Source organism: Parus major, chromosome 1A, assembly GCF_001522545.3.
Source record: "Parus major isolate Abel chromosome 1A, Parus_major1.1, whole genome shotgun sequence".
NCBI lineage: Eukaryota > Metazoa > Chordata > Aves > Passeriformes > Paridae > Parus > Parus major.
Window position 1 is genome coordinate 11,904,891 of NC_031773.1, and position 125,074 is coordinate 12,029,964.

The 125,074-nt window shown below is 38.6% G+C and overlaps 1 protein-coding gene across 4 annotated transcripts; it reads right to left on the reverse strand.

Annotated features, from left to right (window-relative positions):
• Positions 1–21,602: 21,602 nt before the first annotated feature.
• Positions 21,603–84,142, reverse strand: ORC5 (origin recognition complex subunit 5). Of its 4 annotated transcripts, XR_001521830.3 has the most exons (16): positions 84,103–84,142; positions 81,122–81,305; positions 79,480–79,572; positions 77,334–77,531; positions 73,780–73,854; positions 71,346–71,457; positions 70,875–71,005; positions 69,115–69,163; positions 68,606–68,696; positions 66,426–66,478; positions 64,257–64,369; positions 61,488–61,535; positions 58,111–58,221; positions 25,822–25,934; positions 25,065–25,323; positions 22,263–22,346 (listed from the first exon to the last, which is right to left on the reverse strand). XR_001521830.3 is itself a non-coding variant. In XM_015629164.1 (15 exons), the coding sequence occupies exons 2-15, from the start codon at positions 81,230–81,232 to the stop codon at positions 22,301–22,303; spliced, it is 1,344 nt and encodes a 447-aa protein (XP_015484650.1). In that variant the 5' UTR covers positions 81,233–81,305; positions 84,103–84,142; the 3' UTR covers positions 21,603–22,300. The 4 variants fall into 4 exon arrangements, 3 of the variants coding, with proteins under 3 accessions (XP_015484650.1, XP_015484651.1, XP_015484652.1); XM_015629164.1 differs by lacking the exon at positions 25,065–25,323 and having other exon boundaries at positions 21,603–22,346; XM_015629165.3 differs by lacking the exon at positions 25,065–25,323 and having other exon boundaries at positions 21,603–22,346; positions 84,092–84,113.
• Positions 84,143–125,074: the final 40,932 nt, after the last annotated feature.

A 125,074-nucleotide genomic window follows, 5' to 3' on the forward strand; every position in this document is an offset into this window, starting at 1 on the left:
GTGTGACTGTGTGTGTGAGTGTGTGTGGGTGGGTGTGAGTGTGTGTGTGAGTGTGTGTGTGACTGTGTGTGTGAGTGGGTGTGTGTTGGTGTGAGTATGTCTGTGTGTGTGTCTGTGTCTGTGAGTGTGAGTGTGTGTCTGTGTTTGTGTGAGTGTGTCTGTGTTTGTGTGAGTGTATCCGTGAGTGTGAGTGTGTGAGTGTGTCTGTGAGTGTTTCTGTGGGTGTGTGAGTGTGAGTGTGAGTGTGTTTCTGTGAGTGTGAGTGTGCTCTCCTGGGCCCCAAGGTCAGCCCTTGCCTTGCCCCATGCACGGGGCCACCAGGCACAGCGAGCAGCCGGCCTGAGCCAGCCTGAGCTGCCCAGGCTGGGCACAAACCACGTCTGTGTGTCCTTCAGGAACCCTTAACAGACGTGTGTGCCCAGCCTGGAGATGACAACAGCTGTAATGTATGTATTACAGGTGTAATGGGATGGGGGATGTGGAATGGGTGATGGAAACATGGGAATGGAAAATAAACCGTGGGGAACTTCTTTCTTTTTCCCAGCACACTTAATTTACTGAAAATATCTCATTAGTGTCTTGCCCCCCCAGAACTGCATGGTCATACTAGTTTTATTTAATTTTATCTGCTTGCAAGCTGTAAAATTGGCTGTTTTTCACAGCAACTGTTCCCCATGAAATATGTCACTACAACAGAACACAGGGCCAACATGCAGTCATGATGTGAATGCAGTAAGAAAGTTGGGAATGGAACTTCCACTTCAGTTTTGAGCCACAAGATGACTTTTTCAACCAAAGTAAGACTGGTTGGAAAATCAGATTCATAGGTTAATTTAAAATGATCTTAATTCTTATTAGCAGCAAAGCAAAGTATTAAGATAAGGCAGAATATTATAGAATAAGCAGATATTTTTCATTATTCCAAATCCTCCACAAGAAGTCTAAAATTCATCACTTATGAGTCAAATATACCTTCTAGCTCCTCTTAAGAAGGTCTCTGAGAATCTGTTCAGAGTGATTGTCGATGAAAATATATTGTATAATATAAAGTATAAAAGAGACCATAGCACTTTTATCCCCAAGGGGAATCACAGTTACACTGCTAAGGAGTGTTCTAACCATTCTGAGAAAAATACCAGGCTCCCATCTCTGCCCAGAGCTTCTCTTGGGGAAATCCAAGTTTTCCAGCTTCTGCCAGTTTTGAGGTGAGACCCTATCAGCTGGCCCAGGACAGGCAGCAGGCTGAGGGTGTGACTGGGTTAGATACTGATGGCAGGGCTAACAAGCTCCCTTTACAATAATGATATGAAGTGGTCTGTCCTGGGTCTGCTTCAACAACTTTTAAGTGCTCCTGACATCATCCCAATGCAGGGTGAGGTGGATCACAGGGCTCTGCCAGGGACACTGAGCTCCAGATCAGGGCTTGCTGGCCAGAAACTTTATTGGTCCCTCTTCAAGAGAGAGTGACAGTCACCGTCACAGTCACAGTCACAGTCACAGTCACAGTCACAGTGAAAGCACACCAGCTGTGAAGAGCTCTCCTCTTATCCATCTCTTTGATAAGCTGAGCAGATCAAGCTCTCTAAGTCCAGTGAGCTCCCTGCTCGCTCTTCCACACCTTAGTAACCCCTCAGAAGCACTTCTCAGTGAGCAGCATCCCCAGCAGGTGTGGGTCCTCCTATTTAATGTGTGACACAGGCACAACAGTGTGAAAACACACAACACTCATAAAACTGAACAGGCTCCTGGAGAGCTGCCACTGAGGGGAAGGGATGAACCTGTGAAAGTGGTGTCTTAAAATACACTGCTGGGTCCTTGTGTGTTGACTCATACTAGGTTTAAAGATTTCTGATGGGTGTTTATGGGTTGGAACAAATCCTAGGGTGTACCTGTAGATCCCTGCCCATTTTTACATTTATTCTGTTTTCTCAAAGTTCATCTGAAGCCCCCCAGAATGCCTCAGCCCCTCAGACAGGACCTCAGTCACTCCAGTGCAGTCCCATTACTCAGTTTCATATATCCACATATGAACTTTTGCCTGCCAATAGCAGCTCCCTCTACAATGAAATCCATGATCACCCTGAGTGCCTGTATGCCCCTACAGCCCCTGTCCTGACCCTGGTCCATGCAAGTGAACTGTCAAGGTGGCTGCTGTACCATGATCTTCTCCCTGAGACACTTGCATAATTTGGAAGAAATTCTCAGGGGTGTGGACTTGTTTGTCTCCAAAATTCTTTCTGAAAGGGCGTGTGATACAGGAGCACATGACACCAGCTTGTGTCCCTAAGGAGGAGGCAGGTGATGTCTCCAAAGTGACCTGGGGAGACTTGGTAACTCACACATCCTCCTCCTCTTGCTCTCAGGCGGGGCTGGGGGCACAGCATTGCCTCTGCCGTGACAGCCTTTATCAGCTGTCACAGGGGGCTCGGAGCACTGCTCCTGGCAACACTATCTGGCCAATTTCTTGGCCTTTCTCTTGCTCCTCCTTCCAGTAAGATAAGAGGAAAGGAGTTATCTTTATTAACTGTAAACACAGACTTAATTCCTCCCCACAGATCTGGAAATCCTGTGTTTCCAGGCATGGGTGTCACTCCCCCACTGCTGCAGGTGCAGGTGCAGGTGTGGCTGCAGAAGCAGCCCTGTCCCAGAGCTGGCAGTGGTCTCTGCTCTGTGAGCAGCTCTGCTGTTCACTCTGCCACCCTCCTCGCTGAGTGACCAGCCACGGCACCCAGGGCTGGGAGAGAGCCCATCTGGGAGCTGGGGAGTCCCAACAGGACTTACTGCAGAGGTACCAGCACCACTGTGTCCAAGTGTGAAATGAACACTGCTTGATTTGCAGGAAGAGGGGAAACTCGTCTCAGCCTGCAGCTGCCTTTGCCTTTACCCTGTTATGGCTGCACATCTGCAGCTCTCCTGCAGCTGAGCACCCTTGTCCTGCCCAGGGAGTGACCAGGGAAACATTTCCTTCATAAAGCCAGAGTGGCTGCATCCACCTGCCAGCAGCCTGGCTCAGAATTAAAGGGTGTTTGTCAAATACTTGAGAAGCCTTGAATGGAAGAAGATGTAGAAATGCAAAGCATGGTATTCGGGGTTTGTTGTTTTTTTTTTCCCTTTGGCAAATGGCCTAGAAAAGTAACAAAAAAGAGACAGAAATGCCAGAAAGTAAACCACCTACTGTTGACTCCTGGAGATAAACCAGAACATTGTTCCAAGAAGCAGAATGCTGCTGTCATTTCTCCTGGAAGTGAAGAGAGCATCGCCCAGTACTGGGGAGGGGTGACGAGGGAGAGACAAAGAGAAACGAATGGTTCAGACAGAACTCTCAAAGGGGAGTCAAGGTAGTGCCTTTAAATGTGTTTGGCAGGGAGCAGAACAAAGCACGATGTCACGTATTTAGAAAAATCATCTCTGCGGGAAGTTAATGTGGCTTCAGAGACACTTGCGACATTTAGCGGGTTACAATAGTTTGTTGTGGATCATTATGACTCCCACTCCTGAGGAAAGATCTTCTGGGTATGAGTCATGGGGGCCCTGCCTGGCTGTGTTGTTCTGTCCCATGGCACCCTATTGTCTATTATATTTTCTTCTCCCCACACCAAAAATGCACAGACTGAACCAGAGGGATTGCAGTTTGCTCCTGGTACTCCTTGTGCTATTTTCATTCAGTTTTTGCAATTTTACTTCTTTTGAGTATAACAGTGAGTTTTAAGCAAGATGTATGGGTACTATTTGAGTACTATTTTGTGCTTACTGAAGCCCAGCCCCATCACTAATGAAGTTAACACCAGGCTCAGAAAGATATGACCTTTAATGTGGGTAATAGCAAGGTTACAATATTGGGTTTCTCCCTCTTTTGAAGATTATTGGCCAACAAAACATAATCCTGGGGAAAGAAGTGCAAAACATGCTTGTGGGTTTTGGCATAGCTGCTTAAACAAGTCCTGCAGTGGCCCCTGCCCTGCCGCTGTACTGCTGCTAACATCCCTCTGTTCTCCAAAACAGAGCTGATTCAGCACCTACATCTCTGCTGCTCCACCCTTGTGCCCCAGCTTGAGCTGACTTGGGCAGATATTTTCTGCTGCTGACACCATCAGAGCAGCAGTAACCTCTGGCAGGCAGGTGGGAGACAGCTCCATCTTCACCTGCCGCTGCTGTTTGCTTCACTGCCCATGAGCCGAAGCCCTGAGGAGCTGAAGCTCCATTTGCAGCCAAAGCAAGCTGTGGAAAGTCAGCAATTCACCATTCTCATATTCTTTAGGGATAAAACAACAAAAGCAGCAAAAGATTTAATATAGCAATGTGCTAAGGGAGTTAGATTGTGGAAATCACGTATCCAATAACTCACTGGCCAGTAGCGGGAACTATTGATGGCATCTTTACTCATCACAGTCAGCTGAATTAAATTTCCTTAACGACCACTTCCCAGCCACAATCACCACTTTATTTCTTTGCGTTTTCACGCAGTTCACCTGCGGAGAGGATGTTTCCCATCCGCCTTCGTGCTGCTGGGTAGCGGATGCTCCCAGGTGGCAGAGGAATGCTGTATCTCATTCCTGCCCTCCGCTACAGTCACACACATAACAAAACCATTGATGAATTGTATTCTTCCTGCAGGCTACTGGGTCTGTGAAGGATCAAAGTAAAAGTACATCTTCATAACTCCTGGTGCTTAAGGAAAGTCATAAATAACGGCAATGCTGTGGCTGCGTATAGATTCTGTGCCCAGGGACAAAGCATTTCACAAACGCAGTTAAGAAATGTTATTCATATTTTATACAAAGGGGAACTTACAACCCAGACAATAGGTAATATTTTTTGTTCTATGTGCTCAATGTATTGGAACAAAAGCTATTTTGGTAATATCACATTTGGCAGAGCTCTGCAACATGCACTCCAGTGTACAGCTCCAGAGCTCTTTCCTACTGCAGATTATGACTCCTCTGAGCAAAATTTCTGGGTTCAGCACTATGGCTGAGACACATCAATGCTCTTGTATACTGGTATGAACATGTCATAGTAAATTACTTACTAGGTGAAAAAGGCATCCAGCCCTTTTAAGCCCCTATATAGGCTGAAACACAGGGGCTGCACAGCCTGAACAGGGCTGGGGTTGCTGGTCCATGACTTGGGGCACACTGCCTTGGCATTTTCACCTCACCTTGGCCAAAACAGCATCTTGTGAAGCAAGGTGATGGGGAGCATCAGCTCCCAAAATGTGTGTGCACCCCTGGGGCTCAAGCCAGTTGGCTCAGGACATGCTCAAAGGACATCATGTGCAGAGTGACTTGGCAACCCAGAGACTAGTGCAGGAAGCTGGAGGCAGTGGGAGAAACTGGAGAGGATGACTTTGTTCTTTGTTTGAAACAGTATTTTTCCCACTCTGATTAAACTGCACTGCAGTTCATTAACTATTCAGGTGTTGTCTGCTCTTTACAGAAGGAAATGCAAGATGACAGACTATTTAACAAGTTCATTTTGAGTACAAATTGTGGTTAAGGCAGGAAAAAATATTACCTCATGCAAAACTTGGGTCGGTGTAATTGCAGGTCTGACTGCTTTGAAGATGAAAAACCTCTTTCTTAATTCAAGGCAAATGTAGCAGAAATAATGTTTAGGAGAGAGGTGCAGGTAGGTACACACCAGGGAGTGCAATTTTAATATCCTGAGTACAAGATTTTTTAAGTCTTTGTCTGACCCGCATTAACACACTTGCTTACATTTCATTTGCCACATTCATCTTTGTCGGTTTCTTGTTCCCCTCTGTAATTTGTTTGCCTGTGTTTACTCATGTTTATCTCTAGCACTGATGCTCTTGGCCCAGGTCACGTCTCCTTGGAGGCCCAGCACTCGCCCTCTGAGTGCTGCAGGATGAGGTCCAGTTTAATCCTCCACAGGCAATGGCTTGTGGTTCCTCCAGAGTCTGCCAACACAGGCACTTCTTCAGTACCAGGGGGAAACACAGTGTGATCCAGCCTCTGGGTACCTGCCCTCAAAAATATGCAGTGAGACCAGGAGTTCATTAATCAGAAGGTAACTGCTGGCAGGCTCTGAAATTCAGGCCTGATCCACACGTGATGCTGCAGCTGCACTGTCAGAGCACTCCCAGGCCCAGGGTCTATCCTGGCAGCATCTCAGCCCTGCTCCAGGGCACTGTGGACCACCACCAGGCTGGGCCAGGCTTCTGCAGGAGCCAGAGGCCTCCTGTGAGGTGTTCTGAGCTGCCACTTGGATATGGACTCCAGCACTGCCGTGACTCGCAGCCCTTTCCTCTGTGCTCTGCGGGCTGCCTGACAGGGTGCTCATTCCAGCACAGGAGTCTTTGCTCAAGGGATGTACCCAGAGAGGGCAGGACCTGGAAGGGACGTGGGCTGAGGCTCCTGGACATCCTGGGCTGAAACACTTTTACCATCAAGGCTTCTAAGCCTGGGACTCTGCCAAAGGTGGGCACCCTCCTCATCACTGACTCATGGAGCAGGCAGGAGAGCTCCAGCTTTGCTGATCTTTCCTGAATAATGACCCAATCCACATGGGACACACATCAGGATGGGGCTGGGCTTTGGGAGGGAAAGGCACAGCTCAGCCAGGATTTCAAATAACATCAACAACCTGTGACCATCCCAACTTCATTAGTGGCCCCAAAATACCATCACTAAACATGGTTGAACCAGCAGCTGCTGCCCAGGCTGGGTCCTGTCAGTCTGTTTGGTTCCTCCATCCTCTACATCACCTGCCTCCCTGGTTTTGTCTCCTCTTCTGTCAAGCTCTGCAGAGGGGTCCTGAGCACCCCATGAACTGCAGCAGAAACTCTTGAAAAAGTTGAAAACCCGATGATTAACTGTAATGTTCCTTGTTGTAGTCACTGGGTTTTGTGCTGTTTACCGAGTCTCACATACCTCCTGATTCAATGTTTTGTAAATTCAGCTTTCTCCAGCTTCAGCTGATGTGTGGATGCAGACACTCTTGGATGCTATTTATTCCTCTAGTGAGAAATTACTTGATAATTTATGGATTGTTAACCCAAAGTTTTACAGGTTTTTACCTCAGGGAGAGAATAAATACATGTCTCGTTTCAACACATTTTAGACAATGTGCTCTTTTTTAATGGCTTCCTTTGATTTTACTCCGAAATATGTAGACAATTTCTCCTAGGATTCTCATGTGGAAGCTTCATGCTGTTCTGTCAGGTTGCATATTTTCCCCCTGAATTTCTTAAAGAAGATCTTGCTTATCTGAATTACAAAGATGTTAACGTTGTGTTGTCACTGTGAATATGGAGTTTAGGCAAAGGTTTTATTCGTATAAAGAAATGGAAGAGCTGGAGAATAATTACTGCATTGTCAATGTGAAACTTATGGATGTTTAATATGAATCAGAACATATTTACTTATTTATAGATGTTGAAATTAGAATATGCTGTAGCCTGCAAGCAAAAGAACTCGCACAAACAACTGGGAAGTGTAGCTGAGATGATGTGCACACTCTTTGTACCCTAGAATGAGACTGTAGCTGTAATGGGTATAGATTGGTGTGTTGGTTGAGGAATTTTTAGGCAATGGCATTTGACATTACAGTTCAAGGATGGAAAAGATTTATTGATCCATGAGTTAAAGAGTGACCCTGGTTTCACCTCTTGTTAGTGCTCTGCAGGTTGCATTTAAAAACTGTACCAGAATGAATCCTTAGGCTCTAATAAATGTAAATCTGTCCCTTGATATATCATAAGGGAGCAAAATCCTAGAGAAGATGCTTAGCTCCACCACCCGTTTAATTTAGAGGGTATTTCCATCAGATTAACCCTACCAGTTTTGTAGGGTTCATCCATTTTCACTTCCCTGATAATATAATTAATTTTGATCTATAAGGATCTCCCAGGCCAGTATTTGTAAACAGTGATTGAAGTCAGAGTCAACATCAACATACAAAATGTCAAAGTGGACAGGAAGTTTTACTGTGCCACTGGGCTCAGCTTTGCATTGCTAAGGTAATTATTAAACCTGGGATAAACAGAACTTTGATCCCATGTGTGTTTTTAAACCATTGGTAACAGTTGATTTTACAAAAATGCCATTTTGAAAAGCCATTCTGTATGGGAATTTGTTGTGTCAATGTGTAAGGTGTCCAGTGCAAGGCTTAGCAAAGTAAACTAGTCCGTAGCAAAGGTGCTGGCACAGGGTGCTGTGCAAGGAGCTGCAGAACCTCCTGCAATTCCCAGCCAAGAGGAGTGGGAAATGTTCATCTTCCAAATGAAAAAGCAATTCACTGGTATCTGTGCTGCTGATTAGCAAGAAAAGGTGACTGTGGCTGGGGAAAGAGGGGATGTGTAAAAGGCTAAAAAAGGGCACTGTAGAAATGGGGCAGGACCTCTCTCTCATGAGAAAGTGCCCAGTGAAAGATGTGGGAACCTGTGGGATGGGCACATGTCAGGCACTGACCCAAAAACATCATCTGTAACCAGAGTTCGGTGCTGGAGGTTTGTATTCATACATGTGTGAAGGTAGGGAAATTTTGGGAAAATAAGCAGTTGGGGAAGACAGAAAATAGAGGAGAACTGAATTTGGGTGAGTTCAGGTGAACCTCTTATTGCAAATAGGTCAAAAGCTCCCAGCATGAGAGGTGTGGGTGGGAAAGGACCCCTCTGCACCAGCCTGTCACAGGGAAAGCTCAGGCTTGCAGCGTTGTAACTCATCCCCAGGAGAAAAGTAAATGTAACCTTCCTACTCCACAGTGAGGCTGTGCCTGTGAAGTGCTTCCTTGTGCCTTGGACAGTGGACAGTTACGAGTCCTGTAGATGGTCAGGAAATGCTGTGAGGGCAATGAACAGCTGTATCTTGGTAGTGAGCAGCAGATCCTTAAGGTTGCTAAGAAAGGACCAAAGCAGTTGGGTGTGCACAAATCTGCACCTGATGGGCAGCATAGTGAGCAGCAGCACTGACATCTCCCCCTCAGTCTGCTTTGCTGTGCTGGGCTGCTTGAAGCACAGGAACAGCCAGTCTAAGCACAGCTGCAACCCCACCACATGAAGTCTAAAGAGGGATAACCTAATTCCTTCATTTACACTTCTACTTAATTAAAGAAATTTTTCCTATGATTTCATTATAGAAATAATTTCCAACAATGTGCCGGAATAAAATTATGTTTTCTCCACTAACAAAATTTTGAGGAAGTATGCAATTACACAGCTCCTGTATTTGAATTATAAGATGTACTGCAAAGTAGTGTGTCTTATGACTATGTAAATTTAAAGCCTTAAATATTTCGTACTAGTTGTAAAATAACATAGTGTAATCAGAAAGTATCCCTCCATGGCTGGGAAGGAAGGGCTATGCATGAAGATGATGAAAACTCATCTGTTTGCTTGGCACTGTCATTTGGCTGTTACCTGGCTACCTTTCTTGAGATATCTTAGGTAATTTATGGCAGATTTCACTGCTATTCTTTGTTATCCATCCCTGTAGGTGCAGACATAATGTACCCACAAAGCATCCTGCCTTCTGTACCTGGAGAATCACTTGCAGCAGAATGCCGTGGGAGACAGCTCCAAGGCCTGGAACAGAATTCCCCGAATCAATGCTGAAATACAACTGGGGGCGTTAAATAATAACCAATGAAGTAAATGTCCTCTTACTTATAGTGATAAAAAAAAATAAATCTGCAGATGGGCAGAAATCTGTAGAGAAAATCTTCAAGGAAATAGCAGGTGAAACCTCAGCATGCTGGCTAGGCTGCTTCTTTATCACCTCCAGCAAATGTATATCTACAATGGTGTCGTTTATTGTTGATGACTGATAATAGGATTACGGCTCCCACATCCAAGAAGTAAGGCATCCCAAATAGCATCGTTTCATGCTGAAGACATTATTATCACATCCTGTCTTTGCATACTGCTCAACCAGTTATCTATGCAGGACTCAGTGTAGAGCTCTGAGACTTTATAGGATATTATCGTGTTATACGAAATTCAGGCTGCTGTAGCTATAAATCAAGAGGACACCTTGTATGGTGGCTGGTTCTCCTTGGAGCAGCATCCTAAGCAGAGGCTCTGTTCTCTGAAAGATTAGAGTGTAATTTAAAAAAAAATGTTGCCAATGAATTTGAAGTTCACTAAAAGGGCAGATTTAATAGCTTTAGTGTTGTCTGTTTAATAGTCTCATATGTACAGCACATGGGCAGCATAAGTTTGTCCACAACTCCTAAAGATATCCCAAACATGAATACAGAGTCCCCCTTTTGGAAGACTAAGGGGCTAATTAATTCTAAATAGTATTTTTGAATATCATAATCTCTATCTATAGCCATTGGCTAGGAGTGCCCAAGCTATGCCACTGGCCAAGGGCAAGGAACATCCACGTACAGGGAAACGGGAGGGACTGTATATATTTAAGGTTTGGTTTTGAGGGCAGTTGAGCTGATCCTAAGCTGGCTTGTGGCAACCAAAGCACACCCTTCTCTGTCCCTTCTCACCCATCCCTGAGAGATAGCACAAAGATTTCCAGTGTTTGGCTGAGTTCATTTTAGGGTCTCAGTGGGGCGAGATCAGCTCTGAAGGAGACACAAAGCAAATAGGAGGAGTACAGGGCACAGGGCTGGGGGGAGACAGGACCAGACTCATGGACAAGGGGAGATAGCTCCCTGAGTCTTGAGAGATTGAGCCCCTTGACTGTGGGTAACGGGGAAGGCTTGGAGATACTCAGCTGAGGCTTTGCCCTCCAGCCTCACACAGCCCATGAGGATCGGGGGTGCCCACAGGAGCTGGGCTGCCCCAGGCACTGCGCATTCAGTAGCACAGCTCTCATTTGAGTCCCTCTGTTCCACCCCAGCAGGAATAAAAACTGCCTTTCTCGGGCACAAGAGACTGCCTTATCCTTGATGAAGAAACTACAGCTGGAAGAGAATGACCACTTTCAAAATCCATACAGCTATAACTGCTCCTAAATGCAAAATTTGGGATGTTAGCAGCCGAGTACCAAAGGTGACAAGCTGAAAGCTTTGCTCAGATCCACACAGCTGTCTTTTCACCCTGCCCCAGTTAGAGCCTCAGCTGGGGCCATTTCTGCTGGGCTGTTGACTCTGAACATCTGAGCAAATATCTTGACTCCTTTTGCTGATAGGAGATCACAGTATTCACAGGCCAACTGCACCAGGGCACACAAAGGAGATTGGGGTCAAACATTAAGATATATTTATATAAACTGATCTGTAATTGGGCTGTGAAAAGGTCAATTCCATTTCCAGGGATCAAGATTCAGAGGTAGGCTCTCCTATCATTTACCTCAGGTGGCCTCCTTCAAAACCCACTGGAGTCAGAAAAATTCTTTGGATCTTCCCCTCAAATGCAATTAATCCTCAGAATTTAAAAAACTTATAATAAGAGATCAAAGCTAAAATTTCAGCAACAATGAACTAATCCTCCTGATAACTAAATACGCTTAGTAGCCAATCCCAGGAAGTTAGACTGAACCAGCAGGTTTTCCTACAGACTTGTCATCTGCACTTTATTTTTCCACAAAGACAAGTGTTAAATTAATTGAAGAGACCAACCTTTGCACTCCCCAGGCTTTATATTTCACCTGTGTTTTAAAAAATAGATCTGAAAGGAGAAACAGCAGGTTATAAGTTTGCACTAGGTTTATGAACTCTTGTATGCCTCTCTTTGGGACATCCATATAAGAAAGGGAATTACTGGATGTGCTAGAGAAAGTTATGTTAAGGACCTTATAAGTTAAAAACCAAGCAGTTTATGAGGAGAAGCACTGATGCAGTTTATCGTTTAGGATTCATTTGATACACAAAGGGAGAAGGAGGAAAGTTCTGTGTACATAAAAGTAGTCACTTAGTAACAAAGTTCTCTTGGTTACAAGTTAGGGCTTTAAAATGCCCACTGACTATAAAGGCTTGTAATGTTTCAGCAGGTTATTGCCTCTGAGATGTGTTGCCACTTCATTATACATTTTCAGATTGTTCAAAAGCCTACAATGCTAAAGATGTGCTTTCTTCTGCCTGAAATAATGCTTGAGACTTGAGTGAGGGGGTGAATGTATGGCACATGCTGCTCATGAATAAAAGATACTCACCGCTAAGCAACCTAAAGTGTTTCTCCCTTATGGGATTAACTCTATTTACCAAAAAATTTTAAAGAATAATTTTTAAAGACTGTTTTTAGAAGAGGAGGTATCCAAATGCTTTAGTAGTGATGGGGATGCTTTAGCAGAGGGGATGGCAGGGAAAGAGCTAAGGAGGATATGGAGCCTTGCAGCAGTCATGGGAGATACCTCAGCACCGTCCCTCACCTCGGGCAGAGGCGAGCTCTGTGCACAGGAACACAAAGCCCTGTGTACCCTGCTGGCAGACACAGCTCTGAGGACAGGAACAGGGAAACTCACCCCATGGCAGAAGCTGTGCTGAAAATCTGCCTCTTCCAAGCAGGAGGCTTGTGTTGTCACTCTGACACTTCAGAGGAGGTTATGAGAATGGCCCAACACTGTAGAACTTTAGCTTTTCCTGCTTGTGCCTGGGGTGCCCAGCACTAAATTGAACTCCTGACTACCCCAGACTGTCTGAAGGTTTTACACTTCAAGCTGAAGGAGGACACCTCTCACCTACCCCTGCAGGGCTGGCCCCAAATCCTCAGGGCATGCTTGAGTCACTTTGGGCTCCCAGGTACAGCTTCATAGGCTGCCTGAGACATAAAATACCTGGACACTGACTCCTGAGCAAACAGCCAGCCAGGTGTCTTACAGGATTTATTGGGAAGGGTTTGTGCAGGATTGAAGTAGCACAAGTGTGGAACTGCTCTGCTGAAGTGTAACTCAGAGACTGGCACCCACACTGTGCTGCTGCACAAGCACCCCAAACACCAGTGACAGGCAAGAGGGGGGAGACATATGAGGAGCGGCTGAGGTCACTTGGCCTATTCAGCCTGGAGGACACTGAGGGGAGATCTCACTGCGGTTACAACTTCCTCATGAGGGGAAGAGGAGGGGCAGGCACTGATCTCCTCTGTGGTGACCAGTGACAGGACCCAAAGGAATGACCTGAAGTTGAGTTGGAGAAGGTTTAGGCTGGCTAGTAGGAGAAAGACTTTCACCAAAGAGGGTGGTTGGGCACTGGAACAGGTTCCCCAGGGAAGTGATCAGAGCTCCAGCCTGACAGAGTTCAAGAAGTGGTTGGACAATGCTCTCAGGCACAGGGTGTGACTCTTGGCGTGTCCTGAGAAGGGCTGGAAGTTGGACTCAATGATCCTGATGGGCGCCTTCCAACTCAGCACATTCTGATTCTACGAAGACACCAAGAAAAAGGGAAGATACTACATATGCTGCTACAGGCAGCTCCCAGCAGCACAGCCACTCCCATCTACCTGTCTACAACAATACTGTCACCCCAGAGACACCAAAACCTCTGGCCACAGTGCCCACCTTGGGCCTGGAGCTCCTGGAGGAGGAGTGAAGGCTGGTATGGAGAGCAGCCACACAGCTCCAGCCCAGAAACACATGCATGGAGCTAACTGAGCTTCCTCACAGCAGCAAAGACATTTCAAGCCTGAAAACATTTCCAAATAACACCTTGAGAGACTGCCAGTACTCTTGTGTCTGTCTGAGAAGGAAGACACTACCAGTGCTCTCCTTTTCAGTGTCACAGACATTCACACTCCCGTGCTCGTGGCCAGGCCCATAACCAAGCCTGTAAGTGACGGATGTCCCCCTGCTTGTCCCAGGCCTCAGGGGCACAGCCAGGTACAATCAGCTGCAGTGTTCCCCTTCACGGAGAGGCTTTGTGTGTAACCCCTCAGGAACTGCTCTGTATGTGGCAAGAAGAAAGGGAAGATCCTGTGTATCCACAGCAGTTTTATCCTCCAGCTTTATCCCATTCATCTTGTAATCCCTAAAGCACAATTTTCGCCTTTCGGCTCTTTAATTATTTTTTTTTTTCCAGTTTGGCAGCAAATTATCAAATTTATTTTGTGAATATGAAGAGTCATGAAACCTCACAGCCCTGAAAATATGAGGAAAAAAATGAAAATTCTCCTTTTTCTCTAGTGCTTTGGCTCTACCTGAAGGGTTAGCAAACAGTGGATTGCAATTACAGTTTGAGCACCTATTCATTTTATTGCATGAAAACTATTAGCAGTTTATAAGGAATAAGGTTTTACTATATATAATTTCATGTGCTTATACAGAGAATCCATAATCCCACTAAGGAATGCTAAATCTACCTATAATAAACAAAGGGGGTTTAGAAAAACAAAACTTTTTAGTTTTGAGGCAATAAATACCTAAAATATGGAGATTAAAAGTAGCATTGGAATACTCCAAATAGCCAAACAAAATCATCACATTTGTTCTTAAAGACTGCAGTATTCAATGGTCTACATTTTCCCAAGAAATACTTTACTTTAAATTCTGTATTTTCTTTTGCCATGTTTCTCACTTAAAAGCCTGCATGAGCTTTTGTACAGTTGCCAGGCTTATTTTTTGTTTATATACAGGTTCTTACCATGGAGATATGTCCCTGACATGAAGGCATCCAGTATAGGAAATGACATGCAATGCCTTATTCTTCTGGTTTAATTAATGCTCTGACAACTTGGCAATAAGGCTACAGTGAAGAAAAGGTCTCTGCAGGGAACCTCAGGTTTTGAGCAATAAGAAAGCTGTCAAAATTTTACTATATATCTATAGTAACATATCGAACATCCAAAGATTTCTGGAAGGCATCTGTAGAAAAGAATTCAAAAGGAAAAAAAAGGGTTAGCATAAATGATGTTACTTAACCTGCTGAAAATAAAAGAGTGGCTTTCTCAGCAGTCAGAGATGGAACTGGGTAAGTCTATGCTGACTTACTTCTTTCCTGCAAAAAGAAATTCACGTTTTTAATGAGCGAGGACTGTTTGACACAAACAGGAAAAAGGATTAACCCAATCCCTGTTGAGACTGGTTCTCTTCTGTGATTTAAACAAGCTGAATGAGGAGTGGATCTGTTCCACACAGCAATCCGTGTAACCAGTCTAGATCTCTGTGTCCAAACACGTGTGTCCAGGTCTTCTGCTCCAAACTTTGTGTCCTACTCGGCTGAAAAGTGCCACAGCAACAGCTTGGCACAAAAGCAGGAAGAGGTGTCCTCTCTCTCTCTCTCCTCTGACTGGTTCAGCAGTTTGAGGAGCATCAAAGATGACATCCCCAAAGAGAATCCAACAGCTCTAAAGGCAGACTGTAGTCACAGACCTTGGACCACAGAAACCTGTGGTGATCCATGCCTTACTGAGAGTATCATTTGATATCCATGATCTTACTGTGCTCTTTCACCATCCTCACTTCCCCAGGAATGGAAATTGAGAAGGAAACAGCAGCACCACTTGACTTCCTCCACTATCTCTCTCTCTTTGGCTATGAACATGCAAAGACAGCACTGTCTTTTCTGATGGATGAGCTATTCTTCAGCTACTGATAGAAAACAGCTGCCCCTGGCCACACATTCAATTGCCTTCCACAACAAAAATTCATGAAGTTGTGTCATCTGAGGAAAATATAAACTAGCCACGTATTTATGTAGCATTCTGAAATCATGATTTCTGACTTCTGTAGTGTGAGGGCTAGCCAGTACAGAGCAATTTGAATTTTCAGTCTAATCCCCTACTTCCCCACTTTTTATTTTAGGAATGAGATTACTTATTTCTGCAAATACATCCCAAATAGATCAGAGGGATCAGATTCAGTCTCTTCAGTGGTCTGACTTCAAAAGAAAAAACTGAATGGTGAACACCAGAGGCATTGCTGAGGACAAATTACTTTGCAGGAAGTTACTCTATTTGCACAACCATCATATTTGCTTTTCCTATCATCAACCAAAGAGACTCCTCCTGCACTCTTGACATTAGATAAGATTTTTGTAAAGGATTCTAAGCCACTGAAAAGCAACACACTCAGGATATATAAACACATTTTTTTACTGATAGCTACAGACATGTTCTATCTTGCTTAAAGTGAAGAGGAGCACTGAAGAAATTATTTAAGGCTCCTGCAGATGCCCCAACCTCAGGCTTAGTCAAGTGAAAGAGCCTGTGCTGACAGAGAGGAAGCTCCCCACCCCGGGAGGCAGGAGCTACAGGTTTGTTTACATCACTGGAGAAATCGTGTACTTGTCTTTGGTTGTTCTCATTTTGTCTGAAATTCCCAAATCTCAGCATGACACTGTTCTCAGAAAGTTTCAGCAGAACTCCCAGTTATTTGCTGTTTCTTAATGATTTGCATCCTTAAGAAATAATCAAAAACAGCACAAAAAATGTAAATGTGAGGAAATGGGATGGATATTCATTCAGCCATGCAGCTGGAATTCAGGAACTGCTGTAATTGCACACAAATAACATAATTTGCCTCCCTTGTAGATGTTTTTGCTTATTCACATCACGTCTTTATTTTTCAGGGGTATTGCTGAAGCTCCTACACTATGCAAGACAAAACAATCATTCTCTACTGTTGCCATCCCAAGCCTGAGATGTTGAATTGCTCTAGGACGGCAACATAGAGCTGCATCACAGGGCAGAGCACTCCTGCACAAACTGCTGGGCCAGGTGGGAACTCTCAGTGCACTGGCTGCAATGGCAGAGGAAGAAAAAAACACAGCTGGGATTGTACTAGGGGTAGAGGGAGAAAAAGCACCATCATAAATACAGTAAAAACTCTTTAGCTAAAGAAAAACAATGCAAACAGCAAGAACATAATCAAGGCTTCTGCCATCAGAGTAGTTAACAATCTTGCTCTCCATCAGCATCTCTCAGATACATTCTTCTTTTGCTGGATTTTGTAGAAACATGCTCTCCTCATCTGGCAAGGTTGTTTTAATGAGAGGTTACTTATGTCATTCTTGGCTATTCTCTCTTTGCAACTATTCTCTGCCTTGGGATTTAGGAGGTTGCCTATGTGAAAAGCCTCATTACCTACCTGAAGACACAGAAGTGCTCAGCTGCTGAAGTACCATGATGGATAGGCTCCAGCAAAGCCTGCTAGCAAAGGTTTCCCTGCTCTCCCAGCCCTTTTATTCCTCTGAACTCAACTATCTTAAAAAAGCACATGAAATAATGTGCAGCATGTATTTCCCTGAACAAGAATCCAATGCAGAAAAGAAACTTTGCATATTAGAAATCCTGTTTTGTAGGAAATCTGTGTGCCAGGAAAATGGAACATATGTGCTGAATGAATTTAGGCAAAGCTGCACCTTTGCTGTGCTGCTTAAGAAAAAACACATTTACTACATCAGTCTGAGACTGACATGGGCTTTACATCAGCATTTCATCAAAACTGAACAATTGAAATACGAACACTAAGTAAAAGATGACAGCACAGCATTCATGGTTCAACATACTGCACCAGGTTTTGGAAAAGGACCTTGCTGAAGCCAAACACCCACCCCAAGTACACAACAGACCCCTCTCCAAATATCCAAACAAGTCCTGGCAGGACAGAAGGCGGTATGGGGCAACAGGTTAGTTGAACAATGCACACCTGCACCACAGGAGCACAGACAGCCCACAGCAGCCTTCCTGCTCTGCTCATTTGTGGGAGATATGGGAGATCCCCTGGGGGATGTCAAGCCCAGCAGCTTGCTCTGCTTCTGGTGCAGATCTCTGCAAGAACCATTTCAAAAAACAACACAGAAGTGCAGTGGCAGGGTACAGGAAGGAGAGAGGAATACAGAAATCTGGTAGAGTTCTGGATACTTCAAAACATCAAATCTACCAAAAGGGCAAGTTCATCCACAATTTCATCTCAAAGGAAAGCCCAGCCTGTTTCCCTACTGGAGTTTCCCAGCTGCCTACCCAAACAGGAGGCAGTGAACATATATTTTCTTTCAGTACTTTGCTGCCTGTTAGTGGTAACTCCCTTGGAAGAGCTGTATAGCAAATCCTTTTTGGCAACTGCAACACACCAGTGGAAATGATTTATTACCAAAAGTAGTTTGAACTAAATGAAAGAAGAGTTAGGGATACTTCTGCTGCTTTGGAAAAATCGGGTATTGGTCACTGGCAGAGGTGCTCTAGGTACTATGTACAGCACACTACAACACTTCAAACATTAAGTCTACCCGTGGTACTTTGGACATCATGTTCCCACTCCAAGACTCCCTGCTTACAGTCAGACATTCACTTGTTCAACAGCATGGAAACACCTCCATCCATGGGCTGCTTGGCAGTGTCTGTCTTACTTCAACCCCACACTTCAATCCCATACTTCTGAGCTCCCTGGTATCAGACACCAGGGTGGATACCTGGTTATTCAAATACATGCCTGATATATTGCTAATGTCCAATAACAAGCACTATGATATTTTTCTGACTTTTGTTTTGCACAGGCACTGGCATTGAGCTTTTTAAAGACTTTTTAAAGACATAAGTTTTCAGGAAAACATGAATATGGTCATAAGGATTGTAGTTCTGCAGTTTCAACTCGGCATACACAATTTCTGTATTGTTTTCAGATTTATTCTTTAAATGGTTTTAATAAACATGCACAAAATTAAAGAATCAGAAAGCTACCCTTATCTGAGTATTGTACATTTGAATCAGCCTGTTCACAGCAAAAGATCTCACAATGAAACTGAAATAAAAAATACATGTTTTTTGCTATTAATCTCCCATTCAATTTTCTAGTGGAGCCATTCCAATATCTACAAACACATAAAAATTTTGTATTGTCTATGATTAGACTTGCTAATCAAGCTGTACCTTTATCCCAATGCATATTTACCAGAAATGATAAGGCTCTTTCGTAAGTTACGCCATTCTGCCATTGAGAAAAGTGGAGAAGTTCACCTCTGGTAGGATTTACTTCTGGAAGAGAAAATGTTCCAGATAGTTCCCCAACTGTCTGGGCTGACCAGAACACAGTGTGCCAACCTCCAGGCAGCCCTCAAGAACCTCTCGCTCTTCCTTGCCATCTGTGCCAGTACAAGTGCAGAGGGAATACCTAATCCTGAGATACTTAACTGAGTACATTTTGCCCACTGGTCACAGACATGTCATATCTCCTATATTCCTGCTGGAAATCCTGTCCTTCACACTATTCTCCTGGCATGGCTGGCTGTTCCAGTTATGAGAGGGAAACACAGTGTCTGAATGGCTTTGTCGAAATGGTACTTGGTAGATATGGAAAAATTTCACCAGTGGCAGGAATGAATGTTTTTTTACACAATATAGAAGTGTATAGAAGCATCAGAACTCAAAAGGTACTGAAATAAACAATGTATTTCTTGATCTCACCCCAAGAGGCAATAGCTAAAGGAATTGTTAAAATAGAGGCAGCAGGTTCTGGGATAACCAAAGTAAGACAAATCACTGTCCAAAAGGAGTGAACCAACTACTGTATTACATGGGGATGCAGCCTTGCAAGCCTTCTTAAAAGTAAAATCTCCATGTTATATGCATGAAAATGCAGCTGTTGATGAAGCCAGAACTATTCAAGGGCACTTATATCTTCACAACTGATGATAGTTACATTTCTTTTTCCATTACCTTATGGCAAGAACAAGCCTCAGCTCCTGTTGATGTTTGGATCAGCCACTGGAGACAAGCACTGTAAGTCTAATTTTTTTTCAGTATTATAATGCTTTGTGACTCAGGAATTATGAAAAAAAAATGGCTATTTTTAAAATATATACCGCAGCACTAAGGTACTGAAGGTTTTCTGATTAAACTATCTTGCTCTATATTGTTTGCACAGTTCTCAAAACCACCTGTAGAAGAGGTGAAATCCTGGCCCAAGGGAGGCTAAAAGAAGCCTCATCCATGAAAATGGGGTTTCAGAACAGAATATTGCTAAGGTATCTAGTAAGAAACTCAGCAGTAATTTATAAACTCATTGACATGGCTATATAGAAATATTTCTAGTTTGTCAGAATAAATCCTACTATTCATCATCAGCATAGTTATAGCCTACATCAATCATTTGCACTTCAGTCACCTTGTTCATTCTCATACTCTGCTGATTCAGCTTTAAATTTTATTTCACTGATAGGAGTCTTTCACAAAGGTCAAAAAAGTGCCTTCAAAGTAAGGAGAGTGGTTCTGTCTAATGAATCCTCAGTTACTACTCCTTCTCTAGTTAACCTCATTTCAGTCAAATTAACCACATTCTACAAAAAATTAATATCCTTATCCTTTGGAATTACACTGGAAATAATCACCAATACTCATAAGACTAGTACAGAAGAAATTAGACTGAAAAAATATCAGCAGCACCAAGTTTTCTTGGTGCTTAATTTCTAAGACCTTTATTTTATGTCTAATTTGTGCTCCAAATTTGGAGCAGAAGACTTTTGAGGGTCAGGTCTATCTGGTGGGAATGATTTGGGTTACTGAAAATGAAATTTTGTGACTCAAGTTTTGGAGCACTTAATGAAACAGTATCCCATCATGTTTCATACATCAAATTCTAATCCAGATCAGAAATTACAGATCTCTATGATCTACTGCTACTGTTTTACATAGACTAGCTGACATATTAATACCTCAAAACTTCTTTCCACTACAAACTGCAGCCCTAGGTAATCATACAGGAGATCCACAAGAGCCAAGCTCAGCCCAGCACTAGCTCCACGACAGAAAGGCACTGTAAGTTTAGTCCAAAGTTTGCATTATGGACATTTTTATAAATAAAAACAAAAGCAGGTAGTAAACATTTTTGAAGCAGGCTTTGTGTTTACATCCAAGCACTTCAGTAAGTGTGACAAATGTTGCCACCTCATGGACAGGTGCAGGGTTTGATCCAGCTCAGCGGTAGGAAGGAAAACAGATCACGGAGATGACTCATTGCTGCTCTTTCACGCTCCCCTGAGGGAGGAAGCCAGAGCTTGGCCAGAAGGATGCTTTTGCCACTTGGGTCTGAATCCACAAGAATGGCAATGCATCCACAATTGGGGGAAAAAAAGAAAAAACATAAAAAGAAAACATAGGAAGGGGCAAGGGAGAAGGGGCAAGGGGGAAGGGCAAGGAGCTACATATATTCAGAGTATTTGACCATTTCTGATACAAGAGCAAGGGGGGGAAGACTGTTGATTTTTCCTTGAAAAAAAATTGTAATGTTCAATTTAGGACCTGGCATTGTCTTTTACTGTCAAACAGTCAAAGGTGAGCACTCAAGAGTAAAATATCAGTGTTTTAAAAGGCTGTGGGACCTGGAGTTTTCATGAGGGTTACCAAAATCTTCAGATTCATAAAGGCAGTAACCTCCAACTAGACTAGGAGATTTGAATGCTCCATAAATTGTGTATCTTCTACTTGTACGCTGCAATTGTAGTGCATTCCATCAGGTATTTCCAAAAACAAAGTTTTATGTTACAGTACTACATTGGTTATTCACTGTTCCACCACTTTTGGCAAACTGCTGCAAAAAGACTCTGTCACCTGTTGAATTTCTCCCTTCCTGATGAAAAGGCGGCTGTGCCATCCTCCTCTACAGGACAGAGGCTGTTACAAAAGCCATTACAAGGTGTGTATGTTAAAATTATGTTCATTCCACATGGCACTATAATTAGCACTTCATGTAACTGGATAAACATACAAGGAGCATAGAACGTTGAAGCAAAAATAAAACATTTCAAGTTTGACATAGGAATAGAACTTTAAGAATCATTTATTTTTTTAAAACAGAGCTTCGTAAAAATACATTCATAGTCAACATTTATGAATGGTCTGCAGAAGACAGTATGGTGACTAATTGGGAGATTCCTATCATCATGACTTCCATATAACAGGGTAACAGACTGCCTACATACTACTGAAGAGAAAGAAGTATTTGTACCAGCTTGATTTTTAAATATGTTCTTATGTTTATTATACTTTGCTACTCCACTCTCCTAAAATGGTGGCCTCAGGAAAAGCTGCTTTGGCAGGCAATTGCAAAGATTCCTGTGGAGAGGAAGTGAAAAGACTGGGCATACAAACAACGGCTGCTGCCATGTTCAAAGCACTGGGGAGAGTTCATAGAGCAAAATGCAGTCCTAAGTAAATGGGTTTCAGGCAATTTCAGTGTTAAGATAACATCATTAAGAGTAGAACAGATTGTGCTCAAACCCTGCTGTTTATAATTAACACATTGCTTCCAAATACTCCAGGGTCCCTGGTAAATAGTCCTCTGCTCAGATCCACCCAGACCAATCAGAGTATTTTCATCAGGTTCCATGCTGGGCCAGCACCTGTTTGGACAAATCCAAAAGAGCCAAAATACTCTTCTTTCTGGCCGGCTAAGGAGAGAGATGAACACAGCTTGCCTTAGTCATTGTCACAGTGTCCATATGGCTGTGAAGCTTGTTTTCACAAGAAATCGTACAAGTACTTTATTATGTCGAAGTTCACGGTCCTATAAACAAAAACACAGTATATTAGAGCAATCTTCTTCACACTGCTAAGACTTTAACCTGTTTGGAGACAGCACATGCAGGACATTCTGCACAATCAAGATCAAGCAATTCCCCAAAAGAAATGCAAGCAAGAATTAATGAATTTTTCATTTCTCTCATTATTTACAATACCACTCTTCCGATTATTTAAACTTAGTAAAATTCTATAAAAGAAACATTGCAACTTCCTAGTAAAGAAAGGAAGACTCATTTCAATAATGAAACAGTAAAAATATAGTAATATTAATAAGATTATATTTTCGTATGGCATACGTGATGTTCTAGTTGGTGATGCAAAGCAACAACCTTTTATGCTATTGAATGTTTTGTTCATCTCCCAAACCACCTGTTTTAGCATGTACTACACAACTCCTTCATCTGTACTCATTTGGAGCCTGCGTTCTTTCAGTCTTGACAGTAGTTGACCCATGTTCATAGCTAAATTTGAAAAATCCAAGAATGCCAATCAATGGGATACAAGATTTTAATGTACAATTTTGTACTTTAATGGCAGGCAAAAAGAAACAGCAGTAGAATAAAACATATAATTATTTTTTTTGTCTCTAAACTCATTCTTCTATACAATCTAGTGCTCAGTCTTTAGGGTTTACTGTTTGAATAAATGCAAATTACTGCACATAATGACAAGTATAAAATTAAAAGTGTTTTTTTTTAAGTATTCAATGATGCAAAAATAACTACTAACAATACTAAGAGAGATTAGCTAGTGGAATTCTTATTTGTTGGACTACAATCATTTAATATTTATTCTCTGTTCATGCATCAGCCTGTAACCCACTTTTCAAAAAGTTTTTATAAAACATCATTTTGGACAGAGAAAAAGTTTAGAAATCCCCAAGATACAAAACAGGAAATAATCTGTTGGAGTCTATTTATTAATCTAGTGACAAATTCAGAGATATTAACTGCCACTGTTAGACTTGCATGACAATGTGTCACTCAAAAAAAGTGCTTTAGCTACAAGGCTTTCCACAGAAACAAAATCACACACACTAACAAATGCTGACCTTATCAACTAAATGAAACAGAACTGTTCTGTCATAACAACTGGGTTTATAACAGACTCTCTGAAAAGATCTATTTTATTCAATAAACACTACAAGAGCCCTACTTCAGCTAGAGAAAATTTATGAATGCAGGTTTGAAATTCTTAAAGCAGAAATTATTTCTAACAAAGAAGCATCTAACTTAACCTTCAGCTAAATGTTTAACTACTACATGGTAAAAAAGAGAGATATTTCCACAAAGACTGAGTATATGCCGCAAAATAGAGCCAGACATGAGGTTCTGTGTTAAAAAAGAGAGAATGTGCATTTCAGCAGTTACCATGTTAAAAGCCACCAGAAAGAGACACAAGTTTTTTACTCTTTTCCAAAAATAGGTGGCCTTTTTTTAGTGCAAACTTCACTTTTGCTTAAAAAACACAGAAAATGAAATGACAATCTGAATAGCCTGAATGGGGGTGGGGAGGGAGCATCTTTTTCTCACCCATTCTTTGCACTCCTCAGCCTTCCATTAGGAAATATGCTGGAGAAACAAGGCTGAGGTATGTAAAGATTTTAGTGACTACCAAACTTACTTTAGTACTATTTCAGTAACAGAGAAAGAAGAATCAGAAGATGGCCTGCTTACTTGGTGTGTATTTTGGCCAAAATTGCAAAGTAGTTCCTTCTCTGTGACAAAACCAAAACTATTGCACAGATAGAAAATGAAATTTCTTAAAGCACAGAAGATCAGGCCTTTATCCTATAGCTAGCAGCCCCACCCAGGGAAGAGAGCTCATTTATAATGAATTCATGAAACCTTCTCTTTTTATGGATCACTCTCCTTTAAGATTTAATAAATACCATGGGCTGAAAAGTGTATTTTAATAAAAACGGTAATGAAGGAACAAAGAAAGATTTTTTTTTGAAAAGGGAGAAACAGGAGGAAAGCAGAACAGGTCAACTTTAAAATTTTTCTATCTATCAAATTTAAACAGTCCTATCTAGGCAGCAAATAAAGACCTGCAAACTGCTTGGAGGGGGTGAAAAGAAAACTACTTTCTTCCTCATAAAATGTAGGAAAAGTCAGTTTGGATACATAGATATATATACACATACACACACATCAGACCTAAAGGAAAGCAAGCTAAAACACTGTACCATGCACTGAGCTTTGAAGTAGCAGTGTCTCTGACAAGTACTTCCTCCAGCAAGCATGAGATGCATGGCACAAGTTTTGGTCCTGTTTTCTGGCCATCTCTGCCTTCCAGCAGCAACTTTAATGCAGTCACTGAAAGTTCTAAGGATGTCAAAGTTGCAAGGAAATGGCTGTCAAAGTATCCCAATTCAAGGATCCATCCAACCTGTAACTGTATACACAATGATCCATGTTGCTGAGCAGATGGTCTGCTGTGCTTGGTTCCAGGGGGAGCTTTTTCAGGGCATCACTCACAAGTGACTTTACTGCCGGGAATAGCAAACTGACATAGCAAAGCTGTGGAGGTCCTGGCAGTGTGGTCTGGACAGACCTCAGCCATACAAAGTTTCATTCTATGGCCTGTCCAACTGAAAACTGAAATTAGTCTATCTGTTGCATTTACTGACAAGGCTACTGGACATTTAATAGCTCAGGAGAGAAACATGTGCACTGAGTTTATGAAATACAGCCTATACCTCAGGTTGCTCTGAAGTCCCACATTACAGAGAAGAGTTGGCCTTGAGAACATTTCTCCCTTTTGACACTTGTCATTCCTGGGCTCTGTTCTGGTTATAGACTGTTTATCCAAGAGTTGCTAATAAGATGACAGCAATAGATAAAATACGAGACAAAGGCCTGATGGTTGCTTTTGTATTGCATGTATTTCTGTCTTCAAATTATTGCAGTCTCTCCTGATGGATCTCAAACTGTTCTCAGACTTCACAACTGAAGGTTCTGGATAAACAAAGACACTGATGTACCTACATCCACTTACTGAATTAACTCATATCAACACATGATCACACAAGATAGTCTATGTGCAAGAATTCTTATTATCTATGTAGTTTTTATATCATATGCACAACACTGTTAAGAACGAAATACAATTTCAGATTCAAATACCATAATGTGTGTTTTGGTAATGAAATGGACTGACATTTTAGAGCAATATTTTCACATGAAGTCCCTGACCTTTATTAAGCACAAAGACAGTATGTTACTGTAACACATACTGCCACTGTAACATAAATCTTTTTCAAAAAAGGAATGGATTATACTTACCTTGGGTACAACTTTTCTCATAAATAAAATGACTTATTCAGTCATTCTTAGAAAACATCCACAGGTTTTTTATTCTGGTCTGCAAAGAGCTATAGACTGAACAAATACTTGGTCTGAAGTATCTTTCAAGTCAGCAGATACAACAGGTAAATGAACTCTTAACAGGCTCACCTGGCAATAGCTCTGATGAAGTCCAGAGATACAGTACATTTGTATCGTGGTCCATCAAGCTGGTCATTCTGGCCAACCATAGATAACAGCTGCAGTGTCACAAGAGAGGTGATCTACGGACAAGAGACACCAGCATTTTTGTTAACAGAAATAGCAGTGGCCAATTTATTATTTTGGGTTTTGGTTTTGTTGTTTTTTTCTTTACATTTGGCACAATTCCCATTTTTCTCTGGAAAGTCAGTCCTACTTGCTCATTGTTCACTTCCACACAGCTCCACAGCAAGAAAACCCAGGAATGTACATACAGCTTGCCATTACATTTTCAGCACTAGCAGTGATAGACACAGGCTAAACCCTTCATCCTTCGTATCAAAAGTTATCCTGGAGTTTTGATCAGAGGAACAGTAATAATAGGCATGAGCTGAACATTTTCCAAATCTCTGCCTGACAATCAGAAGGGACTAGGATTTTCTTTCCTTTATCCCTGAAGATCACCTTTTGAACTCTCCTACTCAAAGTTGGATATTCCTGTGCCAGATCATATCACATTTTGAACAGATGGATGTATCATTCTACTCCAGATAAAAAAGAATTTGAAGGTTGGAAAGAAAAGGCTATAAGATTGTATGCTTAAAAAGAGCAGGGTCTGAGTTGAGAGAAATTTGCCTACAAACACACTACAGTGTCTTGACAGAGCCATTGATTATTTTACCGAAATAGCAATGTACCAGCATACTTTTTCACTTTGCTCCTCCAGTGATGGCTGTGGTACCACTGAAATGCAGTCATGGGGTGTCACCACTGAGAACAGCCAGCCCATTCTGACTCTTAGTTAGGAAGAGACACTGTAGTGATTCCATTGTCTCCCTATCTCCTCCCAGATACCATGGAAAGAAAGAGGTGAAAGGAGGAAAGAAAATTTTTCCCTGGCCTTTGCAATAGATACCACTGACAATTCAGGGCAATGAGGTTACATTCTGTGACAAACTGGTATCTATCTGGCCACAGGTTTCGGTTTCAAAAAAACAGCCAACCATGACCTACTTCTGAGTAATGATAATAGGACAGTAAGGAAGAATAAATGTATCAGGAAAGAAAGTGTCAGTTCAAACGTTCAAGGAAGCACATTGCTATAAAAAGCATCAGCAAGTTCTTACCAGTATCAATAAAAAAATAATCCAAACTCAATAATAACCCCGCTCTTTTGCTGAAAGTACTTGGTTTTCAAATTTGTGACAGTGCTTGTAGGAGGTAGGAATAATATAATAGAAAAAAAAAAATTACACCTACCTGTGAAGAATAGAAAAAAATATGGTACCCAAGAATGAAGCAACTTTTTTAACAGCCTGCACTTAACTTTCTTTCACGTGGCATGAGACAACAGTAATTTGGATGCCAAAATTCTACAAGGTCTTTGGAGTTTGTTTAAGGAATGCTGGTCTACACACAGTCACAAAGACAAATTCCATTGACTTAATTCAGATCTATAATTTACACAATTTATCAAATTTTAGCATTGAGAAAATTTGAGAAAATTGAACTCAGAATACAGCAAATTGCTCAAATTCCAGTTCATTAATCATTTTGCACGTATCACTGACTGGGATAAACCTCAAACTTGTTAGGTTTTACATTCTTAAAATACTCATGAGAGTACATTTTTCTCCATTCTTCATTCAACAAAGCCCACATACACAATGGAGGAATCTGCTGTAACAATTCCATCCAGGTGCATCAATATCAGCGAATCACACTTGAAGCTGGTCTCACATTCAGAAATCTCCAGTGAAGGAACAGCAGGAGGAATCCTTAAAGATCCTTATGACTACAGAAAAAGTCTGCACAGTTTGGAGTCAGATCCATCTCAGGTTTTTGTGGGATCTAAAAGTGACCTTGCTGCTGCATTAAAAATGCACCAGCAATACTTCAACAAATTGTATATTTTCTTTTCCAAGTAGCACCAAACGCCCCGCGAGTAACATGAGGTCAGCAATGTATAACTCCCTACTGAAGACTGACTCAAGAAATCTGAACTAGCATCAGACTTGACACCAAGTTTCACTAATGTTCTTGACTAAAGAAATTAACCCAAAGACTCAATATACAAGATAAATGAAGCTACTGATCATCAGAGTAATGAACTTAGGAAACTGCAACCTTTTACTTACTTCTTTCACAATCCTTAATAAATGTCATCACAGGGAAGGAAGTGCAAAAACAGCAAGTCCTAACCCTGAGACCAATTAAAAACCTGTAGAGAGAACTGCCATTTTCAATTCATGCACGCAAGAAATAGTTTTATATCCGAAGAGGCTCAGAGGAGACAAAGAGAAAGAACATATATTTGAGGGGAGTAAGTAGGGACCAACTTTCCTACAGATAGCCAAATGTTAGAAGCTGAAATACCTAACTTTTTAGTCTTTGGAGTAGAATTCAACATGCAGTAGAATTACAGATGCCTGGCCTGTACATGGAGAGGGGCAGAGATCTCCTAAGGACAAGTCCAAAAGCCTGCCTGCTGAGGGGGCAGCAGCCTGGAGCTTTCTTTGCACAGCTTTTTCAGAGGGTTCAGGGAGAACCAAAACCAGCAAGGGAGTTCAAAAAGCAATGTCTTCTTAAATTTTTCTTGCTTTATACAATACACCAGGAAAGTTCTGCTCTCAGCCACAGAAATGGACAAGACACCTATTTTGTGCAATGAATTGATAGAAAAGACTGAATTGTGGTAGATGGGAAATTATTAAGTTTCTCTAATGTTCTGTGCTGAACCTAGACCTATTAAAGATAACTGTCTTCACTGAAAGAAACACAGAAACACAGAAAGTCCAAATCCCTTCTGACACAAGAGGCTTGAGCATCTCTGCTGAATGTCTGGCAGGTAACTGGGGTGGCAGCAAAGGAAGGAGGAGGAAAAAGCCAAGTACGGTATTAAATCATCACCAGACCTAACTTGCACTCTAACTGCTTCTGAAGCTGAGCCATTTTGCATAAAACTGCAATCTCTCTTGGCCTACCTAGGGCATTCACCTGGAAAAGCAGAATACAGTGGAATGAACTGGGTTTAAGACAGCATATTTGTAGCATAAATTTAAAATGCATCAATATTCATGTCCTGTTAGTTCTTAAGTTCCAAGCGCCACCTATAACCTAAGCACTGGAAAACAATTACTACTTCAGAAGTTCAGGTATTGTAAAATTTTGGAGGCAATATATTCTTAAATTAAAACACATCAAAAGTTTGAAACACAGATGGGAAAAATATGAATGCAATGCCAAACTAACTGCACTTCTTAGTCAAAAATACACCACTGCTTTTGAATTTTTTTTAACTTCCCTTTTTTTTTTTAAATATCATGGGTACAGTGGCTCCATTTCATTATCACAAAAGCTTGAAAAGAAACATCTGGCAAGAACAGACTAGAAACAAGCCAGAAAAACTGTGTGGGTGATATAAGAAAGAATATTTATTGAGAATCTTTTGAATAAAAGAAATTACAGTTGAAATAAATATTCTAGAATTATTTTTTAAATTACTCAAATTTGTGGTGATTTAATATTAGCAAAAGTTAATAATTAAATGAATTTTTCTACAGGAATAATAAGAAAATATGAAAAAAAACCCCAAAAACAACTTACTGATCTGTAAGATGTAGAGAGAAGGGTTTTACCAGTATGTTTAAAAATAAGTGATGATGGAACTTGCTTTGAAATATATTTGTGTGAGAAACCTGCTGCTGAAATCTTGGGTCCAAGGTGAGAATAATCATAAAAGCATAGCAGACAATTTTTCCCAGGAGGAAATGACCACTCAGATTGCTTCTGGAGATTCATTGGTCAAACATGGACATTGAAACCTCTGGAAAAAAACAAGCAACCCACAAGCCATCCTTCAAGGCAGGTTTTTTTTTTTCCTATCAGCCTGGACTAACAGATGGGCCTTGCATCATTCCCCAAGCAGACACAAAGACCAGCTTTGTGAGCACATGGCTGTGTGGAAGTGAGAAGGATTCCAGAAGAAAGGGCTGTCTGCTGAGAAAGGCCGGGCTCTTCCCAAAGACACCACAAGAAGCCAGAAAATATTCACTGAAGTGCAAAACATGAGCAGAATTAGAATCCATGACACAGGGAAATGCATGGTTAGCTTGGGTAAGCAATGGCAGACAATCTAGGAAAGAGTCTGGACGACATGTGGATCATATCTCAAATCCATAGGATAAAACTAAACAGAAAATGATGCTGACTATTTTGGGGTGGAAGGGAAGCTATTTCCTCAGAGATGTGATTAAAATCTCACCAAGTGTACATTTTAAATTGGACTGGAAAAATATTAATGAAAGGAGGAATAATTTCAAACTGGCAGAAATATACTAGATGATCTGGTTTTTTTCATCTCCATAGTTTATAATATTCAATTATCTTACCCAAGATGTAAAATTAATTCTAACTCTTCAGTCTGGCTTACTGTCACACACACAGATTTTGAATGTCAAATGTATCAAGAAACTAAGAATTTTCCATATTCAGCACCATCAGACAAGGGTACCACACTCTTTCACAGTCACATGAATGGTGCTTTGCAGCACCATCATCCTGTGGCTCTGAAAGCCTGTGCACTTGATCAAAACCTACGACTGCCAGCAGTCACATTTGGGCACATGGAAAAACCTCTGCTATGCAACAAGGCACTTGGAACACCTGATACCATTTACAAAACACATTTCAGTCAAAATGATTGTGCAATACTCTCCTGGAGTTAAATTCAATGACCTCAGTACAAATTATCTGAGCGTAAAAAAGCTGTTCAACATTATTTCAATGAAAATTATAGCCAGAGTATGCTCACATGTCAGCCTTATTTGAAAAGCTAAAAGATAACCATAGAATATTACAACTATTTAAGACAGCAATTGTTCAAAATTGTTTTTATAAAAATTATTAAAAATAAATCAACATTTTTCTGAATACTTGTATAGAACAAACAGGTTTTGATACTGAATTACATTTTGGACAAGGCTTTTAATGGATGAAAAAAATACAACAGGAGGGACAACCCCCAGCTTACTTAGGGCCTTCAGGCCTGCAGTTAAACATTCATTACAACATGCTTCAGCTAGGTATTGTACCTTTATCTCAGCATCCACCTCTATTTTAAAACTATATTATGAACACAGACAAAATGTTTCTGACACTAACAGAGACACCAAGAGATACAGCCACAGCCTCAGTGCTGTTGCAGAGACAGCATCCTGTGCCCCTCCCTTTGGTGACACACGTAGGTGGCTGTGCAGGATGTGATGGGGCAAATACAGCAACCCAGCCTGCTTTGCAGTTTCTTTTATGAATGTTTGCATTTGATGTCTTACTTTGTCCCAGATTAGTTTGCAGTTTTTGTGTTTCTGACACATAAATATTATTTCATTATTTTGTGTTGAGTCTCCAGGACCTGTATTTCATTTCACCCAAGGCAAATCTATGTGATTTACAGATTTAAACAAGTGACTCCATTCGCTTTTTCAAAGGTTCATCGTATCAGTGATTAAGTCATTTATTAAGAAGCCAAAATTTTCTTCAGTCTCTAAAAGACAATCCAGAAGAAATGTTTATTTACCCTCAAGTACATGACCTTGAATTTCTTGCTGTTAAACCCATTCTGTTTGTAGCATACTCACCACCTAAAATATTTTTCTTGTGTCTCTTCAGAACAGAAAAGTTTACTAAACCAAATGCACATAACATGGAATTTTACTAAAAAAATCTTCCAGTTTTTACTCTACCAGCGATTAGAACCATTCACACACGGTTAATCACTCTCCACCACCTCTGCCTTATTCTACTTGGTCTTACCTTTTGTGTCCCATTTACACAAAATCATGCTTGACAAGAAACAGTGCCAATTTCATACACTTAATCAAGGGATAAATGTGCATATTTTGCCTTTTTCTTTTCCCCCTCCTCTTTCTGCACCACTCCACCCTCTCCTGTATTTCAGAACACAGGACACCTTCCTTCATTCTAGAAGCTGTCTTATGTCTAGACCATTCTCCTGCAATTGGCCTCCCTCGTGGCTTTTCTCTTCAATCTCTAGAGAAACAAATGTATTTTCATATTTTGAGAAGACACTTCCCACTCTTGCTCTATTCATATTTTAGAATACTTTCTCTTCAATAAGCAGTCTATCTTCTAATGTTTGTTTGGTGACTGACTAGCTGTGAATCTTAACTCGTCAGTGAAGCTTCAACTCTTCTTTGTACTGTCTCATAATCTCTACTCCTCACATAGTCTCTTCCCAAAACTTCTATTTTAAAAAAAAAATCAAAAACAAAACATACCATATTTTTTCTAAAATGGGGACACTGAATCAAGATCCAGGAACCATTCCAGGACACTAAAAAAGCAATTTTGAAAAGCAAACAAGAAATCCAGACGGAAATGTTCTTCATCCAAAACTGTAGTTCATCTGTAACACTTTGCCTCTGAAAAATCAGTGCAGTGGTAGAGAATTTTGAGGAGTTAAAAAAGCCACACAGGGCACATTCACGGAAGCAAATAAAACCTTGGGCTGCTGAATGCAAACAACATCACCTCTGTGGCAAGCATTTAAGCCACAGGTAATAAGAAGTTGTAACATACACAGCTCATCCTCTGCTTTCTGGTCTTAAATTTCTTCTACTCATTTGATATTACTCAGCAGTAGTGAGACAGTTTTACTGTCTAAGAAGTAAAACAGTGGGTAAGCCCACTTTCTGTCTGACTTAATGTGCCTGCTGTGATGCATTCATCAAAGGTAAAATATATCATCTGCATCCTCTACATCCAACCCTCTGTTCCCCCTTTTAACCTTCTCTTGGGCCTCTGCAAGGGCTCTCTCAATATTAATTACTGTATTCTCCCCATACTTTGCAGTCTTTGTAAAAACAAAAAAAACCTACTTGATGAAAATCCAGCTTCCCCCGCCATCTCCTGAAAACCTTCCTAATATGTCAAAAGCATTTGCACAGATTAGCCTTGCCCACTCATTGTTACAATAGCACCACTTTTTAAAGCATTTCAATAATTTATTCATTTGGGAACTATTATTAAAGGAATCTTTCAAAGTGTTAATGAATTTGCTTTCTCTTCATTATTTTTATTCAATACAGAAATTAAGAAAAAGCTCATTTTTTTTTTCTCTCAGCACATTTACTTTAGCATTAATCAATCTGCCTAATAAGAAGGAAAATAAAAGGCAGTTCACAACACACTTTGTCTTGCTCTGCTCATCATCTTTAAAAAGAAGTATAAAAACTCTAGAGTGATGCATGGATAAATCAGTATTTCTGAGTCAGTTCCCTCACTTTGAGGATCAATTAAAGTACTTCATAAAGGTATGAAAGGCATGCTATAAATTTGCTTAATGTGTTATTTTCTGAAAGGATCAAATTATTTTCTGTACATGAGGATTATTTGGAAATATTTTCAGAAGTTTGTTAAGACTCCTGGAAGTGATGACAGGAATTAATTTTGATACTCAAACCCAAGATTTGAATGTGTCTGCAATCTGTTGAAGATGTTTACATCTAATTTACTCTTTAACAATCAGGAAGCACATAACTCCTAAGGAGAAGGACTACAGATACAAGTTACAGACAGCTAATTCAAAAGTACTCCCCTTTCTAGTTCATACTTCCAAAATCTGAAAAACCAAAGATGGTAACAGATGGTCAAAGGAACACTTGGGGAATGATGTTTACAGTTAATGTGATTACTTAAGTCAGGTAGCTTCACAAAGTGGACACCAGACAAAGGCTGGCTATTTTTCAAGGCACAGGCAATAGCCAACACAAGTATCCTTCTGCCATCCCCTCATTCATTTTTGCATCAGAAGTCTCAGGTTCCAGGCAGGCTTTTTTACAAGATAAGTAAAACAACAAAAAGACTGTTTTCCAGAAGAAAACCTTTGTTCAACTGACCAAGCATTTTAATTCCCCAAATCTAGAAAATTTTTCCTTTTTTTCCTCCCCTTATTTATTACATCTGTTCCACAATAGCAATCTGTTCCACAATTTCTAGATATTGCAAGTCAAGTTCTATTAAAAACAGAAAAATAGTAATGTTAGAAATACTACCCAGTACCTGTGATACTGATAGGACTTGATATATTTACAGAAGGCCCCTAAATTTTTAATGCTATTTCAGTAAATTATAGAACTGTGTACACAGAGTTACCAGCCTTTTACTGCTACATGAAGAAGTTCTGTTTGTAAATACCATTTTGAATTAAAAAAATAATTCAAGCAATTAGCATTTCAAAACTGTCCTGAGGATAAAAATCAATCTTCTGTACTTGGAAAGAGCAGAAGTAATGACATTAAGACATTGCTCAGAATCAGATGTTCGGGAGTATGTCCTTAGTCTAAACTACCTTTCCTTCTCCAAGAAAAAGAAAAGATATTCAGTCTGTTTAACTACAGTATATTTTTGGATGATTATGATAATTGTTTAAAGAGTATTGATCCAAATATTATATAAAGAAACAAGATATTAAGAATTCTTTAATTAAAATAACCACTCCAGGAATATTTGACCCAAATACTTCTGAAATACAGTTTTCAGGCATTTCAACCACAAGAATAGAAAAATGGTAAAATACACTGTAGTCCCAAATGGGAGTCTTCTCTGAAAAATAACAATTTAAAAATTGTTACACACTGATTTTAATATCTGTTAATACATTGATTTTAAATTTTGAGATTTTTAAAACAGATCTTTAGAGACACTCCACAGTAGCAAGCTGCTTCTCAATTACTCACAAGATGCACTGCAGAAGACTGCAATTAACTCCACATTCACTGTTACTAGATAAAACTTCAAATTTTAGTGGTTCTATAATAGGAATAAACAGTAATAAAAACAGGAATAGAAAAAAACTTGTATCAATTGCTTGAGTGTGTAAGTACAACATACTGGTACAAAACACAAATCCTCCCTGGACCAGTCTGCTGCCTCTTGAAAGTACCAGCAAAGGAAGCTTAGGGAAGTGTGTAAATTGTAAGGAAGGAAAATTTCCTGATATACTGGGTCCTAGTGCTCTCAGCTTCAGAGACTTCAGTAATTAGGTATAAAATTGTTCACATGTAGGGATCTGACCTGTTGAAACATGACATTTCATGCTCACCTTGTATTGTCAAACTGGAGCTAAAAAAGATTGCTGACTTGTGACATTAATGCACTCATCTACACATTGGAGGAGAAATTTATTATAAGGGTGCACATCAAGAGATTAGAAATAACAAAACTGCCTAGCTCTCAGTAATATATGGCAGTGAGTCATAGTAGGTTTTATGCCATCCAACAGAGGAAAAGGAAAAACCCCGAACACCTGATTTACTTTCATGTAAGGCAGTAATTAGAATTTGATTTGGTAAGGGACGTTGGAGCATAGATAAACCAAGAACTCCAAAGTTCATGTACAACTGAGAGGAACAGTTACACTTCTGTTTGGAATACTTCCCTAACAAAACCAGGAGATTTAACATATTCCTGCACCTTTGTTTACAAGCACCCTTAAGAAGAACAGACTAAACACCAAGGATGAATCTAAGTTTCAGTTCCAGGTTGGCCAACTGTCACCATGCAGCACAAGGGAAGAGAGGACTCCTGAAAGTCACTCTGGTAGGAAATGGTTATATCTAGAACCTTCCCTCTCTGAGCTTGCCAAGAAACTAAATAGCCCCATGGAGAACATTCTACTCTTAATCAGTAAATCTATGGCATTTGGTTCCTACCAGAAGGACAAGAAAAAAACAGGATGAAGACTGTCACTTAAGAAGCTCTCTAGATTCTTGAAAAGAAACAAAACAAGCCCTATTTTAACAGCACAAGGTGATGGTTGTAAGCTACAGTGAGAAGTATTGTTTTCATTAAAGAAAGGTATAAGTTTAAATATGCTACAATAGAGGCTATAAATTCATAACATCCATTTCTAGAGAAAGCAAAGCTTTCAGCCAACCATGAATTGAAAAGTCATAAAATATTAAAAATCAAGGTTCAATGACCCATTAAATATGCTAGATGCAACTTGAAAAGATATCTATAAATATCCTTATATCCCTTGCATATCCTACAAAACGGTCAAAACTACCAGTTTTCCATTTCTTGTTCAGTTATACTTGGTTTTATTAGATAAAGAGCATGAAATATCATCTGTCAGCACGAAACATCATCTGTCAGCAATTAACTGTAAATCAAAAAACTGTGTTCTTGTAACACAATGCTTGTTTTTATGCAGTTTCTGTCACCCTTAAATGCAACTGTGAAATTCTGCTAGTTATGCCATGTAGCATTTAACTTTTCTAACCTGGAAAAAAGCAGCTTCTGACACCCCTGTCTAGCAAGCACATGTGTTGGGTAAAAAGGCAACCAATGAACTAGTGAATCAGTGTGCTGCCACACCCATCAATAAGGCTGGTCAATGGATTAGACAAAGGATATGTGGGAGAGGAATAACTGCTAAATTTCTTAGTAACAGTATGCAGTCAGTTAATATTTCTCCCACCTTTATATCATTCAAAGATAATTCTGTCTATTTAGATAGAAACATTCAAAGACACAAACACTCCAAAGAGTCCTAAAAACATCTTGCTATATATACAATGTGTTAAAATTTGTGTAGTTAGCAAACATTGACTATACCGCTCCTACATAATTGCAAATAATTTATGGGGTGGAGTCTAAAACAGTAACATGCTGCACAAGACAATTTCCATGTCATTCAGGAGTGGAGCTGGGAAAGCATGTAGCAACATCACCTGTGGCTACAGCAACTTCTGGGGCAAAACACTCCAAGGATCTGGACAAGGACTTCCCAGGGTCAGGGAAACCCAAGAGAGCAGAGAGATCCAGCGGGACCTGGCAGCTCATGTGAGGGAGGCTAAAATGGGGAGAGTGATGCCAGAGCACCTGAGGGAGATTTGAAGAGATGTAGGGAGCACGAGTGACTAGAAGCACAGTGAAAAGGGTGGGCAAACACGACAGACAGGATGTAGCACAACAGGAGATGGCAGGGCTGTTTGTACAGCATTTCCTGGAGGCAGATGTGTAGGAGAGTGCAGCCACCTTCCTGGCTGCTGAGTCTCAGTGGAGACCTCTTCACTCTCTACAACTTCCAGAAAGGAGTTTGAAGCCATGTGGGGACTGGCCTCTTCTCCCAGGCAATCAGAGAGAGGACAAGAGGAAATGGCCTCACATTGCACCAGAGCGGAGGTTCAGGTTGGACATCTAGAAGAATTTCTGCACTGAAAAGATGGTCAGCCATTGGCACAGGCTGGCCAGGAAGGTGCTTCAGTCATCATCCCTGGAGGTGTGCAAGAAATGACTGGACATGGCTCTTAGTGCTACAGTTCAGTTGTTATGGTGGTGTTCAGTCAAAGCTTGGACTTGATGAGCTGGGAGGTCTTTTCCAAGTTTAATGATTCTATGATTTGAAAAGCATAAAAGAACCTCCACATGGTATCCTATGTTAGTTTCAGTGGAATAGAGTGTAGTCAAGGAACAATTTCTCATGTTTCCAGGACTAAGGAATTTAATTCTTTTTGCAGTTGATAGTTCTGATGGCCACTCTATTTTGTGAGTAATCATTGTGTCCAGACTTTTCAGTAATATTCAGTAATTATAAATCTGGACATTCTGAATATTAAAATTAAATTGCTTCACAATGGCTTAATCTTCCAAAACTACTATACTGATCACCAAACTGAAAAATCCATGCAAGAGATAATAGAAAGGTGTGAAAAAACAGGACAGAATCAAGCAGGAAATGAAGTCTTTTGATCTCAACAGATTAAAAAGTCACCTCATATTAAAATGCCTACTGTAGTGAGAAAATACAGGCGAAAAACAAAACTGAACAAAGAGAAGCAGTTATGACTGGCAAAGACACTATTAGGTTCTAATGAAAAGCTACTTGTCATTCCAATCAACTGTTATATACAAACATTTTCCCACCTACTGGAAGCCTTTCACCTAAGCTTTACATAATGGTCAGTAGCTCCCATGGTTATCTTCTGGAATCTCTGCAGTAAGCTCAAGAATATTTTTAAATGTCCATTGTAGAATCTGCATTGCAGTCAATAAACGTTAAAAAACCACCCTATCAAAGAATGAACTGGTCAGAAAGTGGAGCTATCAGTAAGAGAAGCGCAAGCAGCAGAGACCGAACATTGTGTAGGGTATGCTCTGGTTCTGAACTATCACCCTGGGCATCTGCCCCTCTGCCACTGAAGACTCAGACCCGCTTTTTAGGAAGTTCCCATCACATCTTGTCCAAGGTGACACAGAAACACAGCCAAGGTGTCAATACCAGGAGCTGGTTACTGGATCAGGACATATAGAACATTCCTCTGAGCTGCCAGGCAGTCTGCATCTGCCTGATGGCTGAGTTCAGTTTTACAACCAGATCTTGCACATCTTGTCCTGCAGAAGCACTACATACTGCTAAAAGCTGACTAATTTTATCTGGAAAGTGTATCAAAACTTTTTCATTGCAAGAAAATTTTAATACACACTTCTGCACTCAAAAATACAGAAAAGAAAAGGGTTCCATACAAAGACTTTTCTGACTCTAAAACTGTTCTCATTTATTTTATAACAGAGAAATTGTGCAATATAAATGTAACCATGGAAACAACTCACTTTATTGAACAAGAGAGAAAATAATTATCCCAAACCTGCGTATCATGCAAGCACATGCAATAAATTTAGCGCTGCCCTTTTTTCCCCTCTCTATTTTTCTTCTTGAAAAAAGAAATAGATTTTAAATTTATACCTTATAGCAAGCCAGGCATCATTTTGACTGTCCCTCCCACTTCTTTGTATATTTTACACCTCTTGAGTGCATGATGTGAAGGGCCCAGTTACTTAGAAAAAGAAAAAGGGATTAATGAATCAGAAATGCTCTTCCCCCTCCTGAGTGAAGTACAGAAGACTCCTATGTAAATGCTTCACGCATTTGAAAAAAATGAAGCCCTAAGGCAAGCACAGCACATGCTTAGTATTCACTCAGTATACTTAAACAGGAACCCTCAGTTTATAGAAAACCAAAAGTTATTCATCTCTAAACATAAATTAAACCTAATTTTACTGTTCTGTCCAAATATTTCTTGTGATACTGTATTTGTAAACATATATTTATATTTTATATACAAGGGACAGCAATATTTTCAGAAGAACTGCATGGATTTAGCCATACAAATCCAATTAATCTCAATACAACTTGTATGGCTAAATCCCTGTGCTCAGCTTTGACATTTTAGAAGCAGTGGGGGAGGCTTTTCAATGAGTGAATATGTATTATACAAAACTTAGTTTTCTCAGAAATAAAATAACATGTAGATACTTAGAGATATCAACAAACATTTATGTGATTCTGTCAAGAAAATCATATTCTTAAGAAAGCAGGCAAGGATTTCCACAAAACTCTTATTTAACAAAAATTAACAGTATTATCCTGCAGCCTATGAGATAAAACTAATCACATGTACATATTAGTTGGATAAATTATTCTCATTTTACCTCCAGTTTTGATCTTTTTACTTCATTTGCAGTGCATCTGCCTCTCTCAAATGAAATGTTAAAGAATGAATTTAATCTAGTGTTCACAGTTGGAGGATGTGTTTGGGATGCATAAAATTCATGTTTTTAAAAGATCATTTTAAAGAAGTGACTTAGAAGTACTGCTTAGAAATATGACCTTGTCACCACCTTCCTCACTTTTTTTGTTTATTTACAGTCCTAAACAACATACAGAGTTTAAGTGTAGAAACAAAACTACACTCAACCAATTTCAGCAATGAAGAGCACAGCTAATTTTGGTTATCTCCTAGAAGATATCTTCAGGTACTAGAAACAATTTATGTGTATACACATTAATGCACACACACAATACAGGCTGTGCAAAATCTTAAGTCACTAAGCTGTCTTCTTCACGGAAATGGAATTCTCCAAGTCATCCAAATATAACTCATCTTGGTAGAAAATTCTTTCTGAAACACAGGCTGCAATGGCATGTCCTTCATAAATACACACACACCTATGATAGTGAGTATATTTAATACCTCCCTATGAAGCTCTAATATAAAAATATAATATATAAAAGTATATAAATATAAAAATATAATTCCAGTAGTTGGTAAATCTTACAATTCCATATAAAGAAGGCTGTTCTTAGGTGCCTTCTCCCATCCCCTAAACCCCTCAACAATCAGTACCAAAATTTCAGATCCTAAACCAAATACTACTAGAGATGTATGTTTCCCATACAGCACTGGAACAGTTAAATCCCAAGAGTCTTCCAACTGCAGAAGCTATATAAATAATGTCTCCTTTCACAATAATTTAGATTTTGCATTTGCCAGCAATTTTTGTATGGAAACCTTTTTTTTCCAGTTCAAGTATAAATCATACAGATGGAGTGGAGACATTTTTGTTTGTTTTTGTTAAAAAAGTGACCATTTTGGAATTAGCTGGACACAAAGTATTTAACCAGCCACTAAATGATTAGGATAAATTTATAAGCCATCATGCTGCTGTTTATTCTTCCTATATATGAATTGGTTAGCTAGTTGCTCATAGAAAGCCTTAGCCCACATACTAGTTGAAAAGTTTTATTTAATGCTTGTTGTATTTCAAATTAATAATGATCATTGCAGTACTGCATCCTCAAATCACACTTCTTGCCTGACATGCACAATAAAGTTACTACCTCATGAAAAACTAAAGCCATTAAAAACAGAAACAGTGCTAAACACTTCTGCTAAACATTGCGAAAGAAACATTTTTCTGTAACGGTGTGTTCTGAAATCCTTATGACTGGACTTGAAACAAGTTCATAAAAGCAGCAGCATGTTCCAGAAAATATACATTATGAATTGAGACAATATCTGACATAACAGCTTCTCTGGCCAGAAGCCCTCCAGAGAGTTTTCCTTGAATCTTGCATTATTAAAAAGCTGTGTATTTCATTGAACAAAAGTTCAGCATTTTAAAAATGTTGATCTTAAATAAACATATGTGATAAAATCTTTAATAGACTAAATATGATTTTTTTTTTGTGAGAAAGACATATTCATAAGCTTTTCCCAATGCAAAAATCTCAAAGACATTGTTCACATCATTTACAACCTCAGCTTTTCCATCTCCCTCACAACTCAGAATCACAGAATGGCAGAGGTGGCAGGGCCACCTTGCCCAGGCTGCCCAGAACCATGTTCAGACAGCTTTTGAGTATCTCTGAGGATGGAGATTTCACCACCATTCTGGGCAACCTGTGCCAGCACTCAAGTCACCCTCACAGTGAGAAAGCATTTCCTGATGTTCCTCCTGTGTTTTGGTTTCTGCCTATTGCACTGGAGTAAAGCAACAAGTCCTTGCTGTGGCTCATTATATTCTCTTATCCTCTACATGCCTCCTGCTCCTCCTGCTTCCCCACTTCTCAGCCTAAGATGCTCCACATTCTGTGCCTGGGTCTTGGTTAGGGCCTAAGGATCATCACATTCAAACATATTGAGCACTTGGGTGGGGCAGTCTTAACAGAGTTCTCCTCAACTACTCCTGCTGCATCATCCTGCTCCATACAAGCAATGTTTGGAAGTGGAGAAATGTTTAACTCAGAAACCAAACAACAATATGTTTATCCTTATGACAAGTTGGTTTCTTGGTGAGGTATTTTTTTGTTGTTTGTCTTGTTTCCTGAGATATAACCCAAATCCGTCTCTAAAAGAAATTAGAAAATCCAGAAAATGGAAACAATCATGAGATTCCCATGCAGCCTCCTCTGACCAAACCATCTTGGTGGCTTTTAATAACAGTAGCTCACTGAAGAAATCAATATGAAATACAGTCAGTAGCCATAAACATGTTGAGGACCACCTCCTTGAAAAATAAACTTTTAAAATTAATTCAGAAACATAATTTCCATTCAGTTGACTAACAGAATGATACCTTACTGTAAGAATTTTCAGAGGTTATTTTTCATCATCATTACCTAGGCTCAGGATTCAACTTTTAGTTTCTAAATGCTTATTTTCTTCCAAGTGACAAGACTCTCATGCTCCTGCCTGAGTGCAAGCCACAAAAAAACTGTGTCCCCCTGCTTTTAGGCTAGCTCATCACCAGCCAGAGCCTGAGTTACAGTTCCCAGTGGCAGAATGCAGCCTATTCAAAACAGCATGATTAATTTAGCTAAAAAGAAAACCACAAGCAGAGAGAAATGGATTAAATAACAACAAAACCCTACATACATATGGTTTTATCTGAGACTTCCCTTGTTAACATTCCCCTTTTTTCAGCCAAAGGGTGAAGCACTTGCTGCTACTGCCTGAGTGCAACTGCTGCCTCCAACACTATAACCTGAATCCTTCCCCCTCTCCAACACAACCCAAGGCTGAATTTAGGTATTGTTCCTCCTCTTACAAAGCAACTGAAAGAAAGCCACTGCCAGGTTCCCAGAAAGCCAAGGAAGAGCTTAACTGCGTTTAACCCTTTGGGCTCCCTGGAATCAGCCACACAGCATCCTCTGGTGCCAGGGACCCACACAGAACCCACAGCTCCCGTGTTCCTTGTGGCCATTAAAAGCTACAATTGAGAATGCCACAGATGACACAGGCAAAAAAGCAGGGAAATGGTGCTACAAAACCATTCAGGTGTTAATTCTCCTGCAAAGATCTAACAGGAGGACTAGAAATATAAAAATTAGATTAACAAATATTCCCTTTCTAATTTTTCCTTCTGCAAATAAATGTATTTGACTTTACAAATGTGTTCTCTGGGTTCTCTGTTAAGTGTTGAATCCAATAAGGTAATGAACTGATGAGAAAGCTGCTGTGCCAAAAATGCACTATCAATTCATTTATATCAAAGTTATTCACAATAAATGCACACTGCTATGTTTCTTGTGCTCTGAAAGGGAAGTAAAGGTACTGGTATATATATAATGTTTATGGATGTCCAATGTACCACAGATACAACTTGATATTTAGAGCCAACAAAGAAAAAACTGCAATAATGAGGGGAAAATATCTCAAATGCTGATGAAAGTGACTGGCAAATATTATTTAACCAAGAGGTTAGACTTATATTTGGAAAAAAAGGATTGATGACTTACACTGGGTCCACTAAATATCTGACATAACCAAAGATTCCAGTGACACATATGAAATTATCACTAAAGTCAGCTACTCAGTAAAGAAGCAGTCCAGATATCAAGATTTATCACAGCTGCTTTTTTATCCAAAGTATTTAGTCTGACATCTTAAATTCAACAAAGAATTAAAGAATTTCAGAAAAAGATGGCTTTTTTCAATATAGATGGATGCTTAGAGGTTTGCTTTCCCTCTACATTTTAAGACTAAGTTCTATATATATTATTTATTAAGTGTTGTCACTTGATGTTACATCCTCTTTCCTTGAACTTCTACTGTAGATTATTACAAAATACAAAATAAGACAAAACCTGCACATCTTTTCAAGCTAGAAAATGTCATTTTACAAATGTCTCCATTTATAAGCGGTGAGCAACCTGAAGATGCCTGTCCTGTGTCAGTGACTGCAATTACAAAGTACCCCTAGACTAAGGATGTGTCTTACATGCATGCATATGGTCATGTGTCTGGAGAGGAAGGCAAGTTCCAGTATTTATCCTGAACTGCCTTCATTTGTTCTAACATCATGACAAAACAACACAAACAAACAGCAAAACCCCCAACATCAACAACAAAAAACCCTCCAAAAATTAAAAAAACAGGCAAACTTTCATGCCTGTTTCAAATTCCTGCCTGTCTCTTTTAGAACATACTCGGATTTAACATCAAAACGAACAGCTTTTCTCTTACTACCTAACCTAATCCAGTTAAAAGTATTATGAAGATGACAGTGATTGACAGTTACATGATGACACACTTGACACACATCACATCTGCCAATACTTATTTTTTTTTCCTTTTCATGCAGGTTGGTTTTGGTTTTTTTCCAAAAGAATATAGTATTTATTAGGTCAACATTTCCTAATTCAACATGCATGAAAAATTATTTAACTTGCTTTTTAACATTTGGTTGTAAAATAAGAGTTGATAATTTTTAAACAAATTAAACTGCTCTTTGTCAGTACTTTTATTCATATGAAAATGACCTTAAGCAAACCTATCATCTGATGCAATAGATACTCTATATGGATTGCACGTTTATAGGTAACATAGATAAGAGTATTGTTCTGCTCTTGAAGCAGAGGGAGTTAAATCATAAAATATTCAGTTTTAATTAAGATTACTGTATCAAAGGCAAGGCTTAATGCAGAATTGAAGAAAGGATCAAGGTTAATGCCTATTCTAAAGCAAATTTACATAAATCATGTTTCAGTAGTATACTGTGAGTCTTATTTTGTTAATTTATATCATGTGAGACCACAGAAATTAAAGATGGAAAGTATCTATTAAGTCATCTTCACTCTCCACCCACCAACGCAGAATTCTTCTGCCTTCTTTAAAGTTTGTATCTGAATGCTTTGTCTACTGTCACATGCAATAGCTCAAGCTGTGGGGCAGTGCACTAAAACTTCAGGGGAGACTATCACACACTTTAGCCTCTCCAAGAGAAGATTTTTTTGTAGTATTCAAAGCTAAGATTCCCCTCATCTTATTTCATTACTCCTACTTAGACCTTTTTTGAACTCTTCTAAATGAATCCTTTCTTGGCACTTGAAGACTATAAATACCTTCAGACATTTTCATCATCCCCTAGTAGTTATTTAGTCAAATTAGCGTAGGGATCATCTCTCTTCATCTGAACATCACCAAGCACACAGATAGCTATAAGTAATAATTACATGTGTTCATTTCCTTTAATCTTTCTTCACAAGTCATTCCCTTCTAGCCTTTAATTTTTGCCAGTCTTCATGCCTACATCTTCTTTTAAGTGTTACTTCTTTGCAATTATTTTCCTTTCTCTGAACAGCTTTATTTCAGGTCATATCCACTTATGCATGCCAGCATTTCCCACTTTATCTTGACTTTTCACTGATGTGTGTAGGTTTTTGTGTTTTTTTCCTTTTGTTTGTTTTAATAAAACATCAGACTCAAATCTCTTCTCTGCTCATGTCAAACCATCATAGAAAAAAATGAAATTACCTGCAATAGAGACCAGCATTTCTCCTAATTAAAAATATAATGTAAGTGCCTAATAAATTGTTTACATTACTCATTTTTATGTTTGGGTCTTTTTCCAGGTTTTAGGTGCCAACTATTTTGGGCAATCAGTCTGAAATACCTTTGGTTTTTGGAGTACAGATAATTAATCTTCTTTTCGTTTGCATTTGTCCCTTTTAGTATCTGCATAAATATTTGCACACCTAAGAAAATTACATGAGGATTTCAAGCATCACTTTTTATCTCCTGTCAAACTGATGACTCCCTATCCTGTTTGCTACTACCTTTCTTCCTCACCACTCCAACACACTGAGCTATCCCCTGTGCCCCAGCACAATGAAAAGTTACAGAAGTTTCACCTGAGCAGGGTGGAGACTGCAAATTGGACTGGAGTCTGGCTCACTCTGGGGAATCCTAGACGCTGAGTAGAATTAAAATTTGGGATATTTTTGATATGGGAGAAGAGAATATTGGTTTGAATATTAATCTAATCATGAATAAAAGGAGATTTCATTACTGCTAAGGAGATTCTGCCATGCCAAATCTCCACCTGCACCTTTTCATTTCTCTCAGTCATCAAGAGATTATCTGGTTCTGGTCACAACTGCATAGAAAAGATGTTAAAACAAGTGGTCAAAATGCATTCCACAGGCTAGTCCCACAAAATGCCTAGTACAAGGTTAAAAACAACAAGGTCTCAATTATTTGTCTAGAAGGGAAGGAAAAAGGCAGGCTAAGGACATGATGACCAGCAGACCAGCCTACTGTGCAACAGCTCCAGTCACCTTGTGTTCCCTGTTAGTCATCCTTCCCCCTTCACTACTACTGGAAGCCCATCACATTCTATGACAGAAGTTGTTAATTTAAACAGAAAGCTTCTCTATGTCAAAAGCTCATTTGTAAGAGCTAAGTACTAGGGTGAACAGCAAGTCTGTCACTATTAACTAAGATTCAGCCAGCTCAAAACAAAAGGTAGATTTTTCAGGATATAATTAAAAAGCAATACAGAGATTTTGTACCATTGATGCCTCTGCTATACCTGTTCAGTGAATCAGAACAGATTACTTCAGACTCCCAGTCCTCTAGACTGTCAGTCTAGCATCTTTCACAAGCACTACAGTCACACAAATTATTAAAAAGCTTTTCTCTGCACCATCAGTGTCATACATCCATTAGAGGCCATTCCACACTAGAATATATCTGTTGCAAAAAGTCTTCCTAGGCCATATGCTAGTAATAAATAAAAAAGGCTGGAAAAGATCATTTTATAACAACAATCTTCAGTTTTCTTCTCATGTCTGTGTGGTAATCTCTTGAGTCAATCTGTTTACTGTCTGCATCTACAACACCAGGGGGTTTTTATGTATATAATTCACTACTTTATCTTTTGACATTGCCTTTCATATTTCTTGCCCAGATATCTAGAACATGGAATACACACCAGTTTATTTTATGTAGGTCACAGATGGTCAACAACACATCCAGCACTCTTCAATTATTAAAACAGACCAACCTGATTCTTCATATTCTCTAGCTATACCTTTCAAAAAGTATCCCAGCTACTAAGTCTCCTATGTTTTTTTTAAACTCACTACTAACTAGTCTGAATTCAGAACTTTCCAGAAGACATAGATATATTGCCTATATATTCTATTTCTCACAGTGGACTGCTTTAGAATTTTCACAATAGGATGATGAAGCTCCCATAGTTCATTTATATTCTATTTCAGGAAACATTTATGAAAGATGAGCAGGTAGAAAAAAAATAAAAGTATGTAAAAATATGGACAGAAAGATACCTCTCAATATTCTAAGAGAACTGCTATGGAGACCAGAATCAGGTCCTGTTAGTAATGGCAATATATATATATTTAATCACATTCAAAAATAACTACTAATTTGTAAAAAAGACAACAACCTAAAAAGAGTTTGAAAGTACAGAATTTTTGAAACTAAGATTTTTGTCTGTTTATTTGGGGTTTGGTTTTGAGTTTTTGTTCATGTTTGTTTTCTTTTTTAAAAAAAAAAACTTTCTCTACCTGGATAAAAGCAGCGTAATGAACATTCATCTGCATCAAGTCAACTTTGCACCATCACACGTTAGTGAAACACACAGCTACAGATCAGCATCTGCTCATCTGAAGTAGATCTGTCTTCCAATATTTCAATTTTAATTTCAGGTAAACTGTGCCCAAAAATCCACACTGAATCTCAGTAATATTTTTAAATTTTACCTCTGAAACACTTCCTGAAATTTAAATAACTTATCAGTCTTTCATTTGTTTTGATAAATCTTCTGTGACTTGCACTTGCAGAGGCTACACCTAACCTCTTTTATTTCATATTTCACAAAATAAAGGTAGAAGATCCTTTCTTGACAAATTTGGCATTCTCACATTGAAAAACATCACTTTCAGAGTGTATTCCCCAAGACACTGAGCTAGTCTATAGCTGCTGTAACTGAAATACAGTTGAAAGATGTAGGGTTTGGATTGAAAGTTCAAGGATGTAAAATGATAGGTCATCATCACAGAATTCTGCAAAATAAGTTTCTATCACAACGAGACAGTTTCAGCACCCTGCCCTTAGGAACAAGTCAAAAGCAGCCCAGCAAAAAAAGGACAAGAAGGCCAACAGCAGCTTGCCAGCCATGCAATGCAACCCTGGGCGTGCTCTTCCCAAGTACTCACCGCACAGTGACAGCCCAACTTCATCTACAGGAGGACTGAATGGGAAGGTGTACGTATCAGTCACTGCCCCCAGTCTTCAAACATTTTGACAAGGAATATGACATCCAAGCAGGGATATTTGATGGTGGCTTTTCCTTTTGTTTTACAAGAAACCCAGAATAATTACTGAGAAAACACTTCATAGTCCTTCAGGATAGAATACCTTTACATAGCTATAATGTAAATGTTTGCATCTGAGGTTGTTTTGATTCTGTTTCTAGCGGACAAAGGTGTGCTTCAGGACATGGTTCATTGAAACTTAGTACAGATTTTAAAAATCTTCATTAACAGTGGGTTTAGATGTTCATGTCTACATCAGGGTGCATGTCTGTTTCTCTCCATTAGCTAGAAAAGCACACTGACTACCTCAGATTACCTCTTTCTGTTCAGACACATACATAGGTAGAACCAATCCCACCTAAAACCACCACGTTATTTCTAGTATTGTCCACCCTCCTCCAGCTAATGTAAGAAATTAAATCATACAGCAGTAAGGATGGAAACTTTTTGCAGCACCTATGCAACTTCACATATACAGCACCATTTTCAGCCATAATAATCATCATTGTCAACATCATCACTGTAGCAGCTTTCCAAGTCTAAGCTACTCTAGGATTTGCCTCACCTTGTTTTGTCATTCCCCATATTTTAAATGAACAATATTTGCAACATTTACTAAGAATATAAACTTTCCATAAATGAGATTTACTCACACAGTGCTATCAATTTTCCACATTGCCCCCCCCAAATATTTTTCGGTTTTCATTTTCATAGATGGAGAAGAGAGATTATGTAAATTCCTAACTATTCCTCATCTACCAAGAGGCATTCTTTTTGTGAACAAGCTTCATATTTTGAAATCCTCTTTCAATGCAGCTGCTTCTTTTGTCCAAGATACTGAGGCAAGCCCCACTATCTGCTATCAAATGAACACAGCCAGCAGCAGAGGGTCTTTAGGGGAGGAGGGGTGTCAACCACAAAGTCATTAGCTAGAACTGACTGCAGCTGGCAGGGCAGAAACAGTACAAGCATTCACCAAACTGATCCAACATTTTTTAATGTATCATTTTGATACCTTATGCTCTGACATTGTTCATGTTCACAGTCTCAGTACTTTTCAACCTCATAAAAAAATGGGAGGTACAGATACAATGCTACAAATTTATTTCACATGTGATACAGCAAAATCATTTGTACTGAAGTGACAGGCGAGTATAAATACCTAAGGAGAACAAACTGTAGGTAGGGAGATGTAAGAGTGCATTAGGTAGGGACAGGAGGACAAGGGACCATATAACAACCAGTCCAAGGAGCACATCAATAAAAAGAATATAACATTATAGCTAACCCTTCAACCAGTGATTCTGAATCATCTTTCTTGCCACTACTGAAATTGTAATTGCATTCATTACTGTATGTGCAGGGAAGTAAAAGATATTAAATAAGCAAAGGATTCTCAAATAAAGATCTTGACAGGCTATCCATGTCCCTACAACTCACTGAAGCCAACACCAAGGAGCCAGTAAAGCTATTTTGGCTGAAAGACAATGACAGCAAAAAGTACAGCAGGTAAAACTGGCCTTTAGTAGCCTTTCAGTAGTTTGTAGCTGGAATTTAGTAGCTGGAATTAGACTTTAGTTCTAGTTATCAGGGATGTGAAGAAACAGGGCACACAACATAGCTACTTAACCTCAAGTGTTAGTTCTAGTTTTGAAATTGTACTTCAATTAACCAGATTCTAAACAAATGCTCAATAAGATGGTTCATTGTCCCAAACAGGTCATACTCCAAATGGTGAGAGAAAACTGCCAAATTACTTCTAGGAAAGACAGAATTTATAAAGAGTATTATTAATGATGCCACCTATAGGCTTGAAAGGTTCTTTTAAGTCTTTAATCATGTCTTTCTAGGCGTATCAGCTTAAAACAAGAGGTCTGAGAGAGCACTAATGAATTCTATCCTAATGCTCTAAAATTTGCTTTATGTCAGGATTGTGTCCTATCTTATTTCCAAGAATAGCTGGTGATTCTGGAGAAGACTTTCTGCATACACTAAATGGTTAAACCAAAGTGATTAAAAAAACTTATACAGGCTGGTTTTAGATATATATGTTATCAAGAGAGGTTGTGCAGTACTTGCTTAATTAATCTTTGCTGTCTTAACACATGAACCAGATGTACTATTATGTTCTTTGTTCTTCCCTAAAGAGGGGATGAGCTGATCATTTATCTCCAAACAATAGGAGTTCATGTACCACAGTGAAGAATTTTTTTTAATTGGGGAGGCAATCACTAACAAGCTTCAGCTGCAATTGCTTGATGTAAACACAGCACAAATTTGTTCCTGGAGTATTAAACGATGTTCCTTCCAGTAAGCACATGAAACCAATTTCTAAATAAGTGTGTAAAGAAAGGGATGGAAAGGACAGAGTTTGGAAGGAGGAAAACTCTGCTTTGTCTTTCATGTATTCATATTTACTTCTTTGATATACTAACACATTTTCATAGATAAGTTAAGATTTGAAGCTTCAAATATTGTTTACAAATAATGTGCAGAGAGAACAGAAGTTAAAGGAACTTGGTTGATACAACACATTCCCTATGTTATATAGCATGCAGTCTAAGAGATGTGAAAGGCACAAGGGAATATATAAAATGTTCACAGGGCCACAAGAATACTTTGTGAAAGTTATTAACAGATGCACAGAGTATATAAACTCTTCATCACTACATAGCAAATTTACATACCTACCTCAATCACAATTTCTATTTGATTATATAGTGGAAACTACAAATCTATCATAAATCAATTTTACAAAGCCTTAAACATAGCGACTTCCTGGTCAGCAAATTCTTAGGGACATGCTACACAAATAAAAAAAACTAAGATCAAAAAGCAAGGAAGTTTAGAAATTAGTAAACTGTTAGATAACTGTTAGTTAACTAGATAAGATATTTAGGAATTCACTTTATCTTCCTGATAAACTTCATCTCATCTGAAGTCCTCACTGCCCCTTCCCTCTCAGTAGTCCTTCCCTTGTCATAACCATAATTTCTTCTGTAAAACTAGTTTTCAGTAATTCACAACAATTTGTCCTTTCAAATACACTGTTTTAAAGATGAAGAGTAAATGTCAAGCAGGGACCTGTTACAATAAGCTCTTCACCGAAAGAAGGTAAATTTTCTACTTCACTGTAAAGAAAGAACTCAAATAGAATATAATAGAATAGAATTTGATTAAGAAAGCCTCCTAAGAAATTGTAAAGCTATATTATCAATATACCTCCAAAATGAAAATAAGATCAAGTTAGGTCAAACAACATAATATAGGTAAAACAGTGTTAGTTTTTCTAGAAGATCTTTTCTGCATCAATTAAAATTAGAAGGAATCAAGCATATCAGTCTCTTCACAATTTTAATTAGAATGTACTACTTGAAGTAAGAACACTTTTATTTTTATTCACAGCTATGCTCAGAGTTGAAAAAAAATAGAGTCAGCTATTTGGTTAAAAGTAATGTTTTCTCCTTTCTTTTTGCTTAACAGCAGGCTCTCTCAAGCTGCCATAGCCGGTGCTAAAGTGCTAACTATGTCACCATGCTGTGCATCACATTAAGTTCCCATTTCAGCTCATGAATTTCTGCCAGATTAGTCCAGTAACCAATAACAGAAAATGAGAAAATGAGAGTTATTTATTACCTCTTATCACCGTCTTCCTGAATCTACAGAAAATCAACAGAGTACTGAGATCAATACAATTCAGGGCAATGAGATCAATAGATTATAATATTTTCTAACCTATAGGCAGATCCAGGCAAATAAAGTGTGTCAGATCCATAGTATACCTATAAAAGGATACAGGATCAAAACCAGTTAGGATCAAATACAACAGTAATAATACAAATTGTCCAAAAAAAACCCCAACAGCTACAAATTAACAACTGCTAAGAATGAGTTTCTAACAATACAAAAATAATCTTTTAGGAATGGGCAACCATCAAGTCATGGAATCAAAAGGCTGTACTATAAACCCACTTGGACAATAAACATGCAGGGATATACAGATTATATATGAACAAATACATATATATATATATATGAATTATATATATGTGTGAGACGTATTACATTATAGAAGACTAACAGATATTCTGTGCTGGCAAGATGTATCTTATGTATCTTCACTGCACACTGAAAGAGGAAGGGAAGTTTACTTAGACCAGTAATGAGAATGAGATAAACCCAGAGTCTAGAGTTTCTGTTTGCTCATTCCTGTCACTGGGAAGCTCTAAAGATCTACTGACTGACCAGATAGAGAGGTATACCATAATTCTAAATAGTTCTCACGAAGAGAGGAAAAAAAAAATAATCAAAAATAGGCTTTTAAGACCCTTTTCCATATAGTTCAATTTTTTGTAAAAGTAAATGCTTTCCCCTGCATGGAATTATAGCAGGATCATTTCAGAGATGACAACTCCTGTGGTCAGAATGGATTAAGCTGAGCAATTTTATATACCTTCCTCCAAAGCAAGAGGGCAGTGAAATGAAGTCATTTTCAGGTTAAATCAATAGGACAGAAGCAGAGGCTGATGACATCTTCTCTTGTAATTTCAGAACTCAAGAAGTGATAAAAATAGGGAAATACATGAGAATATATTTGCTTACATTCCAGAAACAAAATTTGAGAAAATCTACATACACAATCAATGCCAAGAGAAACGTAACTTTTACAATCACTTCCCTTCTGAATATTCACTACTTAATGACTCCACCTTTCAACAATGTATAAAATAATTATTCAAACATATCAACATTTTTGTACGCAACTACTCAAATCTACTAAACCTTAGTACCGCGTAATGGATGTAAAAAGCAAAGACAATCTCCAAAATCAGATACATGATACGCCTCAATTTTGTCTTGAATCAGTTTGCTATATTATCTATGAGATAGAAAGGGATTTTTTCTTAAACATTCAACCAGACAAGAAATCTCACTGCAAAATAAACTTTCATCATGAAGATCTAAATGCTAATTTCATCTGAGAACAGGATAGAAATATATTCTTCTGAAGTCACCCCCCACACTGATGTAGCTAATGTCTGCTATGAACTTCTCCATTATTTCAGGTAAAATTTTAGCAATAACTCTATCCATTTATCCAAAAAAAGAACAAGCACACTTGTGGAATTTCAGAGAAATAGGGAAGCAAAGTAAGGTGGTCTAACAGAATCAGCAGGAACTTTCATTTTTCCAGCATTTTGCTTATTTAAAAAATTTAAAAATTAATTTACCGACAGTACAAGAATATGCTCTGTATTTCTTTGCTTATCTTCATTCTGCTTCATAATAAGGCCTCTTAGGGAGTGGAGAACAACATACATTTTAAACTACACCTTTTTCTGTAGAAATTCACCTACCTATTCACTTTTTAAATGGAGAGAATTCTATTAGTCTTAAATAATAGTGTCAAAACCAGATGCAAAATGTTTCTATGAGCAGCCCCTGCAACAGCAAGGAAAGCAGGAATACAATACAGCTGATCCAGCAAAAATGAGTAATTCTTATTCTGTCAAGAGTTGTCAAATGTGGAATGAAAAACTTTGTATTTTTAAACATTAATATAATCTGAGCTTGTAGAAGCGATTAAGAGTGCTTTCCATTTGAAAAAAAAAAAACAACTGTTGACAGTATTCATAGAATCAAATCACAGAACTATAGAATCATAGAATCAAATTCCTCTTTATCAAATTGTTACATCAAGGGAACCTAATATAATGCATAATAGAGTTAGAACTGTAATCGGGATGTGGATATTTGGTGTCCAGAAAGGCTGTGACATATATAAGCCATAACACAAATCAAGTAAATAGATAACAAAACCAGGCATCTTTCCAATCCTGTTATTGAAATTTTTCCATAGCTGTCAATTTACAAATAAAGGGCAGTTGAAACATCAAATTGTCATCTGAAAAAGGAAGTCTAAAGCATGCTTCCAATCCAACAGGGACAAAGAAATCTTGAAGGTAAATTGCCTCACACTGTTCCAGTTTACATAAAGAATATTAGATATTCCATGATATTCTGTTCATGTAAGGCAGACAAGAAAGCAAGAAAAAAGAAAGCAAATCTCTCCAAATTCTTACATTCCAAGAAAGGGCACTTTCTTCCTCTCTCAATTACAGAAAACTACATTCCTCTGGCTCCCTCCAGCTGGAACTATGTTATGTACATCAGTGGTTTGTGTGTTTCTCATAGACCCATATCATACTGGCACTTAACACACTACTCAAAATCTCATATCTGCATTTATTTTAACTTCAGATGAAAAGTTCTTACTCTTTGAACAACAATTTGCAATGCTATTTATCTTTACAAAAGATAAAAAAAAATTAGGTTTGTTAACTTTCATTCCAAATTCTTACACACTTATAACTAAATTAGTTCTATGAATTTGTGATACTCCTAAGAAAATTAAAATGTTTTTCCTAGATCCAGCATCAAAGGGATAAGAAATATCTAATGAAATACAGACTATGTGTAAGATACCTGATGTATCTCCATATACTCATAAACAGCCTTCCTAGAAATCTCTGACTACAAATGCACTACAGTCACAGAAGTTAATTCTAACTATACAACTATCTGTAAGTAATTGCTAAATATAATGAGTAACATTAAAACCACACCTAGGATGACCTAACTTTAGTACATTAAAGTAGAAATGTAAACAAAACTGAAGTTACTGATTAGTTACCCAATTTTTAGCTATTGTATACTCAGAGAAGTTATCCTAGATGTTTTTCCAAATATTCAGAGATGTATTACCAGAAATAAAATACACAAAAGTATCCCAGACAAAGGGTTTCATTCCATTTTACCTCAGATAACATCATAGCTCAAAACTACAAGTAGATCTAATCAATCCCCTTTATGAAAACCTATTTCTCAAGAAAGCAGAAGCAAGATAAAATGCCTAGAAAATGAAATATGGTCAGGAGAACTGAACTGACTTGAAGAAGCAATTACTGAAGATTTTGGTAGAGGAAAAAACATTAGTTAGTTTTGGTTTGTAAACAGTAACAACAACATCTACTTGCTCACTGATTGTGATATGAACAGCCCTTGTTCTCTTCAATGTAAAATGACCTATTTAAATTAAATTGGTGGTGATAATTCTTGCCCAATGCTTTGTGCATAAATTCATTTGTGTCCTCTACTAGGGCACATTTTTATGAAGAGCATTATGCTGTATTTCTGTTTTCTGTGGGAAGCCTAAAATGAACTACTATTCTTACACAAACCAGGACTGAATACTCTCAGAACCTTTGCAGAATGCGTTTTCAGGAGGCTTTACAAAGTTTCTTTGTATCCCTCCATTCTGTTGTAATTGCCCTTGGACACAATGAATATTTCCTGTTCTGCACAGTGGGTCCATATGGGGACACAAATAATACTCCTGGTTGTTCCTGCTGCACCAAGTAAGGAAACTAAGAGTTCCCTGTTGTTGTAGGATGCAGACTGCACACCCCAGAGTCACACAGTTTTCAGTACCGTGTCAAAGTGCATTTGCATCTTTGCACCATTTTCTCCAAGTTTTACCTTTTAAAACACTTCAGCCACAAGCTCAGCCATGTATCTAAAGAGACCATCAACTGTATAAGTTCTGTCCCAGCACAGAATGTACTGCCCACTGCTGATTGCAATATCATCTTCAATCTGTTAAATTATTATACAAACTTATATCTGAAGAAGAACATTTTAAGAACTCGTCCTCTCAAATGGTTCCAGAAATCAACAGTTCTCTTACCTCTAACCTCTTGGTTTAAAGAGTAAGCAAATAAATTTAAACAAATTCAGTAACCTCTTATACTAATACACAATGTGCTAAAAAAACAGTATTATGACAAATTAGTAAGAAAACCAGTGAATTTCCTGGAGAAAAATGAACACTGGGAACTTCTCAAATGAATACAAACAATTCATACATGTACAGAGATCAAGAAGCTATAATTAAAACCTCCAAGCCTTACATTAACTTCATGTCAAAAAAATCCTCACTGGATGTCTGAAAAGTGTGATTAAAAAGAGCACAAACCCAAGAGAAATTTAAACTTTCAAGGGAGCAACTAAAACATTTTCATTTGCAGAAGTGGAAATTTGCCTCCCCCAACCCCCCTGTGCTACTCTCTTGTACTAGTTATTGAGGAAAACCAAAAATGAATGGGCCAAATTCTATCTCCTGTAACCTAATTACAGCAGAAGCTGCTCAGTCTTTTATTGGTTGCAAAGATCACACTTGTAAAACAAAAACGTTAACTCTTGGTTTGAAAAAATGTTTGAGACCACTTTAAAGAGTATAATATTAAAAAGGCAAAAGATTAAGATTCAAATTTTAAGTTGAAAATCTGTTTAGAAATACGAAACATTTTCAATAAAACCTATCATTAAGAGGAAAAATGAAATTTTGCTGCTCATTAGCAAAGACATTTCACTTTTGAAAAGCTAACAGACAAAATTTTCATGTGAATAGAATCTATACAGAAAAGCAAGAAGCAATAAGAAATATCACAAAATCAGCAAGTGACAGATCTTAAAGCAGCTGCTAACCCTTCTTGAATCTTGACTGAGATTGTTGATCAACTTTAAAGCTAAGGCATGCTATTTTCTGATAGTACATGGGGAGAATTAACATGCATTTGCCTCATGTACAGCCTTTGAGTTTACAAATTAAGAAGCACATAAAATTAATCATGAATCAGTTAAGAAGCCAAATATTTGACACAAATATTTTAAACTTCTGTACAAATTTGTAATTATTTCCATGCTGAACAGACAAACCAAAAAAATTAAGACTGTGTTATCTAATAGTAAAATGTAGCAATACTGCTAAGGAGAAGCCAGATCCTAAATATTTACTTTGTTTGAAAAGTATATTTACAGAACAACAAATGACAAAAATCAGTGGAAATGAAAATTATTTTAAATTATTCAAGAAAGAAAGCAATTAAATATTATGCCTGGTTTAAACTACCTTCCAAACCTATTTTGTAGTCTGTTGTAATTTTTATTATTTTGCAATGGAATTTCAATATTTTTAATTTGAAAATAATTTTAAAATTGCTTTATAATGAAAAAATCTTAAATAATTTATAAAATTTAATTTTTATTAAAAATATAAGGATATTTAATTTCAAGTTCTTTGCCCTAACTCGGGTAAGATTACATACAATTTTTTTATATCTTTATAGCTTAACCTCCAGATATTCAGAAAATAAATAATTACAACTATTCTTTGATAACACTGCCACCTAGTGCTAACTCGAAATTAGAATGAAGCATTTTGTTGAACTTTTTCATTCTGTAATTTAGTCTAAGGTGGAACTATACTTTGTACAAATTGTGGCTTCGATACTACTTAACTGTACATTGTATTAATTTGTTCTCTTACCTGGAATGTCTGTTAAATATGCAGCTACACTAATTCTGAAAATATACTGTAAAATACTATTATATAATACATTCACATTCTAGTGTTTACCAAAATGCTTTTGATAGCCAAAAATAAAGAGAATACACAGCTAACATCCTAAAAAACAAACATGTATGTTCCTAGAACTTTACATGAATACAGGCAATAAATTGAAATATTATTTGATTTAATTTGACACCTAACAAGGAAAGGTGGAAAATATTTTAGTAAATTAATTACAACTGGAAAGAACAAAGAAATTGAGAATTTCTAAGGTGGAGATGATATCCAAGAATCAAACTGATAGCAGAAAATCATTTTTACTTATACACAACTGGTCAGTACACACTTGACAAACCCAGAGCTCTTGAGAAAATACTAGATTTACTTAATTCCACTCACTTCCATAGCTATGCTGCCATCTAGTGAAACGGGATATTCACTCTTCTCTGCAAGACTTAAATTTTGTCCAAATGAAAAACAGTAGGTACATGTACCACAGCAAACACTGTTCACATGTAAGTACCTTATTCCCTCTGCTTCTTCTTCAACACTACATTTTTGTAGCAGGTGTTACAAGGTGGCTAATTCTGGCCATGGGACAGGGAACATTCATACACCTAACCTGAAATGCAAACAGGCTTACAGACTTCAGTGAGAAACCGAGGAACTGAATAGCATAGACCACAGTCCAGGATCAGGAGAAAGTTATCTATTAGCAGATTTCAGATTACACAGGTAAAGTACTGGATTCACAGCTAGTAATACAGATAAAAATTACTCCAAACCTTCAATTTAAATTACCTGTTGTGGCTGGTTTTTTATTACATTTAATTAGAATTCTGACTTATAAAAAACATTTAAAACTTGGTGAATTACAGACACTAAAAAGCAAATTAAATAGTAAGTACACACTCACCTGGGAAAAGATATTTGCAGTTGGAACAACTCTGTTGTCCACGATACTATATAAAATTGCTAACAATCTGTCCAGGGGAAATGGCTTTGGCCCAAGTAGGTGATTGCTGGTCTGCAACAGAAACAACACTTTTTAAGTCACTTTCAATTCCTATCTTTTTGACCACTGTGGAAGCACTATGATTCACAGTAGTCTTTCACACAGCCTACTTACGTGTTATGGAAAACACTGAATACCTGCTTAATGATCGAGAAAAAGATATAGATGGGAAGATCTATTTAACATGGCAAGAGTTCAAACTGCACAATAAACAGGAACATTTTTGAGCTGTAACAGAGAATCTTATGTCAAATTTCCTGTCAGTAGATTTATCCATTTACTGATCTTGTCTAATGACCTTGCCCAATATGAAGAACAAAGAGGAAAGGCTATATTTTATGGCATTCAAAGACTCACAGAATGGCTTGTGTTGGTAGGGAGCTTAAAGATTTCTTCCAAAGGAGGAGGACAAAACTGGACAGAGTATTCCAGAGGCAACGCAAAGAGTGCTGAGTGCAAGACTCAGAGTGCACATGCCTCCCACAGGTTTAGCTAGCTAAAATAAAGAGTTCAGTTGGCTGAGCCCAAGGTCAGCTTTTTGGCTGGTAAGAGCTGCTGTATAATGAGCTACCAGCCCAGCTACTGTGGTATCAGAACACAGCATATTTGCTCCACTTCTCATCTACAGAGCTCTTTTGCATCACGCACACCTCACACCTCAGCTGACACTGATGGCCATTTTAGGCATTATGGATTATTTTATGTAGTAATGTTGCTTTCACTTGAATTCAAAGAAATACAAAGTCCTGATTGTTCAATGCTAAGCATTTTCAAAATAACCAATTCCACAAAAAAGAGATGTACAGTTTATAAGGCAGAACTGGGCAGTACTCCAACTCAGGCAGCACTGTTAGGACTACAGAGATTTATGACCCACACTTCTGATAGCTCTTACAAGGGAAATACTTGTTTTATTTTAAGTTTGCATTTAATTCTCTCTCCTTTGACATCCAGTTGCCGTTTTTGCAGTGTACATTGATTTATTTTTACTAGCAGAGCATCCAAGATTAAAGACAATTTTCAAGGGAAAGTTTGTTTCAAAATGCTTCTGGGAAAGAACACCTCAAATATACCACCAGCACCTCTGTAGAATTAGTCATCAGTAAAACACAAGCACTCATTTCTTCAGCAAAACCAAAAGTTAAATCCAATATACGTTTTAACTTTTCAAATCCAGGAGATGTCCCCAAAGCTACCTCTTGGCTAACAATGCAAGCAGTGTGAAAAATCATGGAAACACATAGCCAAGACTTTACCATGGCATCTTCAGTCAGAATGGAGATGTGGTGTAAGTTATGAACTGCACAATCACCAGCCCTTCTGCTTCTACACATGCCAATTCTGTAAAGCATATTCTTTACTGTCAACAAACAGACTAAAATCACTGTACTCCAAGCAGCTAGCAAATGCAGTTAGCATGGAGTAGTCTCTGAAGCTCTGTTTAGTACATACAATTACTTCAGAAATTTCTTGTTCTCTATTTAGACAGAAGACTGAAACTTTCAAGTTATCTAAAAGAAAAGCTTCCCTCTAGAAAAAGCAGATGAGTTAATTCTAAAATAATAACTTCTTGGAAGGATAACAATGGTTTAAAAATTCCTTCAAATATAATGTAGTTACTAAAAATTTTCTGCAAGGAGATAAGGTAGAATGCTATACAGGATAGTACTTAAAAAACTGCAAAGGACTTAACACCTCTCAAAAACAAAGAAATCTCCCAGAGTCAAAAAATCTAATCAAAATTTATAAGCCATCAAATCAACTCTGTATGCCCCCTGTCACCTTTTTACCAAGGCAATACATTCATTGTTCAAAAAGATTTTTTCCCAGTTGCCGCTGTGTGCACTCATGCTTTTTATCTGCAGTGTCAGTTTCATGTTCCCTCTGTTTACCTGGCCTAAGCCTTTCACCATCCCACAGCTGCAAGCCATGTATTCCCTTTCCAAAATTTCATGAACAAAAACCCCAAGAGCAAAAGCTTAACCCAAACTCAATTATCTGCACAAAAAGAAGAAACTCCTTAACCACAACTGACTGAATTGTTAACCTTTACAGCGTGTACTTGAAGACTGAATGATACCTATTCCTTTTTTTGTAATGCAGAAAGCATTTCCAAACTTCTCTGGTTGCTCTACAATGAAGTATATTCAGGTGTAAGCTATAAATTCTGAAACAAAACAAATCCTAGGCTGAAGCAGATATACAAGATAAGCTCATTTCCAACAAAAAAAACCACACCACCAACAACAAGTCTGACAGACTGACACCTGAAAAAGTTTCACCTGCAAAAATAGATTCACCAGGAAGATCTCTCACTTGTCACTAAACTGGAAATGCGTCGTTCCAGGCCAACCATGCACAGAAACCAAACAAATGCTGCTTTTATCAGCAACAGGGCAATTAATAGAATAGTAAGTCAGTTTCTTCCTCTCATTCACAATATTCATTTTTTCCAATTAAAAAAAAATCCCCAACAGTCTCTGGACTGACACAGTTAAGAATCAGAAAACAGATTTTTAGTCTTGCTATACCTAAACTTTTACAGAAGGGTTTCCTTCATCTAATGTCAGCTTCCTGCCAAGCAGGTATGGACAGCCAAACCAGTTTCCTCAGTTCCAAATATAGCCAGCAGAAATCTAATCAATACAATTTGTGGTGCAATTCATCTGCCTGAACATGGAGCCTACGTTAGTATGAGCCAAATCACACCCAACACTCCAGTGAGTGCACTGACTGACTCTGCATGGGCTATAAACTGGTTCATATGCAGGCACCCACTAGAGTTAGGTGAATCTGATCTTAGACAAGCGTCTCTGGGCAAAGGTATATAGACATAAACTCACACCAACTGAAGCAAATGAGTCTATTTCTAACACTACATCTGAAATTGTTTATCCCTGCATTTCAATTTCATTCATTATAAAAATCATTCTATAAAAATTCTTTAAAGAATGTAAAATTATTTTTGAGAGAAATGCTGATACTTGGTGACTCCACTTATGATGACCTTTAACTAGCTTTATTAAACACACTTTCTTGTACACAAAAATATGGCTTTAGGAGACAATTTTATATTACAGTTTCAATTTTCAATACAATTAAAATGTCTGTATCTCACAGAAATTTGAAGAAGATAAAACAAGTGCACCAAAAATTGCTATTTCTGCAGTTCTGCTGTTTCTATGTAATCAATGAAACAAAATAAAACACAAACCCACAAGTACAGTGGAAAGAAAATACTTGCTGACAAGCTCAGCTTAGAAGGATAAAATACATACCTTCTCATGCTTCTTCATGAAATTGGTCTTTCTAATTTTCCCATGATGCTGCAAACAACAGACAAGAGCAAAGGTAATTAATACAATCAATAAAGAATGTATACACTACAAATGGTAGTTTGCTCCAGGACTACACTTCTTTACTACACTTTCAGTACTTGCTTTTAATGTTACTACCAAGCTTTCTTACTATAAGCCCTAAAATTACACTTGCCTAGCTTCTTGCTTCACCTTGTCCCAAGTGGTGCAAAACCAAAACAAAGCATGCTAATATTTTTTGGTGACATGCGTAAGCTGTTTTATTTTTTAATCCGCTCAGGAACTGATGAGATAGTAAAAATTTGTTTGCAATATGACTGCATGCCACCATCCTCCTCATATCCTCAATCATCTAATAAAAAAGACAGATGATGACTATCATGATTTTTAAAAATGTATCTGTGTATAAAATCCACCAGAGCTTTCACCTTTTATTGACCCTATTTTAGAATTTGGATGGTACAAAAGTTGGCAGAATGACAACCAGGAATTTAATCAATACAATACAAAGGTAGTTCAAGGTTCTTGAGCTAAATGACAAAAGGAAGAAGGAGAGGAAGGTGAAGGGGTAGGGTTGGGAATTGAAGAAATGAATATAATTTAAAGCTGCACATTTTTTAAATTGTCTTAACGAAGGAAGAATACCATGTATATATATATACATGGTATTCTAGCTCTGTTCAAGCACAAAATCCCATGGAATTCAGAGCTAATTTTCAATTAGTTTTTAACGCTGTTTTCTATAAAGACTTCATATATACATATTCCTATTCATTCTTGCTTTAAAGACTGCCAAACCAGCTTTGTATTTTTATCTCAATCTACTGCAAAGCCCTTGAATTTTTCACTTAACCAATAGCTGTGGTGCTAATTATCACTTCCCTGCTCTGTCAAGCTGTTAGCATTCCAGGCTGCCCCAAACTGTGACTTTGTTTTTAGCTGTAGTACAAACTAGCATCTAAAGAGAAGTGCAAATGAGCAACTCAATGACCATCTTTTTGTTTGCATCCCTTTTGCTTCTCTTAGTCCTTAGTTAAATCACTCCAGAAGACACTTTTCTGTGATCTATTCTGAATCCCATTACAAACCTGATAAAAAACATATTCTATTTCCACTGTTCACATGACTCATAAAAATACTCAGCATGATCCCACTCAGAAGAGTTGGTTTTGTTGGGCTTTGAGATGCAGCTATTTCTGAAGTTCAGTTTTAGACCTGATGAAGGGCTAACTGATACTACATGACACACAGGAAAAATGGTGACTTCTGCTTCACCAGTTCTTGAAAAAATACCTGATTGCTCTGATAGAAATAGCTTCCTGATCCCTGCTTCAAAAACCTTTGAAATTCATGTTTATTGTACAAGTTTAATACGGTTCATGTACAAGAGTAGAAACACTCAAAGATTCTACAAAAGGAGAAATAAGGAAATAAACTAAGTTGAAAAGGTTATTCAGTGATCACAAGGAAGATGTGGCACATTTTAGCACATTTTGGTCTACTTGGCAAGACTTGTTTCTGTGCAGAAACATTTATTCAGCAAAAAATCTCTAATAAAGAAAATGCTCCAGCCAAGTGCAAAAAACAAGGCCTGCCCATAGAGAAAATCTGCCAATCTGCACTTACTACAAGTAACCCTCCACTCAGGAAAGAACTAAATAGAAGGGTGAAACACCTATAGTAAGATCATACCAGAGTTTAAACTGAAAACATACTAGTATTTCATCACTAGAAACAGCAGTAACCTCTCAAAATATGTATCTCTAATACATCCTTTTGAAGTGGGATTCATATTTTTACAAATTTGTCTTGCCCTCATTTTCTTTAATTGCTTACATCCATCCATCATGAATACCATATATTTATAAATGCATGTATATACATACAATACATACTGTAGTATTGTAGTTGGCAAAATGCACAAAAAGCCCAACTGCCTGATCACTTTTCTGATACCTGTCCTCCCACCTACATTTTGTCAAATAACTCAAAATGAGGCAATGAGGCAGGCTTGAGGAGCTTGAAGATCCCAGGTCAGGAAGAGACATACAACAACAACCAATGGCACCACAGCACTTGTCTGCAGTATGACCACAACTTAACTCACAGGTAAAAATAAAAAAAAAAAAATAGTCAACATGTACATAGCAAGAACTTACAGAAAATGATGTTTAGCCCAGGAGCTGGTAGTAATGACTAACATATTCATCCTAAAACATGCATTTCCACCATTTCAATACAACACATACCAGCTAATGTAACCACATCTCCTGCAAAAGCAACTGTTTATATCCTTCTGTTTCAAAAACCTAGAACTCTATAAAAACCTAACAGTGCACTAAGTCATTTTACCACATTAAAGGCCAAGGCAATTGTGGCTTGTACTTTACTCTGGAAATCTAAGTTTGGCTTATAACTAAGGACACGGTATTCACTCCATTAAAATGCTTTTAAAACAAAGCTGTATCAACTTAGAAAAGCAAAGCACAGTGCTCATACTGTAACAGCTTTATATATAATTTGACATGAAGAAGTTTGGTTTGTTAGACATTTAAATCACTCTGTGATCATTACCAATCAAAGTATGTGGTCTACAGAAAACCTGCTCATCAAATCAAACAAAGTGCACACAGAAACAGAGCTCAAAACAAAAGAAGTTGAAAAGTTTTAAACCAGGAAATTCAATATGCAGGAATTCAGTTAACAGCACTAAGGAATGAATTTTGTTACCTTAAGAAAGAATCTCTTATCTGTCCTAACAGGATTGTAGGAGGCAATGTAAGCAGCTATTAGAAGAAATTTGGAGTAATAAGGAAGTTCCACATGGGTATGTGCAGAAAGTCCTATAAAACAAACAAACAGTTTATGAGTTAACCAAATAACTTCTCTCCTGCTCTAGTGCTGTAACTAAATGAGTAAGACTTTCTCAGCCTAATTATCACAGGTACAAACTTGGGGAAGGGCCAAGGAGCACAGCACAAAGCTAAACAAAGGTAACATCCTGAATCCTTTCCATACTCTCAGCAACTGCAATTGAAGCATCAGAGATTCCTAAATCTTCCTGAAAAAAGGTATAAATAATTCCAGGCTACCTTCATTGAAGGGAATTTTCCTGACAAAAAAGGCAGATGAAGGGAGATGTGTAAATACAATGGCAATTTTTTTTTAAGATTCAACCTTTAGACTGCTACAACCCACCAAACAGCTTCTTCAGGAACAAGGCTGGCATGGTAAAGGAAGCAGCAGTTCTGCACTTCCAGTAAATAGTTCATCTGTGATAAATGATTTTGAGCCACTATTCCATTTCCTACAGAAAACATTTTTAAAATTTTAAACTTCATCCAGTTGACTTTGCCTCCTTGTAGACATGTATACTTAATTAAGATTAAACATACATATTAAAACCCACAAGAACTACAGTCTGGTGAATATTTGCTTCCACACTTTTTGAAGGGAACTCGAAGTATTTTTGCTTTGTATTTTTTTTACCTCTACAGTCCCCTGCTCTTGTTTTACATGATTATGCATAAGAATAGGATCATCAAACCACCCTTCATCAGCTGGCTAATTACAGACACCATCAAAAGGTCTCTATCATGCCCTCTCTGCTTACAATTTTTTACTTCTACAGTTTCTTGCTCTGTGAAGCACCTGTACCTTTATATTTTAATCCACAAATATCAGCAAATAAAGATCAAAGAATTAAACATGTTTAAAAGTTATGATTCAGGGTCCACAGTATATAGAAAAGCAATCCTAGATGACTGCTACTAATGACTTCCTCTCACATAAACAGAGAAGAACAGCAGGTTTAGTTTCATTTACAATTAAAATATTCTCTTGTACTGCATGCTATTTATAAAATTCAACACCAAATAAACTCTTGCAGACAGACAATTTAGTTCAATACAAAAACATCTGTTTTTTCTCCGTTCTTCTGGTCTGCCAATATTGCATCACACACTGAACTATTTGATGATTTACACCTTTATTACAGTTAGAATTTTATTTATTAGGACTTCTTTTTAACCATGTTGCTATAAAATGCTGTTTTAAAAACAAGACTTTTTTCCTACCACATATACCTATCAAAATGCATTTAAAATTAATCCCTTCATGGAGTTGTCAAGTGCAAAATGTCATCTAGGAGAGAGTTTAGTAAGAACACTTTGAATCAAACTCCTTTGGTCAAACATGTTGAAAATTCACCAATTATAAACCAAACACAGGAAACAGTCTGAGGATTGCATTTATCTCAAGAAATTACTTGTTATGACAAATAATACAAAAAAGTGCTCCCAAACTAAAAACTGGTCAAAAGTCCATGACCAACTGACACCACCAGGAAACTATTTTGGTATTCCTTCCTAAATTGAAGGCTGACAAATACATTGAGATTTGACTTTCCAGCCTGTCTAAGTATAAAACCAACAAAGCTCTACTTGTCCAAGATAAAAACAGAGAGAACACCTGCAGTTCTGACATTTCTCTTTACAAGAAATCTGGACCAAAGACAAATGTTTTGTTTAGGAATGTGCTAATTCAGTGCAATACACCAGGTCTAACATTCTTCTCCCCACTTGGACAATTCTGCCAGTCAGCACAGAGAAGTTTGACCATCAGGCTGCTCCTCACCCATTCTGACATAAGAAATACTGATGTAAAGACGACTGTTTTTAACTGCAAAGGATATTAGGAAAGGTTACTCCCAGTATATATTAGAGGGGGAAAATATTCCTTTGTAGAACACCTCAAAAAAACATGATTTTGCTAACTGAAAACTAACAGGTAGCTTTTTCTGTGTAGCTTTATTCACAAGTTCTCAGACGACAATGACCAAGTCAAACTGAAAAGCACATTTCACATTACAAGCTCCTACACAGTTACTGTGTTTGATACCTTTCAATTGTCCAGGCTCTCCACCATCATGCTGCAAACGCTCCCACTGTGAGCTGAAAGACAGATAATGCAAATACATAAAGATGTAGCATTTGATAGTCTTTTAGAGAAAGCTACCTGCTTGTTATACTCTAATTCTGTGACACTGGCTAGGATACAGTTAGTGAGAAAATAATTAAAAATACAAGGTCTTGTATTACTATCTCACACATAAATTTTAATAATCTGCAGACTATGTATTTGATAAAAAAAAGCAAAAAATAGTGTTAGATTAAGGCATAAAAGATCTAATTGCAAAATACTATTTCTTCCCATCCAACCACCATGAGTAAGCAAATATCTACAGTGTTCCAACTTTCTAGAATAATGCAGAATTGCATCAAGAGAAAAACACCTATAGTTTTGATTTCTTTTTAATCTGCTTAATAACTGTTTATGTTTGTGAGAAGAATACTATAATTACTTCATAATGTAATTTTGAAGTCAATGGAAGTCATCAAGATGGATTATTCTGTCAGACAAAAATGCCCCCAAGTACTTTGGTGTTTTCCTAAACAATATAAAAAAAAAAAATCACTTGAAAACTTCCCTTAAGGAATGACACTGCTAGCATATTTTGGATCATTTTGTGTACCACAAGGGGATTACAAAAAGACAGGTTTGCTTAAGGAACTGTCTTGGCTTGTTTTGTAAAGTTCCTCGTAACAGTTTATCAGCCATAAGCCATAAAACTCATAAAAACAGTGTAATGGAAGCTCAGGTAGTACTTAAATTACAATGAAGACAGAACAACTCATCAATGAGCTAAGGTTTTAACCATTTTTTATTTTACAGGCAGAAAAAAAAAAGATTCATTTTCCTTTCAGTTCGGGTTGAACAAAAGCTGATAGCAAAATTCTATTGCTATAAATTACAAAGTCAACAGAAAAGCAAAGTATCATAGTTCCATGGGCAGAAAAACTGATATAGTGATTTTAATTCCTCAAGCATTTACTGGTACACAGAGCTAAATCCTAGAACTGGAATTTCTAATAAAAATCAAGTCATACTCAAATTTATAATCAAAGAAAACTGTAAAGGGAAATTACTTATTTGGAAACAATTCACAAGCTATTTTGTATCATAATCTTTTATTACAACCTAATTAGAGTAGGCAATTACACAATATAAAAAGTCAGGAAGATCCTGAGTAGACTGTGTAATGAAGATCAATATTGAATAAATATTTGAGCCAAACAGAAAAATGCTGCATTGTACAGTGAAGACTAGCTCGTACAAAGCAAAATCAATTCTCTTTTTGAAGGAATGATCATATCTCTATAACATTAGCAAAGACTTCTACTACACACTCAGGTTGTGACCAGAATACTCTATAGCCTCAATGTCATTCAAAGGAAAGAAATCAGTATGTTTTTACCAAGTTAAAGAAACAAAGCCATACTGAATGATCTCTCTTTAGACAGCGTAACATCAGAATCACTCTCAAAGGTGGAGGGAACATGAAACCTAAGCCAATTACTACCACTGTGAATGAACACCACCATCCTTTCTTCCAGCAGTCTGGTAGCTTACAAAATAAACAAGGAATCTAAAACAATACCAAGAAAAATAGCCATTAATAGGACACCAGATTTTAATGCCAACAAAAATGGCAATTCCAAATAAGAAAAATATTGCCTTTGGTAAAGAAAATATGGGATCAGAAAGCACAGTCAGCAAATGAACCTAGCTCTATCAAACAAAGCTAAGAAAGACAGATAGTCAAAATCTGTAATGTCTCAGGAATTTTGAGGCTTGCAAACATCCTTGGTACAGTGAGTATCTGGCGAACTAACAAACACAGCAGTGTGTTTTAAACTGTGTCTGTATATTATGGTGATGGATTACGATGCTTGGTAGATTCATACATTACAGAAAATGGATCTAGCATCAGTGAGGAGAACAAAACCTGCTGCCACTGCTTTACTTATTGAATCTATTATATACTACAAATACCATTTTGTTTAAATTTTCTCCTGAGATACGCTATTTCTAACTGAGTATGGCAAGAAAGAAATGCACACTAAAGAAAAAAGATTACATCTAGCAAAAAAGGAACACTAGCCATGAAGCACAGCGAGAGGAAGGTTGTTAAAAATACAACCTCAACAAAGCAAGCAAGCCTATGCCCTCCAAATTACCTGGATATTTCCCGAAGATAAACAGTCTGCATTGCCTTCTTCAAATGAGGTTCGATATTTTTCCAGAGTTTGCGGGTGTCACGTTCATTTGCTGCAGCAAGCCAGAATCAACTGTTAAACATTTAACTCTTAGAAGACTAAAACTCATCCCTGGCACCTGAACAGTGGCAGGCATGACACGGTCTAACACCCTGACTCTGACATGCTGCTTTAGGATGATGCACCGTCACCATCCATCCAGCAAGCACATGCTGCCACACAAGGCTGTTTCTCTATCTGTTCTGAAATAATCTGCACCAGGTTGATAGCACCTCTCCTCTTGGTTTCTTTCTTCTCTTAGCCTTGACAAAGAAATAATGCCAGGGTACAACTGGAGTAAGCAATGCTGTTGTGACCTGAGATACCACTGTGCCACCACAGCATAAGGATCAGAGCCAAGTCTTCACCAAAACCCACTGAACAGCACCTACTCTCTCATACACCCACTCAAATTAAAGACACAGCCTTACCTTCCCCTCTGACCACTGGTTCACAGTATTTAGCAAAATTGAGTGCAGCCTACAGAAAGCAAAAACAGAACATATTAAAGTACTATCTATCTGATCCAGCTACAGAGTATAACTAGCAGGGTAATTTATTCCTTTGCAAAGCCAACAAACCCTTTTTCAGTCAATAATGATGCCACTTGCTTACGACCATCATACCGTCAAACATGGCAACATTTCTGTACCATAAAATACAAACAGAAGTAATCTACTGCAGGTTACATAGCTTTGAGCTCAGCAAGATCTGTTTATTGTACTCTGGGGTTGCATTTTTTTAAATTAAAGTAATAATTCATCATTATAAATGCAATAAAAATGTTTTCATGAACTTTTCATACTCTTCATTTTCAGATAAACTTTCCATTCCAGGAGAAGTTCAACATACTTAGGCAGAAATTATTTTTTTTTCAAAAATTATTTATTTTAAAAATATTCTAATATATTCCATAAACAAATGAACTCCTTTTGCCTAAAGTAAGATTAAGAGATTTTTGACAAGACAAGAATCTAGACTTTCTTCAAAAATGCTTAAATCAACATCACACAGAATTCTGTAAAATACCAATTCCCAGAGTTCATTCTCTTTTTGTCCTATTGCACTTTAAACATATCTCTGTGCTAATACACAGAACTCAAAGTGTAACTTCCATATATAAACCTAATAAAATTCCAGAATGTACTATTAATAATTACACATAAAAGCATATACATTTAGAATCTGTACTAGACACTAAGGAGTTCAGATGTCCGCAGTTATCTGTGTCTGCCACTATCTTCTATGGAAGAGACTTGTCAACCACACAAAGAATTTAGGGTCTAATTACATTAGTATTTTTGTAGTGTTGCACAAGAAAATAGTGCATCTAAAGCTAATGAAATTCTCATAAGCAGAGCCACTTAAGCACGTGTCTGCAAGAACAGTGACCCTGGTTTCTATTTCTGTCTCCAGCAATCTGATTTACTTATAAAACCTCTATGGTTAAGAGAGAAGTTCAGCTGAAATTTAGCAGCATGTTCCTGAGGGAAACACCAGCAGAACATGCAGATCATCTCTTGAGCACCAATTTGTTCACTGATCACGTCAAACCTATAAAATTTCCTTGTACACACTATATTTAATTAAATAATATTTGGATTAGATAATGTTTGTAATTGTTATTAAGCTTATGCAAATGTCACCATCAAAAAACTTAATTTTCTTCTGTTAAGTTTGTTTACTATTACATTACATGGTTAAAACACCTTTTTCCAAATACTTTAAATTTATTACCAGAAAACTACACAATACTGGAGGCCCTTTACAGGCACCAAAATAACTGCCACCTCTGTTATGGATTTTTAGGGCGACCACATTTTAAGCTAACACATTCCCAGGAAAGCAAATTTACACTAGATATAAGGAAGTCTTTTTTACCATGAAGGTGGTGAAACACTGGAACAGGCTGTTCAGAAAAGCTGTGGATGTCCCATCCCTGGAAGTGTTCAAGGCCAGGCCGGATGAGGCTTTGGGCAAGCTGGTCTAGTGAAAGTTGTACCTACCCATGGCAGGTGGTGGAACTAGACCTTTAAGGTCCCTTCCAACCAAAGCATTCTACAATCTCTGATTTTCTCTTTGTCCATATTTAACAACAAATCTAGAGTTTCAGAGCAGCAATAAATCTAGACTTTCATTTGGCAAAATACATCCCAGAACAAAATAGTAACTCTAAAGAAACTCATCTCACCAGATGCTGAAGTTCTTTCAGGTCCCTACAGACCATGTAGAAGACACCAAGCAAAATATTGATATATGCAGCATAGAAATCTGCAGAATATTCTGGGGGATGATTCTGAGACAAGATCTTCTGCAGATGTCCTGTTTAAAAGAAAATAAATTTTTCTGTTTTCAAGCCAACTTAATAAATCAACCATATTTATGGAAAAACAAATAACCATCACTAAAAAAACCCAACAAAATTCACCAAAACCTACATTGATTTGAAGATCCAGCAAATGTAATGGAATCAAAACATTACTTTGAGATGTTCAGGCATGTGGAAAAAGACAAGACCTTTACAGGTTGTGTGAACAGACTTTTACATCTCAGTAGCTATAACATATTCTGTGTTCTGTAAAAGGCACACTGATAATCCTGAAAAAAACTTTTGACAAAGTGTTACACAATCGCCAAAAAGAAGATTAGAAATTTAGTTTACCTATGCTGTAATCTGGAAAATACATGGTGAATGGCTCAAAGCACCCAATGTTTGGACGGAACAGTTCCCACACTATTTCACTGAGCAGAACAACTGTCACATTTCTGTCAGTCTACACAGGGAAGAGAAAAAACTGAATGAGAGAGCGACAGGCAGAGAAATAACAAAAAACCAGAGCATGTTAGAGCATCAATGAGAAAAACAATTATTGTGACTTTCCTGTTTCACAAAAATCATTAAATTTACAGTTTATTACTATGCTAGTAATTTGCATTAAAGCTTCAGCTGGCCTAATCAAGCAGCTCATACATTTGCAAATCTTCATAATTATATGATATTTCTCCCCAACCCTCATCATTTTACTTTCATGTAAGTTTTGTGGGGTGATACACAATACCAAGTAGATTCCACCCCAAAATTAAGAGAACATTTTACATTAGTAATTAAACACAGACTTTCAGAGCAAACAGAAAAAGTTAAAAAGCAAAAAGAAATCTCAGCACCTCTGGAACCAAGCTATCTTGTACTTCATTTTAAAGGCAACCTGGTCTTTAAAAAAACACACACACATCCCAAACCAAAAATGTAGTATTATCTGTTTACCCTCCCAACTGTTTTCCTAGTTAAGAACAATGGGGCTGCTCATAGTAATATATTTTTGCAACCAAGTTTTTATTGACAAAATACCTGCTTCAGATTGCATGCTTTGATCAATATGTAAAAAAAAGCTTCATATTAAAAACAATACTGTTTTATTTAGGTCACCCTTCAAAATATTAGTTACTTAATATGAAGCTAAAACTATCTGTTAAGATGATGTGTCATTCTCCCTCTTTGCAAGGTTTTTGCAGCCATACTAAAAATTCTGCCTAACAAAAGATGTTTTTAAACACAGTTCTTCAAGACCTCTGAAAACTATTATGGCACCTCCATAAAACAAAAGGAATCTGATTGAATTGACAGTGCTCTGAATGACTTGAAAGACACTGAAATGCTATTCCCTTCCCTGAAATGTAGTGATAATCTTTTTTTACTTACTTTTCCCACTTGGTGAAGTCGTACCCACTCATATTCTTTACTGTTTCTTCTTAATTTTTATGGAGCATAAATATTTTTTCCCTTTCAACAAGAAACTATCTTTCTGCTTTCTTTTAGTTGGATTCCTCTCCCAGAACTCCTAATGTTTCAGCTAACAGAAGTACTAAGATACATTCAGTTCACTTCCTGACTGATCACCCAGTATGAAGAAATTTAGTATTTGCTACCACAATCCTCAGAGACATCAAGCATCTGTGACCTTTTCTTCAGCAGCAACCCACCAGTCCCATGACATCCTTCACTACTACTAATGGCATTCCTGGTCTCCTTCCACTCCAGGAGAGGAAGAGATGCAAGAGATTTGCTCCTACAACATTGCTCTAAAACATTTGGCTGCACAACTCCTTTAGAAAGCCTCAGTCCAGAATTCAGAATTTAAGCAACTGGAATATCAGCACTCAAGACAACAGACTTGTCTGGAGGTTAGGTTTGAATCTGGGAGTGCTCCTCTAGCACATATAAGGCTTAGTCTATGGGGCTTTGATCCCTGATCCCCATATATATCTCTGTATATAGCAATTATAGACCCAAGTTTTTCCCTTCTCTGCAGAACTGGTTGTTTATGCTTCAGGAGCAGCCTAGTCCAGAACATGGGCAGAACAGATAAAAAGAGAAAGAAAATGCACCAGCTGTCATGATTAAGAACACAGCTGTGAATCAGTCTTCATTTAGTAGAGAAATCAATGTGACCAGAAGATTAAGAGCACCACATAAAAGCTTTGATAGAACAAGTATAATTTCAGCTATTTACATATTCAGACATTTCAAAGTACCAGCAACTTCTAGTTTTGTCTTCAGTTTCTTTTCAGGGAATGTACCATTTTTCCTTATTTCAAAAGCTTTGATGCTTCAGAAGTGAGAAAGGAAAGCACACAGTGGTTTACTCCAATTAGAAACTTACTGCACACAGTTCCAGGAGAAGTGTGAGAAAATTCTCTAGCAAGTCAAAGCACATTCACAGCTGCTGAGCTGTGCAGCTCCAGCCAAATTAAACAGCTGGTAGTCTCCTGAAAATCTCATTCTTAAAAAGACAATCTAGAAAAGACAGATATATATCTGACACAAGCCTCCAAAGAACCTACAACACATCAGATATTGTAAATAATAAACCATTAACCACAATTTGCTTTTAAAAAAGGATTTAATTAAAACCTAATGTTTAAATTCTAGTTTGGTTTCTGGTTTTGACCACTGTTTCGGGGTAATGAGGCTTAATTTTGCAACTTTTCTCATCTAAAGAATCATTTCTTGATCTGTGAGCCTGGATGTACAGGTATTACATGTTCAGTTACTTTCAACAGGCAGGACACATGTTATTTTCTTTCCAGACACTTACCAACTCTTGAAGCCTAAGAAATGCTGGCAGGATGTTTGCTTCCATTTCCCTCAGCTGCTCTGCTCTATCCAGAACCTTTTAACAAAACAATGATATTATATAGACCAAGTCAATTCCCACTCTCACATGGACTTAAAATTAATTCTTAGTTGCTGGAAACTGAATTGGAGAGACAATTGCTTCCAACGCACTTCCAGGAAGCCCAAGCAGCTCTGCATCTAAAAAACCATACAGTCCCTAGACAAGCAACACTATCATGCATTATGGCAGGAAGAACTATTATTCAAGTCCAGTCAGAAATATAACAACAAAATCATGATATCCTTAACAACCATTGAAACCTCAATTTTTTCCCAAAATTCTTCTTGTTTCAAATGTACATGTAGTACAGTAGCACTGTTAACTACATGTATACTCTAGGAGAGATATATTTTCCTACTATGAAATTATTTTTCAGATAAGAACACAAATAAGAAATGGTGTTTTAAAAAAATTTAGCTATCATCTAGAATTCACTGAACTGAATTTTCAGAGAACCTTTTCTTGCCATAGTTTTCAGCCTAGGAATCTACAGGATTTGTTTTATGCAAGCCTCACATAGCAGTAACAGATATGTAGCATATGGACAGCTTAAACAAGAAACATCTTAAGCAAATAACATTTTAGAGTCTGAAGAAATGAAACAAAAGTATGAACACATGCATGGTTACCCTTCGGTAAAAAATGTTTTTTTTATTCCCAGCACACCTAAAATCTTGACAAGAATGAAAGAAGATAATAGAAACACATTTCTTTTGTGGCCTATTTACTACTTGCAATATAAATCTAAATTCTGAAGTTCATTACTTCTTTTGAATTATTGCTGTTGAGATAAAAACTACAGGTCCCTAGAAAATTGTGTTTTTTATCCCATTACATATCTTCTCTCCACCAAAATCTTAGGACATATCTCATTCCTGTTGTCCACAATAAGGCAAAGAATTCTATGTGTACAACCAAACATTTCTGAAAATATTATTTCAGAATCCCTCCACTCAAACCTAAAAGAACTATCTCTACATCCCAATTTCTACACTTCTTAGGAATTTATTTAAAACTACAACATATGATTTTATACTGATATCTGCATTTGGTTCATGTATTAAGTGACTTCAGGAATGAAGACTGCTTTATACTACAGACCAAAGAGAGGCTATTTTTACTAAAAGAACACTGCTCTTGGACCAAGTGCCATGCAGCTACTAAACACAAAGCTTTAAGGTCTTGACCTAAGCAGATCACACTTTTTAGTAAATGGGAATCTACAGTTTTTACTTATAGCAGAAAAAATACACAGTGATCCTGTTTTGTTGAAAGTGTCAAATGGTTCATTAGAAACAGCCTTCCCTCAGGTCTGTAAATCTATGCATTACTCTTTGGTATCCATATAGACTTGTCACTCTTCAATTTTTTAAAAAAGCCTATACTTTAAAAAACTGACTGCTCACATTCAAAAAAGTAGCTTGATAGTTCTGTAAAGTACTAAATATTGTAAATGTATGAATGACTACAAGTTATATCTACTCCAATTTTTAAGGTAGTTAAAATGAATAAATTCATTTTTCATAAATAATCACAAGCATTTAGCACCTATGCTTGGGTTAAGAGAAACATTTAGAATTCTTTGCTTGAAAGTAAACATTTATCTTCATTTACTCTGAGTTAATTGAGCTGAAATATTACATTATTTACTAGTGAAATGAAATAGAGTAAGTTAGCATTGCCAGTTTGTTAGCAGCATGCTGGTCTCCCATCAGTCTCAATTTTAACCACACTATAATAAATCCAGATAATATAGGTTAACAAACATTAATTGATTTCTCCCATTCCTGTCTGTTTCCATACAGAATTTAACTGAAATATTAATTTAATACTTAATTCTTCTGAGGCAACAACTATTTTCATTATACAATTGAACCTTTGTAGTGATTTTATGTTTTATTTTCTACAAACATTGCTCAAGAACTTTCTACTTTTCTGAGTGATGCCAATTTTCAAAGAATACAAGAATAATTCTTTACTGAATAGATTTTAATCCAAATACTAATCCAAAAGTAAGATTTTACTGTAAGAAGTATTATGTGAAATATACTAAAGATTATTAGAGAGATAAATTTTGTGCCTAAGGAATTGCTGAAGAATATCAATATCACTTCTGTGACAGTAAGCTAAACTACTTCTCTATTTATAACTTTTTATCTGTTTTTATATTTTTAAGTGTTGGTACATTATTTTCTTCATTCTACTTCTACAAAGTATGTCAAATTTATTAACCTTGTGACCTATAGGAAATTATGAGATAGTACTGTTTCCACTAAACATGATATGAAGTTATTTATCTCAGTGGCAAAGTACTTTCAGATAGGAATAAAACGTATTTAACTGTAGTATGTGAAACAGAATGAAGAATGTTCAGTATAATTATGAACTGCTTGTTTGATTGAAAAAAAAAACAACCCCAAAGCAGTATGGGGACATTGAGAGCATAATGACCCTGGGTAATCACTCTGCATGTTTCTCAAAGCAATCAGTCTTAACCACATTCTCATTTTCTTAAATAATCAGTTTCATCTCTTTTTAAAAAAACCTTAATTCCCACTGCTGGCCTGAAATTTAGTCTACATATTCTGTAGGTCCACACTATATATCTACATTTACACATCGCTAATACTACAGCTTTCATACTGTCCTTCCATCAGACCTCTTGTATGAATGCAATTTGTTTCCATGGTCATCTCTCAGCACAATAATGCTGTTATAGTCTGCAAATTTTGACTCCTTTGTGAAGTTAAGATTATCACAGTAAAAAACTCCAAAGACCTAAACCAAATCCTAGTGTTCTAGTATTACACTGATTCAATTATTCCTGCAACCTAAATTCTGATTATTTTTTCCTGCAATCTGCTGTTTATTCCAGTTGAGAATATCATCACTTTTTTCATTGCAGCCTTTTTTTTTCCATCTTAATTTTAAAATTACAGGTCCTGTCTCTGAGGGTCACAAGTGTAGCTGAAGATGTAAGATTTTACAGAGAAAGTTATGCACTTTAATTCCTTAATATTATGCTTAAGTTCTATTCTAGCCAGCCAAGCCTTGCCATTTGCATTCTCCATATTCCCTTCTGCCCTATTCCCTACCGCTTTCTCATTTGTGATGCTAGGAAACAAATAAGCATGACTTAAGAATAATAAAACAAATAGAGTTTCTCTATATTTAAGGACTTTGTAACACTATTACATCCTCAATTGAAATGTGTGGTATAATTTACATTCCTTATTAGTTATGCTATACAGTTGTTGTGTAGAAAAAATTCTAAAACCAGGAAAAATAGAGAACCTCACCTAAAGTGTGTAAGCCAACAGAAAAAATCTCTCAACAGGTTCTGAATGAGATCTATGGAGAAATTTTGTGCAAACTGCTGTATAAGGCACACATTTCACATACTAATTATCAATAGTCATTAGTCACACCCTCTTAGCAGGAATGAGACTGGACATTAAAATGAAATTACTTACAATGTATAATGTTTCATCTTGAAGCTTCCGGCTGGCCACAGCCTGTTTAAACAGACGAACAAAGTCATTCAACGTATCACAATGCACAGGAGAGGTCTGCTCTGTACCAGGAGAACTGTTTTGCAACTGGATGAGAATTTCTTCTAGAAGAAGTCGTGACGTAAAGTATTCCACACAGTTCACAAACACATGAGGAAGCTGGAGAGAACAAGAGAACAAGAAAAATTATACAACTGCATTTGACTTTTTCCAGTGTAAATACTCCAGAAAAAGTTTTCTCTTCCATATGAGAGAATGAAAGAAACCATACCCTGCCAACAGAATATACAGCAAGAACCAAAAACACTTGTTAAAAAAAAAGATTATGTACCTAGTCAAAATATTATGTATCACAAACTGAAGAGAGAGAGCTGATACATCTTCAAATGGGCATATACCTTCTAATTGTGTTTAAAAACTGAAGCACAATGTATCCTTCAACTATGTTGAAAAATTGTGAGCAACACACAAGAAAACCAAACAGCATTTAGTTCAAAAAAGTTTAGACAACTGTAAGACATTATAGTATCATAAAATGGTTTATTAAGAATTACAGTGTCTAAAAAACACAGACATCTCAAACTTACATTACAAAGAAAGTAATCACTCCAGCACACTCCCCAGAATTACTGTGAACGTTTCTGGCATTCAATGCACACAAATGATCAAGTGTAAACTTCTATATCAGGCTCGTGGGATCAGCATGATTGTGTGAGACATTTTCAGAATATCAGATCTTTCCAAAGTAAAGAGTGAGTAAAAAAAAAAACAGAGTATGAGATACGTTTTAAGTATCAATTCATTAATATTGAAAATCTACTGTCATTTGTCTTTAAATAGAAGGCACTATAACCTATAAAATAGTACCAGTAGTCAAACCTACCTAGGGCAAAAAAAGGTAATTTTCTAGCAACCTTATATTTAAGGCATAGCTTATCTGCACAACTCCATAACCTCTGGTATGGCAGATGCTCTTTTTCACACAAAACATTAAAACCTCTGGAAAACATTAGTCACTGGCATGCAGGAATATGGTTGAATATAACAAAAAAATAAAAATAAAATAATCCAAGTACTTCATTCCAGTCTTCTACTTAAAATACAATATGATTCAGCAGATGTGGGGAAGGGTGGGTACATGCTGGCAATCCACTCACACAGCATATAATAAGAAGCTTTTCTATGATTTTGAGCACCACTAAAAGGTAAGGGCTACATCACCAAAAAGCAGGTAGTGCTGTACCTCCCTATCAGACAGAAAGCTGGGTGCCTCAGATGTGATTCACACCAGCACAGTACACAGCACAGTCTGGTGTACTGTGTACACTGTGTGTGGTGTACACAGTACACCAGATATGGCACAAGGAAGCTCTGTAGAGAGCTGCTGCTAAAACCAGCCATGTCCCAGGGCCTGCCACATCTTCGCTCACGGTGCGAGCGGTCAGCAGAGCTGTGAGCAAGGCACAAAAGGCTACTTCATGGAGGAGGATCATAAACCCCTGCCTTCTACCCTTCTCCCTCTGCAGAATTTTTAATGAACGGGGTTTCTGTATAAAACCTGCAGATCCTGCAGATAAAGTGATAAGCTCACTCTGGACAAGTTAAAAGTATCAGGGCAATAGAAACACACAAGTGGAAATTTACAGTTTAGGCACAAAATTGGCACCTGTCATTGGATTTTAATCCCTAAACTGCATGACTGACAAAAACAGAGACATTAACAGATCTAGATGGAAACTTGTGTAATGACACCCTTCAACTCAGGAGGACTTTGAAACGTGTTTTGGAAAAAATTAAAACAAAGAGTCAGTGGAACTACTTCAGGCTAAGTCATGGAGACAAGGTGAACAATATCTGCCTCCTTTTTTATCTTTTTTCAACTTTCTCAAAAAAGTTCTTATGATTTATATTATATGTCAGTATATACAATTTTATTTTATCCTAAGTGTCCTAGTGAACAGAGTGATGCATTCATGACACAGTAAGTGGAGAAGAATCAGGAAGGCAGAAATGATTGAGGAAACACATCATTTTGAGAAAGTAAAGGCTATTTTGAGGAACCATGGTTATAAATTGTAAATTCAATATCCTTTGTGACCATTCTTACCTGTAAGGTAGTTAGAAGAGTTTGCATCACATAAGTCTTTCCACTAGATGTATGTCCATAGATAAAGATGGATGGAAAACTAAACTGCTGACGCTAAGGGGAGAAAAAAAAAAAAGTTGTTGCTGTATGAGTTCTTCTTTTCATTCAACAGATGAAAGATTTAACAATGACCTTTCCCCCAGAAGAAAAGTTAAATCCTAAATTGAGGCAGTAAATATAAAATACACCAATTATTATGGAATCAACAAGATCAAGTTTTACGCTACACCTTTGCTGAAGTGCTGGGAGAGTCAGTTGCAAGAATCAAGTATCACATTACTGCCAGTGAAAATGCTATAACAAACAACAAAAACACACAGAAAAAAGCAGTGAGCTCTTAATTCAAATTAGTCAACTAACTGAAATAAAATCTTGGCAAGCACAAATTGCAAGCCATACATTCCCCTAGCTTCTGCAAACACTACTAATTGTGTTTCTTTTCATTAGCACCAAAGAAAAAAGAATTAAATGGTATGAAGAAGGAGATGGTAAAACTTGCTCTTCTTTCACAAGGTAATATTTGATGTATCTATTTATTTAATGGTCCTGATGCTGTTCATTTCATGTAATTTTTTTAAGATCCAGGGAAAATAGCTGAATTATTCTTTTTTTTCCACTCTGAACACATTTTCACACAGGTTTGCATTTTCATTTCTAAGAATTTTGTATATTGACTTAAAAATTAATACAAAAATTAAATTGACACTTTTAAGGATAAACAACAGTCAATTTATGCAAGATGAAACACTCTTGTGCAGGACATGCAGGTTTGAGTATGTGCAAATTGATCAATAATTGATGTATCTATTTTTAAGAAGAGTTTTTGCCGCTAGGCTTGTAACATATACATAAAACTTGAATACTGTAATTTGATACTATTAGTATCAAACAATTTGATATTATTGATATTATTAGTATCCATAATTAAAGACAGAAAACAGATACTAATTTTCAGTTTGTTACTAAATGGATACAGACATTCTGCAAGAAAACTGCTTTTAAGTTTGCAGATAAAAATCTCCATTACCTTTTACCACAGCTTTGTGAAGCAGTAACAGAATCAATTAACAAGCCAGTGATTTCTCACTCTTACAACCACCCTCAAAACTACTAAGAATCAGAACAATTTAATGTACTTAGAATTCAGGCAGTCAGGTATTAGATTAACAGGTCAAAACCAAACAGAATTTCTACACTGACACTGAAAAAAATTACTTTTTTAGTTGAAAGAAATTTAGACAACTGTCAGATTTAGACATTTAGAACTTTAGGTCCAGGAGGAAGAGACTTACTCCCTGGTACTAACTGGCAAAGACAGAATAGAGTTGTGGCAAAATCGGGCTTCAGAGAGACAAAGGCACAAATAGCTCCAAAGTTTGTTTAGGTCCTTCCAGCTGTAATACATCTTTCAACCTACCAACATACTAGAATCTACTGCCAAACACTAATGTTAAATATGGTAACAAAAAATAAAACTTCAACAAAGAGGGAACCAAAGCATGTTCACAGTGACATCACAAAAACACGCTTAGATTTCTCCTCTCCCGCCTGAGACAGCGGAATGCCTTTGTTCTGTTCAAACATGGAACACAAAGAGCACTACCTCGCCAAATATTGACAGCAACATGGACACCTGGGATTCTCGACAGGGCACCAAACTTTCCAAGTGAAACAGGTCATCTGCTGGGTATGCTGGATGTTCAAGATTAGGCATTTTGATATTCCTGTAGTGAGCCACCTAAATATGCATGTCCCTTTTGAGGTGCAGAGACAAGGAAAGAAGGGATCTGGAAAATAAAAAGTTTTCATTATCATTTACTTCCATACATATAAAAGGAAAAGGAATGGGAATTGACATAAAATCTAAACAGATACTCTAACTCAAGATAAGGGCATAAATATGACAGACTTAAAAGACTTCAGCAAAACTGGACTTAACTACGTAAGGCACTATATAGACATTTCCACACCAGACAAAATCCAAAAAAGCAAATCAAAAAGGAAAGGTATACAGGATATGAGTAAATCAATACAAGAAAGAATTATCCTAGTTTAGTTAACTGAGGAATTACACATTTAATTCTGATTTTATATACATTAAAAAGTAGCAAGAGAATAAAAATGAGTAAAGTAGATTAGTCACAGATCATCACCTCCCTGAACAGTCAATAAAGAGGGATTTACAAACAACAGGAAAGAGGTAGGACATAAGGAAAGATAAAGATGACAAAGTAATAGACCTCTGGCTGCTAACAGAAATGCTAGCCCCATCTTGAAAGAAGCCTCAGAGGCATATGAAGAAAATCCACTTGATGGTAAAGACTGGAAATACTCCTTAAAACTAGTAGGAGCCCAAACCATACATAAAACTGCAATATTAATGCCAATCTACCTTTTAGACAAGCACTAGACAAGGGAAAAAAAGGTCTTGACTGCTGTAACACTGGGAGGGCTGGATTTTAGTGACAGAATGTAGAAAAACAGTCAAAGATAGTCTTTGTGTGCACTTCTAAAACTGCTGGTAAGATGTACTTTTACTTGTTGTGATACAGATAACATGCAGAGAAATAACCTCAACAGGTGGATTCTGACTTTGTCAAACAAAACATGACAATCAAAAATAAAGTTTGGAAATTTCATTAAGGCAATAAAGACATCTCATCTACTGACAGGATTATCTGTATGTTATCAAGACAAAGATAATAAACAAAACACTCTCAACTATTTAAAATGTAAGTATTTACCGACAAATACATTATACTGGTTGTAAGTACAACAGCACAGGAGAAAAGATTAGGTTAGCAATAGCAATAGAAATTGCAAGGTAAAAGGAAAACAAACTTTTTTCTGAAGGAAAAAAACTTGTTCTGAAGGAAAAAATGCAGTAGTGGATCACACTAACAGGAGAGCTTCTGGGGTACAAGGAGGTTTGCAAACACAAATGTATTTATGGAAATACTTTAAAATAGAGTTCCTTTTGGGACCAATCTCTGGTATTTCCATAAATAGATTTGAGAAAATAATTTTTCTTTTATTTTTACACTTCAGTGTTTTTTGAGGTAAAATCTGTGATTGTAGAATCATCAACAGAAAAATAAGTGGAACTAATGAAGAAAAAAATGGATATCCATGATGATATAATTAATTCAATTCTTGTATTACACCTACTTGAAAGTAACAGCATCACACACAACAAGGACTACAGTTAGATACCAAGAAACTAAGTCTGAAGTAACTTAAAAAAAAGTTTATTTATATTATTTACTTATTTATAAGTCAATCACATATTAAGTATGGAAAATCAAAGTGATGCTGCTATCAGGAGCAAAAAAACCTCCACAATCATATATTAATTGTATTAAGCAAACTATTTCCTATACAGAGAATCATACAAATGACCTTGGCCCATTTTAACAGCTTTGAATGGCTCTGTGCATCTCCCCACTGTATCTACTCAGATATCTATTAAAAAATGGAATGAAGACAAAAAGCCCAAGTAGCATGATTAAGGTTGGTCTCTAAAAAAACTAGCTAGGTATCAAGAAAAGAAAAAAAATTATGACGGAAGCTTCTAAAACCAAGGACAAACAATTGGGGAAAAAGTTCTAGAAAAGGCTGAAAAAATTGTGTAAATTTAACAAAAAAAAAAAAAAAAAAAAAGCTAGCCCTTTTGCTCTACTGGCTACATGAGAACAGGACTTGACTGTATCCTAAATGCATCTAAAGCCATAAAGAACTTCAGCTTTTCAAGGCCAGTCCCAAGCAAACTTCCCTCCAGGAAAGCACAAATCGCCTGCTGACAGCACCGTATCTGCCAGCCCTGTCTGCTTCCCACACCCCTCTGCAAATGGCAACTTTCACCGAACACATTTCAGCCCCCGGATGAAAACCTACATCTCTACTGGCTATAGATAGATGTCCTCATCTCCAACGGGACCCCATTCACGAGCTCATAAGAGAAAGGATGCTTAGAGCAACGTGTTCACGAAAGAATTAATTTAGAATAAATGGCAATGATAACGCAAGCGTAAGTATTAGCCAAAGTTTGGATTCTGGATGTTCCAGCCCAGGGAAGGTTGTACGTGTGACTCCAGCCAGAGCAGGAAGATGTAAAAAACACTTTTCAGCTGAGACCGAGGAAAGCTGTTAAGAGCAGATGTTAAACTTCATGGCGGGACTTCACGATTTACTAGGACTCCTCTCAACTCATGGATCCTAAAACACCTACACTTGGCAGCCTTTCCACACTCTAGCATAAAAAATGACATACAAAAATGACTGAACTTAAGAGATGAGCACGGTTCTGCGTCCCCTCAGGCCCTACAAGCCCCCTGGCCAGCATGGGCATGTCTTGGCTGAAGGGGAATGACGACACCCGGCCTCCATCGAGCGCGGCAAAGGGCTCCTTCCGCCACGCGAGAGGCTGAGGGTGCTCCCAGCCCAGGGAGCGGCTCAGCCTGCGGCGGGTTTCGTTCCCACACCGAGTCCCACCGGGAAGGCGGAGCAGAAGCAGATCTACCCCTTCTGCTCCTCACTGCCCTCCTTCCTTCCCACCCGCCCCGGCTCCTCTCACCGGCTCCTCACCCGCTCCCGCCGCCGCCGCCGCCGCCACCACCGCGCGCAGCCGCCCCACCTCCCCGGCCCGCGCGCATGCGCCGTGCCCATGGCGGGACTGCCTGGGGCGGGGCGGCCGTGAGAGGGATGCGCCACTTACTCAGCCGGGTATCCCTGAGGATATCTCGTGTTATCCCCCAGGGACAGCCGCCGGGGCACTGTGTCCCTTAGCCAGCCGGGTATCCCACAGGATATCCCGTGTTATCCCCCAGGGACAGGCGTGAGGGCACTGTGCCGCTGCGGGAGCCCCAGGGCTGAGGCATTTCTCCCCCAGGGACAGGCGTGAGGGTGCTGCAAAATTCGAAACATGTAAACTTTTCTTAAGAAGGGGTGTTCTTTGATCTTTGTATAATTTGAAATCAAATCGACAAGAAGGGAGAATTAGACCGTGAAACAGAAAGGTTGGCAAGCTCTTAGTGGTGAGCAGGTGTTAGACAAGACACTTGGGAGAACTGCCCTGGTAAGGTCTAGGGCTGGACAGGTTTCACTCATCTCACACCTCGCGGGAGGTTTGCAAGGCTCGGGAAGAAGGACGTACTACTGCTTGTGGACACAAAGGGATGCCTCAAGGACAGTTGGCAGAACACCCAAGATAAGCAAAAAACCTAAAAAGCCAATTGTGCTAAATCAGCACAATCCGACTGGGTGAAAGGTAATTCCTGCAGGGCCAGATGGTGACCATGGCGCTAAGAAACCCCCAGACCCAAAAGAAGAGAAAGTTTGAGCATGCAGACTAATTAGCATGAGAAACAATAGAATTATTAGCTGATGAATACTAATTATTAAGAGAACTCTGTAACTTGTAGGAAATGAACACTAACTCCATTGTTTGTTAAAATCTATAAATAGTAAAAAGTTTTGATAGTTGGGGTGTTTGATTTCTGGCTTGTGCAACTCAAAAATAAATAATCAGTGCCCCTCCTGAGTGTAAAATTATTGGCTTGTTGCACACCAGGTAACAAATCTGATTTTTGTGGACAAGTGGCGCCTAGCTTACACACATGAACAGTATTTAACTTACATGTACTTGTACACAAAACTGCTTAAAGCCAGGTCTTTTGAGCCTCTGCTCCAATCAAGCTCTGAAAATACATAACCATAGGTTCAAATTACAGCTGAAGTTATATTATGCATAAGCAGTGCACACAGTATTAGAGGGATAAATGTGACAGCTGCATGCTGGGTTATGAAAGCTAAAGTAATAAACTCCTTCTGTACTCAGAATTGGGTGAAATGTTAAATAAGTAAATAAGCCTTACGTGAATCAAGCATGGCTGTTTTTAGCAGTCAGGGGTTTTTGTAAATATGCATGTAAATGCGCAATTATCATACCTTGGCCTGAACAGTATTTCAGATCTTTAGATCTATATCGTAAATTTATAGACAAAAACCAACCTGAATAGAATTAGATAAATCCCAAATATAATGACTGAAAGAAGTCTCTGTGAATCCACATTGGGAGATGTGGAGAGATTGGGAGATGAAATGAAATGTTTTGGAAGCAGTTCTTAGTGATGTTTAGAATTTGCATCTTCTAAGGATGACTACTGAGCAAATCTGAAATTTGTGTTGGAGTTGAGCAAGAATCCTAAAAAAAGAGGTCAGTTTTTAAATATGTAGTTTTCAATTTAGTGGTTATGTTGGAGAATCAATGGTTCAGGTTGGAGTGCCTTCCAAGGTCATTTCAACACAATGTAATTCCATATTACCTCACAGAGGAGAGTCTTACTCTCCCTGTTACATCCCCACTTCCACTCATTTTCTGGTCCTATGATTTGTGTGGCTTATAAAGACAGCTTGTTGAGGGAACCAGTCTGGCTGAAATCAAACCAAAAGATACTTCAGCAATTGCAACCTCACCTCCAAAAGCCTGCTTATGAACTGGATGGGACCCCCACTCCTGTCTCATCTAGCTTCTAGTCTGTAGTTCAAACAAAATTCAGTGTTCATTAGTTCAATTGTTCAATGTAATTAAAAAAAAACAAACAGTAAAAATTCTGTTCATTAATCCAAAGTGCCACCATTATTACCATAAGGCAAAACTAAAAAAAAAAAAGAAATAAAAATAAAAAAGAAATCTGTATAACTTAAAAAATTTAAAATAATTTAGAATGTTGTTACTGATTGAAATGGGTGGGACTATAATGCTATGGTTTTGCAGGACTTACCTGAAGTAAGTACCACCGAATCCTGGGCTCTTAAATCTGCAAATGAAAAGCTATCACAGAAGACCAGTGAACAGCTCTGCCAGTTACTTGGGCATATCAGTGTCCATATATTCCTACAGAAAGTCTCTACTTCCCAGTAAAACTGCTTAAATCTCATGTGACTTTTTTTTTTTTTTTTCATTCAAGAGGCCAAAACTGTTTAGTAGCAGTTGCTAGACATAGAATTCATGCCTAAGTATAGCTGGTTATGTGTAGCATAATGAATTTCAGTTTAGATCTTTCATCAAACACAGTTTTCACTGATGCCACTCAATATGCATTTCTGAAGAGTTAAATTATTTCTTAATTTATACTAAGCTGTCACGTCTTTTTATCTTATTCTGATTATGAGTTGCTTAGCTACCAAATAAATTCAAAATGAGAAAGTAAACAGTAAATTGAGGCTTGGAACTTGCATGTAACAGAGCAGGAGATAGACCTTTCTCACTGTGTTTGTGGTCTGATTTTTTTATATTAACACTTTTTTCTTTGTGAAAGTTATTATCAGTGCTGGTAGTGATTAATTTTCACTCAAGTTTTTACATCCATAGTTCCAGTTCACCAACAAACTTTAAATATGTAATATTTACTCATTTGGTTCAAATCACTGGGATTCCTCATTTCTTAAATGTATGTATTTAAGTGAATTACCAGATTAAGTTCTTTATATATGTCTTTCTATATATCTAAATAGAACCATGTATAGAACACATACATATTTATCTAGGTTCTGTGTGTATGTAGAGCTATACAGAGGGAATTATGTATATCGAATATGTGTAGTATTTATTTTTATTTCTCCCTTTCTTTCCAAGACACATTTTACCAGAGATGCCATTGTGCAGGGTGTTACTGAGACTGCATCCAGATTATTTTTGAGCAGTCTCTTCCTACTCCAAAAAGTCAATTGCATCTGACAAAAGTGCAGAAAAGCAGTTTGACAAAGAGCAGGAAGAAATTATTGCTTTGGAAAGATGTTCACTTGAAAGCAGGTTTAAGAAATGACTTCCACCACATTTCCCGCCTTGTTGGATGATACACCTCTTTCAACAGAGCAAGTGGAAAGGACAGTGTCATTACCTCTACACAAATCATCCACTAAAATTTCTAGGTAAAGATAATTTAAAATACATATGGGGTGATTTTTCTTCGAAATGGATGAAAAGATCTCAAGTGACTTATCTCCTCATTGTCCTGATAATGACACAAGAAAGTTCAGGGGTAGTTAGGCTTTATAAAAGTAGATTTGGATGAAAGGGCTTTGAGTTACATCAGGACAAATGGTCCCTGGAGAGAGTTCTGTGGGCTGTGAATGGCAGGAACACAATATATTCCCTTCACATCTTTTGCTGACTCCCAGTCATCCTGTGTCCATGCCAAGGGGTACCACCAGTGGTGACCTGGCACTGCTCACAGCCAGCAGGGGTTCTCTTCCACCAGCACTTGGCAGCAGAATCAGAAACTGAGATTTGATCCATAATTTCTCATTAAGTTTGCTAAAGATAGACAATGATGAATGTTTAACAATCTAATCGTTAGTGATTATAATCACCAACAGTGGATTTTCAGGGAATTAGGAGTAATTAAGCTCTCATTTATAAGTCATTAATATGAAAAACAGTAATTCTGTGGATTAAATACTCCCACAGTATGTAATGCAGAGTATTTGCAGACAGAAATATATGATGAACGATCTAGAGTTTGAGATCTCCAAATGAGATCTGACAAAAATATCACCATAGGCAATTACTGCTAAATTTCAGCTGGTTGCTCAGACAAATCTGTTGCACAGTATCATAACAGTTTACTTAGAATTTAGGCCTCAAGGGATGCAATCTGTTAAAGGTGAAGGAGAGAAAATAAATACCTTTCCTCAAGCTGCCAATAAACAAAGTCAATTCATACTGAAGATATCTTAATTTTTAGTTAGATTTCCATTAATGCTAGGCAGGTTTGTTTTCCAAATAATTTTTTTCTGGGAAAATGATGTTCTACCACCAACATCCTCAGTTAAATCCATATATTAACTAACATGCTTATTTCTCTAAGAAGATATATAGAAGATTGTAGGAATGTACATATTCCTCACAAAGAACATTTCTGAGTGTATCAATTTTGAATACAAAACTGCTGAGATTTAACAAGTTATTTTATATTCTTTAAAAATCAGAAGGCCAAGGTGAATGTTATTATGAGTATGTAACCAAAACCTGTTACTAATCATTATATATTTAGATTATGAAAGTCATGCCTAAGTGATACCATTTCTAGCTCAGGTTAGTTCTAGCTGGAAATTCTTCATTTACTTGCCTACATGCCTGAACATACACTGAATAAACTAGGCGTGTGAGTTTGAACTCAATGAACTTGCATAACTGGCATTTGTTTGTAGATCCCAGTGTGAATTGAAATAAAACTGAACTTATTTTCATCTATATTAAACTCCCCATAGTGCCAAAAAGTAACTCACACTACATTTATCTTTGTTCATGTGCTGGGGTCCCCTGAACAGAGCCTGTCAGCCTTGGCTTGCAGCTTTACCCCAGTTACGGAGTCTCCAGCACTGGGACATGACATCCTAGCAATTTTAAAGTGATTTTTTTGTCTCTCATGACATCATCTGTGATGCAGGATTAACATTCTCAAAGAGCATAAACTGTTGGGAGGGTTTTGCTTTCCTTAAATTGGAACTGTTGGTAAATTCATTGTGAAATGGTTTCCTTTCATGTGAGGTTGGTATTATTTTGAAAGTGGTTGAGTTGATTATTGTTTCATACTCACAGCAATATCATTTCCATGGGATTGGTTTTTTTGCTAGCTTCCAATAAATTATGAGAGATAGAGCCCAACATATTTTTGTCAATATAGAATTGAAAGTTAATTTAAAGAGAAATTCAACAAAATTTTGCAGGAGAATGCAGCAATGGAGTCATCATATTTGTGGACTGAAGTTTATTATCACCTTCTTAATCTAGAAAAGTAAAAAGCAGTTAAATTTCACTGTGCTCAGATAGACTACTTACTGAGGCTAGTAAGAAATCCTATCTACTTCTTAGCTTGAACTTTTTCTTCAGCTTATTTTCCATGACCATATAACTGTCTCATTCTTATGCCAAACTCTCAGCAAAATAAATTTGGCATTTAGATAACTGCATTGGAAAAGAATTCCATGCTAACAATTTTTAATAATCCTAATTAATCATTGATTAGTGCTAATGACAGGAAAAATTATTTGCTGTTTGCGATGAGCTGAATTAATTTACTTGTAAAATGAATGCAATTTACCAGTAAGACTAACAGTGATAATGTATTAATCTCCCATTTCTAATGCACTATATCAATAAAAAAATGTCTGTTAAGTGATAAGCAAAGAAAAGCCAGGTAGTTTCAGGTGGTAGATCTTTTATTGCATTTATCACCATTGTGTTGTAGTTTCTTTCAACTACAATAAATAATAAATGGTTTGGAGAAAAAAGCAGTACAACCCGTGGTAGATACAGGTATTTTTTCTTACAGTACCTTTGGGTAGCAATAAATGACCATGTAGGACCAACCTCTTTCTTCTTCCTGTCTTTCAGCTACTTTGTCAATATTTATAACAACTGTAGTTCTTCTCAGAGCATTCTAGCACTTAACTTACACAACCTATACTCAGCTTTTATCTATAGAAAAATCTGTGCTGCCTTTGACAACTGTTGCACTTAGAAATGTATTTTTCAGCTCTTTACTTAATAGTACAGTCTCATAGTCAGGTATGCCCAACTATGTGCTTGTGACTCGAAAAAGTATTTTTGCTTGTTATTCTTTTAATAGTCAAAACTGAGTATTTAAAAATCAGTGTGGAAACCACTTGCAGTATTTCACTGATACCATATCCTGAGCATCATATTCCACCTTCTTGCTTCTGTTTGGTATCCCTATCTCTAGATCCAGTGATTGTTGGCCCCTTAATTTGCCTATTTTTATGAGAAGTTCACTGTGAACAGGCTGTTTATTGGACCACATAGGTGACAAGTATATATAGATATATATACTTGATATAGATATATATACCCCTTTTTGGGTTAAGTGAAGGTGGCCCATCCACCTGTGTCAAAATGAGTAAGTTGTATGTGCGGGTGATTCAGTCTGTCAGCACTTCTCAATGCAAAACAGATTTTGCCCAACTAGTAATTCTCTTCCCCACCATCCCCTAGGATCATTGCATAATATTATTTCATTCCAAGGGATGATCACACACTTCATAATTATGACTTGTATATTCTGTTCCAATGTGTGAAGTTGCAGTTCAAAAAACTGGAAACACATAGACTGGAAACAGATTAGGTTAATCACCAGGGTAAACCATAATTGCAGTATAGCAGAAGCCTAATTTTTGCTTTGTTTCTTCTTTTCCTTTTTTAAAAAAGGGCAGTATTAAGGAAGTATTAAGGAAGGAACTGGAAAGAGAGAGTTCTGCTGGGATTTCAGATGTATAAAGACCTTTTTAACTGTAGATGGTGTTGATTAGAAGGACAATGTTAGTTGAGACCATGAGCTGATCAGAGATGCAGGCAACATTTCCTGTTAAAGAGTGATAAGGTGGTGGGTGGTGATGGGTTATATATGTAAAAGTCCTGCTCTGAATGAGACATCATTTCAGAGTAAAGAGATCCATGATGGTGATTGGGTTACAAGTGACCAGGAGGATGGAGATATTGCCCACAGGAAATCAAGAAAGAGGATTCAGGCAGGTTAAGAACTCTGGATTAGACCCTTTAAACTCAGCATGACTCAGAGGACTGATGTGAGAAAGAGAGGCTGTGATTTTTGCTTTTGTACAAAGGAGGACTGACTTAAAAAGAGAGAGTTATTGCTGAGCTAGAATAGAGGTAGGAGCTAAATCTGTTTTCAGTAGAGAAGATGAGAAGATTTAAAAGAAAAAAGGTGTGATAGAGCTGATGCTCTATCAAGAAGAATTCTTTCAACTATGAGTAAAAAGGGCTTTCATTTGAAGACATTTCAACTGATGATTTCAAACTTTCAGACTACAGTAATTGTTTTCTCTGCAAAACTAGCGATTCTGCCAAACCCCATCTTTCTGTCAATATGTAATTGCTGATACCTCAGTTTTATTTGTTTATATGTCTCAAGACACTGCGTGTCTAGAATTATGTTCCATTCTGAAAAGATCAAAGGCAAAACAGTATAATAACAGCTACATGGATTATTTATTAATCAAGCCATGATGTTGGAGGTGCCATTAATAAAATACAGCTATGGCTCAAAAGAGAATGCTGACCTCTGCTCCAGCTTGGCCTAATGAAGAAACTGGTATGTCAAAGTTGTTCGTTTCTAAATTTTCATTGTTACCAAGACCACTCCAGCAGATAAAACCCAATAGCATCAGTGATCTTTGAATCCAGGCAAGGCAGAAATTCCCAGTGCTGTAGACCTCCTGTATGTCTTGGTGGGTTGTCACATGTTCACAGAATATTCCAGAAGGCACTGCCTCCCTTTCTGAGAATGTGATGCTGTTAGGGAAAAGGGAAGTTTCTACATCTTTTTTGTTTGCAGCATCATGTGGAGCCAGACTGGTGCTGTATTGGTGAAAATGAGGCTGTTTAGTCTCTTGGCACCCTGGGCTACTGCACTGGGGATCCTGAGCCTTCTGTCATGTGTCTTCATGCACAGTCACTGCATGAGCAGCACTAGCTTAAAAGGACACATTTCAATCCATAATAATAAGAGATAAATCAAGAAGTAAGGAAACGTGGTACAAATTGCAGGGGTGATCCCACACTCTGCATGCAAAGTTATTGATGGAGGATGAATACATCCTGCAAAAAAGCCCACTTGGAACATCTGTCAGGATTATAAATAGCTGCATATTCCCAGAAGATTCAAGAAGGTTTAAAAGAAAAGATACTCTGCTTTGTGCCTGCTGCTGCTAGCCAAAATATTCATTAATATGGATCACAAGGTAGGAGTGAAATTTGTAGCCAGCAGCTGATCCAGGTGGAGTCCATTTCTTACTAGTAATTCTGTACCACAAGCATTGAGGAAGCCATGGGGGAGGGACAGAAATAATTAAGGAATCTGTTTATTTAGGGTAAGGATAAGTCTCCTGCTACTGACCCCTACTTCAGTGCTGTGCAGGGCTTGGCAGTGTCTACAAGCTGCCAAAGTGTGCTGGTGGAGAATGTAAATGGAATTATTCCAAACAGGTTTAAAGAGCATTCGAACATCCCAGTGCATCACCCCCAGCTAAGCTTCATTTCAACACACATTACACAGAGCCAGCAGAACCAGTAGTGACAGAACAGGAAAATAAAGTTTTCTTGTGTCTGTAACCTCTTTTCCCATTCTCCTGTGGTGGAGACTGTTGATTTGGGCTTTGTGCCTTCCTTAATAACCTCAGAGACTTAAAAGCCTTTTGGGAATGAGCACACACGATGTCATTCAGAGCAACTGATAACTTCCAGGATGTGTGGGATAGTGATGCCATCCTGTCTAACCACTAACACAAGAAACATGTATCTACAGCTCCAGCTCAGAAAACATGAGGGAATTTTGCTCAGGTTTGTTAGAGTGTTCTCCTAAGTGAAGATGAATTTTATCACATAACTAGATTTTCATTCAAGAAAGCATTTTTGCTTTCTAGTGTAGCTCTAAAATAAAATTCAGATATATTGCTTTGGTATTAAATTTGTTCGGGAGCAGGAGCTCCCACTGTTACCCCAAAGCTATGTTTCACTTCTAAAGCATTATATTGAAGCAAAAAGATATTTGCAAGTCAGTTTTTAAAACTATAATATTTCACTTGAGTTGCATTTATGTGGGGTTAGGAAAGAATCTCTCCAATGTTGTTTTTTTTGTATCATTTACATTGCAGTCAGGTTCTCAATAGCTCACTTGGCAACTATTCAGCATTTTGTGGTTTGTGCTGTATTCTCCACTAACAAACCCAGACAAGACAGGAGGCCACATACCACACCACTTAGGGATGACCAGAGACCTGCTCCTGACCCAAGATCTATCTGGGTGCAGAGGGTAAAAATCTGCCTCTGCTTTGAAAGCTGCTTAGCTTGTTCAGAGGCTATAAAAGCTCTTATTCCCTTCTCCTTGTGCTAGGGCTCCATCCAAGTGATGCTGGCAACAGACTAACAAATGGAGCACCCAGCCCTTCTGTGTTGTTTGTCCAACAGCTATGGGAGTGATTGAGATCCTCCATGAGGGAAAAGACTTCAGAGAATGAGGCTGTCCCTATCTGTATATAGAGGTCCTCATCTGCTTGGTGTTCCTGTAGCAGAACCTCACATACTTAATGTAAAGCATATGCTTAAATGCCAACAGGATGCCTGGAACAACCTTCTACAGGGAAAAACGTGATCAGCCTGAACTGATGTGCATCAGCCTATATTTGAAGCACACTGGTTTCAAATGCACTGTCAAATCCCCTGTGTGACTCTTGTGTGTGTTTGATTTAATTACTGCATGTGATAGCCCTAAGGGGAACTGTCTGATTTTTTAATGTACTGTATCAGTTGCTAAACCTCGTGTGAAGGAAACCAGCAGGAAGAATTTGTAGCATGAGAAAGACTAATGTTCATATTTCTCCTGTATCATTCAGGCTGTAAGTAATATCAGCCATTCCTCCAAAGGTAAAGGCTCTGAAAGAAGCTTATACAGCCCCCTTACTGATGGAAAAAAATAGGAGGCTTAACTTTGGACTCTTGCCTAACACCCCTGCAAATTCAAGTCTCATTAGAATTGAAATGGGAGGTGTGGTGGGGGCACTCTGTTCTGGAGCAGACAAACAGAGGCTGCTTCCCAATGTCTTTCTGAATCATTGAATTCACCAGAGCTTGAGTTACAGTTTCCATTAAGTGTTCAAGCTGTCTTTAAAGAGAAATGCTGTCTTCTTTAGGTTTTCAGTATGTCCTCTGCAAGAGACTAAAAACATTAATTAGTATCAGTGCCACCTTCTCTCTTTCCATTTCCAAAGGTCTGCATTGGATTCTTCATCTCAGTGTTTAGGCTGGAGACTGCTCAGGGCTCCTGCCCTGCATTTGTTTTACCTCCTTTTACAACGGCTCAGAAGAAGAGGGGACTTTCACAAGCATTACTACAAGAAGGACCTGTGAAGATTGGCTTGTTTGTATCATTTAGAACAGTACACTGCATGCCAAAATCTCTGACATTCTCTGTGTTTCTCTGTCCACATATACTGCTCACAGTCCCTCCAAGCAGAGTAATTAACAAATCATTTGTTTGATGACAAAATACTAAACAATTTCATCCTTCTTCTTTTGGATTTCTCTGTGACAGGCAATTCTTCAGTCACAGCTTTTGTTATCTATGTTATGCCCTGTACATCCATCCCAGTCTTGGAGAAACACACAAATCACTGAGTGTCAGCCACTATTAAAATAAACTGAGTAAAGTAAAAGGCAAGCTCAAGCATTGTCAATTAATTTCAGCAGCTTTTTCTTTCAGCAGCTTCTAAGTCTGTGCCCTAGATTATGTGGGTGTACTTCTCACCGGTAATAAGAGACCAAAGCATACCTTGGAGCATAACAAGAAGCAACATTTTTCAAGTCTACCTTAAGAATGGGCATCTATTAAAATAATAAAAGAATATAAAGAGATATTAGCATTTCCTAAGACCCATGGACAGCAAGTACAGTACTTTAATCAACCCCTGGTCTCTTTGTAATAACATGCTTTTCCAGTGCACTGCATGGCCTTAAATGTCCTGGCCATGGAATGCCATAGGTCTGGCTGCAACAGATTCCTAATTTAAAATACACTGACTAATGCTTATTTCAGCTTTAACATTTCTTACTTTGAATATTGATAAGGCACAAATGACCAGGTGAGCTCCGGCAGTGGCAGTAGCTGAGTGCTGTTCTCTGTTCTTCCCCCATCGGCAGCAGAGGAGTTAACCAGGCAGTATCTGAGATGCACACTAGCCCCCAGGATAAAAACAAAGCTAATGGCAAGTGACAACCTGCTCTCCTGCAGCTCCAGCTGCAGAATCCCTATGGCAACTTAGCCAAAATGAAACTGTCCTCACCCATGTGTCTCTGCAATTGCGGGAAGCTCTCTCTGAGTGCCCAAAAAAGCAAGTGAACCTGACAGCAGATATGCTCTCTTGTCACCACAGGGATAAGGTATATCTCCAGCAATGTTTTACAGAGACCATCTTATCCAGATCATCTCCGTAACAAAAACCATGACTACTTTTCACTCTATTCTTAGCAAATAGAATACTCACAAAAAATCCTGGGATGCTCAGCAGTGTATAATTCACTGATCTCTGTAACAGCCACATATCAGCAGTAACCTGGTCTTTTGTATGTATTGTTAGCATCACAGAGAGCTTGAACAGAGACTGAAACAGATGAGTATATTAAGGACATTTTAATGGTTATTTTAAGTTCTCCTTAATCCAATCTCTGTACTTGAATTTACAGAATGCATGCTACAAGCTTTGTATTTCAACATCATTACGTCATCAAATACTGCTGGAGGGGCCTCAACACACTTAGATTTTAAAAAAGTCTAAAAAAGCTGAAGAAACCTTCAGAAAATATCAAGCAACCTTTAAGGAAGCTACATTCCCCACAAGTAGCAGGGAAGGTAGCATGATGTTTTTTGCCTGTAAGCTTTTTTTATTACTTCTTAGTTCTGTACTATCCTTGCATAAAATTTGGCTGAACACAATAAATTAGCATTTACTTGAGCCTGCCCTTCCATTCTCTTAACTCCTGATATTTTGATTCCTGTATCAATAAAGATCATCTCACTTTTTATTTCATTTAATATGAAAAAGCCTAATAAAGTTTCTCCAAATTTAATTTTAATAACAAAGAATGCACAGTAGTTTGTTGTTCCTAAACCCATAGAAGAGCAGTAAATTTGACATTATTAATGGAGGAGGCTCTTGATCACTGCCACTGCACATTTAGTAATTCAAAGCTGTAATATCTATTGCAACTACAGGAGGTATTTGTTATTTACTATTTATGCATTTAACATTTTGGACATTTCTATGGGTCTTGGTCATTGTCTTATTTTTATATTAATGCATTTTGGAGATTTTTTTTTTTTTTTTGCCGAGGAAGTAACTGCGATCCTGCCTGCAAGGGAATTTCCAGATTTCCTCATATCAGAAAGTTATGTTGATGGGTGGAATCTTCAAGAGATACAAGAAGACGTGGAAAAGGTCATCCTAGCAGCATTAGAGCTGTACAGACAGCTGGCATTTGGGCTGCAGCAGACTAGTTCATTTGTGCACCGATGCACAAATTACTAAATACACAAATTACATTAAAATGTATTTTAACCTACAGCTGTTGATCCAGAAACTGGAATTAGATGCTTTGAGCCTCACCTTAATTTTCCACTGAAGCACATGCAAGAAACTCAGTATTTCCCCATTTTTTTTTTCACTTTACTGAACTGTCAGTCCAATATATGTCCTCACACCCTGGTTTGCATGGCTCTTAGTGGGTCTGATTCATACAGAGCTCTGGTTCACATTCTCATAGCACAGTCAGCAGCCAGGAAGAGACAATCATCTTCAAATACCTGATGTCAAAGAAGAAGAACTTGGACCTTTTCTTTCCTTTTTTGCTGGTAGGCCAGAGTATGAAATATGAAAATTTTCCTGGAATACAGACTGGAATATTAAGGTATAACATTTGCTGGCTTTTTGTGTCTGGAGAAGAAAAAATGCTGTTCAGTCTTTCTTCAGTGCAAAGACCTGCTACTGAATGGATCTACTTGTTTCTGAGACTGCTGAGAAGTTGAGACTCCATTGTTTGAGGCTTAAGAATGCCTCATCAGCTTTTAATAGACTTTGATGTAAAATGTTCAAGAAAAGGATTGTTTAAATAGGAATCCTGTATGTGATGATTTAAGAATATAAGCAAGGTGGGCCTTTGACAGCACAGTAAAATGCTACTAAACAAGCAGAAATTTGGGTAGAAGGGGTGTGTTTTTCATTCTACACAAAAGGCTTTTGCCTGAAGGCTCTGCTCTCTGATTCCAGCTGCATCAGGCAGTCAAATGGAGAGGTAACATCTCTGCACAAGGTTTGTCTCTATAAGTAAGAAATAGCATCTCTCCTCACCCGCTCTGATGTGGAATTGCTAAAAGTTTTAACTTGATTTTCTTCTCAAAATTCTTCTCACTGTCTGAGTCCAAGTGTCTTGGAATGATTTAAATAATAACACATTTCTCCATACTCAATGTTCTATTGCCTCCCAACAGAATAATTGTTTTAAAGCAAACTGTCCTTCCACAACCAATACAATAAAACCCAGGTATTTTTCACTTTTCACAGCATGTTCAAAATCTTCATAGAAGAGGCAGTGTGATTTATCAGCTGGGATGTGGATCACAGGTCAGGAAATCTGTTCCTTGTCTGTCCCTCAGCAATTTTAGCAGGTACATAGGGGTAAGGCTGATCTGTGTCCAAGAAGGAGCTGCACAGCTACAGTTCAGATAAGGCTCACCCCCACACATATCCTGCTATGAGAGAGTGGCACCTGCACTGGGTCAGTGCCATGCTGGCACAGCACAGGGCTGGCTGCAGGCTCAGACTAGAAATATGTTTGCATCTGCCTGCACAAGAGCACACAAAGAGGTGTCTGTGCTTCCAGATCTTCTCTCACTATCTGCATGGTCATTTTACATTTTAAGGAGCAGAAACTTTTGCATCCAGAATTTTATAGTAATATTTGCAGTTAAACTGTGATTTTCTCTGGGATGATTCTATGGACATTATTCATTTATATGCCACATTAGTTAATACTAAAAAAATCCAACTCTTGTCAGGGTAGTAGGGTACAAGTAGTCCAGGGAACTCATTATCATTATTTACCAGATGAATCAGAAATGCAGTAGTACATGCTAAACAATGAAAAGATGCTCAGGTGCCTTTCCCAGGGAAATGACTTCCCTATTGTGTTGTTGTTGTTATGTATTACATAATCTGAGATGGTGATGCCTATCTCTTCTCTTGAATGATTAGAAAAATTTCTTGTCAGAATGTATTTAGAATATGGTTTGTCTTTCATTGCTTTCAGTTCCCAAAGCAATTACATCAGAGAGACTTCTGACTGGACCAGAGTGTCATTTTTTTTTTTAACAGATGAAGTTTTATCGCTAGAAACCTACTATTGATGCATATTGTGGATGTGTGGGTGCCTACTCTGCCAGAATTGTTATTTCCCTGATGATATTGAAAGCAGTCTCCGCAAGAAGGGGATGGTGCTGCTGTACCTAAGTCAGTATGGCTAACATTGTTATGTTATGAATTCCAGTTTTAGGAAGACATAAGAAATAGATACAAGTTTAGTTTGGAGGGCACCCTGGCTTCTCATTGTTCTTGATTCTGATTTCTGTACCTGACTAAGGACAGTTACTGCTCTGAGGGCACCAGCTCTGGGTTGCCTACAGCCCTTACATACAGAGATAATGGCATACGCTTCCATAAAGTGAGAATAAAATAAAGAATAATAAATAAAGTTATAATGGTGGCTGGATTGGGTAACAGTGTGTGTTTGTAATTATGTCATCTAAATTTATTTGGCAAATCATCTCCAGAGCATACATGATCATGTCGTACAGTGCAATTCCCCAGAATGCAAAGGAGAACACTAATTTCTGAGCAAGGTCGTTGTATCTAGCAAAAGCATAAATATGCAACTAAAAGTCGGATGAAAACAACTCAAATTCTTTATTTTTAATTCCTCCTTACATCCTAATGGAAGAAGGAAGAGATGGTAAAGCAACAGCAGAGAACAGAAAGAGCATATCTGTCAAGTGGGTCAAGTTTCTTAGAGCAGGATATTTATTTGAAATAATACAAATTAACTTAAAAGAGTTGAGAGTGCAAGGAAAAAGAGACAGAAAATCCAGAGTATGAAGAGGAGATGGTCTAGTCTTACTTCCTCTAGAACTGACCAACAGAAGTTTACTGGCTTTGGACTTAGTTTTGCAAAACCTTATCTTGCAAAAAAAAATCAATCTTCTTGCAAGGCATCCAGCTGTGGCCCATGCTCTATAATTCACAGAGAATTAAGTTCACTTCTTTGGTAACACAAATTGGGAGGGGGTTTCTGGAAAGAACTGACTGGGATTGACAATGGGACTGGAGAGGCTGAATGGTTTTGTGAGAGAGATGCAGGGATGGGGGGAAGAGTGCCAGCTCCATTCTGCACTGCAGGGCTGAATTTTAATTTCCATTAGATTTAGGAATACAACACAAAATTTCTATGTTTTAGCAGGCAGATTTAAAACAGACACACAAAAAAGACAATGCCACTATTGGTTTGTTTTGGTTTTAGCCCATTTGAGCATATAAAATACTCTTCTGACTCAGGGTATTGACACATTTTCACACCTTTCTGCATGTAATCTTACTGTCTCTTATAAAAGCAATACACATTCAAATGTAGAATACTGTGCTGAATAGTTATTTGGAAAGCCAAGTAACTTTGAAATACAATAAATAATCATCCATGGCCAATCTATTTCAGACAACTGCAGCATAGAAGGCAGTGACTATCTCTCAAGTGATAGTGAGTGGGAGATAATCACTTGCTAGGCATTAAGAACCATCTTAAGATAACTTTGAAACAATAAATGTGTAGACCAGTTTCTAAGGCAATACGCAGCAGTCAGCTATTTCTTCCTTCCCATACGTCAATGTCTTTTCCCTTCTCTCTCTCTTTCAGATCAGGCCTCTGAAAAGATAAGTTGTGTTTCTATAGTAATCCAAAGAACTGAGTACACAAAAGGGCAACATCTTCCTCAGCATTAAATAGCCTGTTCATCAGCAAGACACTGTGCTCATGTGTTAGGACACAGTCCTTTTCCTGCTGTTTCTCTGGTAACAATTGCTCAAGCTTTCAAACCTTGACACTTTAAGGAGCATTAGCCCCATATTGCTTAGAATATTTGCAAATGTGCAAAATTTCTTTCATACTTGACCCCACAAAGAGAAGGAAGTAATTTAGGAAAAAATAATGTAATCTAGAGGGGAAAAGGCTCAGCTTCCATGTCATCAGTTATGTGGTACTGAAGGTGAGGTAGGATCATTTCTGCAGAGTGCAGAGGTCACCTGCCATTTGCTTCAATATTTGCAGGAGCTTTGGCAGGTTTGGGGAGGGCGATGGAGGTCTCTTTGATAAGGATATATTTCACACATGGCAAAGTCTAAATGACTGCTCTGAGCACTTCATACTGAGCTTTCCATGGGGTCTCAGCCTCTGCTGCACTTGGCTGAATGAATTCAATTTGGGCTGATTTCAGCAGTTAAATGTCACAGGCCTGTGTCATTACTTGTAAACAGTGGGTACCAGGGACACAAATGAACGAGCTGCGGCAAAACCAGACAGCAGGCTGTAAAAGCTGAATAAAGATGGGGAAGACAGGAGAGTAATTTTGACCTTTCCCTTCTAAATTTGTCTTTCACAGTTACCTATTTATAACTTTTGATATCATTGAAATGGCAGAAGAGTAACAAAAGAAAAAAAAAAAGAGGAGGAAAACCAGAAAGTTACAACAGGAGACATCCTGAGGTGTTTTGTGATAGTGATGGATGAGTACCCCTACAGTACTTGAGCTGTTGCAGTTTTAGATGTCATCTCAGTACCAAACATGAGAAATGGATGTGACATACAAGAAACATAAGCATCTCACACAGGTGGGAGGAGGGACTGTGAGGGTCTGAAGTGACTGGAAGGATGGCTCCTTCTCATGTCTCCAGTTTGAAGGTACTCTGGCTGCACTTCCAAGAGGCCAGCAGCACTTCTCAAAGCTGTTTCTGGTTCCCAGATTCATAGCTCCAGGCTGGCAGGACTTTTCTGTCAGTATTTTTTCAGCAGAAAATTTCTGCTGAATCTTCCTTTTCTAAGCAGGCTGTCTTGCTGGCTGCTCACATCAAGGTTAGTTTCTGGTCTTTTTTTCCATTGCAGTTGTCTGCCAGGTTTGAGTTTGGTTTATTGCTTCTCTCTTGTCCTTATCATCTCATTGACAAAGTCCTGGAAAAGATAATCTTACCAAAATTAACCTTATTATATCCAGTATCCTTATCAGTCAGAATGACTGACCCCCTTCACTGCCTCATATATCAGTTGTTGTTTAGATTTGCATCCTTGTGCCTTCTTGCTTGTGGTTTTCTCCTTTTTTTGTGACCCCCTTTTGCATTAGGAAGGCCCTTGGCAAAACACCCATCAAGGAGCAGATTCTCTCTCCTTCCACTTGCCTTTACAGTAATAATTATGATCTTGCTGAGCAGTGAGGAACATGCTACCGGCAAAGGGAACCAATGTAACATGCAGCATAGCCTGTACTAGTTGCAGGACTTTAATCTTGACACAAAATTTTACCAGAAGCCAGCAGAGCTTTTAAAAGGGGAATACTATGTTGAAACAACTGAGTGCCCAAAAGACTGTGAGCTGCTGCATCCTGTATCAGCTGCATTTGAGAGATAACACAGCTGGTAACTCCTGCAAACAAAGAATTGCAATAATCCAGCCCTGACAAGTCAAACCAATTCAAAATCCTCCCCCCTTAGGAAGGAACACAGCCCGCTGTTATTTCATAGGCAGCACAAAGAGGGCCTGGTAGTACAATGCACATGTATCTGTAGATCAGTCTGACAACAATACCAAAGCTTAACTCTGGGAGATGGATTTAAAAGTGCAAGATGAGGTGAATCCCAGGATGGCAGTCACATTCAGCAAATGTCTCTGATATGAGCCTTATTCAACTCCACAGTCGTGGTTGTTTGTGTTCAAGGACTGACTTTCACCTCTTACTTCTCCTTACAGCTTGGCCTAATAGAGTTGCTGGTGTAACCTTTGCCGTGTCCTAGATCTGTCTCCCTGCTGTTGGTTTTTTTCTGTGTTTCATCCTTTTTAACACAAAGAGCTCAAATATGCCGTTCACAGCCACTGGGACCCCTTAAAGGTAAATGTAAATAGAAACTGTTAAGGCATCTGCAGCTGTAATCGTCAGACAAAAGAGGTTTAACTGATAGCACTGAAGGATACCAAAAAGTGAAGATTCAAATCATTGTTTCCGTTTACCTGTCAGCAGTTACAATAATGAATGAACATGGAGTGGGACAGGGCACAGTGAAGGAGAGTTAGAACACCCATTTTTCTTTGTACAGAAACAGAGTCCCAGATCTGCCATACTCTGCCACAAGAGCCTGTGTCCACTCCCACCACGAACAACACATGATGGCTTCTGCTCTCCACACTTCTTTTTACAGAAAATCCTGCCTCTGTGGGGTAAGACAGTGTTAATTCAGACTGCAGAAAGCCCAAAATTTTGCAGTTAAGAGAGAAGTATTAAGACAGCAAGGGCAAAGAAGCACCTGCTACTTTTACATTAATTAACATTTCAAATCTATCACATGCCTTGAATTAATTTCCAGCCAAGAAGCAATCATTTTTCAAGCACTTAATACAAACCACATGCAGAAATTAGACATAACTTTGATTGATAATGATTTTTCTGATCAAAATGGTTATTTGTGACATTTTCAAATTTCATTTCAGTAAACTCCAATTTTTTTGTTGACAAAACTGAAGAGCATTCCTTTGGCAATTCCTGTACCACAGAGACCCCACCTAATCTTGTATTTGAGTATTATCTCATTGGCACAGTCAGACCTAGGAGATGCCTCTGCTGCAGTCACTGAGGTGATTATATGGAACAGAAATGTCCACATTAACTCCGAATTCACAGGGATGAAGGAGACTGTGCAGCTGATGGGACACCCATTAACAGAGCACAGTCAGGTAAGGTATCACACAGTGCAGTGTAATTGTGCAGTTCACTTCTCCTCCCTTCTCACAACCAAATCAAGCTTGATCCAGTTTTGGAGCCAGCTCTGTCAGTCCTGCAGCATCCACACAGGGCTCAGAGAGGACTAATTTAGACTCATCAAGAAAAAATACTTAAAGAAAAGAGCTCATTCCTTACTCATCACTGTGAGAGAGGAGGCACAGAACTATTCATTTTGAATTGCCCTAAAAGTGTGTGATCATTCCCTGAGAAAAGCTGTAATCTCAGGAAATTACCACAAGGCAGGGCAAGGCGTGCACATTTGGTACGTTAGTGACTGACTACATAAGAGACTCATGCTCAGAGTTCTTACAGGTGGATCTCTCAAAGAACCAGACCAAGACCTCAAGCCAGCATCCAAAATCTCCTGAACACATCTCCTGGGTGCTTACATGGGCTTTTTCAGTGCCCTTGAGCTCTTATACCTTCTCACTGATCATCTGGAAAAAGGGAAGGCAGCTCGGGAATGGGATGGTTCTCCTTCCACCCTGAGACACAATCCTGATCGCCTCCATGAGACTGGGGGAAGCATTCCCATAGGAGAAGGCCAGTCAAGGAGAGAAAATGCCCCTCCCTTACCTGCTGCAGGACACGTACATGACAGTCACTTGGTGAAGTGTCAGTCACCTTCCCCAGCTGAGCTGTCTGCAATGAAACAGTCACACACTGAGTTCACACTCTGATACGGGCACACACCACTGCCACACTCTTCAGAGGCAATCCAAAGTGATTTAGTATCGCTTTTTTAGAGGCCATTTGTGATGCTACAGGAATAACTCACAGAGCTCATCCAAGAGGAATAATCTCAAAATAGATTTGCTTAGTGCTAATGAGGAGGTACTGGTATTCAATTGCACATAGTTTCCATGCATTGAAAAAAAGACATGCTGTCTCGTTAATCTGATTTAACTGTGAGCCGTTTTTCTTTTGCTTTTAATATTCTCAAGCTTAGGGAGTGACAAGGGGAATACAGGACAGACTGACTACAGAGGAGTTATTTCCTCTGAAATCATCATCATCTGTCTGTCAGGAGCTCTTGAAACAACTGCAATAAATCCTGAATTTTTAATATGGTTCACAAGTTCAGAGACAGAAAAATAAGTGCTCAGACAGCTGAAATTGTGGTAGTTATCTACGATGTCAGGGTACACATGTCTTTGTAAAAGGAAATCAAACACGAAACTGCACTGAAAAAAAAGTGATCGAATACAGTTAGAAGACAAAGAATGACTGCTGACAAGCAGAGGAAGACAGGTCATAGAAATGAGTATGAAAGGTCAAGAGAGAAAAATGAGCTCTCTGCCTGATTCCTTATTGTCCTACATTGTAGACAAATATATGGGTTTATATTTGCCAACACCATACATGTAAAGTAGCAGTGCCCACCATGGAACATGGGCTGTTGTATTAACTCAAAAATCCAGATCGTCAAATCCTCAATTGCAAACACAGCAAATGAGACAGATTTCTTTGGATGGCCTTGCTGTTCATGGATCACTGATTGGGAAATGCTGGTATGGAGTGAAATCTCCATCCTGGTCCCCTGAGCCTCGGGAGTGAAGCACACAGGGTATCCAGGGAAGGGAAGGAATACTGCAGGAATGGCTGCTGCTCTGCATCTGTGTCACTGCAGCTGTGGCCCCACCAAGGCCAGACAGTGATCAGAGGAACCCAGGCAGCCCAGCTCATGAACATCAGCCTGTCCTAAGCCCATCACAGGAGAATGACTGAGCAATTGCCCTGTTCCAGAACCCATTAAGGCTCTTAACAGAAGAATGTTGCTCTGCAGTGCTCTGCAAACCAAAGGGACTTTGCCCAAAGGACTCACTATGGATTGTTGGAGTGCACTACATCTGAGGGTCCTTAACAAACACCTACAATGCAAATGCATCTCCACCAGATCCTCAGTGTGGAGAGGTCATCCTTGCAGGGCACAGCTGCATCTTTGGCTGCTGAAGATTAATTAGGTAATGGCTAGGTCAGTCTGAAACTGATGTAGAAGAATTTGGCAAGTTAAAACCTACATAAATCCCCTGCATTTCAACACATGAGAGATGAAAAGCCTGAGCAGGAGTACGGAGTACGTCCAGGAACAGAAGGTGACCTTGGGAGACGACCTTGTATTTGGACTTTGTAGGGTGGGACTTAAAATGTAGCAGATTGGTTAGCTGTTTTCACCTAAATGGGGGTCAGATGAAGAGACAGAGGCAAGAAAAGCAGAAGTGCTGCTCCCACCAACGAGGGGGTGGAAGGCTACAATGAGGTCTGCCCATGAGTGTTCTCTGGGCAGGATCTGCTCTGCTGTGCATTATGAACGATGCCAAGGAAGGTCTCTCCACTGTGTACCTCCAACAAACATCCCCCTTCACAGCTCATTCATCTGCACACAAATCAATGCTTGCACTTTGCCTACAGATAGCTCACATCCATCACAGCTGTGACAGAACCTGTGGCATCAACAGCCCACAAAAAATAGAGGCAACTAGATTGCACAGGCTGTTGCACAAAATAAAACAAAAATGGTGAAAAACATGGAATTGGTTGGCAGGAGCTAAGACAGAGATGGGTTAAGTACCACTGGGATTTCTGTTTCTTTACATCTACAGAAATAAATGAAAGCATATTGTGAACATACAGAAATATACTATGCAGACTATATACTATATATAGTATGAATTGCTATACAAAACTTTTTACATGGTGCAGATAGTGCACAACCTCAGAAGAATGACAGCCAAAGACTTATTTATTATATTCTAAGAACAACACAATTATTCTTGCCACTCCTTTTGCATGCCATGGATTTTAGTGGGAGATGGAACCAGTTTAGCTGTAAAACAATAATTGCAAACCCTCACACAAGCATTGACTGTGGATCAGGGGAAAAGGCCCCTTTCTGCCTCAAACGCCCACTTTCTGTGAGAGGAGCTGCCAGTGAGAGCTGCTCACAGCTAAAAGGATGGCTCAAGGATGGCTTCCACACACAGTGCTCACCCAGGATTTTCAGGTGTTTGGTTGCCTGAAATGCTGGGTATCTGAAACCTGGTGGTAAGTGGCAGGTTTCTGGTGAAAACAGGAGTGAAAGATGAGGAAAGTGTGTGCAATGACAGGAATTTCTACAGCAGCAAAAGGTCCTTTCAGAATAATTTCAGGAGACCAGGAGAAGTTGGTTGCTTCACATAAAGTATGTCCAAACAATAAATAAAAAGCCAACCACTCTTCTTTTAAAATTCCCGTGGCTTCCAAGGCCTAATTCTTTATTTTGGTGTATTGACTGGTAACTTCAGATCATGAGTGAAAACCTGAATCTTACCTTTTCATTTGTCTCTCTGAAGTAGAGCTTAGGACACTCTGAGCTCCCATGCAATTGCAGGGGTCATTGAAACCATCAGGTCAAGAACAATTTTCTTTGCAGCATAGTGTACTTTTCTTTATCTGTTTGTAAGAACACAGTGTGGACTTACAAGACCACCCCTCCACAACAAAATTGGTGTACATGGAAGGAAACAGAAGGCAGAGAAGAAAAACAGCGAGTGTGTATTCAAATGCAAGTAGTTTTTAATTAATTGCAAATAATTACAGTTAGCAGCACTACAGGATGGTCTGTGGATTCCTATCACTTTTGATGATTTTTTATTTAACTGGCTGAGAAACACTAGTCTAAAACCTGAATATCTGTCAGGGCCACTTAGTGCTGTTTTGATGGCTTCCACTTTTTATGAAGATTTCCAGCACATTACCTATCAATTTACTGCATGCACAGAGCCCATGGCAGAGCACTAACGAAGCAATCCACTTGGCAGATGTGGCAAATTCCATGATTGTTGTTGCTCACATCTCTGCATCTGCTGGTCTGGAGCCCCAGAGGGTCAGAAAGTCATTGCTGTCATCCTGAGTACGTAAGAGCTGCATGAGAAGAGACACAAGGAGACTGCTCACTCTCAGCATCAGAAGATCCAAACTAGACTTGAACTGCAACCCATTTAGGTGGAAGTTTGGCTATTACTATTTTATTAATTTGCTTTTTAAAATTTATGTTCCTCCTGTCTTTAAGTTCTGTTTGGTTAAAATCAGTTTGAGATCAGCACTCAGATAAGGTAAAGCCTCAGGTTTCCAGAGGGAAGATTGGGTTGGTATTATTTCTATGTCCATTTGTGAAAGAGCCTTAATATGATGATGTCTTGCTAATAGTGCCCTATTTAATGACAAATGAAGCTGGCAAAGTAATTTTGTGTCTAAAAATGCCGTGATTTTGTCCTTTACCAAACATTTGCAGTATTTTTCTGCCATTTATGTGACACCTTTCTTTTTCTAATTAAGACTACCAAAAATAGCCATGAGTCCATCAAGTAACCCCACTGCTGTGTCATATGGCCATTAGCTTTCCTTTCATTGAAAAATTAATTCAGATTTTGTTTGGTCTGTATGCATTTACTATAGTATTAGTGGCAGCCCAGTCTGATTTTTGGTCTAGAAAAAATACCATAAACATACGTGATTTCAGTAGAACATGTGATAAGCTAATTCCATCTCCTCTGCACTATTCATGAAACCTCATCCCAGTTCAAGCATCACAGGCACTTCCTTGCAGATTCCATCTTTGCCCTTTTCCACCAACCTTCTGCCTACTTTGTCCACGTGCGAAGATCTTTTGTGATCTCTCCCCATTCTGGCTCAATCACTCTGGTAATATTAGTCTGGAGAAAATCCTTTCCCAGATCTGTATGGGCTACTTTCCAGTCAGGGAGGCAGCTCTGAGAGGATGCCACTATCTCTTCATGTCTGCCTGCTTTGCAGGATCCAAATATTCCTGCTGAACACAGTTAATGTCCACATCTGTCATCGACTGCCAGATGCGCTGTGTCTGGGTGGAAGAGGATTAATGCATGCATACTGAAAGTAAGTCTGCACATTGTTTTCCAACTTTTAAAATCCAGTTTTGTTACTAATATCACGAAGTAATCAATGTAGTTAATGACTTTTTCATATCTCTTTGCTCCCAGCACCATGATTATCTCACACTCTGCAGTGATTCTCCTCACTACAACTATATAGGCACTGTTTAGCACTTTAAAAAGGACATAATGGTCTTCCCCATATTTCCAAACCTCCTCTTCATGCCTAATGAAGGGAGATTGCAACAGAGGAAAAAGCATGAAGGAGAAGAGATAAGACAGTAAGAAATCAAAACCAGGATTCTGTTCGCTGGTTTGAAAGAGAGCTGAAATCAGGTGTTGAAGAAAGAATTCACAAAGAAATGGGGGTCAGGAAGAGAGAGAGAGTAGCGAAAGTGGGTAAAGAGAGTGTGTGTGAGAACAAAAGATAAATTAGAGATCCTGATGTGTCTTCCTTTTGGAGGAAGAAAGACATGTCCTCCAGAAAGAAAGCAAAAAAGCTTGCTGAAAGTCTGACAAAATAAAATGGAAGGAGGGGGAGGAAGAAGGGTTTGTGGAAGAAAAAAACAATCCCATAACCAGAAGTATCATCTGTGTTAGAGATGCAGTTTCTCCTAAAGGAGAACTGTAGATTTTCTGTAACCTAAGCATTTTTAGCAACACTGTGGAAGAAAGGGAAAAACTACAGAGGAGAATCACAAGAAGAAGTACTGGCCTGCTTGTCTCAAGTAAAACATCCTTCAGTTAATTGCTCACAGGAAGGTTATTCATCCATTTTTGAAAAAAAATGTTAAATATTTTGGATGCCACACTTGACCAAGAGTCTATGCTTGTTGCTTTTGAATGCCAGGGATTGTTCTGCATGAATCTTTCCTGCTCTGCACACCTCTGCTGCCCTCCACACTGGGGACTGCAGGTCACACTGCCCTCCACTTGGAAACACAAGATGGTACCTGAGTCTAATGGTGAGGATAAACATTTTGGTACATGTCCAGGTTCTTTAATTCCAGTTAGTGAAATGAGCAGGTGTGCAGACAGCTTACCTAATCCAGCTGTACTGCTGATGTCTGCAGAGGTAATCCATCTGGAATGCTGCTTACCTGGATAACAGCTGCTGGATAACATTTCTCTGGGTCACCAAGAGAAATGTTTAAAGGAAATCTTCAATGATGAGTTACCATATCTTTGAATTCCTGTCAGCTTTCACTCACTTGAGGCAGTGTACATAAGCCTTCTTAATTGAGAGGAAAATCTGATTTTGAAATTGCCATGACACCTGGCATCTGTGCATGCTGTGTACAAAGGGCCATGTGAAAAGAGAATAAAAGTCAGCATCCAAGAAACAGAACACATCCCCAAATCTCCCCATTTTGCAGTGGATACCAACTCATAAAGTACTGGCACCTCCTTGCTGCAGTTACAGCTGCAGTGTGGACCTAGACCTGCCAACTGCAGCTCAAGTGTTGGGGAAGGTTTTTGGTTTGTCTGCTTGCACTCTTCTTCCAAGCAAGCGATGGAATGGAATTGAGACAGGTGAGCAAAATGGTTCAGCTAGCAGAGGATGGAAAAGCTTAAGTGAATGAGTAAACTCAATGAATGCTACCAAAGATTTCTGGCACTGATAGGTGCTGTGGAAGCAGGTGCTACTGGCTGGTAGAGGAGCTGAAGCTGGCACATCAGTTTTGTCCGCAGAAGATGTTGAACGTCAGTGTGTCACACTGCAGTTTGCCTGTGTGCCCTGTCTCGCATGTGTCAAGGGATGAGGATCAGTTCACCTGCCCTTAGCTATTTTTGGCTGCTGTCAAACGCAGCAGAGCAGCAGGAGGTGATCTGTGCAAACACCCTCCAAGCAAGCCACCCTACCAGTGCATCAAGTTACCAGCACATCCCAGCTGAACTATCCTGCATCTGCAGGACAACAGGGGAAACCTTACATCCTTCCAGCTTCCTGATGTAGTACCACATCCCAACACATCCTGTTCTGGGTACAAGAACTTCTCTGTAAGGCTTCTCTCAGGCAGGTTAAAGGGCATTTCCACCAGCAATCAGGTGTTTCTGGCACTATGTAATGCTCCAGACAGAAGTGCACCATTTGTCTTAATTTGTACACTAATATGGTTGGTTTCCAATTACTCTGAAGTCCATACTGATGGCTCTACTGCCATACTCAAATCTCCCCTTGTCCCTCAGGAAATTTTTTTCTTTTCCGAAAATGACTGCTTCATACAGTGGAGATTTAATTCTCCATTTCATTTGCATTAGCATGGTACAAAGTGGCTGAAGTAAATTAGAAAATTTAGTCCATGTCCTACTGTCTTTTTTTCATCTCCTTCTACCTGGACAGATTGCTTATCATGGTATCTATTATCACCTCCACTTTTCATTACCGCTTGCTGACACTAGCCAATTTGAAATCTCATTCAGTTGTCTATTCCCTTCCCCTCACTAAGCTCACTGTGAGCTGGGATGGATTCATTTCCCTCAGTTCAGCACCCAGAAAGGAACAGTACATTTGGCAATTACTGGAATGGTGCATTGTCACTGTCACATCCTTATCCATTACCTTTTTAAATAAGTTCCTCACACATCTTAAGAAAAGCCTACTCTTCTGGAGTCACCCTCACCTGGAAAATGGTCTTCACCCTGCTACTTGCTGCATTTTGCATGATTCCCCATTAATCTACCTCCTAATAAACCACTTCTGCCTATTACCAGCTATGCATCTGCATCTGCTTTTATCTTCTTCCTGGGCTATTGCAAGCCCTATCAGTAGAGCTTCAGCTTTATATTCCTGTCTTGAAAGACCTCTCTTTGTTTCCTACCACCAACAAAGTCACCCTAATCATCCCAAAGTCCCCTTCTGGGGCTAATGTTGGTACCTGGGCATGATGCTGCAGTCACTCTCTGACCTCTGGGCTGTGGCTCTCAGACCTTCAAGCAGCAAGAGCAGAAACTCCAGAATTTCTGTGAATCACAATTTTCAGTGAATCACAGGATTCACTGCTGCTGTCACTCCAGATACAAATGGGATTGTTTTTCATGCTATTAAACCCTTGCATCTTTCAAAACTGCAGCTCCCAAGTGCTCCAGTTTATTTTGCTTACAGTGTTCCAGACTGTGCCCTATGCCTGCCTTACTCCTACCAAATCATTCCCTGGTGTGTGGTCTCCTCTGATTTTATACCACTACACCTTACATCATTTTCCCTTGTGGCAATTACTGTGATTCCTAGGGGGTTTTAGGCACAATGCCTTATAAAAATAAATTGAACCTCTGCTCTTTTTACTACACATGGGGGAAAATAATTTGTTTGTTTGAGGAGAGGGATGTTGAGGAGACACCAGCACTAGGTCAAAACACCTTAAACCTGAAAGAGATTACAGTTTGCTGAAAGACAGAGAGGACAAAATATTTCTTCAAAAAGTATTCTGGACATTTGGAGATCAAAGTTAGAAATAAAATTGGTTTGTATGTATTTCCCTTCAGTTTGTGTCACTTTATTAAATATAGTAAATTTCAAAAATGTCTCAGTAATAAATCAGAAATAAAGCTTTGGAGAAACCAATGAATCTTCACTTATTTTTCAAATATGCTTTTCACTGGATAGCATCCCACGGATATGCATGATCTTTCTCTGCATGGATATTTATTACTGCTTCATCTGCCTCATGTGCCTTTTAATAAACATATTAAAGTGTCAGCTAGATTCATTGCATCTCTGGAAAGAACAATTTTGCATCCTTTACTTAAAAAACAGTTTTGAAACATCCCAAAGCAATTATTCCTCAGTGAATCACAACAGACATCTTGGTATTGTTAGAGAAAAAGCGCCGAAGGGTACTGCTCTTTTTTTCTTAGGAACCGGAAAACCAGCAATGGCACACTCACACCTCTAACACCTCTGCTCTCTATGTCTCAGCCCAAAGAAACTCTGCTTTTACAGTAATGTCCTCAAAAAGTGTAAAAAGGCAGTTACATAAGAATGCAGGGGAGTATGAAGATAGTTAATGGCAAACACACAAAATTTTACTCAGAATCTTACAGCATTTTATTTCTCAAAAAATATATAATTTATTGCAACTTTTCACATCAGATCCTCATAATGTAATCTTTCCAGGAGGTACTACATCAGTTACTGCTCACCTCTCTCACAACAGGAATTGTGCACAACTTCATTTGCAGTTTGTATTAATTACAGAAGATGGCAGTACTTAAAGTAATTATAACTCTTGGCCAATTGGAGGATTGCTTCAAGTTTATTCCTTTTTATTCCCTCCAAGCGTGACTTTAGAGAGACTGTAGCACACCAAAGTTAGACTGGACTTTGCTGTAGAAAAATTACAAGCTCTGAGACAAAAAGAAATTTCAGTACCTTCAGGTGAATTAAGATTAGGGTTATATTCAGTATGAATAGGAATGCTTCCTTGTATTACTTAATTATGCTAGATAATATTAGATATGCTATTTCTATTAGTTCTATATTTCTGTCCACTTTCTCCAGTAAAATATCTGGGGTGCCCTACAGAATTTTGGAAGTTAAAAGTGGGAAATCAATCCATCAGTACTGGAAACATTGTTCAATGTGAAAAAGGTGTAGGGGAATCATTCCTCCATACTCAAAAGGAGTGGGATCATCTGTGTGGATTTGAGGGTCTGGAAGTGAAGTCCTCTCTTCCTCGCCCCACGTCCTTCCCTGTGCTTTGTGGGGCCCTCAGTGCCTCGGGCTGAGGGCAGAGCAGGGGATGTGCCAGCAGCTGTCCTTGGTTTCTGGGTGACCAGCGAGCCCAGCCCTGCTGGAGGCTGCAGGAGAGCACAGTGAGACTCTGCTGGGTGGCTGCTCACTTCTGGGGACTACAATCAGCTTTAAGGAGCTTTCCTAACCTGGAGCAGGACAGAAACAGTGAAAGTTCTTCAGGATGGACTATTCTGAAGGTTACAGACAGTAACATTATTTAATGTATTTTTCTTTTAATTAGCTTTCCTAAATCTATAAAAAAAAATAGGAGATGGTTTATTGCTACAGGATATTTTTTCTTATTAGATCCTCTGTATAAAGAGAAACAAAAATTGGCTTCTGGGGATCATAAGACTCTTCTTGCAAGTAGCTGGGAAATTTTCTATCTGCATTTCTGTTCAGAACCTTTAAGATGCAAATTCTGTTGCAAGTGCACAAAGCTTTACAAAGAAGTCTGATGCAAAATACTGTTAAAACCTGAACCACCAAAATCAGAGTTTAGGCTCTTTTAATGTCCAAGGAATAAATCAAAGTATTTTAACTGCTTACATGATTTTATTATTATTTGTGCCTGGACTTCATTATTTATCTTCTTCAATGCAGAGATCACATTCTGAGATATAAAGACAAAAATCTAGTTTTGCTACTCATTTCCATGAGAGTTAATAGCCCGGTTACTTCAAAAGAAATGGCACATAGCTCACCAAGCCTGAATTTGGTTCACAAAATATAAAGTGAAATATGCTTATGCAAAACAAAATTGCATCAAAGACTTAAAGGATGAAATCTCACAGTCATGGAGCCCACAACAGAAGGAAAAATTGAACAGGAGAAATTCTAACTCTGCTACCACAAGATTTCACAATATTTTGTAAGAAGTGTGGGTAAAGTGATTTATTTCTTTAAGCAGGTTGTTTCTTTCCTTAAACCTCCCCAGTCTTCAGTGATAAGCCTGCTGCAAATAACACAAGTGAGAGAGTGCAGATAATATTAAAAATGCTGCAGAAATGGAAAGGCTTTTCCTCTCAGCAGACCTCAAGTTCTTAGTTTAATTTTTGGTAATACTGTTTTTATTAAATTATTATCCATAACTTCAAAGTTAATTCCAAAAGGAATTGAGGATGGCAGAAACTACTTAAAGAACAAAGTGGGTAAGCCTACTTTACATTAACCTGCAAATTGAGGCAGACAACCGACAATTTGAGGGAGAAGAAGCAACCTTGATGATCCACTTATGTGCATAACCTGGTTTCCAAGTAAAGGATATTGTCAAAAATAGGTACAAAGCAGACAGGAAAGAAGGGAACTCGCCTGAAATATTACTGGGATATGTCCACAGTTTTTGAGCAGATTCCTTTTCCTCCTGAACAGGCGCCTTTTTGCCACGTAGGTGCAAGTTGGGAATACAAAATGGATTTAAGTTTGGTTTAATTAGATCCTGTTCCTGTCAATCTGTCTCCTCTTGAATAAATTACATCATGACATTTTTAACCAAAGCAAAGCCATGGCAGCTCAGCTCACGGTATCCAAAACCCAGCTGTGCCCTGTTCATTATTGCCCAGCTCTTGATTCAACTACGAACATTCTGAAAAGTACCCTGCCTGAATGGCACTGAAAGCTTCCAACCACCTTACAGGAGTCCAGTTTTGCAAAATGAGGACAGGATTATGATCAGTGGAGAGTAACTTGCAAGAAACTTTTCCTTTCCACCCTCTCTTGCTCACAGCTGCCTACAGCTGCAGTCTACCTCTGCCAGGCACAAATTCATCTCCAGGATGCTCCGGGTCATTGCTGTGAAGCTGAAAAGGGTCTACTTTATTAAGCACATCTCCTCCTAGATTTCCACTGACACAGCACCATTCTGTCCTTCCAGCATGCACTTTTTTTTACATCTGCTGAGCGTCTGACAAGCACAAGGTACACCCCATATATTTGTTCCAGCCATTTGATTTTCTCAGTGGTACTGTTCAAACCAGTCATTTCTAGAGCAGATCTTATCAAGCACTGCTCCTAGTTCTGTTAACCTGGGTCCCAAATCTTCCTTGGCTCCTGGTCTCATACAGTCCTTGGCCCCCCGACCATACTTGCACAGGCCATATTTGGCCCTAGCTAGGGTTTGGATGGGGGACCTGAGAGTGGGATGATTTATATATAGACCATCATTTATTAATGCATCCAACCTCCAGAAATACGGAAGAGGCAAGAGATCTGAGCTTCAGAATGCAAATTTTAACAGGCAAATGAAAAATGTGACTGTGCTTGGGGAGGTGCTGGTATGCACCCTCAAAGCAGTGATGGGGTGTAGAGGCATTACAGGCCAGTCCAATTTCAACTGGTGGTAAAATAAAAAAAATAAGCAAAAACATTAAAAAATTGTGTTTCCTTATTAAAAAGTAAGTCATAGGTGTTACTCTGTGGCTTGGGATAATGTCATCAGCTGTGAACTCTTTGTGTGATTTAACCACTTTGAGGTGATATTCAGTAAAGATGGTGAAAGTAGTGGGAATATCATTTGAATAGTTTTCTTTATTATAGGCATAAACAAGCATCTATGAATAGTACATGGGAGTGTTCAAAGATTTAACAGTGAAACCAGACAGCTCTTCACTAGTCTTTCGCTAGTAAGAAACTCAACACAAAAAAAATAAGAGTTACATTCTTCTAGTGCCTTTCATTTAGTAATCTTGGAGTGCTTTGCAAAGCAGATTCAGCAGCCAGAGAAGTTGCATTGCTTCATGTTCAGTGCTACAAGGCCAGTCAGCCTGGGCAAGTCAGGAGCATGGTCCCAGTAGCTGATCCCTGGGGTCTGCTCCAAACCTATGGAGCTCAGATTTATCAGGGAAAAAAATCATCATTTAACAAAAGCATTAACTATGGAGTTTTATATATCCTAAGAAGAGAAAAGTCTAGCACTGGCCTTTTTTTTGTAAACTATTATTTACAAAACCAGACAATCAATTCTTTTTTGTTGGGATGTGGTGATGTTAGAATTCAGATACCAACAAGCCTCTCCCATAAATCATTTTGCACATTTCCTTTTCATTCCTACTGAAAAAGTCTTAACCCTGTACTTGTTTGAAACACCATCTGCATTGACTTTATTGAGGTAGTTCTTAACTTGGAAAAAACTTCCACTACGTCCCCTTGAAGACTTTAATAAAAAGCAACACAGTTCCTTTAGCTTGCTTTATAGCTTGTTTTGCAGAGCTAATGTAAGCTTTGTTGACCTGGCCTGTACCCACTCCAAGGTAATAATAACCTACTGATGTGTGCAGGGACGGATGTAATGCTCAGTGTTTGAAAGAGTGCTTGTCAAGTGGCTCACACAAAAAAAAGCATTGGGGTTTTTTTTGTTGCTTGCCTTTTATTGATACAACATTAGGTGTACTTTTTTTTTCTGTGTACTTTTTTTTTCTGAGGCATTTATTGACATGAACATTCCATTTATTGTTTTCATATAGACTCCTGGTATTACTTGATTGTTCCATTTAGCACCTATTTCTTGGGCTGTTTCCTTGATCTTGAGCTAATTATTTTACAGAATTCTACACCGAATTTCCATTTCTGTCTGATGGTATAATCCAGCTAATGATCCATGCCCCCTGGAAGCAGATTACATTATACTGTTTGCTCCGCTTCTGGCTTTACCATCACTCTCTTTGTAGACTGAGGACTTGGCTACTGATGAGGGCAATGACAGTGCAGGTTTAAGCAGATGTTATATAAGATTACCTCCAGGGGTACTGGTATCATCTCCCAGTACAATTCAGAGTAGCCTAAAAGCTGCCTGAACTGAAAGCAGGCACAGCTGATCCCCCAGGTACAGTCACTGAAATACAGAGATTCAAAAGAATCCTGAGGAGTGCTGTGCTCTAAATGGTGCCAGAGGAGGGGGATGTCACAAAAGCCCACTTTGTGCCTGTATGCTACCAGGGATTTCTCCTACCAAGACTGACTTGATGGCAATTTTATACTGTCTTCCAGGTGTAAAGCAGTTAAGTACTGTCAAGATCAAGACCTTATTTTCAAATACTTTTTTGATCATTTCAATGTAAAATTGTTGAATGTATCAGGGCCCTTAAAACTGACTCAGAGCTATTCCAGCTGTAAAACCAGTGAAGGAGTAAATAATTGCTCAGGATCAGAATGTCACTTTTTTTTCCTTTTCTGTTTTAAAGACATACAGATCTACAGGAAAAATAAAAAAAGCTGGAATTTCGGCAACAACTGATGTTTAAGCTCATATTCTGGGTCTAACACAGCTGGTCATCCTCACTACTCCTTCTGTGGAGGCAATTCTAGAAAACACATTGGCCATCAGACTCCTGACTGAATTAGAAAAACCTATTGAATAGGAAAGATACTTTTTCTTACAAGCTGAACACTTGCCTCCTCAGGTATAGAAGTTACTGAAAGTATTCATAAGATGTTTTCAGAATACAAATCTACAGCAATAAAGTTTCTTCAGGGTTGATGTTAGTCACTGGAAGGATTTCCTGTAGAAAAGCACCTTGATTTCCATGTATCTTCAGAAAGATACCTGCTTTGTTTTCCTCTGCAGTGATGAACATTAAGGGGTCTATATTTGGTTTCCTACAAACAGGTTGTAAAATACCCTACAGTATCAGAAATATGAGGGCAAACGCTAGTCAAGACCCTTGGGAAACCCTTCTGAGATGGCAGTGAGAGGTGCAACTGCATTTTCCAGGTGATATCAAAAACTCCACAACAGCCAGGGTGAGCCCTCAGTGCAGCTTCAGGTACCAATGCCTTCCCTAGCATTATGTAGAGTTACTTTTCAGAGACTATCACTGTTGGTAAAAAGCCCTAAAAATGGTGAACTGTGGCAAAGAAGGGCACAGGGATGGGGAGAAGATGTTCTGAATGGCAACTTGGTTATCTCTCCAATTAATATGTTGGGTGTAATTTTTGCAAAAACCCAGTGAAGCATCACATACTGTCAGCCCATCCAGAACATTGAACAATTAATATTTTTTTTAGAAGCTGTGACTTATATGATCTTTTAAAAGGAAGGAAAAGATAACCATTGCACATTCAACTACCTGAGAAGGTAAATCACAGATAAGAAATCAATGTTGCATAGAGGCTCTACAGAGAGAGTGCATCCTGCTCCCAGACGAGCCTGACAATGTTTGCATTCTCACAGAGAAGAAGAGCTAATCAAAGCTGTGACACGGTTAAGTTCCCCTAAATTAGAAGATAAGGAGGAAGGAGAGCTGAAGTCCCCAGGAAATTATTTGATACTTCATTTGCACTCGAGAGGCAACCCAACAACTGTCACAGTCAGAGCAGGGACAGAAACGCAGGAGAGATGCTGATTCCTTAAGATAACACTGAGGGAGCAGAGTGCTGCTGATTTGTTTCCTCAGCTTCTGTGCCCCAGAGAAATCTCACAATGACAAGTACACTAAAAGTTGCTTTTGTTGTTTATTGTTTCCCTTTCAGAACTTGATTTGTAATCAGGAATTTAACCTTTCTTTTATACATAGCTTGTTTCATAAATAAACTTGCTGAGCTTCTGAGGTTGAGTTGAATCTTGTAAAGCTGTGCATGTGTGTTGCTTCAGAGGCAATGAATTCAGTGTGAGTATAGCTTGCAGGCATTCACTGAAGGGGATCAGGTCTGAAATTCAGAAAACTGGATGTTTTGTGTACCATCTGGAAAATTTGGGTTTGGGTTTGCAGTATCATGTGCCACAAGGAGAGAATTGCCACTGGCAGGGCATCACCAGAGAGATATAATGGGGAGGAACCACAACACCGTGGCCCTGAAGACTATTTAATACAAATAAATGTAACAATATTGTTTCAATTGTTTGATCCTATTTAAAGTGGGCATTGAAAATTAAAGTAAGTTTGAAGGCAGCTGCATTCTTTGGGCAAGAATATGTGAACCCCTCTCTGCTATAAACCAGGGTGAGAGTAACCTGACTTGCATGGTTCAGGCTTTAATCTCCTTACATGAGCTGCATTTGAGAAAACATTTGTCAGAAAGACCTCTGTTCCTTACCTGCAGGGTTCCTGCATGCAGGAATCACAACAGCAACTCTCAAATCCTGCCACTGCTTTTATGAGCCTAAATGAAGCTGGAATTCATCTGAGTTCAATTTTGAACCAGTGACTCATCATCTCCATTTGTCTAATGTTAAGAAGACATCTATTACCAAGTTTCTTTTGGAACAGAGGAATGGGTTGATTGAGTCCTATTGCAGTCTCATGTGTGCTAATCACACAGATTTGGGGTGTGGGGTCTTCCAGGTTAAAGCACAACCCCTCCTTTCATTGCTTTTCTGATTGTTATATAAACCAATTTTTATTAATTAATATCCTCCATTGACTGAGGAACCTGAATTAAACATGACAATGTGAAATGACTGCCAAATGCTCTCACCTGTTTTTCTTCTGCACGTGCAACCCAAAATCCCATCTGTAGAGTTGTTTCCCATCATTCATTTGTGATGTTGATTATTTATAACTTCAATTTGTAAAATTAAATGTAGTACTAAATTAATATATAGAGATTAAGTAATATTGTGTAAATAGCATTAATATTCCTTTAAAAGCAAAGATGCAGCTACGAGTTCTCTTTTTTATTTTTCAGATGTGTGTGGAAGGTTGTTCCAGCTTCCATTAGAAATTGTTATCTGGACTTAATGCTTTGTCTGTCTCAAGAACATCTCACTACTACATTATTATAGTGTATAATTCTCTGAGAGGGACTTTCAAAGACCAGAGTCTCTGTAAAACTGATCTCTGGAAGTGGTCCTGGGAAAATTGTTGTATGGAGGACTCCTGTTTCTTTTGTTGGCATAATGTAGTTAATGCTGGTAATCCTGCAAATCAAATGTAGTGACATTACCCTTCATCTCTCATATTTTAGTGCCCTCAAGGTTTTTGTTCAGTTTTATCTTGGGATGATATTATTTCTTACTTGTCAAGACAGATATGAAATTTTATGGTGTACGTGGAAGGGAGGTACCACACATTTAATTTTTTGTCTCTGGTGTCAAGGCAGATGAAAAGAATAGATAAGGAATCAAATGCTCAGGTGGTTTACAGCCCTTATGGTTGAAATAATTACTAAAATTTTTCCCATTCAAAATGCAAAGCAAAAAATATTAATGCTTGTGTGTAGATTGGCCATGCAAAAAGGCAAAGTTTTTAGAGATTGATCCCACATGCAGAAAGGTGTCTCTTGGACACTTTCAGTAGTATTTAAGAGACTTGTAATCATTAGACTAAGCCACTATTAGCCTTTTCAGTGATACAGTATCATGTTGAGATTATGATAAGCAGGCAAAAAGATTGAATGTGCAAGTCCTTTAGCAAGGGCAGGTCATTCTGCTCCTGGTAGTGAGGGCAGCTCCTATCCCCCTGTCCTGGGGGATAACAACTTTGGATGAAGTGCTAACCACCCCACAATCATCTCAATTTGCCTGCAGCCTCACAGACTTATAATGTTTGCAGAGGGTGGAGAGGGGGATCAAGACAGCCACTCACTGAAACAAGCACACCGACTTCCCACCACGAGGAGTCTGGAATTGAAGGGAAAATTTGCTCGGGGGTGCCCATTTAAGAAGGCTGCAGAGAAAGAGAGGATGTCCTGCCTGGGAGCTGCTGCCTGCTGTTGTATCAACGAGTCTTGTTAGATTTCCAGCTGGGTTTCATCAAACTCTTCAAAGTCCAGGGCAGTTGCTGTGAACATGCTGGAGTTGTACCTGAGTGGCATTGAAAACTTAGTCTAATGTCCACAGTCATTCTGGCATTGTCTTCTTTCCAACCACAAAGAAATTAGTAACTTCTTAGGGAAAAAAAAAAGCCAAAAAAAACCCCACTTTTTCAGTCTAGACTTTTTATGCACCGAAATTTACTTCTGACTAGCTTATATTATTATGTTTTGCTTTCATCTGATATGCAGAAACTTAAGAACAGTCTCTTTTTTTGGTGACTTGGCTGTCTTTGAACAGTTGCAGCAGGGATTTTCTCTTTTGGACTCATACAAAGGAGGAGATTTTAGGGTTGTACTTTGCTTTAATATACTTATGTCTTAAAAAATAAGACAAAAAAATCTGCAACAATTTTGTTTCAGGAGTCATACTGCACAAAACAAAAGTAAGGAGTAACTAGAGGAATTTCAATAACCTTCTCATGCAAGATGAAATACTTAAACACCATATCATTCAAGGAACAGGGACACCCTTCACACTGAGAAAAGAAGATCTATCTACTGAATTACTGTAGGAAACATTTAAATCTCTGCTTGAGGGCCAAATACCATACACTGTCCATGTAAAAGAGCAAGGAAGAGGCAGCTGATAAAAAACTTGAAGGCAATCTCCTGCAGGCAGATTTCTATGTGATCATTCTTGCTCTATTCCTCTGGACAATAGGGAAAAAAGCCCACAGGGCAAAAATAAACAAGAGTGGGGAGAAAAGTTTTTGCTCATCTAAATTTTTCTTGAATTCATGAAAAAGCTGCCAAAAGGCAGAAAGGCAGCTCAGCTTGCTCCTAAACACAGTTTCTGCGGACAGCATTAAATCAGGTAAACAACTTCTTTTTCCAGTCCTTTTCCTGTCCTGTGTAGGTATGTCATGGTCCTGTGAGCTGCTCAGTCCTGCAGCCACCATAGCTCTGCAGTCTTGTGCCACCCCCGTGCCACATTTGGGCTTTTGGGTCAGGCAGGTGGCCCACACTGGCTGTGAGCAGCTGTGCCTTAGGAGGCATAAGCAGGATGTTTATTATGGTGAAGACTGGGATCCATCAGTTCAGGTGGAGCTTTGGGATTTCTGCTTTCTCCTGAAGGGTGACTGCTAGATAACTCACAGCCTGATGAGGATGGACAGGGGTCTGCCAGACCACGGACTGTGAGCTGTCTGCAAATAGTGACAGTGAAAACTTGCTACACGAGCTCCGTGCCCTCCCTGGGAAATGTTTATGAGTCTGAAAGCTGGAAAAGTCTGTGCCTCAGTGCACAGCTCTTCTGGCTGTTCTGCTGCAGCACTACAGAGAAAACCACCTCACAAATGTGCTTTATTCACCCTGCACAGGAAGCATCATGTATGGATTCCCCAGCATGCAGCAATTTGAGAGCCACAGGAGAAACATGTGGGGGTGAGGGGGGAATCAGCCTGTTCTCCAAGTGGCAAAGAAAATGTGATGTCTAGCTATTGCATGGTGGCAGGTCCTGGGGCACAGCTTACTCCTTCTCCTGCAGACCTAAGGGACAGCTCAGCTCGTGTTTACCATGAGAAGGTGCAGCCTCCCTGTGCTCCCCCAGCTCGCCAGCTGCTCCTTCCCAGGGCAGTGCCACTGTCACTGGCTGCCACAGAGGCAGCACAGGATGTGCCACTGTGGCTCAGGGCATAGTCACCAAGGTGCTTGTTTGAGAACTACTGTGTCCCAAGATGAGAACACCCACTCTTCAGGAAATTACTTTCATGAGCATCCAGATGGTTGGGAGGCAGTTTGCTAGCAGGAAAAGGATACAGGAGGTGCAGGCTTGGAAAAGAACAAAAATACCTGAGAATGAGGAAAAGCAAATATACTGAGAAGGATAACAACCTTAAAAACCCAACTAACCAACCAAAAAATTCTTACAACAAAACCATACCACAAAACAACAACAGCAAAACAACAAATTAAGCACACCCCCTCCCCCACAAAAAACCACAAAATTAAAAAAAACCCAAAACCAAAACCACAAATCCCCCACCAAAAAAAACCAAAAAAAACCAAAAAAAACCCTAAACCCATCAGACTGAAGCCTGTCTCCCCTGAAGTGCACACCACTGAATACAGAAGAGGGACCAGAAGCATCAGTGAAGCTGTCAGCTGGGTCAGGTTTGCCATACAGAAGGAATAAGATGTTACCTAGGGCAACAAAACATCTGTAGCTGCTTAGGAAGGTGGCTGCATCTCTGCAGCAGGTCTGAGACTGCCTGCAGCAGTGGCTATCCCTGGTTGGCATCTCTGCTGGCAGGCAGCTCATCAGTCCCCAAGGCAGGGACAGGGCTGGGAGCACAGCAGCACACAGCACTGCTGCCCTTTGAACCAACTCAGAGGCACCAGGATGCATTAGACAAACATCTTCATCCAATTTAAGCAAAATAATTTATTCATAGGTGTCTCATGAGAAAGGAAGGCACACCTTATTCAATATTTTATGTAGCTGATGTGGTTTGCAAAGGATTTGTAGCTGACAGGCTAGTAAACAACCTTTTTTAAACTGCAGGAAAAGTGGGAAAATGGTTGTGTTCAAACTCCTGCAGGAAACATTGGGAACCCAGGCACTGCCATGTCTCTTCCTTTTAACAACATAGTATGTTTACAATTTTGCAGAATGCACAGGAAAAGAATAAAAAATTAGAAGCTTTTTCTCCAGAAAAGCAATTATGCTGAAATGTGTTGAAAGATGTCATCTATTTCAATTACATTTGAAAGAAAAAATCATAAAAATTCAAGGCTAAGATGGAATCTTCCTTATGTTTAATTTCTTACAATTATCTTTATCAATTGTTGTTGATATACATAGATGTTTATTTTACATGTTTACAATTTTCCTTTCTTCATTTTGTGAAGATAAGGCTATTCAAAAAGGTCATATCAAAATTTATGAAGTGAATTATTCTGTGATTTCAAAATTTTCAGTTTTGTTATCCTTGGGCATAAAAATCAATCCCATCACCAATTCTGACCTTGGAGGTGGTGGATTGCACTCTGCATCCACAACTGTGCAGCACAAAGCGTAAAGAGAATGTAGTGTAGTAAGGTCAGGAGAAAGTCCTACTCTGGGACTTCACAGTTCCTTTCATTTTGTCACTCATCCAGATTTCCTAGGAGCAGACTGAAGAAGAAAAAAAATCTAAGCAAGTTCTGTATGAAAGAGTCTGTCTATAAATAATTGGAAGTGTTTTGTAGTGAAGACTGTAATTCCAAGTCTGTCTGTTTTATAGAGTGGTTGGGATTTAATTATACTTGGTGCAAAGCTTTCCCAGGCTTTCTCTAATTCTTGAGATTACTCAGCCCATACTTAAAGCAGTAAACTCTGCAAATTTTATAGACCCTGGAAAAGTGAAAACTCTGTTCAAAACTGCTGGGGCATTTTTTAATCATGCTAAATGGATAGCCAGCAAATCATGGGTCACTCAATGGTGCAGTCATTCCCAGCAAGAGAAAGGGAAATGTGACTTTTTCAAATTAGTGTGTCAGAGTGAGAGTTCCACAGAGTATTTAACCTCCAATTGTGTGACATTTTGATTCAAAAATTAATGCTGTCCAATATCAATATCACAAGTACTAAGTTATGATATACTTTATTGAGTATTTGTTAGAAAGAATGATTAAGAAAAGAAGGTGTCTCTGAGAATTTCTGTAGTGATGAGTGGATGGCCTAGTACTGGTCTTTTTTAGTTGCTGTTGTGTTTTAATAGAGTTTGGGAAATTTTACACACTATCAGAATAGCAAATCATGATAAGAACTTCTGGAGCACTGTATAAATTGAAGGCATATCACAGTGGAAAACAAACCCAACAAAACAAATCAACTAACAAAGAAACCTTACCACAACCAAGACTCTTAGTGCCTTTAAAGGAGATAGGGTTTTACAAGACTGCTTTTAACAGAGCCAGACAATGGTTATCATATTTGTAAACAGAGATTGCAGTTCTGCCTGTGAACGCTGGGGAATTGCATTAGGATAAACAGGGTTGAAAATATTCGTAGGTCATGACAGATCAATCAGCTGAACAAAAGCATGATGATCAGATTGCTGCTGCAGGGCTGGATTGGTGTTGGGGGTTACTCCAACTTCCTTTTGTTCCTTCTCACCTATAGAATTTTCCCCATTAGTTTTAGGGAAACCTGACTGCTGGTGTTTGTTGGGTGTTTGAGAAGATAAAGAGTTCGGCTGGGCCCAGGAGGAAGGGGGGCAGGTAAAAGGGAGATCGGAGGAGGCTGCAGGCTGGCTGGTTTCTTCAGCTTCAGAGCAGGACACCCTGGGAGCTGCTGCTGCTTGGGGAAAGGAATTCAACATAACCCAGACAGAACTACTTCTTCTTCATCTTCTTCTTCTTCACCTGTGTGTGCTGCACCCCCTGTCCTGCTGGGACGTGCCAGCGCCAGCCACTGCCACAGAGCTGCTGATCCACCTCATCCTCCATCCCGGGATCTCTGCTCATCCCTCTGCTGATCCACCTCATCCTCCATCCCGGGATCTCTGCTCATCCCTCTG

What these genes read in the sequence shown, in the direction of transcription:
- ORC5 (XM_015629164.1), bottom strand. Translation starts at nt 81,232, where the DNA reads ATGCCTAATCTTGAACATCCAGCATACCCAGCAGATGACCTGTTTCAC. An exon ending in CTCTTCTAACTACCTTACAG is followed by an intron (nt 77,532 to 79,479) that starts GTAAGAATGGTC and finishes TGTTCTCTCCAG; the next exon opens with CTTCCTCATGTGTTTGTGAA. An exon ending in AGAGCCTGGACAATTGAAAG is followed by an intron (nt 64,370 to 66,425) that starts GTATCAAACACA and finishes TTTGTTTTATAG; the next exon opens with GACTTTCTGCACATACCCAT.